This window comes from Artemia sp. Qi Xiang Cuo, chromosome 12, assembly GCF_049724085.1.
Source record: "Artemia sp. Qi Xiang Cuo chromosome 12, ASM4972408v1, whole genome shotgun sequence".
In the NCBI taxonomy this organism is placed as follows: Eukaryota; Metazoa; Arthropoda; class Branchiopoda; order Anostraca; family Artemiidae; genus Artemia; species Artemia sp. Qi Xiang Cuo.
Window position 1 is genome coordinate 35233491 of NC_142805.1, and position 144179 is coordinate 35377669.

The 144179-nt window shown below is 35.9% G+C and overlaps 4 protein-coding genes across 8 annotated transcripts in view; 2 read left to right on the forward strand and 2 right to left on the reverse strand.

The window, feature by feature from the left end:
* The first annotated feature begins 1641 nt into the window (after positions 1 to 1641).
* Positions 1642 to 101467, forward strand: LOC148946059 (polypeptide N-acetylgalactosaminyltransferase 11-like). 5 transcript variants are annotated; one of them, XR_016142542.1, is made up of 10 exons: positions 1642 to 1664; positions 6256 to 6338; positions 39737 to 40255; positions 47164 to 47536; positions 62457 to 62574; positions 77693 to 77845; positions 79222 to 79440; positions 80417 to 80659; positions 89223 to 89324; positions 94852 to 94870. XR_016142542.1 is itself a non-coding variant. In XM_089098016.1 (10 exons), exons 3-10 carry the CDS (start codon positions 39766 to 39768, stop codon positions 101395 to 101397), a joined length of 1728 nt encoding a protein of 575 aa, XP_088954142.1. In that variant the 5' UTR covers positions 1642 to 1664; positions 6256 to 6338; positions 39737 to 39765; the 3' UTR covers positions 101398 to 101467. The 5 variants fall into 5 exon arrangements, 4 of the variants coding, with proteins under 4 accessions (XP_088954142.1, XP_088954139.1, XP_088954141.1 ...); XM_089098016.1 differs by lacking the exon at positions 80417 to 80659 and adding an exon at positions 101263 to 101467 and having other exon boundaries at positions 94852 to 94989; XM_089098013.1 differs by lacking the exons at positions 1642 to 1664; positions 80417 to 80659 and adding exons at positions 10906 to 11057; positions 97785 to 98142 and having other exon boundaries at positions 94852 to 94989.
* LOC148946060 (uncharacterized) lies at positions 1827 to 5038 on the forward strand. Its single transcript, XM_089097591.1, has 3 exons — positions 1827 to 2037; positions 3954 to 4563; positions 4918 to 5038. Exons 1-3 carry the CDS (start codon positions 1881 to 1883, stop codon positions 5036 to 5038), a joined length of 888 nt encoding a protein of 295 aa, XP_088953717.1. The 5' UTR covers positions 1827 to 1880.
* Positions 101468 to 114509: 13042 nt separating the features above from the next.
* On the reverse strand, positions 114510 to 119997 carry LOC148946061 (cytochrome c oxidase subunit 4 isoform 1, mitochondrial-like). Its single transcript, XM_089098017.1, has 3 exons — positions 119758 to 119997; positions 115570 to 115762; positions 114510 to 114769 (listed from the first exon to the last, which is right to left on the reverse strand). Exons 1-3 carry the CDS (start codon positions 119995 to 119997, stop codon positions 114633 to 114635), a joined length of 570 nt encoding a protein of 189 aa, XP_088954143.1. The 3' UTR covers positions 114510 to 114632.
* A 17788-nt stretch (positions 119998 to 137785) lies between these two features.
* Sys1 (Sys1 golgi trafficking protein) overlaps positions 137786 to 144179 on the reverse strand; it is an 8989-nt gene continuing 2595 nt past the window's right edge. The window contains exon 2 of the mRNA XM_089097736.1: positions 137786 to 138085. Within this exon, the coding sequence (XP_088953862.1) occupies positions 137845 to 138085 (241 nt within the window). The 3' untranslated portion in view covers positions 137786 to 137844. The remainder of the gene's footprint in view (positions 138086 to 144179) is intronic.

Below are 144179 nucleotides of genomic sequence, written 5' to 3' on the forward strand. Positions count from 1 at the left end.
AATGGTGGGCGTGGAAGGGGTGTTAGTGGCCTTCCAATTACTTTTGACTATTAAAAAGGGCACTAGACATTTCAATTTCTAATCGAATGGGCCCTTTTTTAAGTTTCTAGGACAACACGTTCTATAAAAACCTTATATGCCCCAAAGGCATAACTTACAACCCTTGCCCTGATGGGATTGATGGGGTTGTCATCCTCAAAAACATAATTTACAGAACTTAAAGCTACGTTGAATAAAATGGCCATCTCAAATTTTGATGGGATGTTTTTGGGGAAAAAAGGGGCGTGAGAAGGGGGTTAGTTGCCCTCCAATCTTTTTCGACTATTAAAAAATTTGATTGGATGTGTTTGGAGAAATGATGGGCGTGGGGGGACCTAGTTGCCCTCCAATCACTTTCGACTATTAAAAAGGGCACTAGCCCTTTGAATTTCCAATCCAATGAGCCTGTTTTGAAGTTTCTACGACAACGCCTTCTATAAAAACCTTATATGCCGCCAGGGCATAACTTAAAACTCTTGCCCTGAGGGTTGTGGAGGCGTGTCCTCCTCAAAAACATATTTTCTATTTGGAAATCAGCTACGCTGAACAAAATGACTATCTCAAAATTTTGATTGGAAGTGTTTGGCAGAATGATGATCGTGGGGGGGGGGGCTAGTTGCCCTCCAATCACTTTCGACTATTAAAAAGGGTACTAGCCCTTCAGATTTCCAGTGGAATGAGCCTGTTTTGAAGTTTCTACGACAATGCCTTCTTTAAAAACCTTGTATGCCCCCAGGACATGACTTAAAACCCTTGCCCTGAGGGTTGTGGGGGAAAGTCCTCCTCAAGAACATATTTTCTATCTGGAAATCAAATACGCTGAACAAAATGGCTATCTCAAAATTTTGATGAGATGTGTTGGGTGAATGATGGGCGTAGGGGGGAGGGCTATTTGCCCTCCAATCACTTTCGACTATTAAAAAGGGCACTAGCCACTCCAATTTCCAATCGAATGAGCCCTTTTCGAAGTTTCTACAACAACTCCTTCGATACGTTGAACAAAACTACGTTGAAACAAATACAACTCAACTACGTTGAACAAAATGGATATCTCAAAATTTTAAGTCGATATGTTGGGGAAATGGTGGGCGTGAGAGGGGCGTTAGTCGCTATCCAATCACTCAACTATTCAAAAAGGCACTAGCCCTTTCAATTTCCAATTGAATGAGCCCTTTTGAAGTTTCTACAACAACGCTTTCAATAAAAACTTTATTTGCCCCCAGGACATAACTTACAACCCTTGCCCTGACGGCTGTAGGGGGAGGGGTTGTAATCCTTAAAGACCTAATTTCCAAAAAAAATGGAACAAAATGGCTATCTTAAAATTTTGATTGGATGTGTTTGGGGAAATGGTGGGCGTGGAAGGGGTGTTAGTTGCACTCAAATCACTTTCGACTATGAAAAAGGGTACTAGCCCTTTGAATGTCAAATCGAATGAGCTCTTTTTCAAGTTTCTACGACAAAGATTTCAATAAAACCCTTATATCCCCCCAGGGCATAACTTATAATCCTTGCCGTGAAGGTTGAGAGGGAGTGTCCTCACTCCAATTTTGGAAGGCAGCACTTTTACCAACAATCACGACTGTCAAAGGTGATTTCAAAATGGTACGACGTGGTTTAAGGACTAAAGGTGCTTTCACATTGCTACGTCATGCCTTTCACACTGCCTTATGCGTCTTATGTAACCTTTCACATCAAGAAGTTACGTTATGTTTTGGTCGTTATGTTCTCTTACGTTCGACGTAACGTAGGATTTTTACATAGCATAACGAACATAGAAAATAGAGTCGGGCTCTATTTTTACGTTACGTTACGCAAAAGTTTCAAGCTTTGTGGGATAAATGGACTCCCTTGATGAAAAAATAATTGACTTTGTCAAACAACGTCCTTTTTTGTACGATAAAAAGCAGATGGACTATAAGGACTCTGCAAAGAAGCTAAACGCTTGGTCTTCATTTGTTGAGAAAATCAACAAAGAATGTGGAAGAACTTTTCTTGGTAAGTTTCTTTGCTACTTTTCATAGGCAAAACTGGTTTAAGAAATGCTTTTGGGGGAGGTAGAAACCCCAGTTTTATGACTGGTTGCCACCTACATAATGTTCGTTTTCCTTTCATTTCCTTTGTTTCAGTATCTACATAGGCTAGTACTCTTTGTACCTTTAAAGCCTAGTAAAAGAGCCTTGGAAGGTGATTCCATCATAGCTCACAGTTATTATGGTGGTAAAGGTGCAGTGTAGCTCCCCCTGTAGTATAGGGTGCAGAGGCCCTACAAATAGAACTGCAATATACAGTAAGAAGTGTGTTGTTTGCATTCTGCTTCTACTGGATGTTTGCTGCAATCTGTGCAACTTTACAACCCAATTGATTGAATAATATACCCTTAGAAATAAGCTGTTTTTATCAGGGGAGCTACACTGCACCTTTACCAAAGTTATTATGGTGGTAAAGGTGCAGTGTAGCTCCCCCTGTAGTATAGGGTGCAGAGGCCCTACAAATAGAACTGCAATATACAGTAAGAAGTGTGTTGTTTGCATTCTGCTTCTACTGGATGTTTGCTGCAATCTGTGCAACTTTACAACCCAATTGATTGAATAATATACCCTTAGAAATAAGCTGTTTTTATCAGGGGAGCTACACTGCACCTTTACCAAAGTTATTATGGTGGTAAAGGTGCAGTGTAGCTCCCCTGTAGTATAGGGTGCAGAGGCCCTACAAATAGAACTGCAATATACAGTAAGAAGTCTGTTGTTTGCATTCTGCTTCTACTGGATGTTTGCTGCAATCTGTGCAACTTTACAACCCAATTGATTGAATAATATACCCTTAGAAATAAGCTGTTTTTATCAGGGGAGCTACACTGCACCTTTACCAAAGTTTTTTTTCAGCTGTGATGGAAATCACAGATTTGCCCTCAGTCTTTGGATTTTGTCTTTTTACCATTGGATACTAGAGCAAAAATACCTTATAAGCAAACCTGCATGCGAAAATGCCACTTTTATCTCCCTGGCTTTTCAAGATAGAGTAAATTGCTGCCATTTGATTGATTTTTTTAAACTTCTGTAAGTGACCACTGATTTCAATATTGTACTATAATATAATGCAACTCTGAATACAAATAGGTATTAACATCAGTGGCATAAATTCAAGCCCCTAAAGTAATAACATGCTTAGACAATGAGTAGCTCTGTACTTCTTTATGATGATATAAATGACAAGTTTTAAGTTTAGTAGATCAACATGGAGATCAATGTTTTGCAATAAATAAACTTAGTAGCCTATGCCAAAGCTTTTCAAATTGCAAATCCAGATTGTATCCATAGCTCCTAGAAGATTAGTGGTTATATCTAAACTTTACATAGCACTCTAACTGGCCTTTGCCATTGGATTAAACTTTACATAGCACTCTAACTGGCCAAGTTGTCTTTCATTGCAAGATGCTTCCTATTGCTGTTTATTTAATAAGTCTATTAGCCTATAACCCCAGTAAGCAATTAGTAGATTGTTTTCCCTCAACTTTTGTGGAAAAATCAATTTAACTACAACAAAATCCAAATCGATCTCAGTTTTAAATTTAACATTACTATTAAAGAAGGATTATAGGGGGAGGCGATTTATCCAGTTCATTTATTAGAAAATAGACAAAATGATACTTCCTAATACTGAACTTTTGAAAACTCAGACACCTCACGGCACGATATTTGTTATAAGTTATTTTCTTCTCTAAAATAGGTGTCTAAGAGGCAAATGTAGGAATAATACACTTTTTAGTGATCTATTTTTATAATTGCTGCCGCTTCGCGGCCAAAAATAGGAGGGCTAAGCTCCAGGTCCTGGTCCCTCCCAAGGTTTCAGCAAATGACACCTCTGCATTGTTTGAATTGTTACTTGTTTTACAGATATTTCTTTCATTGCAGTTGAGGACCTGATGAAAAGATGGACCGGCCTTCGGGAAAGATATTCTAGGATCAAGAAAAACTTGAAACCCCCAAGTGGATCTGGTCTAGCAGATGTCGACATAAAGCCGGGAGAGGTAAAAATGCTGATTGCGATGGATTTTTTGAAAGATGTGATTGTGCCTAGAAATAGAAAAACCTTCAGCAATGTTAATCAACCTAAGCCAATGATGACTGATTATACTGACGAGATCCAGCCATATGCTTCAAGTGATACTCAAGGAGAAGTTACCGAAATAGAATCTGATAAAGAGATTGAACGTACTTTCATTATTTATTCCCCAGAAGATTTATTACAGGAAAGTTGCGATCCAGGGTCTGCTAACTTGTTGAAAGAGGAGAACCTACCAAAGGAATTCCCAGTATCACCTGGTCCTGTTCATCATGTTAAGAGAAAGAGATCAGGAGTCAGTACTTCTTCTAAAGTGAAGGAAGACAGCAGTGAGCTAGAGGAAACCCTGAAGAACTACCTTGTTGAAAAAATTTCTTCAAAGAGAAAGAAAGATGACACAAGTGGTCCCACTTCAGATCCAGATTTCATGTTCCTTCAGTCGATCTTACCCCATTTCAAGCAAGTGGCGCAGGAAGACAAACTGGACTGTCAACTTGAGATTCTGAGTATCATCAGGAATTATAGAAAGAAAAATACATTGCATACAGAATGAGCTTCTTTTGTAATTGAAGTTACCTTTTTCATATATATTTTTGTAAACGAGATTGAAATAATGTTAATAACCTTTCTGAGATTATTCTTTGCTTTAATTATTTGTTGCAGTCATCCATAAACATTTTACAAAATTAATTAAAGGAAAAAAAAAAAGTAAAATATCGGGACTAATCAAAATGAGCCTTGAAATGCCCTCTGCATTTGTCCTCTCACTGAACCAGCTTCAGTCATGAAATAGTCTGCCAACTTGTCTCGTAGGTTTCGGGTAGGTCTTGAGCTGTGGTTGCTAGTGGCCAGGCGTATATCTCCCAAGCCATCAGATGATGCTGAAGAGCTACCTTCAGGAGTGACACCTCTATTGACAATAAGGAAATTGTGAAGGCAGATTGCTGTCTGCACAATTTGACAAACTTTTTCTCTCTGGGCTATTATCTCTGTTCTAAATATGCGAAATCTTTGTGATAGAAGCCCAAAACTGTTTTCTATTATCCTCCTGACCGAGTTTAATCGATAATTAAATATCCTCTGTTGATCATTCAGTTTTTTTGCCAGGATATGCTCTCATTATGTATGGTTTCAGTGAAAACGCTTCATCACCAATCAAGAAGTGGGGAAAAGCTATATCTGAGCCTGGTAGCAATTTGTTTGCAGGAAACTGTATGCTTCCGTTTTCAATGGCTTTTCCCAAATCTGATCTTGCAAATATGCCACCATCGCTTTCACTGCCATAGGCGCCTACATCAGTAAAGCTGAATTTATAACTGGCATCACAGACAGCCAGTAGTACAAGGCTATGGAAACCTTTGTAGTTGAAGTCCAGAGATCCACCTTTGTTTGGACACTGCATCCTTATGTGCTTCCCATCTATTGCACCTACACAATTTGGCATTTTGTATTTCTTCAGAAAATCGTCTGCAATTTTTTCCATTTGACTTTTTGAGGGTGGTTGCAGGTAAGTTGGTGACAGACTATCAAAAACAGCCTTTAAAGTTTCACTTAGAATTCCACTAACTGTAGAGATTCCCAGACGGAAGTCGTAATGCAATGAAGTCATGGAGGCTCCTGTTGCCAGGTACCTCAAAGTTAGTGCCAGCTTGACTTCAGGAGAAATAGCTCTTCGAAAGTTTGTATCCTGCTTCCGAATTTTATCTTTGACTTGCTCAAATATGTCAAGGTATTCACTTCTTGAAAAACGGGTAAAATTAAAAAACTTTTCTTCATCATCACACAGAATCATGTCTTGTAGAAGGTTCAACTGTCCAAATGCATCTCTGTTTTCAGATGTAAAAATAGGTCTCACCCAATAGTCTCTTTTCTTTTTCTTCTTTGGGCTTTTTCCTTTTACACACAAAAGAGCTGCAGAAAGCATCAAAATTTCATCATCAGAGCTGCTTGAGTCTTCACCGTTCCACATATTGCTAGTTCAAAAAAAACCGCTGCTGCTGATAGTGACGAAATTATGGATTTTTATGTAGAGGCTTATGGGTTTGTATGTGAAAGTGGACGTAATAGTGTGAAAAGGGCTCCATAACTTAAGAGACGTAACGTAACTTAACGACATAACGTAATTTCTTACGTTTCAATGTGAAGGAACCTTAAGGCTACGGTCCAAGTAGGCAGAGTTTGAGCTTAATCAAAAAGACAACAGTGTGTCCATAATTTATCATCAACTAGCCTAGGTAAAGATAAAAAGAAAATATTCATCATTACATGGAGTAGAAAATTCATGATATAGGCCTTTAGAATTCCTTGCCCTAGGTTAGGCCTAATTTTGATATTAGCCTAAGCTACTAAGTATTGGTTAATTTATGTAAATATTTAAACCAGGTAAAAATTTGAAGAAAGCTCTAAAAAAATATGAAAACTGTTTAAAACAATCATAAATGTAGGCAGATCAGGTAGGCTATTAGCTTATGCTAACCTATTACTATTACATTGGGATACTACCAGATGGCTAATAGAAAATAGTATAGTTTATATGTAGAGAATAAAACTTAGCCAAACATTATTTATGGAAAAAATGTTTGTAAATTGTTGGCACTTCATATTATTGACTTACAAATAAAGTGAACATACTACTTAATGCCTTTTTTATGCTCTTTATGAACATAGGCCTAATAATCATTTTTGTTGGAAATAAATTTTACCCCCACCCCTATATATAGCCTAGCAACTCAGGGTATATATTTGCACATTAAGGGAGTGGAGATAAAGTTTAAACTTACCTCTCATTTGCATTGGGAATAAACTTCACCCCCATCCCCCTAATATGCAAATATATACCCTGAATCGGTATATAGAGGTGGGAGTAAAATTCATTTTTGATAAAAATTATTGTTATTTTTGGAAGGAGCATAAAAAAGGCATCAAGTAGTATGTTTATTCATAAGTCAATAATATGAACTGCGAAAAATTTACCAAAATGTCTAGCCAACTAGGTGGCTAATATGAATAGGTGTGTTTTCAATCTCTGGTCATAGTTCTGTGTTCTCATGTCTCTAGTTTCACAAAAAAGATGTTTTTCTTTATTGTTCTCAGTTCTCTGGTATGCCAGAGAACTGAGATCAGAAACAGAAATTAAAGAAGATGAGGTGTAAAATTCAAAAATGTCATCCTAGCCTATCATGTTATGGTCCTATATCCCAAATTATCCCTTAAATGTCTGCTTTGCCAATACCCATTTTTACCAATTTGACCAATGCCTGTGACAACTAATAGGGAACTTTCATTGGTAAATTTTTGGCAGTTCATATTATTGGCTGATGAATAAAGGGAACATACTACTTGATGCCTTTTTTTAAGTTCTTTACAAATATAATAATCATTTTTTGTCAGAAATGAATTTTACTCCCACCCTTATATGTACCAATTCAGTGTATATATTTGCACATTAGGGGGGTGGCGGGTAAAGTTTAAACTTACCTTTCATTTGCATCAGAAATCAACTTTAACCCCATTCCCCTAATGTACAAATATATACCCTGAATTGGTATATATAGGGGTGGGGGTGAAATTTATTTTTAACAAAAATGATTGTTATGTTTGGAAAGAGCATAAAAAAGGCATTGAGTGGTATGTTTAATTTATTCATAATTCAATAATATGAACTGCTGAAAATTTATCCTTTCATCAACTTACTGATGGTCAAATTAAAAAAAGGTTATTAAATATTTTTGAACAGCCACTGACTTCCTGTCCTTTAGGTAAAATTCCCATAACCTAAGATACAGTTCTAGACATGTTCTAATAAGAACTAATTGCTTAATTGAGTTTGAGCATAGGCTATAAACACAAAAATAGTAAATAGCAACACTTACCTATATCTTTGCTATAATTTTCATTTCTAGCAATCAAATTTTTTCTATCTAAAAAGAGACTGAACTGACTTCAGAAGCCAGTTCTCTGGTGGATGCTCTTTGCCAGAGTACAGAGAACTGTGAAAAAAAATGCTCACAACTCTCTGTTCTCAGTTTGCCAGCCAACAAAAACATCAAATAAGATGAACAGAGAACTGAGAAACCACCAGAGATCAAACATGCACCTAATGACTGTGTATATATAATATATGGAATCTTTAAATTAGCCAAGCAGTTGGCTATTAGATCTCACCTATATATACATTTCAGCCTTAATTAGCCAACTAGTAAGCTAATATTAGAATTGTATATACACTATTAAATAAGCTAACTAGTGGGCTATTAATATCCCAGGTATACATAAACTTTATTTTAAATAGCCAACTAATCAGTATCATAAAGTTTATCTTACACTTGTAGAATTAGCAAACAAGTTGGCTATCAAGATTCCAGGTTATATATAAGCTTTAGTTTGAAATAACAACCAGTCAGCAATCAATAAAGTTTCTAAGACACAGTAGAATTAGCTAACAAGTTTGTTATTGAAGTCTTAGCTTTATCATTGTTGCCAAGCAGAAACCATGTATCTCCCCTTTTCAAAATTTTTCAGGAGATGAAAAAAACATAATAACTTTTTCCTGTTAGTAGTTACACTGTTGAAACCTATACATTAGATAGGGAACTTTTTATGGTGGATCCCACAGGAAAAACAAAAACAACTCAATTAAAACAGTTCTAACAGAAAATCCAATATGTGGTTTCTGCTTGACAAAATCCCTATTAGCCTATGGTAGAGTGTAAAGCAAAAAACATGTATCTCAGGAAACAATGTAATTCAGCTATATTGCTTTTATCTAAACTGAAGTATAAAAAGTACAGATTTAAATCACTTATCAATAGGCTATTTTTTGGAGGTCTCTCATGCCCTGAGAAGTTTTCAAACTTTTGTATTCGTGATGGAATAGTTGTTGACTCACCTTCTTCTTGCAGAGGGCCACAAGGTATCTCTTCTTCACTTCTGAAACAGGAATTTCTTCACTATAAGCTACCTTCAGCGCTTGTTTCTTGCAGCAGAGTTCAAACTGGCTTTTTTTCTTTGTTCTGTGAAACCAGTGTGAAACTTTACAAAGAATGGTTTTCTAGCAAACTTTACCAACCTCAGTTTACTCCAAGGAATTTTAAGTTCGTTTTTATCCAACATGGTAGATGTCATGGTGTCTTGAGCTGCTTTCCAGTCAAGGAAATCTTTGAACATCAGTATTTTGACAATATAGGGAGCTGAACTTGTCCTTGCAATCACAGAATGTTTGATGTCTACAGTCATTAGTGAATGGCCAGAGAGAAGGAAGGTCAGCTCTATTTTCTGAATACTTTTATGCTTCTGAAGAATTAAAAAGAGCATTGCAAGTATTTGGTGGTTTCTGTTTTGACCACCACAACAGTCACAGGACAGGCTCACTGTCTTGACAGTACCTCTGCTATCAATTTCTCAAATCCACCATGAAAGACAAGTTGCAATTTCATTTGCCCCTTGGTTTCTATTCTTTTGCTACCAGAAAAAGTAGTATATATTCTTTGTCATATTCTTGTAAACTGTAAAATTGTAGCAAGCATATTTTCAAAAAAAAAACAATCAACATTCCCTGTGTGTGTGGTGTGCTTAGTACTTTTTCTAAATCAAAGCATACACCAACATGACACTGATCTGCTTGAGCACATTGGCGAGTGGTTTCTGTGTAACACCTGGTTGCTGTCTTCTCTATTATGTGATCCATGTATGCCAACTTTTCACTTTCTGTCATATTCTGAGCACCATTTGATAAAACACGCATTTATCTTCCCTTGGTTTGTGGAAGCTGAAGTCAAACTCGTTGAGGATGTTAATGAAGATCCCCCACAGAAGGATGGGCTTTTTAATTTTTCTGCAGTGTTCAGTGTGGAGCCTGAATAGTTTTGACCTGTTTTTGAAGTTTTGAGGTAGATACTTCTTCATCATAGAAGAATGACAGTAATGGGATGCCACAGCAGGTAAGTCTCTTATCCACCTTCTTGCATGCTTATAGACATCCTTGGGTATCTTGTTGGGAGGGTTTGATTTCTTATCTTTTCTACAAGAAAATCCCAAGTCACTGTTCTTAGCTGCATTTTTTACAGTGAACTCCCCAAGATCCAGGGTTGCCCAAAAAATTTTTAGAAATGTCTGCCCCCTTACTCTCTAAATCAAAGGCTTTATTTTAGTTGCCTTTGCCACTTGATACACTAGCTTCAGGTAAATCTAAGTTTACCTCAGGCAAATCTTTAGAGTTCTTTTCTTCCAGCTGAGGTAGTTTGGCTTTGTCATGATTACTGGGAATATAATTGGTTATGAAGAACTGTGGTTAAAATCCTCAGAGCTGCTGGCAATCTCCATCCAAATGTTCAGTTCCATTTCAGTTAAACAGGGCTTCTTTCTTCTAGATGTCATGGCTACAAAAGAAAAAATAACTTACAATCCAATAAAAATGAATAAAAAGCATATGGTAAAGCTATAGAATAAAAAGTTTCCCAGAGCAAGACATGCTAGAAAAAGGAGATTTTTTTTTTTTTTAAGCCCACTTTGATAGTTTTGTTTGCGTTTTTGACAATGCATCTCTAGCACCCCTAGTACCCCAGCACCCTAAAATTACTTAAAAAACATGGATGATAATGGTTAAAACAGGAAAATATGTTTAAATGATGCTTGTGGCACATTATATAAAGTAAGAATTTGAAATTTTTATGTTAATTTTTTATTTAGCATATGATTGTATTCAAGGCATTACAAGGGTTAATGGCCAGTAAAGGGACTAAAACCATGAAAATGGGCTTAAAATTAGTAATTTAAAAATGTTTCTTTTTTTTGTTCTAGCAGGTCCCTTTTTGGAGAACCTCTATTCTTGACTTCTACCAAACACATTATTGTAACATGCAATGCAAACATCTTTGCTATTAAGGGATAGTTTCACTGAACACACCTTTGCTGTTTTAAATTATGTTCAACTGATGCTACCTGCATATTATAAAGTAAGAGTTTCATATTTTTTCGTGTTAGTTTTTATGTAGCATAGAGATATGTAAAAGGCATTAGGGGGGGGGGGCAAGGGAAGAATTGTCAATAAAGCAACTAAAACCATAAAAGTGGGTACAGAATTAGCAATTTTAAACAGTCTCTTTTTTTCCTAGCTTGCCAGTTTCTGAAGAGCCTAACTCTAGGCTTTTACCAAACACATAATTGTAACATACTATGCAACCACTTTTCTGTTAAGGAATAATTTCACTGAACATGAGCTTTGCTTTTCAAAATTTAAATGTTGAAAATTCACATTTAATGTTGGAATGCTTAAACTTAATGTTAAATTCAAGTGTTACCTTAATTAATTGCCTTAATTCGCACTTCGGAACAACATTAAGGTCCATACTAGATCTGTTGTGCTCCGGGTCAATGATGGCAAAATTTCGTCACTCTGTTAGGGCCCCTTGGCACGCCATAAGAGAGGTCTGCTGTAGAGGTGCAATTTAAGCCCAAAGCAGCATCAGCCTCCTAGCAAGACACTGATTTGGATGAAGTTGGCATCAAGCAGTAGTTGAGTGGGACGGACAGTCCCACTCATATTTCCATGGCTTGTCATTTCATTTCTTGTCCAGTCTGGACTTGAAGGACGCAGCCCTGGGTGCAGTAGCCGTTTCAGCTTGAAGGTTATTCCATTCGTTGACAACACGCTCGGAGAAGAAGTGTTGCCGCGTTCGTGTATTGACAGAACGTTTTGACAGCTTTTGTGAGTGTCCTCTTGTATAGTGCTGACTTGAATGTTTGGTAAAAAGGGGGTTATTTGGTTGTGCGTTATACTTGTAGGTCAGCATCATATCACCACAGCGGTGTCTGAAGACGAGTGTTGGCAGCTGCATGCATTCCAGTTTCTGGTTGTATGGGAGATCTCGTAGGCCAGCTATGCACCTCGTGACACGCCTCTGAAGTCCCTTGATTAGACTGGAATCATTCGTGTAGAAAGGGGAGGTGAGACATGTACCGAAATCCAAAACAGGCCTAACTATAGCCTTATAGAGCCTTAAAAAGACTTTACGGGAGCAGCTGGTTATGGTGTGTCTGATGAGACAGAGGCTTGAATTTGCTTTTGAAACTGCTTGTTACCAGTGGATGTGGAACTTCAATTGTTCATCTATCAGCACTCCTAGATCTCTTTCTTCGGGACTTGTCTTTTAGTACTAAGTCAGCCAGTGAATTGGGATTGGACATGTTGTACTGGTGACGGGGTTTGTTGCTTCCAAAGTGAAGGACACTGCACTTCGTTGTGTTGAATTCGAGTAGCCAATCTTGTGCCCATGTTTGGATTTTACGAAGGTCACACTGCAGACTTTGTTGATTTGCAGGCCCAAACAGCTTGGAGTCGTTAGCATAGAGAGTGATGTTTTTTTTTGTTCCGTTCACCATATTGTTGATGTATATGAGGAATAGGGTAGGGCCCAAAACAGTGACTTGGGGGACTCCGCTTACAACATCACATGGTTCGGACACAACCTTGTCGCCATTAGCTGTGAAGAGTCGAACCTGCTGAGTCCAACCAGTCAGAAAGTCCATGACCCAATCGATCACGTCGGCGTGGGTACCTGCTGCCGAAAGTTTCAATCTGAGATGGTTGTGTGGTACCTTGTCTAAAGTCTTGGCTAGGTCCAGTAAAATGAGTTCCACAGGGATTCCTTTCTCTAAGTGATCTGTTATGATGCTGTTTGTCTCAAGGAGATTGGTCTCAACCGATTTTCCTGGCTGAAACCCGTGCTGATTGGGGGAAAGTATATTATTGGTATGGAGATGTGTCAGAATCTCACCATTCACAATCTGCTCAAGGGTTTTTGCAACCACTGAGGTCAGACTGATGGGTGTAGTTTTTGGCTTTGGTGCGGTCACCTTTCTTGAGTATTGGGGTGACATGGGTCAGCTTCCAGTCTATGGGTACTTTTTTTTAGTCAAGCGACAGTTGGAATATATTGCATAGTGGTTGTGCAATTTCTTTAGCAAGCTCATTCAATAGTTTTGGGTGCAAGTTATCAAAACTGGCGGACTTGTTGACGTCTTGTGCTTCAAGTCGCTTTTGGACGACAGGGGGGAGAGTAGAATAGGTGGCATTGGGTTAGAGATGTAGTATGATGGGCTATGAGGAAGAGGGCTATCTGGTTCATTGGTGAAAGCAGACACAAACTGCCTGATGAGGAGTTTGGCAATGTCCTTCAAGTTGGTCACTTCCTTGCTATCATCTGTACTGAGTGATTTTACTGATCGTCTGCTATGGTCCTTGCTTGATACGTACTTCCAGAACTTCTTCGAGTTGTTCTTACTATTATCAGCTAGCTTTCTCCAGTACCGTCCCCTCCTGTTTCTTTCCTTGCGTATCTCGGGGGCCATGAAAGGCAGTGTTTTGGGCTTTGGCGCGAGTTTTACTGACGTGTGTTTTTTTCAAAGTGTAAGTAGCTCGTCCTTTAGGTTAGCTCATTGTTGGTCGACGTGCCCATGAAGTAAAAGTGACCAAACTACGCCTTCCTGCTCTTTTCTGATCGCCCTGTAATCTACATAAGTTTTCTTTATGTAATCATTTTTAATCTTACGAAATGACAGATTCACTTCTAGGATTAAATGATCACTCTTTCTTAGAGGGGGTAAGTAATTTATGTTCTGAAGCTGGTTTTTATCCCGTAAAAACACCAGGTCCAGTAGAGTTGGTCTCTGCAAGAGTCGGCCTTTAGTAGCATGTTCGACAATCTGGTAGATATTAAGGTCATGAAGGCACTGTGAATAGATTCATGCTTCTGCTTCTGTTTGTAATTACAGGTATATACGGGTATCCCTCTTTCCATATGAGGTCAGGGAAGTTACAATCACCAGCGATAAGTAAGTTCCCTGTGTAATTCATAGTTGCTTTATGCAGTATTGTTGCTATTGTCTGCTCGGTTTCTTGGCAATCTGAGGCAGATGGGCTTCTATAAATACAGCCTACTCGGGTTAGTACTCCACTGCCGTCATCACACAGGTCAAACCATACAGATTCGACAAGTGAGTTACCTGGGAGACATAATGACCGTATAATATAACATGTCTTGAATAGCGCTAACATACCACGCCTGTATTCTGAAGACTGTAGGTTAGACACGACATCATACCCTGGAATCTTAACATGGAAATCTTCGAGCCTGTTGCTACTAGACTTGGGACAAACTTCAGTCAATAGGACCAGATCATAATTGTTGGAATAAATCACGGATTTCAGCTCATTCAATTTGTTAGGAAGTTGGTGAACGTTAGTAATTAGAGCAGAAAAATCTGGACTTACTCGTTTTTGGTGTTGCTTACTCTGGTCGTTGGTCCCGGGACTCGGCTGACCCGAGTCCTCATCTGTTTTGCTTAAAGTCGTCGCTGGCGCTTTTGATTTAGCAGTGTAGTAGCTTCCAGAGCTTGTTTCACTTTCCAATGATCTGTCACTAGTCATGGATGAGAGTCTTTCCGTAGAAAAAGCACTAACATTTTTGGTAACATACATATTTACATTATTTACACTGTTCACAGCTTGAAGTTCTACATTGGCATCGGGGTCGGAGGAGAGTCTGCTTTTCGAGTTTTTTGACACAATGCGGAAGTCGCGGATTGCGAGGTTTTGTTCACCACCAGCTGATCTGTCCTTAAGCTCTGCAACAAGTGCTTTATATCTCTCTCGATCCTGTTTCGATCGATCATGGTGGAACTGTACCGCTACTTTCCTTGAGAAAGACTCTTTCAAGATCTGTTTTTTTTTATCTGAAAGGATGATTCAGTAAACAAAAGGGGTGGTGCCGTATTCCGGGTTGGATCGCTAGCCTGTACATTCTGCTTTAGGCGACGGACGTTGGTTATGGGACCGCAATTGATTCCGTACTCGGTTGACAAAAACTGCTTGAGAGCGCTAGTGTCATCAATGGAAGCGTCGATACCGTATGCAACAATGTTGTTTTTCCGTGACTCTCGGTCTTTTTCAGTTGAAAAAAAAAATTTCCAAGATTTTATTCAACCAACCCCAACTAGGCTAGTCTTATCTATTATTCAGTCTCTTATCTAAAGCTGCATATATCCTTTCCAAGATTGGGAACTTTTTTCCATGAAAGATATGTTTTAATCCAACTATTAATCAGACATTAGAAACTGAGTATGAACTGGGGGTCTTACCATATATGCATAAGCTTGCTGATAACTATATACATAACTTACCAAACAATGTGTTAATTAACGTTAAAAATTCCGCAGGAACAATAACTATCTGATCTATGATTGTGATGTCGTTGCTTCACTGCTAACAATTCTTTTCTTCTAGAGGCACTATATATCGTGAGGTGGAAGCTGCGAGATACGGGGTTGTCCCTTGACAGCTCTCTATGGTAATCCGAGATACGTTGTTTCCGCTATGTTTATATCTCCCAATTTATAAGTTGAAGATAATCAAAATACATGCCATTCAACGCATAATTTCTCGGCGAGTAGAATTGCATTAAAAAGTGAAAATCACAAATTTGATCAGATACGTGGTTTCCGCTTGACACCAACAATATACACATGTTTAGATTAGCCAACCAGTTGGCTATTATATCTCACCTATATATACACTTCAGCCTGAATTAGCCAACTAGTCAGGTAATAAAAGAGCTGTATATACTTTATAGAATTAGCTAACTAGTTGGCTGTTAATATCCCATGTAGATATAAACTTCAGTTTTAAAATTGCCAACTAGTAAGCTATCAACAACGTTTCTCATGTTTAGATTAGCCAACCAGTTGGCTATTAGATTTCACCTATACATACACTTCAATCTGAACTGCCAATTAGTCAGCTAATAAGAGAATTATATATATACTTTATAGAATTAGCTAACTAGTTGGCTTTTAATATCCCATGTATATATAAACTTTAGTTTTAAAATAGCCAACTAGTAAGCTATCAACAGTTTCTCATGTTTAGATGAGCCAACTGGGTGGCTACTAGATCTTACCTATATATACACTTCAACTTGAATTAGTCAGCTAATAAGAGAACTGTATAAACTTTATAGAATTAGCTAACTAGTTTGCTATTAATATCCTTGTGTATATTTAACTTTAGTATTAAATTGCCAACTACTCAGCTCATAATACGTTTCTAATACATTAATAAAGTTTCTATTACACAGTAGGATTAGCTAATTAGTTTGCTAATAATGTCTCAGCTATATACACATGTTTAGATTAACCAACCAGTTGGCAATTAGATCTCATGTATGTATGCACTTCAGCCTTAATTAGCCAACCAAGAGAACTGTATATACTTTATGGAATTAGCTAACTAGTTGGCGAGTAATATCCCATATATATATATATATATATATATATATATATATATATATATATATATATATATATATATATATATATATATATATATATATATATATATATATATATATATATATATATATATATAGATATAATTAAAGTTAAATAAAAAAATTAAAATAAATGAAAGTTAAATAAATATAACTGAAAAAAAATATAAATGTTTTCACTTTTATGACTTTAATAAATCAAATAATATTAACATTTTGATTAACAAATATCAGTATATGTACGGTATATTAAACTGACAATGCACATTCCATTTGCATTTTTTTTGAGTAAAGTGCAAATTATGTTCTGGCCTTGGGAAGGCATAGGGGTTTTGAGAGCTACTCATGTTAACTTCTGCTCGTTTTGAGTTTGACTCAGTTATTTATTGTAATTTCTGTTCGTTTTGGGTTTCATTTATTTATCAATGCTGTTTTGTGGTAGTTTCACGCTTGGTAGATTATTGAATTTTATTTTTGCTCATTTTTGGTTTAATGGAGTTCTTTACTTTCCTTTGAAAAACTTATTTTGTGGAAAAAGTTTTTTTTAATTAATTTCTGTTCGTTTTATATTGACATGAGGGAAAAATAAAATAATAGTTTAAATCTTTTCTTTTTTTAAGACTTCAGTTTGGCCGTGTTTAATTTAGTTTCATACCTCCTCTAGTTGACCTGAAATAGTAAGCTTGATACCATCAAAAAAATCTGTTTACTTTTTTTGATAGCTTGCATACACTTACCCTATTTTGATTTGGTTAACTTTTAAGATCACCAACAGCAGCAACTCTATAAGAAAATTAAAATAAATTTTCTTGTGAATTATTATCGCTTCTAATCAGCAGTTGTACCAAACCAATCCTGCTCAACTCATCCTCAGGGCTATGCTGTGGTGTTTCTCCTATCCATAGTATAGAGAAGACGGTTTGATATCATTCTATTTTCCCTTCTTGTTTTATTATTTTTTTTAAAGATTTTTCCAATAGGCAATGTTTAGAAGTCCTCCAAAAAAAAAAGTCCCCCCAGATCCCAAATCAAATTCCATTGAATGTGCCATAGTGAAAGAAACCCATCTTGGCTGGTCAAGCACACTACCTCGAAGTTCAAATTATAGCTCCAATTCGGAGAATAGGACAATGATAAGTGTAGGGGCTAATGTAACCATAAATGATGATAATGGGTTTCAAGAAGTCCTCTCTAGAAACGCTAACACAAAAGTAACAATCTCCTCAACAACAAGAATATCTACTCTACCAGCCCTAGATCCTTCCTCCAAAAACTAGTAAATTTACCTTAAAATTACTCCTTCCACCCCCTTTACAATAAAATTGGTCGCTGCAATAAGAATTGTAAATTTTAAATTGATAAAATCAATGTTCTCTCTTAATATTAACCATGATGGATCTCTGCTAATAGCTGTAGAAGATCAGAAATCAGCAGATACAATAATTAACCTAAAATCCCTTCTGAATACCCAAATTATTGCATCTAATTGGAACCCAAAACAATCACCAACAAAAATAGTAGTTTATAATTATAATGTTCCCCCAGAGATATCCACTCAGGAGTTAAAAGAAGGGCTCTCAGATAGGGCTGGAGACACACTCCCAGTTGAGGATGTTACCCAACTTGACAAACCTAACTCTAATGGCCTAAAAACTAGCAGATCCTTCTTATTCACACTGAAGGAAAACATTAATATCCCAGAAAAATTATTCCTATTTGGGCAAGTCAAACCACACAAAGAATACAAGCCTAAGCCTATTCAATATCAGACGTGTCTCGAACAGGGACACCCGACAAATAACTGAAATAAAACTCTCCGAGAATTTAGTAATTGTAAAACTTTCCATCCCAAAGAACTGACATCCTATATCAATACTCAGTCTACATGCATCAATTGCAAAGGCCCATATGAATCTACAAATGAATCATTATGCCTTGCATACAAGAAAAGAGCTCTAACACTCCAAATATCAACAGAGAAGGCCATCCCATACCCCTTTGTATAAATGGAAGCAAATTCTGCACAAAAATACCAGATAAAGCCTGTAATGAAGCCAACCAAAACCCCCAAGTCAAATGCCCCCAATGCAACAAGCACCCCATATAAAACACCATCTTCTAAGCCCCCTAGCTTAAATCCCTATCAGAAGAAATCACCAAGCCAACAAGCCTCCTTGTCCGGTGAGATGAGGTCAGCCTGGCCCCCCTCCCAAGAAGAGACAAACCAGAAACACTACCAGGAATTAATCCTTTAACCGACAAACATGATGCACAACCAAAAATGCAATCCCCAAATATATGCTTATTCATTCTAAACTGTAATGCAGTTCAGGCCATGAACATACATCAACTACAGAAGACAAAAATCATTGCAGAATTGGCAAAAATCTACATCCCAGATGTAATGCTCATTCAAGCAAAAAAAGATCTTGCTTTGCTTTTAACAAAGCTGAGCATGGATACACAGTCATATGAAGAATAAATCAACAACACAACATATATCAATACTCCAATGGAATGTAAGATCACTCACAGAAAATAAGCTAAATGAACTAATATCTTTTATGAATAATAATGCCATTAATATTGCTTGCCTCCAGGAAACTCATTTAACCCAAAATCAACAAATTAAGTCTCTGGGATATACTATCCTCAGAAAGGATAGATCTTCAGAGAGAAAAGGAGGTGGGGTAGCTTCATTAGTTAAAAATAATATAAAATTTTGTGGCATCAATTTTCCAGATTTTGCAAATGATGTGGATACAATTGGTATCAGTGTTTGGCTGAATAATTTAAAAACCTATATAATAAGCTTTTATAACCCTGATGGCCAAACTACCGATGCCATTGATTTCTTTAATTATATAAATAATTCTAATATGTTAAAAAATATCATTATTTGTGGAGATTTCAATGCCCACAGCCTTTTGTGGGGGAATAAACCAGCAAATAAAGCGGGTAAATTCATTGAGCATATGACTTCAAATAATAATGAATTAGTTGTTGCTACCCCTCTAAACCTGAATACATATTTCAACCCCAAAAGTGGCAGATTCTCCACAATTGACCTACAAATTTTGTCATTAAATTTTTTGAATAAAATTTACATAAATAAAATTGATAGTCTATGCACTGACCACTTTGCTATAGTTTGCTCCCTAAATGAACCTGCTGAAACTTTATCTCATACCTCCAAATATATCAACACTAAAGCAAATTGGTCTATGTTCCAAAATAAGCTAAATGATGAAATTACAAGTTTCACCCAAATTTCATGTATTTCTAACACAACAGTTGACACACATGCTGAAGCCTTGACATCTTTACTAATAAATACAGCTAATCATGCTATCCCCAGGACAACACCTAGGAAAATATTCCCTAAAAACATTCCTAAAGCATGGTGGACAAATGAGTGCCTAAATAAATGGAGAACAAAAAAGGCAGCTAGGAGAGCATTCATAAAAAAAAAAACATCACCTACTACGTATTTAAAAAAATTACAAGCAGAATCTAATCTAAAAAGGGCTATAATAGATGCTAAATATAAATACTGGAATAATTTTGCAAATAATCTCCAGAGAAACACATGAGCCAATTATACATAAAGTCATAAGCCACATATGTGAAAAAAAGACTTCCCCCAACCCACTCCTGTATGAGCTTATACATAATAATACCCATTATGACAACGATAATGAAAAAGCTAACCTATTTGCAACTCTTTTTGTTAATAAGCTAACATCAAATAATCAAAGCAAGCTGTCCCCAATTCCTTTGAACCCAAGTTACCAACCACGCCCAGGATCCGAGTACATAACTAATCCATTTTCAATCCAGGAATAGAATAATGCAATACATCATATTAGGACCAAAACTTGCGGCAGCTATGACAATATACACCCTACATGGATAAATAATCTCACCCCTTCATACAAACATGAACTTCTAAACTGTTATAATCACGCTTGAGCATCTTCTATGTCCCCCAATATATGGAAATGTTCGTTCCTCCTACCAATCCTAAAGAAAAATAAACCCAAATATAACCACGAATCCTATATACCTATAGTGATTACACCTCTGATGCGAAAAATAATAGACAAAATGATCTATCAAAGACTCCTCTGGTTTGTTGGAAAAAATAATATGATCCCTCACACTCAAACTGGATTCAGGAAACACCACTCCTCAAAAGATGCTTTCATTTTGCTAACAAATGCAATAAATGAATCTTTCTCAAAAAATAATGTCCTAGTTGCAGCTTTCCTAGATTTTGAAGGGGCATATGACAATGTGAACCGCCAAATCCTTTTAAACAAACTTGCAAACCTTGGAGTACCCTCTAAGCTAGTATCTTTTATTAAATCCTTCATAGAAGTGCGAAGTTTCATCGTTTGTGTTGGTTCAACCTCTTCACCCCAAAAGACAATAACCAAAGGCTTACCTCAGGGAGCAGTCCTCAGTTGCCTCCTATTTGCCCTCTATCTCTGGGACATGAACCTACCCCAAACGAATCTACAATATGCTGATGATCTGGTGCTATGGTCACCTGGCAACACCTTTCAGATAGCACAGTCAAATCTGCAAAAGTCACTTTTCCAGTTTGAAAAATTCTCTCAACATTCAGATTTACCCATTGCACCCACCAAGTCAAAAATAATCCAATTTCACCGGAAGCGAAACCATGTTAATGCAAAACTAACTCTAAATAAAACAACTATTTCAGAAGATAATCATACTAATTACCTAGGTCTCATGCTTGACCAAAAACTTAATTTCCACCTCCACATTTCAAAAACAATAAAAAAATGCTATAGAAAAACAAAAATACTAAAGACCTCTTTCCACACCCTAGGGTTGTAAGGAGAAAACCTTACTCCAGTTTTATAAATCACATATAAGACCCCATATTGACTATGGGCTCATCATCTATGGTGCATGTGCAAAGACCCAGATGCAAAAAATTGAAACAACACAAAATGATATAATACGTCTCATATTTGGTCTTAGGAAACCCACAAGCACCAAGTTTCTGCTTATGGACAAAAATTGTGAAACTTACAAAACTTACAAACTTACAAAGTGAAACTTACAAAAATTGAATCAAATAGCTCACACACACTACATAATTGGTTAAGAAATCCAGCCATGTATAGAGGCATTGCAGATGAGTATGCCAATATTCAGAAGAAATTCCCCATACCAGAAATGTCTATTGCACCTACTCTCCCCTGATCCCCCCTATGGAATTAGTCAAGTCCCATAATAAATAATGACTTCTCAAAGTGGAATAAAGATTTAACCCCCATTGCTTTTCTCCAGAAAAAATGTGCAGAATTTAATACAATTACCTATAAAAATCACTTCCAAACATGTGTTGATGTGTCAAAAATTGATGAGAAGGTTGCTAGTGGTGTTTACCTTCCTCACCCGAAAATTGCAATGGGCGAGAGATTTTATAATAATTTATCTATAATGTCTGCTGAGTTAAATGCCATATTCATGGCATTAGATCATCTTAAGGAAAATCAACCTTTGATTGCAAATTCAAATAATATTATCATATATTCCGACTCTCTATCAAGCCTTAATTTGCTGGCCTCAGCTCCTCAATATAAGTTGGACATTGACACTTATCATTGTCTCAGTATTATTGATAATCTTGCTTCAAGTGGCATAAAAACTTATTTTCAGTACATTCCTAGCCACTCTGGCATAAGTGGTAATAATCAGGTTGATGAAATAGCAAAAAATGATATAAATATTGACCAGCCAAGTGGGAGACCAATCCCAATTAGAGATATTTACCGATGGAGGCTATCAGATATTAATTTTAATAAGAGTAATCCTATCCTTTCCCCCTTTCCCAATAAGTATCTTTCTAAAATTTATCATAGAATTCGTTCTGGAACAAATGGACTAAATTTCCTTGCATTCTCATATAAGTTTTCTAATTCAAGTGGTTCAATTCCCCTGTCCCCTCTTTGCAGGCATTGTAATATGAATAATGAAACAATTGCTCATGGCCTATTTGAATGTAATATGCTGACGTCTGCACAACATACCTTGCTTTGTAAACTGTTAAAATGCTTCAAACACCACAAAATCTCACTATCATCCAAGAGCCTAGCCAACTATACCTGCACACAGAGCACAGAAATCGATATCTATCATCTTATATTTGAACTCCTTGAGTCAAAAGATCTACTGAAAGATATCTGAGAATATCTAATAAATAAGAGACAACCAAGCCAGTAGCCCTGTAGCCCACAGAGTGAAGCAAAAAGAAAAGGGCTAAATAGTACTAACTGAATAGCCCGCCTGCTGTGAATTAGAAGAAGAAGAGCAGAAGTTGCCCCGAAAGTTTGAATGTAATACCCTCAGTCATTCTTGGGATACTGCTGAGATGCCTTATTGAGAATTAGCATTAATACAGTGCATTTTTAATCTTAACTTACAACAATTGCCCTGGGGACTCTGGGGGGTTTGTCATCCTTAAATACAAAATTTCCAGGACTTTCAACTACGTTGAACAAAATGGCTGTCTTTAAACTTTGATTGAATGTGTTTGGGGAAATGGTGGGCGTGAGAGGGGGGTCAATTACTCTCCACTCACTTTCGACTATTAAAAAGGGCTATTTCAATTTCCAAACAAATGAGCCCTTTTTGAAATTTTTACAACAACTTTCTATATAAACCTTATATGCCCCCCGGGCATAACTTACAGCCCTTGCGCTGAGGGCTCTGAGGGGGTTATCCTAAAAAGACCTAATTTCCAGAACTTTCGACTACGTTGAACAAAAAGGATATCTCAAAATTTTCATTCAATGTGTTTGGGGAAATGGTGGGCGTGAAAGGGGGGTTAGTTGCCCTTCAATCACTTTCGACTATTAAAAGGGCACTAGCCATTTCAATTTTCAATTGAATGAGCCCTTTTTGATGTTTTTACAACATCGCTTTCTATAAAAACCTTACATGCTCCTAGGGCATAGCTTACAATCCTTGTCCTGGGGGTTGTTGGGGGGGGGATGGGTTGTCATCCTTAAAGACTTAATTTCCAAAACTTTCTACTACGTTGAATAAAATGGCTATCTAAAAATTTTGATTGGATGTGTTTTGGGAAAAGGTGGGCGTGAAAGGGGGGTTAGTTGCCCTCAAATCACTTTCGACTATTAAAAGGGACTAGCCCTTTGAATTTTCAGTCGAATGAGCCCTTTCCCAAGTTTCTACGACAAATTTTAATACAAACCTTATATGCTCCCAGGGCATGACTTATAACCCTTGCCCTGAAGACTATGGGGGAGTGTCCTTCTCAAAGGTATAATTTCCTGAACTTTAAACTGCGTGGAACAAAATGGCTATCTCAAAATTTTGATTGGATGTGTTTGGGGAAATGGTGGGCGTGGAAGGGGTGTTAGTTGCCTTCCAATCGCTTTCGACTATTAAAAAGGGTACTAGCCATTTCAATTTCTAATCGAATGAGCCCTTTTTTAAGTTTCTACGACAACGCGTTCTATAAAAACCTTATATGCCCCAAGGGCATAACTTACAACCCTTGCCCTGATTGGTTTGAGGGGGTTGTCATCCTCAAAAACATAATTTACATAACTTAAAGCTACGTTGAATAAAATGGCCCTCTCAAATTTTGATGGGATGTTTTTGGGGAAAAAAGGGGCGTGAGAGGGGGGTTAGTTGCCCTCCAATCACTTTCGACTATTAAAAATTTTGATTGGATGTGTTTGGAGAAAAGATGGGCGTGGGGGGCCTAGTTGTCCTCCAATTCCTTTCGAGTATTAAAAAGGGAACTAGCCCTTTGAATTTCCAATCGAATGAGCCTTTTTTGAAGTTTCTACGACAACGCCTTCTTTAAAAACCTTATATGCCCCCAGGACATAATTTAAAACTCTTGCTCTGAGGGGTTGTGTAGGAGTCACATCCTCAAAAACATATTTTCTATCTGGAAATCAACAACGTTGAACAAAATGACTATCTCAATATTCTGTTTGGATGTATTTGGGGGAATGATGAACGTGCGGGGGGAGGGGCTAGTTGCCCTCAAATCACTTTCGACTATTAAAAAGGGTACTAGCCCTTCCGATTTCCAGTTGAATGAGCCTTTTTTGATGTTTTTACGACAAAGCCTTCTGTAAAATCCTTATATGCCCCCAAGGCATAACTTAAAACCCTTTCCCTGAGGGTTGTGGGGGAGTGTCCTCCTCAAAAATATATTTTCTATCTGGAAATCAAATACGCTGTACAAAATGTCTATCTCAAAATTTTGATGGGATGTGTTTGGGGGAATGATGGGCGTGGGGGGGGGGGGGCTATTGTCCCACCAATCACTTTCGACTATTAAAAAGGGCACTAGCCACTCCAATTTCCAATAGAATGAGCCCTTTTCGAAATTTCTACAACAACTCCTTCGATACATTGAACAAAACTACGTTGAAACAAATACAACTCAACTACGTTGAACAAAATGGATATTTCAAAATTTTAAGTCGATATATTGGGGAAATGGTGGGCGTGAGAGGGGCGTTAGTCGCTATCCAATCACTTTCAACTATTAAAAAAGGCACTAGCCCTTTCAATTTCCAATTAAATGAGCCCTTTTGAAGTTTTTACAACAATGCTTTCAATAAAAACTTTATTTGCCCCCAGGACATAACTTACAACCCTTGCCCTGACGGCTGTGGGGGGAGGGGTTGTCATCCTTAAAGACCTAATTTCCAAAAAATGGAACAAAATGGCTATCTCAAAATTTTGATTGGATGTGTTTGGGGAAATGGTGGGCGTGGAAGGGGTGTTAGTTGCCCTCAAATCACTTTCGACTATTGAAAAGGGTACTAGCCCTTTGAATGTCAAATCGAATGAGCTCTTTTTCAAGTTTCTACGAAAGATTTCAATAAAAACCTTATATCCCCCCAGGGCATAACTTATAATCCTTGCCCTGATGGTTGAGGGGGAGTGTCCTCCTCAAAATATGTTTTTTGTCTGGAAATCAACTACGCTGAACAAAATGGCTATCTCAAAATTTTTATTGGATGTGTTTGGGGTAATTATGGGTGTGGTGGGGGGGCAGTTGCCCTCCAATCACTTTCGACTATTAAAAAGGGCACTAGCCCTTTGAATTTCCAATCGAATGAGCATTTTTTGAAGTTTCTGTGACAACGACTTCTATAAAAAACCTTATATGCCCCCAGGGCATAACTTAAAACCCTTGCCCTGAGGGTTGTGGGGGAGAGTCCTCCTCAAAAACATATTTTATATCTGGAAATCAACTACGCTGAACAAAATGGTCATCTCAAAATTTTGATTGGATGTGTTTGGGGGAATGATGGGTGTGGTGTGGGGGGCTAGTTGCCCTCCAATCACTTTTGACTATTAAAAAGGGTACAAGGCCTTTGAATTTCCAATCGAATTTTCTACGACAACGCCTTCTATAAAAACCTTATATGCCCCCAGGCCATAACTTAAAACCCTTGACCTGAGGGTTGTGGGGGAGTGTCCTTCTTAAAAACATACATCGACTATTAAAATTGGCACTAGCCACTCCAATTTCCAATCGATTGAGCCCTTTTCGAAGTTTCTACGACAACTCCTTCGATACGAAATGCCCGGGTATGGAGAACTAAAAAAAACAAACAATGTGCCCACATCGTTCTTTACTTAGGCAGCGCTAGCGCGCTGCCTATGATTGGCTTGGAAGAGTTAGAGGCAGGGATGTGGAATATCTTGCTTTCTGCTCATCATCTCTACATAATATTTAGACTACTTGGCTAATTTCAAACCACTTTATATATTAATGTCCTAATTGCAGCCAACCAGTCAGCTATTGAAACGCAGTTTAAGTATAAACAAAAATCTAAAATAGCCAATTGGTTGGCTACTGAATTGAGTCTATTTATATACAGGAAATGAAAATAGCAAATTAGTATTGTCAGCCAATGAGTGCTAACAATTTTTTTTTTAATGGAGGGGGATAGGAAATAGGGCGTTGACTGGACTCTTTGTAGGAAGAAGGGGGTAAGAAGAGGATGAGACAACAGTGGGTTAGGAAAGAGGTGGCCAGGACTAAGAAAAAATGCAAATATTTTAGCAGAGTGCAAATTATAATTGATTAGAAGTGCCAAATAATTTAGATTTTCTCTTTCCCATTATTTTACGATATGGAATATCTTGCTTTCCACTCATTATCTCTAGCAAAAAGTGTGAAAGACGCCATCTTTCTGCCATATAAAACAATGATGAGAGAACTTTGATGATATACTCGGCCCATTCTTTTGCACTAAAATCTTACATCTAAGATCTCACATCTTTCTGCAAAGATTTCCGTTCTTTTAACTCATCTTTGTTCTAAGATCTTACAGCTCGCTGATGTTACAGCTCGCTGAGCAAAAAGTGTGAAAGATGCCATTTTTCTGCCATATAGAACAATGATGAGAGAACTTTGATGATATTCTTATCGTTCTTAGACCACTGATCAGAGCAGAATGACGAAGTACGTTTACAAAAGAAAGCCGCAAGATGCAAGATTTTACTGCTAAGATTTTATTTTTAACCGTTCGTTGTCAAAACATGCAAGATCTTAGCAAAAAGATGAATGAAAGAACGGCCCTGTTCTTTGTCAAAAGATGTTAAGATCTTAGCACAAAGATGAGTAAAAGAACGGCCCTATAATATTTAGACTACTTGGCTAATATCAAACCATTTTATACATAAATATCCTAAATGTAGCAAACCAGTCAGCTATTGAAAAACACTTTAAGTATACACAAAAATGTAAAATAGCTAACTGGTTGGCTACTGAATTCAGTCAATGTATATCCAGGAAAAGAAATTGGCAAAACTAGGATTGTCTGCCAAGAAGTACTAACAATTTTTTTTTTAAACAGAGGAGGGGATAGGGACACGGGTGTTGAATGGACTTTATTTTGGGAAAAAGGGGTACGAAGTTGGTTGAGAAAAAGGGGGTTAGAAAAGAGGCAGCCAGGATGAAGAAAAATGTGATTATTTTATCAGAGTGCAAATTATGATTGATTTGAAGTGCCAGTTAATTTAGCTCTTTCCCATCATTTTACCATGATTGGGCAGAAGGGGTCGGCGTGGGGATGTGGAATATCTTGCTTTCTGCTCATCATTACCAGATGATATTTAGACAATTTGGCTTATATCAAACCACTTTATGTATAAACAGCCTTAAAATAGCCAAACATTCAGCAATTAAAAACAGTTGAAGTGCACACAAAAATATAAAATAGCAAACCCATTGGCTACTGAATTGAGTTTGTGGATATACAGGAAAGGAAATTAGCAAAGTTTAATTGTCTGCCAAAATGAGCTAACATCTTTTTCAAACAGAGGGGAGAGGGGTAAGGACAAGGGTGTTGACTGGACTCTATTTAGGGAAAAGGGGGTAAGAGGAGGGTTAGGGAAAAGGGGGTTAGAAAAGCAGTGGCCAGGATTAACAAAAATCTTTATTTTAGCAAAGTGCAAATTATAATTGATTTGAAGTGCCAGTTAAGTTAAATTTTCTCTTTCCCATCATTTCACTATGATTGAGCAGGAGGGGTCAGGGATGTGGAATATCTTGCTTTCTTCTTGTCATTTCCAGATAATATGTTGACTTTTTGGCTAATATCAAGATGGATATCCACCACCGAGCTATATAAAAAAGTATAGTTTATGTATAGAGAGAAAACTGAACAATTTTGTTTATGGGGTGTCAACAAGTTAAAAGAATTCAGCTTTGGGAAAGAGAGCTGTACAAGAGTATTAGCTAGCCAGGATTGGCTGTCATAAAGAGCAAGTACACTTGCAAATAGTCATCTTTTTGAAGGGGAGGGGGCATCTGGTGGTATCCCCATTGATAAGCCACTTCTAGTACTTAAATCAATAAATTCCACAAAAATTCATATTCAAATCCATCAAGATGAGATATGCATGCTCTAAAAAATTTATTGGGGAAAACTGAATAAAAAAGGATAACACAATTTTTACTCAAACAGAACAAGAATGAACAATATCTTCAGATTCCTGCAAACAAAGAGCATGTTTGGGAGAAATGGGTTACATATTTTGCTGGTCTTCTTTCATTTAGCTTGTAGCTTAAACAGACAGCCTGAACATAGAACATATTATTGGTAAATCTGTTGGTTGTGTTGCTTTTCGTTGTATTAATTGTGTATTTAGATGAAACCTCCTAGAAGCCGAAAGGAGTCTATCATAGATTCCAGGTGCTGTTTTTCGAAAGAAGAAGAAGGTAAAGTTTCTTTCTCTTCTTCAAATTGGCAAGACTTTTTTTCTGCCACCCAATTTAAAGCTAAGAAAGTCAGGTAATAGTTTTTGTTAGTATAACGAAAATAGAATTGCTGAAAAAAGTATTGCCAAAAAACAATGTTAGCTAACAAACTACAGAAATATAATAATTTGATGGGACTTTCAAAAACACAAAGAATTAATAGTGAGATATTGCTAATTCTGCTGTATAGGCTAATAGAAACTTTATTGATAGCTAAATATTTGGCTACTTCAGGCTGAAAGGTATATATAGGTGAGATCTTAATAGCCAACTAATTAGCTAATTCCTCAAGTATATTAGACATTTTATTGATAGCTGACTAGTTTGCTATTTGAAACTCTAGTTTATATATACATGGGATATTAATAGCCAGCTGCTTAGCTAATTCTATACTGTATATACAGTTCTCTAATTAGCTAACTAGTTGGATAATTCAGGCTGAAGTGTATATATAGATGAGACTTTAATAGTAAACTAGTTCGCTAATTCAACTGTGTAATAAAAACTTCATTGATAGCTGACTAGTTTGCTATTTTAAACTGAAGTCTATATACATGGGATATTAATAGCAAACTAGTAAGCTAGTTCTATAAGGTATGCACAGTTTTCTTATTAGCTGACTTGTTGGCTACTTCAGGCTGAAGTGAATATATAGGTGAGATCTAATAGCCAACTGGTTGGCTAATCTAAACATGTGAAACTTTAGAAACTTTATTGATAGCTGACTAATTGGCTATTTTTAAACTAAAGTTCATATATACATGGGATATTAATTGCCAACTAGTTAGCTAAATCTATAACGTATATACAGTTCTCTTATTAGCTGACTAGTTGGCTAATTCAGGCTGAAGTGTATATATATATAGGTGAGATCTAATTGAAACATTAAATGAGCAAAAATCATTATGAAAAAAGAAACAAAGCCAAAGATGAGCGCTTTTTTTAATGTTACAGCACATAGTTACTGCAAATAAGGGCAGTGTTGCTTCCCCTCAAATCTCCAAAAAGTCTAGAACATCATTTGTACTCTACTGAAAACTAGATAAATTTTGTTGATAGTGTTCAAAATCCCCAAAAGACTCATGTCATTTGTGTTTTACTGAAAACTAAATAAATAGCTTAAATTGTCGATTAATTTTTAGCCTGTTGTACTACTATAAGGAAATTGATTCTTACAATTAAATGCTAATTGTGAAAAAATAATTTTTGAAAATCTTAGCATTATTAAGTTTTTCTTATTATGATGGAAAAAAAAATAATGATGTTAAAATATGTTTTGAAGGGGATTGCACATGCTGAAAGGTACACATTTTGACCCTTCTGGGATTAAGGTTGGAAATCCTGGTGCAACTCTGATTTTAACAAGGTATAGCATTAGTATTGTGCACACTTTTTACCAAATGAGGTAAGAGACAGACATGTACATTATTGGTAAAGAGATTGGCAAAAAGGTCAGAGACAGGGTGCAGGCACTGCTAACAAAAGAAAATTGGAGATAGATCACTTGGACTGTTATCTAGAAGTATTCAAACTTAACCCCCTTTATGTCTGTTGTGTGAAACTGTGCATGGAATTTGGTGCAACCCTCCTCCATCCCACCTACAAGAACTTCCTCCTGTCTCTATTTCTTCCTTTTGGATCCTGGCTCCCCACAGAAGTGGCTGTGAAAGTTCCAAAATTGACATCAATTTCCTTCACTTCACAGCACCAATTACAAAAATTTGTGCTGGGTTTTGTTTGTGTTCTTAATAATTCATCACTTCAATTTTTTTTTCTTGTGTTGACCAATGTTAAGTATTATAGTATCTTTTATAGTTTTGACTAAAACTAATTGTTGTGACCTTTTTATTTATGATTTAAAATAAAAGTTCAAAATAGGGATAAAATCCTTTTTAATAGACAGTGTATAGAAATTCACAAAATAACAGATATTTCGGTCACATATACAGTGACCATCATCAGTAGTAAAACTTTACTACTGATGACGGTTACTGTATATGTGACCAAAATATCTGGTATTTTTGTGAATTTCTATACACTGTCTATTAATAAGGATTTTATCCCTATTTTGAACTTTTATTTTATTGTCATGGAAGGGCAGTGGGGTCTCCGAAATTATTTATGATTTAAAAAACTTTTTCCTCAGAACAAGTTTTTCAAAGAAAATTAAAGAGCTCCATTAAACTAAAAATGAGCAGAAATAAAGTCAAATAATCTTCATATAAAACTACCAAAAATTACCATCAATAAATAAATGAAACCCAAAACAAACAGAAATCACCATAAATAACCAAGTCAAACTCAAAAGAGCATAAATTAACACGAGTAAGGCAGGCAACCCTTATGCCATGTCAAGACCAGAATATAATTTGCATTTTAATGAAAAAAAATTAAATGACCATGGATTGTCAGTTTAATATACATATACTGATATTTATATATTAATTTTGACTTGGTTGATTATTTTAATTTCTGTTTGTTTAGGTTTCATTTCTTTATTGATGGTAATTTGTGGTAGTCTTATTCTTGGAAGATTATTTGACTTTATTTCTGCTCATTTTTGGTTTACTGGAGCTCTTTATTATTCTTTGAAAATCTTGTTTTGTTGACAAAGTTTTTTTTTAATTAATTTATGTTTGTTCTTTATTGACATAGTCTTTTTCGTGGGAAAAAAAAATATTTTATATCTTTTCGGTTTCTTTTTTCTGTAAGAATCCATAGTTTGGCTTGCTATTTGTATGTTGCAGAAACTTTTTCAACAATTTTTAATCCTGAGGCAAATGGTATTGTTTAATTTAATTTTATACCTTCTCAAGTTGACCTGAAAATAAAACTTAATATCATTCCCAAAAAATTCTCTCTTTGCTTTTTGACAACCTGGATAGACTTGCACTCTTTTGATTTATTTAAATTGTAAGAGCAAAAGTAGTAAAAGTAGAAGCCCCAAAAGTTTTAACTTAATATCCCCAGTCATTCTCAATATAATGCTGAGGTGTGTTATTGGTAACCATACACGCACTGTCTCTTCATTTAGTTTTAAAGCAACATTTAGTTTTAAAGCATAATGGGCAAATTGCATAATTATGGGGATGGACATAGCTACTGGATCATTCTATTATGCTGAACAAAATGGCTGTCTCGAAATTTCGACTGGATGTGTTTGAAAAATGAATGGGCTTGGGAGGAGGGCTGCTTACCTTCCAATCTCTTTTGACTCTTAAAAGGGCACTAGAATTTTTAATTTTCAATCAAATTAGCTCTCTTAAAAGTTTCAATGATATTTCTAGCTATTACAGAGCAGTGCAGCCTATGATATTGTTTATATGCCCTTTTGAAAACCTGCATGTATATAGTTTTTTTTTTTTTTTTAAAATAAAAATTCTCCTAAATGTCCCCGAACAGTTTCACCTTAATGCCCTTAGTACCATCAGTTACTGTAAATGTAGTGGTAGTATTAAGAGTATAGAATAGTACCTTCTGACTAGTTTAAAATCTCCCACAACTTACCATTAAAGAAATAACTTATTAATGTAAGACGTTTTTAAGATATTGTTTTGTCACCTTTTTGAAAATCTACATGCTCATAGTTTGTTTTGATTTAGTTCAACATACGGCTAAATATTCCTTGAAAGCTTTACCTTAATACTCTTAGATCATGTAGTAGCATTAATAGTAGTATGAACATAGCACCTCTCGTTTCTTCAACATCCCCTTCAAAACGCACAATAATTTTCAACTTAATACCATCAACCATTCCTGAAGCATTTCTTATACATCCTCTTGACAACCTGTGTGGGCATAGTGTGTTTCAATTTAGTTTCATATAGTTTAATATTTCCCAAATGTTTCTCCTTCATACCCTTAGTTTTAGTAGAAGCAGTAGTAGTAGTAGTACCAATAGAATTAATAGTAGTAGCCTTAGCTTTAGTGGCAGTAGTAGCAGTAAAAGTAGTAATAATAGTACCAGCAGTTGTAGTATGAGTAGAATCAGAATTATTAGGATGCAAATATATTCTTTTAGTTAATTTAACGCCCCCCCCCCCCCAAAGCAAGCCTTGTTAGTTTCAACTTCACACACCATGTTGTTCCTAAGATATTGTTACGTCCTTCGGACAACCTGCATACAGACAGTGTGTTGTGATTCAGTTCACTTTCCCCCTCAAAATTCCCTTTATATTTCACCTTCATACCCTTAGGCGTAGTTGTAATAGTAGTCACAGTAGTAGTATTGGTATTACTAGTTGTAGTATTAATAGTAATAGCAGTAGTACTAGTAGCAGCAGTATTACTAATATATTGCCTTTAGGTCAGTTGAACATCCCTCTCATCAATTCCTGGAAGTATCAACTTAATACAATTAGCCATTGCTATGACATTGCTGATATGTCCTTTTAATTAACCGGCATGTTCATATACTTCTTGAAATTTTCATCTCAATGCTCTTGGCCTTACAAGTGGCTGCGATAGAAATAGCAGTAGTAGTAAATGTAGAAGTAATAGTCATATTACTAGTAGCATGCACATACTGCCTTTTGGTGAAATGATCTTCCCCTTTAAGCATTCTCTGAAAGTTCCGGCTTAATACCCAGATTAGTTCTTGAGATAAACTCTTTTGACAATGAACATACACCTAACGTCTTTTGATTTAGTTCAAATTTCCCCTCAATATTGTAAAGGGAGTAGTATGGTAGTAGTGATAGCAGCAGTAGTGGGGGTAGTTGTTGTAGTAGTGGTAGTATGCAAATATTGCCTTTTTGATCATCTCCCTTATCATGTCTTGAAAGTTCCTAATTAATATACTCTGTCATTTCCTGAGTTATGCCCTTTTGACAACCCGTATACACATGATGTGTTTTGATTTAGTTCAACACTCCCCTCAACATTTTCTGAACGGCTCACCTGAGTTCAAACATGCATACTGTTGTAAAATTACCATGAAATAAACTTCCTGGTCAGTAGAATTGGTAAAATAAGGTAAAATTGCTAAAATAAGGTATTCCCTAGGAAATATAGGGTGAAATTGCTGTTTTAGAGTTGCCTTGTAGCTAGAAGACCAGTTGAACACTTTTGTTTGTCTGTCTTTTTTTCAGCTTTTAATGAAAATTTTTAAAGATTTTTATTTTCCTAGGCCTAAAAGGTAATACTCCCCCTCTATTATAAAAACCAACAGGTAGAAATTTTCTTAACGTAGATGAATTCAAGTTTTGTTAGAATACTATTTAGTTTAGGGCACATAAATTTGATTAGCACTCATTTTATTTATTTTTAGTTAATAAGCTTTGATTTGCTTAGGGTTGAAGACAGGGGCTGAATTTGCCCAAATCCTCTGACACCTCAAGCTTCTTTGAAGTTCTCGACACCCCCTAATCAAATTATCTTCCTTTTTTCGCAATCGTCCTCTCCTTTCACAGGAAAAAAAATTATTACTTCCAATTTAGTTGTTTTTTTTATGATATGCCCTCTGGAAACACACTGATTCATCAGCAGTTAAAAACAAACAAACAAACAAAAAAACTGCCAAGTGTGTCCCCTTCCATTTCGTTCTGCTTCCATCTCGGCGTAGGTATTAAAATAAACGATTGTTTATTTTGCCCTTTTTTTGGTTTTGACAACAGACAGCTGTCTTGCTGCCATTGACGTTTGTTTTACCAAGTTTGTTTTTTTCTCTGCCCAAAGTGTCCATCGCAATACTATCTTATACACCTCTAAAAAACCCTTGGTAAGAAACACCAAGTCTGTTTTGGGCTAAAAGGTTGTCTGATTTAACAAAGCATATTAGAACAATAGAGTGTATTAAAGTAGAGGTAGTTATAATTTTTTACAAGATAATCTACAACCTACAGTCTTTAACCATGTAATTAATTCTTATGAATATAGACAAGGGACATACAATCTATATTCCAATGTGTAGGGGAGGGGGAATGTTTTTTTTATTGTTTTCATTGAAAACACGAAAAGGCTTATGACCAATTATGATCGACTGACGTTGTAGCGGTAGAATGTTTACCACCTAGTGTGTCTGCACTAGAGTAGCAACAGCAAAAAAAAATGCTCAGTAAAAAACGCCAATTTTATTTTGGCCTCAAGCCTAGACACACGTAGCTTTTTTTGGGTACTCCTTTCACCAACTTAGTAGGAAAACGATAGCACTACAAAAAAGAATGTCCTTTGCGCGAGATTTTTAAAACTAAAAATCATGGACACGGACACCATTTGTCAACCGCAGCTTATCAATAGTTGCATGAATGATCTCAACTTACCATTTCGTTCTTTTGTTGTTATTGTTTAGTTCTCTTTTAAGACTTATAAAATATGTGCCGTAAAATATGTCAGTGAAATATATAAAAATCGGTAAAATACCGATAAAATACGTAAAGTAGTAAAATAGGTAAAATGCTAATTTGATGAGGGTCCGTAAAATTACGGAAAATATGTAAAATGCCCAATTTTAGCATTACCAATTTTAGCATTTACAACACTAAACATACATACCTTTCTCACCAACATATACTGTATGTAAACAATGAGTGAATTGCCTCACTTACAGCTCTTGCCCTGTGGACAGTGGGGAGGTTGATATCCCCAAAGACATTATTACTGGACCTCTCGACAATGCTAACAAAATAGCTCTCTCAAAATTTTGATTGGATTTGTTTTGGGGAATGATATGCTTGGGGGAGGGGGTGGCTGATTGCCTTCCATTCACTTTTGATTCTTACAACCATTGTCCCTGGGCTCTGGGTGTTATGTCCACCCTGAAGGCATTTTATATGCTCTTTTGACTATTGTGAACAAAATGGTTATCTCACAATTTCAATCGGATGCATTTGGGGAAAAGAGGGTGTCAGTGAGGGGGATGCTAGTGTCCCTCCATCACTTTTGACTCTTTAAAGGGAGCTAGAAGTTTACATTTGTAGTCAAACGAGCCTCTTCTAAAGCTTAAACGACTACCCCTTCCATAAAAACCTTATATGCCCCTGGGGCATAACTTACAATACCTCCTCCCTGACTCTAGGGGGTTGTATCAATCCTGAAGGCCTTGTTATGTGGTCTTTGGACTATTTGTTGAACAAATGGCTATCTCAAAATAATTATTGGATGCAGTTGGGGAAAATAAGCTGTGAGGAGAGGGTGGGACTAGTTACCCTCCGATCACTTTGACTCTTAAAAAGGGCACTAGAACTCCTGATTTCCAATCATACGAGCCCCGTCCGTAATTTTTACGACCACTCTTTCCACAGAAACTTTATATTCCCCCAGGGCATAACTTACAATACCTCCTCCCTGACTCTAGGGGGTTGTATCAATCCTGAAGGCCTTGTTATGTGGTCTTTGGACTATTTGTTGAACAAATGGCTATCTCAAAATAATTATTGGATGCATTTGGGGAAAATAGGATGTCAGGAGGGGGCTAGTTACCCTCCGATCACTTTGACTCTTAAAAAGGGCACTAGAACTTCTGATTTCCAATCATACGAGCCCCGTCCGTAATTTTTACGACCACCCTTTCCATAAAAACTTTATATTCCCCCAGGGCATAACTTACAACCCTTACCCTGAGAGCTGGAGGGGGAGGTTCTCATCCTCAAAGACATAATTACTGTAAATTTCAACTATGCTGAGCAAAATCGCTATCTCAGAATTTTTATTGGATGTGTTTGGGGAAATGATGGCCATGAGAGGAGGGGGGATGGTTGCTCTCCAATCACTTTTGAATATTAAAAAGGGCACTATAACTCTCAATTTCGAATCAAATGAGCCCCTTTCCAAGTTTCTAAGACAACTCGAAGTGCCCTGGTCTCTAAAAAATCCAAAAAATAAATTAATAAAAAATACATTGTGCCCACATTGCTCTTTACTGCCTGTTATTTATTTTTTATTTAAAGATACCATGTTCGGGCCATGCCTATGAAAGTTTGGATCTTGTTTTTCAATAAATGATTTGACTTGAACTGTTTAAGGGAGGATGAAGTATTAATGACAGTGATCATGTATTGATGTATTCAAGGTTATTTCAAAAGGAAGCAGAAGGAGAGGTAATGGATACCCTCTGCTGTGACTTATGTATCTGATGAACCCTTTGATTATGGAATCAACAAATCGCTTTGTTGTGATAATACCCTCAGGAGACAGCTGGATGCATGCACCCAAACCACAGTTTATAGAATTAGCAGTATGATCATTCCCTATCTCCCCCATTATAAAAACCCGGACCGGGGTGCGAGTACTCCAGAGAACGTTTTTGCAGGTATAAACATAAGCGGCATCAGATCTTTTTACGGGTAGACAAGTCAGATTTCTCTTGGACGCGAAACTTGGCTTCAACGTTGGAACACTAATTTTGAAGAAACTAATTTTAAATTAATTTATTCCAATACATACATGAAAATCGGTAGTTAGTAGTGTAATGTTATTATTAGATATTTTTAGGAATTAAAAATAGATTTCGAAGTCTCAAGTTGGTTTCAAAGGCATTTTGAGATCAAATGAGAGGAGCTGTTTGTACGCAGCGATATAAATATATATATATATATATATATATATATATATATATATATATATATATATATATATATATATATATATATATATATATATATATAAAATTAGTTCAGATGTTTATAGGAATTACAAGTAGGTTTCGAAGTCTCGAGTTGGTTTCAAAGGCATTTTGAGAAAGTTTCTGCCAAAATACGTGTTCCAGGGTAATTGGACCGCTAACGGCAGATCAAATGAGAGGAGCTGTTTGTACGCGCCGATATATATATATATATATATATATATATATATATATATATATATATATATATATATATATATATATATATATATATATATATATATATATATATATATATATATATATATATACTACGAAAACTTTACGAAAAAGAAAGTTTTTTTTAAAGAAAAGTAAAGGCCATATTAAACTTAAGATCAGTAGAAATAGAAGCCTACAATAATTCAAACTCAAAACGACCAGAAATTATTATTAAATAATAAAAAATGAAAGGATAATAATTGGTATGGCGGTAACACTGCATATAAATTTATATGAATGTATATATAGTGGGCTGCAATAATGCAAAAGGTAAATATAACATTGGTTTAAGAATGGAAAGAAAGACAAAGAATAAATTTACGACGATAATCAAGTAAAAAATAAGTTTTATTTGAACAATGCCATAAAGCGATGACTTTTCAAATATCACAGGAACTACAATCTGAGAAAATAAATATCACGACGTGAAAAAAAATGATAAACTATCCAGTTGCGGATCCAGCGGGGGGGGGGATGAGGGTTACCCCCGTAAAGTAGTCTAAAGTAGTGTAATTTACCTAATTAACGCAAGTTTCCATTAATTAAACTGGCTCCTAACGTAAGTTTGTCGGATCAACCTACTTTGCGCCCCCCTCCCCTAAAAAAATCCTGGATCCGCCCCTGAAACCATCACACCTATTCCACCAGTAATTAGAAGAAAAAAAATCCTTATTTTCACAAATTTCATCAACCCCCCGCCTCCTTTTTTACAAAATCCTACATAGGCCAATCATTTGAGTCCACTGTATGTAAATAATAGATTAAGTCATAATTTGTATATAAATTAAGTCATACCTGTGAGATGGGACACTTGCAAACCACTTGGCTGGCTCACTAAGTTTTTTTCTGCTTTCGCAATTACGAATAATGCACTTCGTAACCATTTCTCATTGATTGACGAAAACACACTAACCCGCTAATGCGGAAATAATTGGGAGGAGCTTTTTGTTCGCACCGAGAATGAAGACCAGAAATGATCTGCGATAAACTTACTGGATAATTCTATAAACTGTGACCCAAACAAATAAAGTTTTGTCGTCAAGTACTGTTTCCTACTTGTTTCCTCCTTCAGTTAATCAAAACAAGTGGAGAACCCGTATCCTGTTCTTTTCGCCTTTACAAACGCTGCCATAAAGAGTGAGAGAGCTTCTTTGAAGGAGCTGAGTACATACCAGAGACCTTCTCAACGCGAATACGTCCATACAACCCCATTGGGTAGACGTTATGGCAGCAGTCCATTTGAGGGACGGCTGGCGTCTCTTCGTCGATGCCCTGGGTGCCTCCGGAGGCACAAGTGGGTCCAAGGTAATATTCAGTGCCCATTATTCCCAATAGCATGATATTTAGGATTATTGTGCCCCTTCTCCCCAGACAAAATGCTGGGTCCATTAAACCACAATAGAAATAATATACAATACAGGTACCTGGCCCATGCAGTTAGCTCTTGTTGCTGATTTTTTTTTAGCCTATATATCTGATACCCCCTTAAAAACATTTTAAATTTGGATGTTGATAAAAATTGTTCGTGAATCATCCAACAGTACAGTACACACAAGATATTTTTAAAGGAAAACGTTTCTATTTGTCCAAAAGAACCCACAATTTTGAGAAACACTAATTTCTCCCTGTTTGAGTTTTGTTAATTTAAGGAATATAGACAAAAGAACTTAACCAAGTGATTCACCACAAAGTATTGCTAAAAAAAAAAAGGTATATAACCCAATGTGATATTTTTGTTTGCTGTATTTTGAGCCATTGAGCTGGATTATTAAAAAAAAAAAAAAAAAATTTAAAAAGTTGCTCGTAAAAAATTGAAATTTAACAAAATATAGATACGGAAAAACAAACCACTAATTAAACGTTCAAAAGCAACACGTCAATTTAAAACACGGTTAGTATTGTGTTCAGGGTGTAATTCTTTCTGAATAGTGTTTTAACTATAGTATTGTTTTCCTTGTATACTGGGTAGAATTGGTCCTAAACACTGCATCTAAACTTAAGAAGTTCACCTTTCTTGGGTTTTGCCATCCAGTCCATTAGGGAAAATATTCTGATCTTCTCCTTTTCGGTTGTAGGTACCTGTGTCCACCTATGGTATTGTATCGTCCATATCTTTTCGTGACGTTTGCAGTAACTAGATATATTTGATTCATCTTGAGTGTTATCTGTATTATTTTTTTCCAGATCTCTGTTCTAACAACAAAGAAATCGAAATGGGTAGAATTAAGCTTATTAGTCCCTTTATCTGGGGGACTGTAATATCATCTGTGTCATGGATGGCTTTGGTTGTTTATTTGTGGAAGACACGCATTTTTAACCCTCTGAAAATCCAAGAGTACAAGTGGAAATCTGCCTTTCCAGTTATTGCTGCTGGTCCCACAAATTTTACCCAAATTCTTGATGATGAAATTGGATTGATAAACTCTGAGGCAGATAGGACGTACAGAGAAGAAGGTTATAAAAAACACGCCTTTAATACTCTTATCAGTAAACGAATTGGTGATTTTCGTCCTGTCCCAGATACAAGGCATAAATTGTGTAAACAGGAAAAATTCCCAAACGTCTTGCATGAGGCAAGTATAATTGTATGCTTCCATAATGAAGATTTATCAACTCTGAGGAGAACTGTTACAACTATTTTGAGACGAACACCCGACCGGCTACTAAAGGAAGTTATTATTGTTGATGATAACAGTGATGATCGTAAGTATATAATTGCTTCATTAGTTTTAAGCGTCCATCTCATTCAGTTTGAGTTGCAGAAATTTTAAATCTTTTTATATGTACATAACATTGATTTTTTTTTTTTTTTTCCTATTAGGAGCAAAAGTCGAGTTTTTGTCAAATAATAGCTACTGCCAAAGAAAAAGTTTCTCCAAAGAAAAGAAAAACTGCCAAAGAAAAAGAACCAAGAGTTTCTTGCAAAAATTTTATGGATAGGAAGCTTCCTCTTTTTACTTGCTTAGTATCATAGGCAGCGCGCTAGCGCTGCCTAAGTAAAGAACGATGTGGGCACAATGTGTTTTTTTTTCTTCTTCAATCAGGCACTTCGTATCGAAGGAGTTGTCGTAGAAAAGGGCTCATTCGATTGGAAATTGGAGTGGCTAGTGCTCTTTTTAATAGTCGAAAACTAGCCCCACCCCCACGCTAATTATTCCCCCAAACACATCCAATCAAAATTTTGAGATAGCCATTTTGTTCAGCGTAGTTGATCTCCAGATAGAAAATATGATTTTTAGGAAGACACTCCCCCACAACCGTTGAGGAAAGGCTTGTAAGTTATGCCCTGAGGGTATAAAAGAACAATGTTGGCACAGTGTACTATGAATTATTTTTTTCCTTTAAAGAAGGACACTTCATATGGAAGGGGTCGTCGCAGAAACTTCAAAAGGGGCTCATTCGATTGGAAATTGAGAGTTCTAGTGCCCTTTTTAATAGTCGAAAGTGTTTGGAGGGCAACTACCCCCCCCCCCCACGCCCATCTTTCCCCCAAACACATCCAATCAAAATTTTGAGATAGCAATTTTGTTCAGCGTAGTTAATTTCCACATAGAAAATATGTTTTTGAGGGGGACACTCCCCCAAAACACACCGGGTAAGGGTTTTAAGTTATCCCTGGGGGCAGATAAGGTTATTCTAGAAGACGTTGTCGTAGAAACTTCAAAAAAGGCTCATTCGATTGAAAATTCGAAGGGATAGTACTCTTTTTAATAGTCGAAAGTGATTGGAGGGCAACTAGCCCCCCCCCCCTCACCACGCCCATCATTTCTCCAAAAAATCCAATCAAAATTTTGAGATAGCCATCTTGTTCAGAGTAGTTGATTTCCACATAGAAAATATTTTTTTGAGGAGGACACTCCCCCACAACCCTCAGGGAAAGGGTTTTAAGTTATGCCCTGGGGGCATATAAAGGTTTTTATAGAAGGTGTTGTCGTAAAAACTTCAAAAAAAGCTCATTAGATTGGAAATTCAAAGGGCTTGTGCTCTTTTTAATAGTCAAAAGTGATTGGAGGACAACAAGCCCCCCCACGCCCATCATTCCCCCAAACACATCCACTACAAATTGGGAGATAGTGATTTTGTTCTTCGTCGTTGATTTACGGATAGAAAATATATTTTTGAGGAGGACACTCCCCCACAGCCCTCAGGGCAAGGGTTTTAAGTTATGCCCTGGGGGAATATAAGGTTTTTATAGAAGGCGTTGTCGTAGAAACTTCAAAAAAGGCTCATTCGATTGAAAGTTCAAAGGGATAGTACTCTTTTTAATAGTCAAAAGTGAATGGAGGGCAACTAGCCCCCCCCCCTCACCACGCCCATCATTTCCCCAAAAATCCAATCAAAATTTTGAGATAGCCATCTTGTTCAAAGTAGTTGATTTCCACATAGAAAATATTTTTTTGAGGAGGTCACTCCCCCACAACCCTCAGGGAAAGGGTTTTAAGTTATGCCCTGGGGGCATATAAGGTTTTTAAAGAAGGCGTTGTCATAGAAACTTCAAAAAAAGCTCATTCGATTGGAAATTCAAAGGGATTGTGCCCTTTATAATAGTTGAAAGTGATTGGAGGACAACTAGCCCCCCCCTCCACGCCCATTATTCCCCCAAAAACATCCAATCAAAATTTTGAGATAACCATTTTGTTCAGCGTAGTTGATTTCCTGATAGAAAATATGTTTTTGAGGAGGACACGTCCCAACAAACCTCAGGGCAAGGGGTTTCAGTTATGTCCTTGGGGAATATAAGGTTTTTATAGAAAGTGTTGTCGTAGAAACTTCAAAAAAGGCTCATTCGATTGAAAGTTCAAAGGGCTAGTGCCCTTTTTAATAGTCGAAAGTGATTGGAGGGCAACTAGCCCACCCCACGCCCATCATTCCCCCAAACACATCCGATCAAAATTTTGAGATAGCGAATTTGATCAGCATAGTTGATTTCCAGATAGAAAATATGTTTTTGAGGAGGACACTCCCCCACAACCCCCAGGGCAAGGGTTTTAAGTTATGCCTGGGGGCATATAAGGTTTTGTATTGAAGGCGTTGTCGTAGAAACTTCAAAACAGGCTCATTCGATAGGAAATTCGAAGGGCTAGTACCCTTTTTAATAGTCGAAAGTGATTAGAGGGCAACTATTCCCCCCCACACCCATCATTTCCCCAAACAAATTCAATAAAAATTTTGAGATAGCCATTTTGTTCAGCGTAGTTGATTTCCAGATTGAGGAGGACACTCCCCCACAACCCCCAGGGCAAGGGTTTTAAGTTATGCCTGGGGCATATGGGGTTTTTATAGAAGGCGTTGTCGTAGAAACTTCAAAACAGGCTCATTCAATTGGAAATTCGAAGGGCTAGTACCCTTTTTAATAGTCGAAAGTGATTGGAGGACAACTATCCCCCCCCCCCCCACAACCATCATTTCCCCAAACAAATCCAATCAAAATTTTGAGATAGCCATGTTATTCAGCGTAGTTGATTTTTAGGTAGAAAATATATTTTTGAGGAGGACACTCATCCACAACCCTCGGGGCAAGGGTTTTAAGTTGTGCCCTGGGGGCATACAAGGTTTTTATAGAAGGCGTTGTCGTAGAAACTTCAAAAAAGACTCATTCGATTGGAAATTCAAAGGGCTAGTGCCCTTTTTAATAGTCGAAAGTGATTGGAGGGCAACTAGCCCCACCCCCACGCCCATCATTCCCCCAAACATATCCATTCAAAATTTTTAGATGGCAATTTTGTTCAGCGTAATTGATTTCCAGATATAAAATAAGTTTTTGAGGAGGACACTCCTCCACAGCCCTCAGGCCAAGGGTTTTAAGTTATGGCCTGGGGGCATATAAGGTTTTTAAAGAAGGGGTTGTCGTAGAAACTTCAAAAAAGGTCATTCGATTGGAAATTCAAAATTTTGAGATAGCCATGTTGTTTAACGTAGTTGAAAGTTCTGGAAATTCGGTTTTAGAGGATGACAACCACCCTAACAGACCTTAGGGTAAGGGTTATAATTTATGCCCTGGGTGCATATAAGGTGCTTATAGAAAGAGTTGTCGTTACCAAAAAGGCTCATTCGATTGGAAATTGAAAGACCTAGCGCTATTTTTAATAGTCTAAAGTGAATGAAAGGCTTGACATTTTTATAGTAAAAATCGAAGTGGGAGTATTTTATTATTTTTTGTTGTTGTTGTTGTTTAGACCAGGGCACTTCGTATCTAAGGAGTTGTCGTGGGAACTTCGAAAAGGGCTCATTCGATTGAAAATAGAAAGGGCTGATGCCCTTTTTAATAGTCGAAACTGATTTGAGGGCAACTTCGACCGGAGACGACCGCGTTACGAAAACGAGCTGAAATTAACATAAGTTGGGCGCAAAACCCCTATGCCTTCCCAAGGCCAGAACAAAATTTGCACTTTACTAAAAAAATAAAAATGAATTTGCATTGTCAGTTTAATATGAATATACTGATATTTAGTAATCAAAATGTTAATATTATTGGATTTATTAAAGTTATAAAAGTAAAAACATTTATATTTTTTCAGTAAAGTGCAAATTTTGTTTTGGCCTTGGGAAGGCATAGGGGTTTTGCACCCAACTTATGTTAATTACTGCTCGTTTTGAGCTTGACTCGGTTAATTATTGTAATTTCTGTTCGTTTTGGGTTTCATTTATTTATCGATGTTGATTTGTGGTAGTTTCATGCTTGGTAGATTATTTGATTTTATTTTTGCTCATTTTTTGTTTAATGGAGTTCTTTACTTTTTTTGAAAAATTTATTTTGTGGAAAACATTTTTAAATTAATTTCTCATGAAAGAAACAATACTACTACTGCTAATAAAAACTCACTGCAGCACCTAAGTACCTAAGGCAAACACAGATTGGCAAGCTCTCCCTCCATCCCAGTCTTTTCTAAGCTTCACTCTTTTATTACCCCTCCCCCATGAAGTTCCAGTTTCCTTTAAACCTTTTATTATAATTTCGTCCCATCCCACTCGGCTACGACCTGCTTTTTGTTTATCCCCAGATGGATGGCTGAGAAGTACAATGTTTTCAATCTTTCGTCCTTCAACAATAAATTATGTTGTAGCCATTTCAACCTTTCTTTCGTCATAGCCCTGGAAAGTGGGATCTCACCACATTTTTTATACAGCTTTTTGTCTGACACACGGTCAGTTACATGAGTACCCAAAAGTGTCCATAAACAATTCCCCTGGAAAATATTTAACACATCTTCTTCTGCCTTTTCAAGTGCCCACGTTTCAAGAGCCGTACATACTTGAACTGATGAGGTTCGAAAGAGGTAATTCTTTTTTTTTCTTTTTTTTCAAGAAATAATAATAGTATGATCGACTTGTACAATTACGTTGCAGAAACAAACCAATGGAATAGATCACACTTTTTAAATTTAAGGTACATGAAGTATATATCAAGATTCAACCTGAAACTTAAGTTAACCAATATTTTTATCATTTCTTTATTTTTTAAATATTAACTTTATAACGTATGTACTAAGTTTTAATATTTGAGGAATACTTTAAGGCTAAGAAAACTTACCAATTTCTAATCCTAATTAAAGTTTTGAATGTTGTTTAACCACAGAGTAAATCCGAGGCAGGACAAGACACTGAGTTTTTTAAATGATTTTCCACCATTGCGCAAAATTACAATTATTTTGACAGTTTTTAACTCTTCCACGGCAAACGTGCAGTGAATTAGCAATACTGTAAGGAAATGAGGTGAATTCAGTTATAATCTTGACAGAATTACCATGGTTAGGTAATTTTCAATAATCAATATAAACTCAGAATAAAGCAAGTTCAGCGAAAAAACATTGATTGTGTAATCATAGGCAGTGCTAAGCAAAGAGCAATAAAGCTTCAATGTATTATTTTTTTTTTCAGGTCATTTTGTATGGAAAGGGCTATACAGCTTCGGAGTGGGCTCGTTCGATTGGTAATTGAAACTTCTAGTCTAGTGCCCTTTTTAAGATTCAAAAATAATTGGAGGGTAGCTAGCCCCCTTCCCACGCGTCTTTTAGCTGTCCTCCCTCCAAATAAATCTTAACAAAATGTTGAGATAGCTGTTCTGTTTTAAATAGTTAAAAAGTTCGAATAACTATGCCTTCAGGGATGACATTCCCCTCTCCCCCAGCCCTTGGGGCAAGGGCTCTAAGTTACGCAAGTTGCTCGTTGTTTACATACATGTTTTGAGATTGGAAAGGGGGGGGGTATGTTTGATCCTGGTTACCCAAAAAGGCTAAAGGTACCGTAATAATTTACAACTGTCAGGGAATGTTGAGGGGGATATTGAGTAACATGAAAAGACACTATGAGAATACAGGTTATCAAAAGGGCGTAATAGTAGTATTTCAGGAACGACTTAGGGCATTAAGTTGAAACTTTCACAGTATGTTGAGGGGGATGTCAAACTAACCAAAAGACAGTATGTGAATACTACTACTACTGCTATTACGACTACTACTACCATTTCTAAAATAACTAATTGTGGCTGTGACTACTTGCGATTGCGAATGAAACTACTTGCGACGCTGACTGTGACTACTTGAAACTATGAAAACATACGACTTCAACTGCTTGTGACTGCGACTACTTGTGACTGCGAATTCTTGTGACTGCGTCTGTGACTGCTACTAACACTTCTGCGATTATGACTGTGGATGCAACGGCTACTGCTGTTACTACTACTATAACTACCGGACTAAATCAAAAGAATTGAAGTGCATCCTGGTTTTCAAACTGGCATAGATGCAATATCTCAGGAACAGAAAAGAGTGTTGGGTTGAAACCTTCAGGGAAAGTTGAAAGAGATGTAAGACTAAATCAAAAGACACTGCGTATCTGCATCCAAGGTTGTCAAAAGGGCATATCTTCGATGTCTAAGGAATGGCGAAATTTATTAAGTTGAAACTTGCAGGATATATTGAGGGGGATTTTGAACTAAAAAGAAAAATGTACACACCGTGTAAATTGTGACATAAAAAACTCTATCTTTTGAAAAGGAACAGAAGTTAATTTTAAAAAAAAATCCATAAAAAGAGCTTTTCGAAAAAAGTAAAGAAAAACATTAAACCTAAGACGAGCAGAAATAAATAGTAATTTAAGCGTATAACGACTGTAAGTCATTATCAGTAGATAAATGAAACCCAAAACGAACAGAAATTATTATATATAATCCAGTCAAACTTAAAATGAACAAGAACTACCATAAACAGGAGTAGAGCTAACGCCTCCTATGCCTTCTAAAGACCAGAACGTTATTTGTACTTTACTGAAACTAAAATGCATCTTAACGTTTTCTCTTTTATAAAGTTAATAAATCCAAAATTGCTGAGACTTTGAGGAATGAGTACCAATATATGTTAAACTGTCAATCAACATTTTATTGGTCATTTTCAGTAAGCATGGTTATTATGGTTATTTTCTTTTTTTCTGACGTTATGACAAACAAAAACACACAGCTTGAAATAATAATTGGTTTTTGTAAAGTTATCATCCCATGAAAATTTTGCACCCGAAAAAAAATAATATATATACCGGAGTACGGTTTACTTGTGCTGTTATTACTAATGTTACTAGTGTCATGTTTTTTTGAATTTATTTTCTGCTTGTTTCAGAGGAAACGTATGAAAATATTAGAGACTTCGTTGCTCATAACTATCCCAAGAAGTTTAAAGTTTATCGAACACCACAACATGAAGGCTTGATACGGGCTCGACTTTATGGTTCAAAGATTGCCTCAGCGAAGGTAATTGTCTTTCTTGATAGCCATGTTGAAGTAAACGAAGGGTGGATTGAGCCATTGTTGAGTAGGATTTCAGAAAATAGAAGCACAGTAGTGACACCTGTCATCGATATGATCAGTCCTGATACGTTTGTTTATACAGCTTCACCTTTAGTTAGAGGGGGTTTCAACTGGGGTCTTCATTTCAAGTGGGACTCGTTAAAGAAAAAGCTTAAGGCAGAAGAAGACTTTGTAAAACCCATAGAGTAAGTTTCTTTACCTTTTTAACTGAATTGTTTTAAATGTAGCTGCAAATTCAGTTGCAAAAGCAATTTTTTCGTTTATTCATATGGTCTATTCTAGAGAAAATTGCAAATTAATTGGTTAATTGATGTTGCAGTAATAAAGATTTGTGTCGAAAAGACTTTTATTTTGAACCAAACGTAACAACATCAGTTAAATAGAAGAACCCATAAATATTATACTCGCTTTAGTTCACTATAAGTAACGAGGAGATTCCAATCCTTTGCAATCATCATAAACAAATTTGGGAAAAGAAGGATGTTTGATTGTTCTAAAGATCAGTATAATTAATCTTTGGTATTTGAATGATTAAATTCAGTTGTATAGTGAATTGTGATTTAGGAAAATAGATTATATTATTAAATGAACTTGAAAGTAAACAGTTTTAAAATACTGAATGGAAAGATATATTAAGTAAAACAGGTCAATCTTACCTAAACGGGTAAATATAATAAGATGTCTATACTCTCCAAGGTTTGAATCAATCCTGCAGAAACCGGCTTGCCTGAAAGATGCAATTAGTCAAACAAGTTGCCGAGACCTCAATTACATATAAGGTAAACGGAAAGGATCAATCACAACTTGTTTAGCATAAATATCGAAATAACATAACAATTGGAAAATCTTTTTCTAATAATTTATTTAAATCCAACTCTATAACATTCTTTGGCAGATTTGATTGTTCTTTCTTGAAATCAGTCATTTTAACTCTGTTTCTACGGTCAAATTGAATTGCTGTCAGTAACAAAATCCTCGGGAAAGTTATAGCTCCTTGCTCAGTTCACTTTCAGAGTTCAAAGTGTGAAGAGCTAAACCAGTTTAAAAAGGATTATTTTGTTTGAACTATTCGGATAGTTATTTCATTGTTACGAAATTAAATCTACCTGAATGCATTCATGCAAGTAGTTTCGATTGCATCCTAACCTAGCTATTGCGTGATTTCAAGTGTTCATGAAAAATTTTTTGCGGATAATAACAGCAGGATAATCGTTTACCTGGAGAGATTTGGCAAATTAGGCAAATTAATTTCATAAGATATCCAAGTGAGGTATTCCAGTTTGGCAATAATAAAGATTATTATTCATCATTCAATGCTCTCGTCAGAATAAGATGTAGTTAAGACCTCTGTGTGGCGTGAATTTATGTGACAATATTATATCAAGGATTATTGATATATTTGTGATTAGATGGGACGTAAAAGGAAAAATGCTAAGCAAGAAGGCATGGACAGTTCATGTGACACCTCAGGACTCAGTTCTAGCTCGAAACCGGAAATATCGATACTAGCTGCGGATTTTAAGCAAATTCTTGATGTTGTGAAAGAAAATGGAAATAAGTTGGACAATATCAACAATCAATTAGGAACTCTTACCGCAAGGGTGGATAACTTGGAAAAAGAACAATCGCTACAAACGAATAAGATAAACAATACTGAATCGAAAATTGGAAAGATTGAGAATGAAACCTCTAGCCTCAAAATGCAAATAAAAACTTGCACGGATGAAATAATCGAATTAAGAAGGAAAAATGAAGATTATATGTTTCGGATTGTGAGAATGGAAGCTGCAAAGCTAGAAAATAATGTCATTATATGGAACGCAGCTTGTAAGGATAATAACCACACTCAAGTTCTATTCACAGAGGTAGTTCGTCACGGGCTGGAAATGCCCGAAGTAAATTTCACAGTTACGCATTATGATAGCAACCGTAAATTTGTGAAGGTGACACTGAATAAAAAAGACGATAAGTTTGCCATATTGAAGAACGCTAGCAAGCTTAAGGATAAGACATTCCCTGGAAACAACAGCAACCTGTTCATCAGCGATGATGTCCCAACTGAAATCCGTAAAGTGCGAAAGCTGCTTCTAGTGAAACGTGACAAATTACGAAAAGATCATGGATGTGATGCCTGGATATCAAAGGGGTTTCAGCCAAATCTGCTAGTGAAAAGACCAGACGGTTCGATTACCAAATACACGTTCAATGATGCCATACCGGAGATTGACGATTTTCATAAAAAATTTTCTATCGCCCGAAGGGAAGTGCCTGTTATATTCCCTGTCGATGTTCAAATGTCGTAATGTCGTGGGTTGCAGTAATAGTTCATGTGCCCAAGTAATATGAATGAAAAAATTTAAATTGAAAGTGTTTTTTTTATGTTTAGTTTATATAAGGTGTATTATTATTATATTTTTTTTTCTTTCCTTTTATTTTTTTGTTTAGATCCACATAGAGGTTAAATTAAAAGTTGCGCAGATTAGTCGTACTGAGAGAAAACGACTTGGAATGGAGATTATTTTTATTTGTTTTTTAAATTGTTATTTTTTATTATGGTTTGCTGGTCTTTTGGGGCATGGTGTGGTTGCTCTTAACGTGGGATTAATATTTGATAATGGATAGAGATAATCGTGAAATTCCATCATCAAGGTTAAAAGAATTTGAGCGGAATTCTCTTTCATTTCAGTCAATTTTTCAAACTATTGTAGCTGGTGATGATGAAGATACTTCTAGTAATTTTGATATCCCAAAAAATCAATATATATTTATGAATGAGCTGGTAAGAAAAAATGTAAATACAAGTAGGATGTCGTTTTGGAATTGCCGGGGTTGGAGGACTGCGCAGGATGTGATTGAAACTTTTTTGTCGGATTCAGATACAGATATATTAGGCCTATGTGAAACTTTTTAGATGATTTTTCAATTGAAAATATACATGTAAAAGATTACCAAATTTTTTCACATCGGTCGGAAAAGACAAAAACAAGGGGGTCTAGGTGTTTTGATTAAAAATTGCATACCAGCACGTATAAGGATTGATTGTTTGCCAATGAATATTGAAATGATTTTTGAATCTTGTGTAGTTGAATGCTCTTTTCCAAATAATCGGAAGTTTTTAATTGCAGTTATTTACCGTACTCCGTCATCCAGCCAGATAGAATTTAAAAATAATTTTGAAAGTATGTTGGATAAATTAGCTAGTCTTAATACTCCTTATTTAGTTATGGGTGATTTTAATATTGATTTAATGAAACTCCTATCTGCAGATCAGAATAGAATAGATAGAAATACTTTGCAGTTTTTGGAGGGCCCACTATCTTATGGACTAAACCCCATATGTTTTGTGCCCTCTAGAATAGCTGATACATCATTTTCACTTATTGATAATATTTTTTCACCTTATAGTGCTGTTAATACATTTATTATTCCTGATGATTCATCTGACCACTGTATAATTATGTCTGATTTTCTTATAAATTTTCCGCATAATAAAAAAAATCAAACCAAGCGTAGAGATTTTTCACATAAAAATGTGTTAAGGTTAAAAGAAGGGCTTGGTGATGTTGATTGGAGTCCTGTAATTGATGAGAAGGATCCGAACCAATCATTATATAAATTTTATTATATTATTAATTAAAAGATTGATCTTTTTTGCCCATTTAAGAGCCCGAGAGGAAAGAAACTTACCCCAAAAAAACCTTGGATAAATGAATCACTTTTGAGATCTATTAATGAGAAAAATCGTTTATATAAAATTAGAATAAAATATCCCACGGAAATAGATATAACGCGTTTTAAAAATTATAAGAATATGCTGGTAAGGATCCTTAGAGTAAGTGAAAGACTTTATTATGAAAAATCTTTTCGAAATTCAGATTCCCCTAGAAAAACTTGGAGTTTGATTAATGATAAAATTAGAAGAAATAAAAAGTTGTTACACCCTGAAGTGTTATTTGATATTAATGGTAAAGAATTTAGAGGACCACAAGCTGTTGCTAAGAAGTTTAGTGAATATTTTGCTTGTATTGGATCATCTGTTGTTTCAGGAGAAGTTGACCTTCCTTCCCCAAGGTCGCATAAAAAATATCTACCGCCCACTGAAGATACGAGCATATTTATGGCCCCGGTTACTTTTGCAGAATTTCAAAAGGTCATTAAGAATTTAAAAAATGGTAATTCATTGGGATATGATGAACTTTCAACTAATTTGCTAAAAAATATTGCAGGTGTAATTTTTGAACCATTGCTTCATATTTTAAATTTATGTATTTTCTCAGGTACATATCCTAAAAGATGGAAAATTGCACGTGTAATACCATTGCATAAAAAAGGAGATAAATCTGATACAAATAATTATCGTCCTATTGCAATTTTATCACCATTGTCTAAAGTATTGGAAAAGATTCTAAAAGGAAGGATTACTAATTATCTAGATAAAATAAATTTTTTTTTACCAAATATCAGTTTGGATTTAGGGCAGGCCAATCGACGGAACAAGCATTTGCAGCTCTTGTATTAGAAATAAATGACTGCTTAGATAGTAATTATCATGTATCTACTGTTTTTTATGATGTTAAAAAAGCATTTGACACTTTAAACCATGAAATTATTTTTGATAAAATTGAAAATTCCGGTATAAGAGGTAAAGGACTAGATATAATAAGATCATACCTTTATGGACGTAAAATCGTGGTAGATGTTGATGGACATTTGTCTAGTTTAAATGATCTTGAAGATATTGGTGTCCCACAAGGATCGGTATTAGGTCCGCTTTTATTTTTGATGTATATTAATGATCTTACACGATGTTTTCAGGGAAATAATGGTCTTTCAATTTTATTTTCAGATGACACAGCTGTTTCTGTTAAAGCGAAGGATTCATCTACATTAATTAAAAATTTGTTTAACACTGTTAGTTCAGTTAATCGATGGTTTGTTTCTAATTATTTAGTACCGAATTTTAAGAAGACTGAATTTATGGTTTTTGGTCATTTAAAACGTGCTACTAAAAAAATTTCATGTCAGGAGCTTCAAGTTGGTGAGCATAAAATACGTAGAGTTCAATCGTATCGTTATTTAGGAGTTTTTATTGATCCCCTTTTGTCATTTCAAACTCATATTGATCATTTAAGGGTGAAACTTTCGCAAAATATTGGGTCTATGTATCGTTTGCAACATGTTTTTCCATTTTCCATTTTAAAAATAATTTATCATTCTTTGATTGCTCCTTATTTAAATTATTGCACAAGTATTTATTTAAATACTTTTTGGACGCATATAAAACCCCTACAGATCCTTCAAAATAAAGCAGTGAGAATACTTGGAAATTTTTTACATCGTCCATCAAAACTTAGAGATGCATCGGAAAATGAAACATTATTTCTTTTCTTGAATTTATTATATCTGAAACATATAAGAGAACTTAATATATCAATATGGCATTTTAAAATACAAGATCCTAGTAGTTATTTTTATGAAAAATCTCTGTTGATTCTGCCCCCTCCTTCGGCTCTTAGGAGTTCTGGAACATATCGAATTCCCTTTGTTAATTGTGAAAGATCTAGATTTTCAATTAGATACCAAATACAATTTATTTCAAATAAATATAGGCTGAAAGATAGAATTCAAATTGAGGCATCATTTCGGCAAATATCAGTTCTAAGGAAGAAAATATTAAAATTATGTATTGACCTGTGATGGTGGAATAGAAATTTTTTTATTATTATTATTATTATTTTTTTTTTTATATATTTGTTACCCATGTTGGGATAGCCTTCCGTGCCTCACTTGTCCAGCGTTTGTTTTCTTTATGTTTGTTATGTTTTTTGTTTTTTTCTTTAACCAGGTTTTTTTTTTTTTTTTCTTTCTCTTTTTTTGTTATGATTAGAAAATGTTTTTTTTTGTTTTGTTTTTTTTTGTTTTTTACCCAATTTTACGAGCTTTGCTCTCTGTTGGGGGTATATGTTTTTTGTTATGTTGAATTAATCAAATAAACAGTTAAACAGTTTGCTTTTTTCCTGTAAGCATTTTGGTATTAAACTAGTGTCTAACAAAAAGCTGAAAATAAAGGTTTCAGTATTGAAATATACCATGTCTGTTTTTTTTCTTCATATTTTCAAGCACTAAAATGAATTAAAGTGGCTGATTTTCGGTATTTAATCAGTGTATTCACTATTTTGAATCAGTGGCTTCTCATTTGTATGATAGGCTAGATTATCAGATATTATTTGATATCATTTACACATATGAAATCATTTCTTAGGACGTTAGCCAAATCCATCTGGCCTCGTTGTGTTTATTGAAATCTGCTATTATCAGAGAAGTATCTTAGTTGATAAGAAACTGTATTTATGGGTAACAATTATAACCAAAAGAAATAGACTTCATTTTAGTCACTTCATTTCATGAGTCGATGAATAGGCTCCATTTTGCCAAAAGGATCAGTAGGTTTGGAATCTAATATTAAGAAGATTAAATCACTTGAGTGAGGAATAAATCTAGTGCAGCTGTGAGGTTAGCTACTGACAATATTGATCAAGTTGACAGCTTCCTTTGCCTAGGTAGTATTATTACTTAGGAAGATGAATGCAGTGAAAATGTTGAGAGTAGAATAGCACAGGTATAGATTGGTTTATGGTGTTGAATTGGTAAAGTTTGAACAAAATTGGATGATTAGTCTTAAAACTAAGATTTGGATAGGATAGTGTAAGCTATGGTAACAAGAGCCCTCACTTATAGTTTATAGACGTGCGCACTTTCAAAAGTTGACGAGAACATTCAAGGACTTTTCGAAAAGAATTACTTTATTTATTTATTTTTATTGTATTCAATAAAGGAAGAAGCCATAGGCTTGTCGCAATAAATGTTGCAGGTAATTTTGTGAGTTACTATAAATCAATCATGTTATGACTGTGTGACTACATGATTATGATTATTATGATTATGTTATGACTGTGTGACATGTGTGACTATAAATCAAACACAATTATGTGTGAACAACGAGGATGGGTCGGACTTTTACTTGCATTAATGCAACCAGAATTTTGATGGCTAGGTACTGTTTTACAGATAAAGGTTAATTGAATTATAATTGTAATTACACTTGTATAATTACACAAGGAAATTATAATTGCACCTGAGGCCAGATTAATAGCTTATGAGAACCAAAATTTTATTAGGCCAGATGAAGAGTTTATTATAAAGTATTTAAGAAGTAGAATCTTCATTGAAGGCAGGAAAGAGTGAAGCCCTGGATATATCGGGGTGGTCTGAGGAGCGTGTGCAGCTGTGTGGCTTTGTTCTGCTAGAAGGTTTTAATTGGAACATTAGTACTATTGTCCTTATTGTTTAGAGATGTGGGATAGATCTGTTAATGAGCATCGAGAAGGATTGTAACTTGGAGTTTACCCTGTGGAAGTTACTTAAGGTACTTTGTTTGATTGGTTTTTGCGCCGAACTGGTAGAATAATTAAACAAAATTGAAATTCTTTCATCAACGCGATTCAGTCTTTAAATAAGGCATTGGGACTGCAAAATATATTCATAGAAGTATAAAATCCAATTATCTTCTGGTGTATTGACATAAAACAAAATTCTAAAGAAGGTTTTTTTTATACCATTTCAATACAATGCCTAATGCAAGACTATGTGTACGAGAAAGGGAGTTTCTAATTTGATTGGTTTTATTCATAATAATGTTTTATTGGCATTTTTTTGTGTGTGTGTGAATTTTAGCTTTAAGAGAGACTACTGAAGGCCGATACATCAAGTATGATTAGGTTGGAGCCCCCTCTCCCCACGTAGCGTGTCAGTCAATAAAAAAATGAGTTCGTGAAACTTCGGCCCATGGGACCAAGATTTATCGGAATCCAGATATCGGTTGCTATGAAAGATAATAGAAGAGATCATGTATTCGGTAAACTCTGCTATCTTTTCCTTTTAAATATTTTGAGTAGTAAAACTTCTGACCAAACTCGAAAATCTCATTTTACCGTTATGTTGAAAAAATTTCATATTTTAGGATGATTTTGCCATTGACTATTCAAGGGAAACCTATTGATAAATATTGAATTAAAATATGTTGGCAAGAGCGACCTTGGCAAAAAAAGGATATCGGGTCTGCCCAACTTCATCAAAGAACAAAAAGTTAATCTCTTATTGTTTTCAGAAATACAATTTTTCAGCAATGGTTTTCCTGCATAACCTTGATGTAATAGGTAGTTCCAGTCGTATTGGTAGTTCCAGTCGTTTTCTATTCCAGTCAACTGAATGCTAGCAAAGTCGCCAAATTAATATTAATTTCTTTTGTTATGATAAATAATGTCTATTTTTTTTAATCTAAACAAGAAAATATTACTTTTCATTACAGAAAACACAGAGAGAAGAATTGAAAGATTGGGAATGCGATGCTTTAATGGTATTGTTATACTTCTTGTTCGTATTATTCTAGTTTGAAAGTAATGGCTCTAAATTCGTGTCCCAAGTATTTAAATATAAGTGTCTTCACCACACTACAGAGGATGTTTATTTTTTGACTTTTTTTACGAAGCCCTTTATTTAGTTGAATCCTTGACTGTATCTGCTACAAGTTTTAATTGCTGATTGTTGAAAGAACCAAAAATATAAAATTGTTTATATTTGTATGTTGGAGAAGGTGTAATCTCCCAGAAAACGATCTTATAATTTCTTTAGATATAGGTACATGAAAGTGCAAAGCTAAGTTACCTTTGTCCTGTTGGCATATTGTAGAATTTCTTATGAAAAAGTCCGTCATCTCAAAGTGGGCAACACACAGGCATAGGCCATAGTCGTGGGGGTGTCTCGAAATTTGTTTGTGGTTTGGTTGGAACTCGAAATTGTGTTTGGGAAGAGGGGGGGGGGGGCTCTTGCTGTGTTCTTGTTTGTTTTTTTTTGTTTCTTTGTTGTTGTTTTTTAGAAGAAAAGTCATAAGATTTTCATTAAAAAACGAAAACATAATCACAACGATGCACATATGTGTTATCGGAGATTTATATATCAAATTTAGTGTTTTGGACCTTTTCTTTGGTCAAACTACAATATAGATTATTAAAGTTGCAATTTACCAAATGTTTTGGAGTATTAAATATACTTTTGTAAATCAAGGGTCCACCGGGGGGGGACCCTTCTGGATCCTCATAATGTGGATATGGTAAATATGTTCTTGTCATAAATGACCCGTGGACATAGGACAGGTTCAAACTATGTTGATTTGTTCGGTGATTTTATGACTTGAATTATTTAATTTATCAACCCGTGGAAAACCATTAACACCCGCAAATATGTATCAATCAATGGGAAAATCTTGCTGCAAAAAATGGTGTTTATCAGTTATTAGATCCTCGTAAACCAAGCAATGGATTTGTTCTGCTTTGGCTTCAGTGTCAGTTGTGGAATGTGCATATTTGCCACACAGTTTCCATGAAACTCTGTTTCATTCACTGAATCAAACAAACATGTGCTTATATTAAATATCCAGAATTTAGAAAAAAATTATATCCAGAATATTAAATAATCCATAATTTAGAAAAAAGATATGTGAAGATGTATCTATAAAAAAGCAAACTGTTCCAAATCAAGAATTCGTTTATTTCCTTTTAGAGTGTATGCAGTTTTCCTTAGGCTTGCATATTGCCGAGATTGAGGTATCTTTAATTTTAACGGATCACATTCTTTTCTGGTTTACGTTATTTTGTTTTTCTAACCCACCTCTACTCCTCTCAGTGATGACAACTTTAACAAAAAAATTTTTACTTTAAACCATTTGACGTCACCTACACTCCTTTTTAAAAGATTAAAAAGCAGCCGAACCGGATACACTTCAAACCACCATAAACTACAAAAAAAAAGTCCATAAAAAAGAAATTGCCTTTTCCGTAATAAAAGACGTCGTACCACCAGAGGAAGCCCTTATCACGGTGGCCCTTCTTAGCATTCCAAATCTTTTCCAAATGATGGCCCGCCATGCCTCCCACACAAGAAAAGAAAAATCTTAATGGCTTAGGTAATGTGCTTTTCAGTTGACACAACGTATTTAACCATCTTCTGCTTTCTGATGTGAATCGGTTGGTGATTAATAGTTCATGTGACTTCTTAGCTAGATGGATCTTTTTCTTTATTACACACAAATATCAGATTGAAACTTTCAATTTCGTCGTTTTTTGGACAAGTTATGGTTCAATCTACTTTTGCAGAAAAGAGCTAGTTTGAAGAGCATAAATACATCGCACAGAATAAGTTGAGCTTATGTTCGGTCATGAGAGTGGTTGTATACTCAAAGTGTCTTTGAGGATGACACTCCCTCCTGAGCCATCAGGGCAAGAGTTGTAAGTTATGCCCTGGGAGCATATAAGGTTTTTTATAGAAAGGGTTGTCGTAGAAACTTCAAAAAAGGCTTATTCGATTGGAAATTGAAAGGAATAGTGCCCATTGCAAAGGTAGACAGTGACTGGAGGACAAGTAACCCCCCTCTCAGGCCCCTTTTTTCCCCGAACACATTCAACCAAAATTTTAAGATAGCCATTTTGTTCAACGTAGTTGAAAGTTTTAGAAATTAGGTCTTTGAGGATGACAACCTCCTACACCCCTCAGAGCAAGGGTTGTAAGTTATGCCCTGGGCACATATAAGGTTTCTATATACAAGCGTTATCGTAGAAACTTCAAAAAGGACTCATTCGAATGGAAATTGAAAGGCATAGTGTCCTTTTTAATAGTCGAAAGTGATGGGAGGACAACTAACACCCGTCCCACGCCCACCATTTTTTCAAACACATCCAATCAAAATTTTGAGATAGCCATTTTGTTCAAAGAAGTTGAAAGGTCCGGAAATTAGGTCTTTGAAGATGACCCCCCCCCCCCCCCACAAAGCCCTCGGGGCAAGGGTTGTAAGTTTGCACTGGAGGCATATAAGGTTTATATAGAAGGGGCGATCGTATAAACTTTGAAGGCGGCTCATTGGATTGGTAATCAGAAGTTCTACTACCCTTTTTAAGATTCAGAGTGATCAGAGGGTGGATATCCCCCCACACACCTCGTATTTTCCCGAAATGCAACTTATAGAAATTTTGAGATGGCCATTTGATGTCTTAGAAATTTCGAAAAGAGCTCATTCGGTTGGAAATTGAAAGGGCTAGGGCCCTTTAATATTCAAAAGTGATTGGAGGGCAACTACATAGAAACTTTGAAAAAGGCTCATTCGATCGGAAATTACAGGGGCCAGTGCCCCTTTTGAAAGTCATCAAAAGTGGTTGGAGGAGAATTAACCCCCTCACACGCCCACTATTTCCCAAAACACATCCAATCAAAATTTTGAGATACCCATTTTGTTCAAGGTGTTTGAAAGGTCTGGAAATTATGTCTTTTAGGATAACAAGTCTCCCCAGCCCTCAGGGCAAGGGTTGTAAGTTATGCCCTGTTCAGCATAGTCAGCCATTTTGTTCAGCATAGTTAAAAGGTCCGGAAATTATGTTTCTTTGAGGATGACACCCCCCGCCACCCTGGGGGCAATGGTTGTAAGTTATGCCCTGGGGCCATATAAGGTTTTTATAAAAAGGGTGGTCGTATAAACTTCGGAGGGACTCATTGGATTGGTAATCAGAAGTTCTAGTGCCCTTTTTAAGAATCAAAGTGATCGGAGGGTGGATACCCTCCTACACCTCTTATTTTCCCAATATGCAGCTAATAGAAATTTTAAGATGGCCATTTGTTGTCGTAGAAACTTCAAAAAAGGCTCATTCAATTGAAAATTGAAAGGGCCTTTTTTAATAGTCAAAACTGATGGGTGGGTAACAAGCCCCCCCCCCCCCCCTTCATGCCCATCAATTTCCAAAACATATCTAATCAAAATTTTGAGATATTCATTTTGTTCAGCGTAGTTGGAAGGTCTGGGAATTATGTTTTTGAGGATGATAACCCCCCCCCCCAGAGCCCTCAGCGCAAGGGTTATAAGTTTTGTCCCGAGGGCATATAAAGGATTTTATGGAAAGGGTGGTCGTATAAACACTGGAGGGGGCTCATTTGATTGAAAATCAGATGATCTAGTTCTCTCTTTATGAGCCAAAGTGATTTTGGGCAGCTGCCCCCCCCACGTTTTATTTTCCACGGATACATCCAATCAAAATTTGGAGATTAAGGTTTTTATGGAATGGGTAGTTGCATAAACTTTGGATTGGATGGAGCTCCTTTGATTGGAAGTCGGAAGTTTAGTGCCCTTTTTAAGAGTCAAAAGTGATTAGAGGGATGTCAGCCCCCTCCTTAATCCCATCATTCCCCAGAACATATCCGATCGAACTTATAACAGAGCTTTTTTGTTCAGCATTGTTGAAAGATCCAGTATTGAAGATGTCAACCTTCCCACAGTCCTGAGGACAAGGGTTGTAGCTTAGGAAATTCGTTAAATGTTTACACATTATATGTTATTGAGAAAGGTATGCATGTTTGAACTTTACTTTCCAAGAAGACGAAGGGTCTCAGGTGAGCCTTTTAGGGAATTTTGAGGGAAGTGTTGAACTAAACCAAAACACGCTATGTGTATACGGATTGTCAAAAGGGTACAACACAGGAATTTCTAAATATATCAATTTGGAAAATTCAGGAACTGATCACGGAAATGATCAAAACGGCAGTATTTGCATGCTATCAAAACTACTGCAACTACCGCCTCTACTACTACCACACTTCTCCATTTACAGTATTAGGGGGAAATTTGAACTAAATCAAAAGACGCTATGTGCATGCACATTGTCAAAACAGCGTATCTGAAGAATTGATTTGGGTAAAGTTGAAACTTTCAGAGAATACTTAAAGAGGAAGATCATCTCACCAAAAGGCAATATGTGCACACTACTGCTAATACTACTGTTGCTGCTACATCTACTACTACTTCAATTGCAACTACTTGTAGGGCTAAGAGCATTGAGAGGAAAGTTTCAAGAAGTATATAAACATACAGGTTATCAAAAAGACATATCAGCAATGACATAGCAATGGCTAATTGTGTTAAGTTGAAACTTCCAGGACTTGATGAGAAAGATGTTCAACTGACCAAAAGGAAATAGGTTAATACTACTGCTGCTAGTAGTACTACTGCTATTCAATTCTATTACTAGTAATATCATTACTACTACTGTGACTACTATTACAACTATGCCTAAGGGCATGAAGGTGTAATTGTCAAGAAATTTTGAGGGGGGGGGGGAAGATGATCTGGATCAGAAAACAGAAAACGCCCTCTGTATGCAGGTTGTCAAAAGGATGTACCAATATCTTATGAACAGTTTGGTGTGTGAAGTTGACACTAACAGGGCTTGTTGTGAGGGATGTTGAACTAACCAAAAGAAAATATTTGAATCCTAATGATACTGCTTCTACTCATACTACTACTACTGTTACTATTTTTACTACTTCTATTACTACTGCTGCCACTAAAGCTTAGGCTACTACAATTAATTCTACAGCTACTACTTCTACTACTACTACTGCTATTAAAACTAAGTGTATTAATGCGAAAAATTTGGGATAAATAGAAACTGCATGGAACTAAACCGAATCACACTCTGCCCACTCAGGTTGTAAAGCGGAAGCATCAGAAATGCTTCAGGAATGGTTAATGGTATATATTGAGCTGAAACTTTCAGCGTGTGTCGAAGGGGATGTTGAAGAAACCAAAGGTGTTGGGCGCATACTGCTAATAATGCTGCTATAACCTTTGCTTCTGTGTAAGCTAAGGGTATTAAGGGAAAGCTTTTTGAACTAAATAAAAAAAAAAAAACTATGAGCCTGTGGACTTTCAAAAAGGTGACAAAGCAATATCTGAAGAACAGCTTATATTATTAATTTAGAACTTTAAGGGTAAGTTTTGGGGGATTTTGAACTAGCCAGAAGGCACTATATGTATACTTTTAATACTACCACTACAGTCAATGTAACTAATTACGCTAAAGGTATGAAGATGAGACTTTTAGGGAACGTTTAGGAGTTTAAATTAAAGGAAAAAACTATATGGATACAGGTTGTCAAAGGGGCATATAAGCAATATCATAGGCAGCACCACTCTATAATAGCTGGAAATATTATTGAAACTTTGAAAAGAGTTTAATTCAATTCAAAATTTAAAGTTCTGGTGTTGGAAAAAGCGCAAAACTACCACAAATCGTTATCAATAAATAAATGAAACTCAAAACAAATAGAAATTACTGAAAAAAAACAAATGACCGTGGATTGTCCATTTAATTGACATATACTGATATTTATTCCTTAAAGTTTTGATAATTTCTTATTTATGAAAGTAAGAAAAGCGAAAGCATTTCAAAAGTGTTTTGTTAAAGTCTTTTAAAATAATCATTGTCAGAGATGAAAGCCGATACATCAGTTGAAACTCTCGTTCTTGTACTCCAAGATCTACGTAAATCTTTCGACTCTCTGTTTTCCGCCGCTTTGCTACTTCATGTAGCGAAACTTGGGTGATGTTCTCTTGTGCTAACACCCCCTGAGTGTTCTCATCTAGGAGTTCAGCTTGCGCTGGATGTTTCGTGTAACGCTGATAGCCCTCGTTTAGTCTGGTAACAAAACCAGACATTTTGTTGATATTTCAATCATGTAGCTCTTCCGCATTGCGTACTGCACCGTTCGGGAAAATGTTAATCAACACAGACAAATCAAAACTTCGGTCCGTTTTCTTCTGTTTTGCAAAATATCTTCTGTATTTATCCTACGAACTCGTAATTTTATCTTGTAAAAAAAAAGAATAGAACACTATTGATCCAGTTACTTCTGTATAAAGACAAGTAGGCCAATATATCTTGACTTAAAGTAAAAATATTGTGTTGTCTGGCAGTTTATTTTATAGCTTTTCTATTGGATTTTATTCTCTCGGTATTCGCTAGGATTGGTTCTTATTAACATAAACGGAAAGGAGGGGGATAGCAAGATGTTGACCCTGTAATCTGTTAATATTTGTTATATTGTTTATCCCTAAGCATTAGATATAACTCGGTGTGATGTAATTGTTTTTAAGATAAAGTTTTGCCTTCATCAAAACTCAATGGTTTGTTTGCTGTTTAAGTTACTAAATGGAAGAATATTGTTCAGGTCCCCAACAATGGCTGGTGGACTTTTCGCCATGGACAAGAATTACTTCGAAGATTTAGGTGCATATGACCGAGGAATGGATGTTTGGGGAGGAGAAAATCTGGAAATTTCATTCAGGGTAAGCTTTAGTTTTTACTAATTTTTGTTCCGTTTCGTTTTTGCCTTGTGGATACAGTTTCATAAATTATCCTATTTCATTGGCCTTTTAATGCCTACCTTAGACCTGCCTCTTCGCACCCAGATCAGGACATCAAGGAGAAGTTGCCTATAACTAAGGTTTGCTACTGCAGTGTTTTTTCTTCCGGTGTGATGGAACAGAGGTATTCAGGCTGCATAGATCCTTCTGGTAGGTCGGGTGGAGTGTTTTTCTCGGTCTACCCCGGCTACGACTTCCAGGTGGTTGCCAGTGTAAAGCTACTTTCGGGAGTCTATGGCTCTATACGGTCGACCAAATATCTCCACCGTTAAACTCTGATGATGTCCGTCACTAGAAGTTGTCACGTCATTTCAAAGATGGACTAATTTGTCGTCTTTTGTAACGAGTGTATGTTCAATATTCTGTATAAATACGATTTTTCAAAAGCCAGGGCTCTCTTCTCTTCCTCCTGGTCCAGACGTTATATAGTGTTCTATCCCCCTTTATATGGATCATTTTGATAGAATTTGTCTTATGGAGTACAGGAAAGGCAATGGAAGAACACGGAATCCAATAGGGAGGAAAAACTTTCCTGGACTTAGATTACGCTGATGATTTAAGCATCCTCGATGAAAGTTTGTGCAAAAGGACTAAACTTATAGGAGTTTTCTGAGTTCAAGGTGCTAGAATAGGTTTGAAAATTAATGTTAAGAAGACTAAGTCGCTAAGGCTAGTAGTTAGTAGTAGTAGTAGCAGTAATATTTGAACTGGACAATATGTTCAAAACCTTGGTTGCCACATCTACAAGACAGAGGAGGTTCGCTAGTTACCATGCATATGATTTTCTATGCATTCACCCGCAGACCTATACGGTGGGCCTATACCATGACCTCATCTAGCAGCTCTTGAAGCTGTATTTTGCTTGACTCAAGCACTACTATGTCGTCTGCATAATCTATATTGTTTCTATATTGTCTATATATATTTTATTGATAACGGATGAGAATCTACCATAGATTTCACGATCTAAGGGGTCGAAGACCTTCTTGAACTCAGTAAAGTTCATATAGATCTCCGCCACTCCCTGGTTTCTTCGATTGGAAGTCTAAGCGCGAATATAAGGGTTTGTGCATGAGCAGTTTCGCCAGAAGCCATACTGTTCATCCCGGAGATGTTTATCGACGTGTCTTCGTATTCTCCCCAGGATAATAAAAGAGCTTCTTCCCAGGTATTGACAATAGACTTTGCCCCGTCAGTTGCCTGATGCCTTAGTGTGTTCTTCTTTGATAATCCTGATGAGTGTGCTGTGTTTCGAGTCCGATCGTACTTTGGCTTTATCCAAATCTGAGTGAAGGGATATTGAGGCCTTAATCGTCTTTGTAAATATGCGGTCCAATTCTGATGTTTTTATTGTTTTTAGTTTCTTTGTGACTTCTCGAATCTCCTTGGCAGAAGGTTGATCCGTGCTAATATTTAAGGGGAAGATGGGGATATCTGAAATGCTAGGGGGGATCTTCTGGGGGAGGTCTGTTTAGTAAATTTTCAAAATGATTCGCCCGTACTGCACCGACTACAGTCTATTCTATCGCTAGCCCCCCTCCCCGATGGGTCTCTGACAATCCCATCTCTGTTCGTCGGTCTTCTCTACGATATCGTTGGTGATTCTATATTATCCACTCCTAATTTTTGTGTCGTGGGCCATACAGACTTTGGTGATCTCAAAGATCGATGAGGAAGTCAAATTACAATCTTTGGCTTTGTCGTTCCCGTTTGGATTATGGAAGTTCAGAATGGTGATCGAAGGTTCTTTTTTTAAGCCTGACGTTACATGCAACGGCGTCAACATCGCCATACAAGGACATTATGGTCGGCATGCACTTTGGTTTTGACTGAGCTCTTCGAATTTTTCGTGCACCCTAGTCTGTGACGTTTCACACATTAAAATGGCTTATATTTCTATTTTGAAATGGGCCATCAGCTGTGAAAAGAACTATGATATGTTACAAATTTACTTTTGCCTCGTCTTCCCAGTCAGTAAGTGCTTTTAACTGGTACTACCTATTCTTTAGTCTTCATGAACCCATATTTAAATTCAGTTTCTGGAATTAAGGCTGATACATTTTGTACTATAATCCTCATTTGCTTTTCTTTGGATTTCCATCTTTCTGCATACTCGTGCATTCTGGCCATTATTGTTGGGTGGACTACTATATTTGCATTTAACGGTTCCTGGAAGAGAACTTTATAAATGTTCTCTTAAAAATATAAATGTTTTTACTTTTATAACTTTAATAAATCAAATAATATTAACATTTTGATTACTAAATATAAGTATGTATATATTAAACTGACAATGCACATTCATTTGTATTTTTTCAGTAAAGTGCAAATTATTTTCTGGCCTTTGGAAGGCATAGGGGTTTTGAGCCCTACTCATGTTGATTTCTGCTTGTTTTGCGTTTGACTCGGTTATTTATTGTAATTTTCTGTTCGTTTTGGGTTTCATTTATTTATCTATGCTGGTTTGTGGTAGTTTCACGCTTGGTAGATTATTTGATTTTATTTTTGCTCATTTTTTGTTTTAATGGAGTTGTTTAATTTTCTTTGAAAAAATTATTTTGTGGAAAAAGCTTTTTAATTAATTTCTGTTCGCTTTATATTGACATAGTCTTTTCAAGGAAAAATAAAACAATACTTTTAATCTTTTTTCTTAAGATTGTTTAGTTTGGCCTGCTTTTTGTTTACCGGAGAAAAAATTTCAACAATTTTAACAACATACATCCTTTTAAAAATTTGGACACAAATAGGAGTATTTAATTTAGTTTCATAACTCCTCAAGTTGACCTGAAATGTAAAACTTGATACCATTCGCAAACAAATCTGTTTACATTCTTTGATAGCTTGGATACACTTACACTATTTTGATTTGGTTAAATTTTAAGAGCAGAAGCAGTCCCGAAAGTTTGAACATAATACCCTCAGTCGTTCTTGGGATATTGCTTGGATACCTTATTGGGAATTAGTATTAACACAGTGCATTTGGATTTAATCTTATGGCAACATTTAGTTTTAAACATAAAGTCAAATGGGAGGGTGGGTGTGTGAGGGGGATTAGTTTCCCTCCAATCACTTTCGACTATTAAAAAGGGCAACAACCCTTTCTATTTTCAATCGAATGAGCCCTTTTCGAAGTTCCTACGACAACTCCTTCGATACAAAGTGCCCTGGTCTAAACGACAACAACAACAACAAAAATAATACATTATACCCACATCGATCTTTACTATAAAAATGTCAAGCCTTCCAATCACTTTCGACTATTAAAAAGGGCACTAGGCCTTTCGATTTCCAATCGAATGAGCCCTTTTTGAGTTTCTATGACAACACTTCCTATAAACACCTTATATGCCCCCAGGGCATAAATTACAACTCTTACCCTAAGGGCTGTGAAGGTGGTTGTTATTCTCTAACACCTAATTTCCAGAACTTTCAACTACGTTAAACAAAATGGCATTCTCAAAATTTTGATTGGATCTGTCTGGGAAAATGGTGGGCGTGAGAGGGGCATTAGTCTTTCTCCAATCACTTTCAACTATTAAAAAAGACACTATCCCTTTCGATTTCCAATCAATTGAAGCCCTTTTGAAGTTTCTACGACAACGCTTTCAATAAAAACCTTATATGCCACACGGGATAACTTACAACCCTCGCCCTGAGCGCAGGGGGGGGGGGTTGTCATCCTCAAAGACCTAATTTCCAGAACAGTCTACTACGTTGAACAAAATAGCTATCTGAAAATTTCGATTGGATGTGTTTGGGGGAATGGTGGGCGTGAGAGGGGGGTTACTTACCGTCCAATCACTTTCAACTATTAAAAAGGGCACTAGCCCTCTCAATTTCCAATTGAATGAGCCCCTTTTGAAGTTTTACGACAATTCTATCATTAAAAACCATATATGCCCCCAGGGCATAACTTACAACCTTTGCCCTGGGGACTCTGGGGGGTTTGTCATCCTTAAATACATAATTTCCAGAACTTTCAACTACGTTGAGCAAAAAACTTTGATCTCTAAATCGCTAAACTTTGATTGAAGGTTTTTGGGGAAATGGTGGGCGTGAGAGGGGGGTTAATTACTCTCTACTCACTTTCGACTATTAAAAAGGGCAATTTCAATTTCCAATAAAATGAGCCCCTTTTGAAATTTTTTCAACAACTTTCTATATAAACCTTATGTGCCGCCAGGGCGTAAATTACAACCCTTGCATTGAGGGCTCTGAGGGGGTTATCACCCTAAAAGACCTAATTTCCAGAACTTTCGACTACGTTGAACAAAATGGATATCTCAAAATTTTGATTGGATGTGTTTGGAGAAATGGTGGGCATGAGAGAGGGGTTAGTTGGCCTTCAATCACATTCGACTATTAAAAGGGTACTAGCCCTTACAATCTTCAATTGAATGAGCCCTTTTTTATGTTTTCACAGCATCGCTTTTTAAAAAAACCTCACCTACTTCCAGGGCATAATTTACAGCCCTTGCCCTGAGGGCTGTGGGGGGGGGGTGGGTTGTCATCCTTAAAGACTTAATTTCCAAAACTTTCAACTGCGTTGAATAAAATGGCTATCTAAAAATATTGATTGGATTTGTTTTCGGAAAAGGTGGGCACGAGAGGGGGTTAGTTTCCCTCACATCACTTTCGACTATTAAAAAGGGCACTTCCCCTTTGAATTTCCAATCGAATGCGCCCTCTTTCAAGTTTTTACTACAAAGATTTCAATACAAACCTGGTATGCCCCCAGGGTAATACTTATAACCTGCGATCTGAAGACTAAGAAGGAAGTGTCCTTATTAAAGGCATAATTTTCTGAACTTTAACTTTATGGAAAAAAATTGCCATTTCAAAACTTTTATTGGATGCGTTTGGGGAAATGATGGGTGTGGAAGGGGTGTTTGTTGCCTTTCAATCACTTTCGAATATTAAAAAGGGCACTAGCCATTTCAATTTCCAATCGATTGAGCCCTTTTTGAAGTTTCTACGACCACGCGTTCTATAAAAACTTTATATGCCCCCAGGGCATAACTTACAACCCTTGTCCGAAGGGCTGTGAGATGGTTGTCATCTTTAAAGACCTAATTTATAGAACTTACAACTACGTTGAATAAAATTACTTTCGACTATTAAAAAGGGCATTAGACCTTTGAATTTCCAATCCAATGAGCCTTTTTTGAAGTTTCTACGACAACGCCTTCAATAAAAACCTTATATGCCCCCAGGGCATAACATAAAACCCTTGCCCCGAGGGTTGTGGGGGAGTATCCTCCTTGAAAACATATTTTCTTTCTGGAAAGCAACTACGCTGAACAAAATGGCTATCTCAAAATTTTGATTGGACGTGTTTGGGGGAATGATGGGCGTTGGGAGGGCTAGTTGCCCTCCAATCACTTTCGACTATTAAAAAAGGCACTAGCCCTTTGAATTTCCATTTAAATGAGCCTTTTTTGAAGTTTCTACGACAACGCCTTCTATAAAAACCTTATATGCCCCCAGGGCATAACTTAAAACCGTTGCCCCGAGGGTTGTGGGGGAGTTTCATGCTCAAAAACATATTTTCTATCTGGAAATCAACTACGCTGAACAAAATGACTATCTCAAAATTTTGATTGGATGTGTTTGGGGAAATGATGGGCGTGGGAATGATGGGCGTGGGGAGGGGCTAGTTGCCCTCCAATCACTTTTGACTATTAAAAAGGTCACTTGCCACTCCAATTTCCAATCGAATGAGCCCTTTTTGAAGTTTCTACGACAACTCTTTCGATACGAAGTGCCCGGGTATGGAGAAAGAAAAAAAAATAATACATTGTTCCCACATCATTCTTTACTTAGGCAGTGCTATCGCGCTGCCTATGACTGGAATCATTTGTCACCTTAGCATATGGTCATAGGTTTTTATTGGACTGTAACTGCTTGGTAATGTTGAGGATTGATTGATGTTGACGGTTTTTTCAGGTATGGCAACAGTCTATTATGTCATTTTAAGGTTTGCGATTCCTTCTCTTTACTGAATTGGACCCTTCATCTGTATCGCATTTGGATGATGTTACATCCTTTGCGATTTCACAGTTATCGTTAACATATACCACAGTTATCCCTTATTTGATTTTTATTCGTCCTGTTACTAATTGCCTTGTGTATCTTCGACAGTTTTAATCCATGACTGGGTAGAGTTTGTTCTTGAGCAAACTCATCAAGAGAGCTTGGTCTTTATGGGATTGGTTTGTCAATAAGGGTGAAAACTCCGCCTAGTTGGATAAAGTGGGATTAGAAGATACTGCTTAGAAGAAGACATTGGAATTCAATTGGACGTGATGTAGCTATTGCCCATAGTTAGGAGCTAAGTGGCGTGTCTGGTTAAATGACCAAGGTTATAGAGTAACCTTGTCTTGTAATTAGGTCAAGGTTATAGAGTAAATATCTGGACAAATGTTTTTTAATATTTTAAAGATAAGTAGTTTAGTTAGGTGGTTAAGCTTTAATGGATTTCCAGAATCTGATAGTTTAGCCGATTCATGAAAGTTTCAATCATATAGGGTCTATTGCTTTCTTTGAAATATTAAAAAAAAAATTCCTGAAAGTGATTGTTTATTCAATGCGTTGAGATGTGTCTCTTTCAAAATAATTTCTCTTCAACACAACGAGATCACTGTTCGCAGAAAAATTGAAAAAAAAGTTTACCCTTTTTTCAGTAAGAATGCAAAATCAGAGTATTTGATTAGAGTATTCTTTGTCAAAATCAGAGTTTGTTCTCGCCTTTGTCTTAAGGAAAGCCAAGTTCAGCTTACAGACCTTGAAGTTCATTAAAAGTTATTTGACAGTAAAACTCTTATCTGATGTATTAAACAGGAAACAGAATTTGGGAATGCGCCTATTCCTAGAAGTGCAACGCGTGGGAGAATTTTTTAGAATAAATGTGTTTCCCCACCTCTGATTGCGCTCTTTATCTGATATAAATAATGGATTTTGTTCCCGAAAGATATATCCTATCTATAATGCCGATGCTTCTCGATCAAAAGGTAACACACCATCTTTTGCAATCGACAGCATGGGGAGTCCGCTTAAGTGGCGAACAAAACAAAGACACAAGTCTAAAGAATGACACATTGGTGAAGATTTATTCTCCATCCCATCTCTTTTATCTTAATATTTCGTGAGATTGTCAAACAATTCGATATTTCTACTTAATTTTGTCCAATCATCAAATGGATCATCCAGTTTTTTTGCTTTTCGTCCCAGAGCCGCTTGATAAAAATTTTTTAGATTCGACATTATCTCTTTCAATGGACATTCCTAAGCCGAGTCCTCGGGGCTTTGGATTCATTTTTGAGTAGGTCTTCATCAACAATTTAATTGTTCTTCACCTACTGTAATTGGTGAACTTTCAAGAATATGAAGATGAAAGGTAATTACAACCAAAGTAAAAATGTAAATTGGTAATTACTACTAAGTAAAATGGTAATTACAACCATAAAGAATGAAGATCAGAGCTCGATGTGCCAGCTCATAGATAATGCCAGCTTATTGAAAGTTTGTTCGCCTGTGAGTCCAATCAAATTCAGTCCCAGATTTTGCTTACACTTTACTTTACTGAAAAAAAATTCAAATTCAGATTTTGCATACACTTTACTGAAAAAAATTCAAATGAATTTACTGAAAAAAAATGTGCATTGTTAGTTTAATATACATATGCTGATATTTATTCCTTATCTCAATAAAAATTAAATCTCAATTGATTTTTGTTTTCTTAAAGCTATAAAAGTGAAAATATTTAAAAGAATTTTTTCAGTAAAGTACAAATTATATTCTGGCTTTTAGAAAACATGGGGTTTAGAACCCTACTCATAATAGTTCCTGCTTGGCTTGATTTAGACTCATTGATTTATTTTAATTTCTGTTTGTTTTGGGTTTCATTTATTTATTGATACTGGTTTGTGGTAGTTGTATGCTTGGTGATTATTTGATTCTGTTTTTGTTCATTTTTGGTTTAGTGGAGTTCTTTACTTTTTTTTGAAGAACTTATTTTGTGGAAAAAGTTTTTTTGATTAATTTCTGTTCGTTTTATATTGACATAGTCTTTTTCAGGGAGAAAGACTGAGCCTCTTCAAAAGTTAAACAACCATCCCTTCCATAAAAACCTTAAATACTCCTGGGCATAACTTTCAACCCTTGCCCCTAATCTCTGGGGTTTTTTTCAACCCCAAAAGCCTTGTTATAAGATATTTAGACTATTTTGAATAGAATGGCTATCTCAAAATTTCTAGCAGATGCATTTCGGGACAATACGACGTGTGTGGGGGGGGGGAGGGGGTAGCTGCCTTCTGAGCGCTTTAGCTCTTAAAAACAGCACTAGAGCGTCTGATTACCAGTCCAATGAGCCTCCTCCAAAGTTTATACGACCACGCTTTCTATAAAAACATTATATGTCCCCAGGGCATAACTTCCAGACCTTTCTGATACGTTTAACAAAATGGCTATCTCAAAATTTTGATTGTCAGTGTTTGCGGAAATAATGGGCATGGGGGGGACATTTTCCCTCTGACCACTTTCGACTAATAAAGAAAGGCATTAGTCCTCTCAATTTCGAATCGATTGAACCTTTTTGAAGCTTCTACGACAAAACTTCTACGATATAAACCTTATATGCCCCAAGGGCATAACTTAGGACCCTTATCCTGAGGGCTATGGGGGAAGGGTTGTCATCCTCAAAGATATAATTTCCAGACCTTTCAACTAATTTGAACCAAATGACCATATCAAAATGTTGATCGAAAATGTTTGTGGAAATGATGGGCATCGGGCGAGGGTGATTCTCCCTCTGATTACTTTCGACTATTACAAAGGACAATAGCCCTCTCAATTTCCAATCCAATGACTCCTTTTTGACGTTTTTACGACAATTCTTTCTATAAAAACACTATATGCCCCCAGGGCATAACTTATCATCTTAGCCCTGAGGGCTCTGGGGGGGGGGGGGGTCATTCTCAAAAACATAATTTTAGAACCCTTCAATGACGTTCAACAAAATGGCTATATCAAAAATTTTGATCGGAAGTGTTTGGGGAAATGGTGGGTGTGGAGGGGAGGCATTTGCTCTCCGATTGCTTTGGACTGATAATAAGGGAACGATCCATCTCAATTCCCAATTGAATGAGCCCTTTTTGAAGTTTCTACGACAACGCTTCTATAAAAACCATATATGCCCCCAGGGCATAACTGACAACCTTAGCCCTGAGGTCTTTGGGGGGGGGGATGGTTGTCATACTCAAGTACATAATTTCTGGACCCCTCAACTACGTTCAACAAAATGACTATATCCAAATGTTGATTGGAAGTGTTTGGGGAAATGACGGGCATGGAGGGGGGGATTTAGCTTTCGATTGCTTTTTATAATTAATAGGGGCACTAGTCCTCTCAATTCCCAATTGAATGAATCCATTTTGAAGTTTCTACGACAACGCTTTCTATCAAAACCTTGTATGTCCCCAGGGCATAACTTACAACCTGCCCTGGGGGCTTTGGTGGGTTTTTCATCCTCAAAGACATAATTTCTGGACCTTTGAACTTTGTCGAAAAAAATAGCTATATCAAGATTTTTATTAAATGTATTTGGGAAAATGACGAGCGAGAGAGGCGATTAGTTGTCCTCCAATTCCTTCTGACTATTCAACATGGCCCAAATCCTTCTACTCTCCAAGAGACAGAACCCTTTTTAAGGTTTCTACCGCCACACTGTCTATAAAAACCTTCTTTACCCCCGGAGCATAACTTACAGCCATTGCCCTGAGGGTTGGGGGGGGGGTTGTCATCCTCAAGGACGTAATTTCCAGAACTTTAAACTACGGTGAACAAAATGGTTATCTCAAAATGGTTATCTCCAAATTTTGATTGGATGTGTTTGGGGAAATGGTGAGCGTCAGAGGGGGTTTATTGCCCTTCAATCACTTTTGATTATTAAAAAGAGCACTAGCTCTCTCAATTTCCAATTGAATGAGCTCTTTTTGAAGTTTCTACGACAACACTTTCTATAGAAATCTTATATTACCCAAGGGTATAACTTATACCTCTTGTCCTGAGGGCTTTGGGGGGGGGGTTATCATCCTCAAAGACCTAATTTTCAAAACTTTCAACTGCATTACACAAAATGGATATCTAAAAATTTTGATTGCATATGTCTGGGAAAATTCTGGGCGTGAGAGGGGCGTTAGTTGCCCTCCAATCACTTTCGACTATTAAATAGGGCACTAGCGCTTTCAATTTCCAAACGAATGAACCCTTTTTAGAAGTTTCTACGACAACGCTTTCTATAAAACCCTTTCTACAGGGCAGAACTTACAACCCTTCTGTAAGTTGTGCTGTGTGTCATCCTCAAAGACATAATTTCCGGTATTTTCAACTACGTTGAACAAAATGGCTATATCAAAATTTTATCACTTTTGACTATTAAATCGAAATTTTTGACTATTAAATTTTCAATTGAATGATCCCTTTTTCAAGTTTCTACGACAACGCTGTCTATCAAAATCTTATATGCCCTATGGGCATAACTTACAACCCTTGCCTTTAGGGGTGTGGGGGGTATGCCATCCTCAAAGACATAATTTCCAGAACTTTCAACTACTTTGAACAAAATGGCTGTCTCAAAATTATCATTGGATGTGTTCGGGGAAATAGGGGGCGTGTGACGGGGGTTAGCTGCCCTCCAGTCACTTTCGACTATTAAAAAGGGCACTAGCCCTTTGAATTTCCAATTGAATGAGCCCTTTTTAAAGTTTCTACGACAACCCTTTCAATAAAAACCTTATATGCCCCTAGGGCAAAAATTACAACCATTGCCCTGAGGGCTGTGTGGGGAGTGGCCTCCTCAAAAACATAATTTCCATCTGGAAATCAACTACGTTGAACAAAATGGTTGTCTCAAAATTTTGTTTGGATATGTTTGGGGAAATGGTGGGCGTGGAAGGGACGAAGTGCCCTGGTCTAAAATAAAAAAAATAAACAATAAATTGTGCCAACATCGTTCTTTACATAGGCAGCGCAATTGCGCTGGCTATGATTAGCCATGGCTTGATGTCCGCAACTACTTGATTTTAATTCAAAATCAACGTAGTTGCGGACATCGAGCCATGGCTAACTATAGAAAAAAGTCAAGACAGATCGTCCGAGTGAGTGAGATGGCAAAGCTGGCATAAGCCCTTTTAGGATATTAATTAAAAAACTTTTTCCACAAAATAAGTTTTTCAAATAAAAGTAAAGAACTCCATTAAACCAAAAATGAGCAAAAATAAAATCAAATAATCTAATAAGCGTGAAACTAGCACAAAACGGCATCGATAAATAAATGAAACCCAAAACGAACAGAAATCATAGGCAGCGCAATAGCGCTGCCTAAGTAAAGAACGATGTCGGCACAATGTATTATTTTTTTTTTTTTTTTTTTTTCTAGACCAGGGCACTTCGTATCGAAGGAGTTGTCGTAGAAACTTCGAAAAGGGCTCATTCGATTGGAAAATTGGAGTGGTTTGTGCACTTTTTAATAGTCGACAGTGATTGGAAGGCAACTAGCACACCTTCCACGCCCACCATTTCCCCAAACACATCCAATCAATATTTTGAGATTGTCATTTTGTTCAGCGCAGTTTATTTCCAGAGAGAAATTATGTATTTGAGGAGGACACTCCCCCACAGCCCTCAGGGCAAGGGTTGTAAATTATGCCTTGGGGCCATATGAGGTTTTTATTGAAAGCTATGTCGTAGAAACTTCAAAAAGGGTTCATTCGATATGAAATTCAAAGGGCTAGTGCCCTTTTTAATAGTCGAAAGTGATTGGTGGGCAACTAACGCCCACCTTGTCCTCAAACACATCCAATCAAAATTTTGAAATAGCCATTTTGTTCAACGTAGTTGAAATTTCTGGAAATTAGTTCTTTGAGGATGTCAACCCCCCCCCCCCCCACAGCCCTCAGGGCAAAGGTTGTAAGTTATGCCCTAGGGGCATAAAATGTTTTTATAGAACGGGTTGTCGTAAAAACTTCAAAAAGGGCTCATTCGATTGGAGATGGAAATGGCCATCATCCTTTTTAATAGTCGAAAGTATTTGGAAGGCAACTAACACCCCTAAAAATGTCAAGCCTTCCAATCACTTTCGACTATTAAAAAGGGCACTAGCCCTTTCAAGTTCCAATCGAATGAGCCCTTTTCGAGTTTCTACGTCAACGCTTTCTATAAAAACCTTATATGCCCCCAGGGCATAACTTACCACCCGTGCCCTGAGGGCTGGGGGGAGGGGGGTTGTCATCCTCAAAGACCTAATTTCCAGAACTTTCAACTACATTGAACAAAATTGCTATCTCAAAATATTGATTGGATGTGTTTTGGGGAAATGCTGGGAGTGAGAGGGGGGTTAGTTGCCCTCCAATCACTTCCGACTATTAAAAAGGGCACTAGCCCTTTCAATTTCCATTCGAATGAGTCATTTTTGAAGTTTCTACGACAACGCCTTCTATAAAAACCTTATATACCCCCAGGGCATAACTTACAACTCTTGCCCTGAGGGCTGTGAGGGGGTTGTCCTCCCAAAAACCTAATATCCAGAATTTTCAACTACGTTGACTAAAATGGCTATCTCAAAATTTTGATCAGATGTGGTTGGGGAAATGGTGAACATGAGAGGGGGGTTAGTTGCCCTCCAACCACTTTCGACTATTAAAAAGAGCATTAGCTTTTTCAATTTCCAACTTAATGAGTCGATCTTGAAGTTTCTACGACAACACTATCTATAAAAACCATATATTCCCCCAAGGCATAACTTACAACCCTTGCCCTGAGGGTTGTGGGGGGAGTGTCATCCTCAAAGGTATAATTTTTGGATCTTTCAACTATTTTGAACGAAATGGCTGCCTCAAAATTTTGATTGGATGTGTTTGGGGAAATGGTGGGCGTGAGATGGGGGTTACTTGCCCTCCAATCACTTTCGACTTTTAAAAAGGGCACTAGTCCTTTCAATTTTCAATCGAATAAGCCCTTTTTGAAGTTTCTACGACAATGCTTTCTATAAAAAAACCTTTTATGCCCCCAGGGCGTAACTTCCCACCCTTGCCCTGGGGGCTGTGGAGGGAGTGCCATCCTCAAACACATAATTTCTAAAACTTTTAACTATGTTGAACAAAATGGCTATCTGAAAATTCTGATTGGATGTGTTTTGGGAAAATGTCGGCGTGATAGGGGGGTTAGTTGCCCTCCAATCACTTTCGACTATTAAGAAGGGCACTAGCCCTTTGAATTTCCAATCGAATGAGCCCTTTTTCAAGTTTCTACGACAAAGCTTTCAATAAAAACTTATATTCCCCCAGGGCATAACTTACAACCCTTACCCTGAGGGCTGGGGGGGGAGTGTCATCTTCAAAGATGTAATTTCTGAACCTTTCAACTACTTTGAACAAAATGCCTATCTCAAAATTTTGATTGGATGTGTTTGGATAAATGGTGGGCGTGGAAGGGGGGTTAGTTGCCTTCCAATGACTTTCGACTATTAAAAAGGGCACTAACCATTTCAATTTCCAATCAATTGAGCCCTTTTTGAAGTTTCTACGAGAACGCTTTCTATAAAAAACCTTATATGCCCCCAGGGTATAACTTGCAACCATTGTCCTGACGGCTGTGGAGGGAGGGGGAGGGGTTGCCATCCTCAAAGACTTAATTTCCAGAACTTTCAACTTCATTGAACAAAATGGCTATTTCAAAATTGTGATTGGATGTATTTGAAGCTTTCTACGACAAAGCTTTCTATAAAAACCTTAAGTGCCCCCAGGGCATAACTTACAACCCTTGCCCTGAGGGCTGTGGGGGGAGTGTCCTCATCGAAAACATAATTTCTATCTGGAAATCAACTACGCTGAACAAAATGGCAAAATCTCAAAATTTTGATTGGATGTGTTTGAGGAAATGTTTAGGGGAATGGTGGGCGTGAGAGGGGGGTTAGTTGCCTTCCAATTACTTTCAACTATTAAAAAGGGCACTAGCCCTTTGAATTTCCAATCGAATGAGCCGGTTTTCAAGTTTTTACGACAATGCTTTCTATAAACACCTTATATGCCCCCATGGCGTAACTTACAACCCTTGCCCTGAAGACTGAGGGGGAGTATCCAGCTCAAAGATATAATTTCCAGACATTTCAACTGCGTTGAACAAAATGGCTATCTCAAAATTTTCACTGGATGTGTTTGGGGAAATGGTGGGCGTGGAAGGGGTGTTAGTTGCCCTCCAATCAATTTTGACTATTAAAAAGGGCACTAGCAATCTCAATTTCCAATCGATTGAGCCCTTTTTAAAGTTTCTACGACGACTGTTTCTATAAAAACCTTTTATGCCCCTGGGCATAACTTACAACCCTTCCCCTGAGGGCTGTGGGGGGTTGTCATCCTCAAAGACCTAGTTTCCAGAACTTTCAACTACGTGAACAAAATGGCTATCTCGGATGTGTTTGGGGAAAAGGTGGGCATAAGAGGGGGGTTATTTTCCCTCCAATCTTTCTACTATTAAAAATGGCACTAGCCCTTTGAATTTCCAATCGAATGAGCCTTTTTTTCTACGACAACGAAGTTTCTACGACAACGTTTTCTATAAAACATCTTATATGCCCCCAGGACATAACGTACAACCCTGTCCCTGAGGGCTGTGGGGGATTGTCCTTTTCAAGAATATAATTTTGTCTTGAAATCAACTACGCTGAACAATATGGCTATCTCAAAATTTTGATTGGATGTGTTTGGGGAAATGATGGGCGTGGAAGGGGTGTTAGTTGCCCTCCAATCACTTTCGGCTATTAAAAAGGGCACTAGCCATTCCAATTTCCAATCGAATGAGCTCTTTTCGAAGTTTCTACGACAACTCCTCAGATACGAAGTGCCCTGGTCTGGAAAAAAAATACATTGTGCCAACATCGCCCTTTACTTAGGCAGCGCGATTGCACTGCCTATGATATTTTTTTCAGATTTTCACATGTTTTTTTTTAGATTCTCTGAATTTTTTTAAAAATTCTTTTTTTTAGATTTGGATGTGCGGTGGTCGTCTTGAAATAGTACCTTGCTCAAGGGTCGGTCATATTTTTCGTAAGCGGCGTCCGTACGGTTCCAGCAGAGGTGAAGACACAATTACTAAAAACTCCCTGCGAATGGCAAACGTATGGATGGACGAATACATAGTAAGATTTTTATTGACTCAATTTCTCATTTAATCAGCAAACTCCCTGCGAATGGCAAACGTATGGATGGACGAATACATAGTAAGATTTTTATTGACTCAATTTCTCATTTAATCAGCATCAATGGTCAGTATAGGTAGTACCAACCTAACATTGAGCAGAATTTTGGCGTACTCTTATGAAATAATATATTTTGCTTGTAACATTTCATTGATATGTTGAATATTTTTGGAGAAGCTTCTAGAAATCTCTTCTATAACATCATTCTGCAGAATTTTGCTTAGTCCTCTGAATTTCTTATTAACCTTCCCCATGGTGCATGCCAAGTATATATTGGCCCTCTTTTAAAAGGGAACCTCATTTGTTTGTTTGAAACAATACGTGTCCTTTTCATAAATACTATGAACATTATTTTCTAAAAGATTGGGCCCTTTTTGTGCATTGACGGAAGCATAAATTTTAACAATTTACTTATCTACTTTTTGAATAAAAATATATATGGGAATTGATTATATTTTTCACTTTGAGGAACAATTCTTTGAAATAAAACAATATTTTCTATGGTGACATGAGTGACCGGTATATATGTACATATATATATATATATATATATATATATATATATATATATATATATATATATATATATATATATATATATATGGGTAAGACACCCATTAGATAGACAATTCACCCAATCGGGAAACGTTTTGATATTCACACTGCTCTTATTAATTTATTATATCACCTAGAAAGTTAATCTTAGTATCAAAAGATTTCTTAATAATTTTTGAAAAAGTAGACTAGTCATTCAAGTACTTTTACTTTTACAGCATTTTCTATTTCTGAATTTCCTAACAAGTGACAATTCTGCCTAAACTCGGACATACAAACGCTTTGTAAATAGTGATTAAAATAGTATAAAAGATTATGTCCAAGAATAGGCAGGTGGCCGACTACTGGGTGTCTTACCCTATATATATATATATATATATATATATATATATATATATATATATATATATATATATATATATATATATATATATATATATATATATATATATATATATATATATATATATATATATATATATATATATATATATATATATATATATATATATATATATATGTATATATATGTATATATATATATATATATATATATATATATATATATATATATATATATATATATATATATGTATGTGTGTGTGTGTGTGTGTGTGTGTGTGTGTGTGTGTGTGTGTGTGTGTGTGTGTGTGTGTGTGTGTGTGTGTATATATGTATATATCTGCTATGTATATAGCAGATATACATATATCCCACAAATCTCTTGGAAATTAATTATATTTTTTATTTTTCACTTTTAGGAACAATTCTTTGAAATTAAACCTGAAGCTCGAAATATTTCCTATGGTGACATAAGTGACCGATTAAGATTGAGAAAAAAGCTGAAGTGCAAAGATTTCAAATGGTATTTGGAAAATATATACCCAGAACTAGGACTACCAGGAGTTTCAAGCGAACCAAAGAGACTACTGAACAATTTGAAACCAAAGCTTTGGAGGAGCAACTTAGATGTGTATCATGTTAGTCAAATTAGTCCTTGTTTACTATCAATTATTTTTTTTTATTTTTTTTTTACTAACGTGCTTTTTATAAAGGGCTTGTTTTTTTAGTTTCATTAGCAACATAGATGGGAATTATTCCAGGCTCTCCTACTATCCTGAGGCTCGTGGGCTACCATGCTCCAAGACTGAAGTAATTATAAGATTTTAGAGATGAGACACGTCAGTGAAGTAAGATTTGGGGCTTTCAAATGTTTGGATAGCAAATTAGGATTATTCTCATCTTTTTTTTAAAATAAATATAGAATTAATACTTAATAGTATTAAAATAGAAGCGATAGAGATTAAGTGCGATTCGGATTTAAGGGCAAATTCAATGAAGTTGGCTAGTCTGTAAGCATAATCATTGATCGTGTAAGTCTGATTTATCAGCAGCAAGTCTATAAGTATAAACATTGATCGTGTGGGTACCGTTTCATTAGGTCTTGGACAGGGTAAAGGCATAAATCATTTCCAGTATTGTAATAGTGTCAAGAAATTAGTCTATGAAGTATTACATTATTGAGTTGGGACAAAAATATAGCTACCAACAGAGAAAATAGGGCACTTTTCCTTGTAAATGAGTATTCACAAAATATTAAAATTTATAAGTTTTTCCCATCTGCACAGCTATGCTAACTTTGTTGTATTTTCAAATTTTACCGGTGAATATCTGTAAATATCAAAATCGATTAGAAATCTTAAATTTCTATAAATCTTGCTACCGAAATGGATAAGTAAACAAGTTTTAAGGCTTTTGAATTTAAAATTTGATGTATCTCATTGACATGTCGGTGTTTTTCTCAAGCCAGCTGAAAAGGATATACAAGAAACAGATTTTTAGAAAATGATCCTGGAAGGGTATTCATGAAATCCTTAATATTTACTTCCATTTTTTTTTTTTTTTTTTTTTGATGGAACATTCTTTTTAAGAGAATTTTATGATTTTCTTCTTTAGGCCAAAATTGGATCAGAATCCTGGTTATTAGATGGAAAAGTGGAGGGGTTTTCCATTATTTTGTCATCTTTTCCAAGTACCTAAAGAGGTTATCAAATATAAACCGAACTGGATGGGCAGCAATGCTGGTATCCTAGCTATGGCTTTAAATTCATGTAATCAGGACACCCGTTAGAATGATCTGTTGGATTTCAACGAAACTTGACGAAAAATTAGAATTATGTTCCATTTTTCTCGGTTTTGGTATGTAGACTTCTTCTGATCTCTGTTAGGGAGGGGGTTTTTAAGTCCTAGCAAAAAATGTGACCCTCAGAAGGAGCTTTTCAGTTTCCACCAATTTCCCCGGTATCTTCAATATCGTCATTTATTGCAGCTAATGCTGGTCAGCTAATGTGCAACAGCTTTGACTCTGTGGCAATTGACCATGTTTTAATTTAGTGCCGTGATGTGGATTAACTTTCGTTGGTTTCCCTTTTTCTCACTGTTGTCACTCCCTATGCACCTTTTTTCATCATATCTTCCGACCAGAAACACATTTTAGTTATCAAACATTAAAAATTGGTCTTTCTATAATTGAAAATGAATACCCTCTCATTATTTGGTATTAGGTCTAAAATTCTGTCAGAAACAGATCGAAATTGGTCCAGTGTTTTCAATTGCCTTGTCAAAAGTGATACACTGATCGCTGATATTGCTTAAAGTCCATTATTGAAAGCAACTCTTTTCTTTTTTGTTAAAGAAGGGTTTCATTAGTGAAGTTTTAAAAGTAAAATTTTGCTTTGAACGTCTGAATTAGGAAAAGATATGAAACCATTGAAGTCCCCTAGCACCTACTCTCTCTACTCTCTACTCTCTCAATTAACCTATATGAAGCTCTAGGTTAATCAAAAATAGAAAGAATAAGCTTACTTCATTTCAGATCGTATTTCGCTACAGAACAGAACTAAAAATCAACTTGGCCACCAAAAGGCAAAAACGCAACGGGGCACAGTTCACGGAGACCAACCAATCCTAACCCTCGGAGGGGGTGACGTTATGGCCGCGTGTCTTTTGCAATGTATGAACTCCGCCTCCTTTTTACTCCAGTCGAGTTTCACCCGTGTCTCGCCGTTTAAGAATACTTTTTGATTCGGGATGATTCACCGTAACTACACAGTTTTTATTTGAAGCAACAAATTCACATTCCAATTAGAGTACGAATTGCCCCTTGGTATACTTTAAAATTGTTCGTGGCACACAGGTTTGCAGTATCGACTGGTTTTTCAGGGAAATCGGGTTAAAATCCAAGCAAAACATAAATAAGCTTTTTCTGGGTCCCATCCCCTGGGATAATAATCGTATGAAGAACAATCGTCAATGCCCACTGAAGATGAAACTTTAATATAGGGCTCAGGAAATAAAGGTTTGGAGGAAATGAGCGTCGATTCCAATCCAAGGAACGAATAGAGAACGGGCTACCGGTTTTAGAATCGGAAGGGATATTTAGTGATTCGTAATGGCAGAAAGTATTTCCCAAGGACTCTAGCTTTGAAAGGCTACGCCTCGGGAAAGGGATCACAACTGGCCCGACATTTGCTATTTGGGGGAACTGGCTCTCCTTCATGACTTCCCGAAGATGTTCCTCCTCAAGGGATTCCTCCCCCTTAAATGAGCCAAAATACCCTTCACAGTTAATACGACCAACCCCAGATTATTTCCCAATACTTTCCAATCTGACCTCAAGTTCATTACCTTTCGACTTTTCCCAAACCCGTTGTATTCCATTCAATTCTGTTTTCTGATCATCTCTGGGTTTTCCCAATGGGTCTAAGACCTTCTCTTCCCTCCTAAGCTCGTTTATCTCCCCAAAATTTTGCAGTTCTCCCAAAGTTTTAGCCTCCACAATCACAGACTGAATCAACGAATTTTGTCTTGTTTTTACATTTCTGTTTTCTTTTCTAATATTCTTCAAGTTTTCAGTCACGTCACATGAATCGTCTTCAAATTCCAATTAGACTATAATGTCCTTTTCTTAGATTGAATTTCTTTGTTGTAATCTTGTTTTATATTTCTTTTCTCTTAGTTTTTCTTGCTTTGGTTTGAGTATCAAAATAACCGTCAATGATTGAGAAGTGAATTATTCAATTGTAGTTTCGTTTTGCCTCTTTTTTTTCTTTTAGGTCTCTTTTTTACAGAAGAAATAAATAATTCGTCGCAGAATTGGAATTGAAGTCCCACATTGGGTTTATCATATTGCACTAGAATTTCTTGAACTTTACGAGGAAAAGAGCGTACTATAAGCGTACGAAATTTCCTTTCATTTTTCTCTGGCACACCGAGTGCCTCATCTTGGTGCCTACTTGTTGGCGCCTGATATATGGTATGTGTGTTTTGAAGTTTGCTATTTTCTAAAATATTTCCCGAAAAATTATTTTTACGTGTCTCATTTTCTATGCAATTTGACCTAGCCAATTCTGCGTCCCTGACTCCGCAATGGCAAGCTTTCTCCTTCTATCATAGTAGTTGTCTATGTATTCTCCCTTAAACGAGTTGGTCCTGTTATTTTCACCTCCTCAACTTTTACGGAATGGCGTGCCCTCCCTCGCTGCTATAGAAGTAGCTTTTAGGGATAATAGATCCTCTGTGTCTCTGAAGTCCTCTCCTACTACATTGTCTAGTGATTGAGAAGGAACTAGTCCTGCTTTTACTATTTTTCTTAGGATCGTTCCATTATTCTTTGCAATTTCTATTCTAACCCAAAATGATAAACATCGGAGCTTATCTCCATAGTAACATACTGTTGTAACCGTCTCCCTATGGTTGATCTTTGTCTTATGAAATGGTCAGGTCTCACAAAAGTTTGTTCACTACCTGAGTCAATTATCATTTTGGCTAATTTTCCGTTCAATTTTCCTTGTATTTCGTATGATTTCGCTAACACCTTCAATGTTTCCGTTCTTGTTGGACGTAGCCCAAGTTGTTGTTTTATAGATTACTTTGTCATCTCTATTGGGGCAATTTTTAGTAAAATGCTCTGAAGAATCACATTTTACTGGATTATTAGCATTCCAAACTGGAATATCAATTATTTTTTTTTGTCAAGGCTGCTTTGCTTCCCATTTTGTCTTATGGGTAGCTCCACCTACCCTCCTAGTCAACGAAGTCGCATGTTTTCCGCCTTGCAATTTAATTTTTCATGCGCCTCTTTCTCTAGCAATCGATTTTTAGACAAATTATTCTAGCCATCCGAAGTTACCAGTATTAAAATATCATATATTGGCATTTCCTTACCCGCTTTGCAAGCTTAAGCAAGGGCTCCCATACGAAGCTGATCATGCATTTCATAGGTGTCACTATTTTTTCAATTTTATCTATCTCAGACTGTACTTTTTCCGCGTATATCGGGTGCTCTCTTATGTCTACCTCCTTACAGGCCTCTCTTTTCCTTTCGTCTGCCTCCCTTCTTTTTTTAATTTCCTGTATAAACTTCTCGAAGGTACATTTCTGTTTACTACGGCCTGAGTTTGAGCTACCAGCCCTAGAACTAGTTGATCTCTGCGAGTCCGGATGTCGGACATTTTTATGCTCAAATGGCATTATTTCTTCAAAAATATTATCAAAACCTCAACCGAAAACGAAAATAAGCACGACATTTGTGGGTAATATCGCTTAATTAAATAATCAATCGTGTAAAGCTCAACAATTGCAATACAGCAAAAATGACGATACGCAATACTATTACGAATTATCAATCATGTGCAATATGTAGACCCCGGCACCGTGTCGATGAGGGAAGACTGGCGGCGGCGGGCCCAAAAACAGCGCGCCACGCCGCCGGTGAGACGTCGGCGGCGTGCCGCCGGCGCGATCAATGTTGACCGCAAACATTAATGTTTTCATCAGTCTTTCTCAAATCACAACTTAAATTTACAACAGATTCGAGCCTACTCATGAGTTCAAAACTTCACAAGTCGCTGGCTGGAAACTGGTCTTCTTCGTTATTCATCAAGAGAAGTAGAAATCTGGCAGAAACGAAATGGCTGTGGCGTTTCAGAACCCTTGCATAATACGAGTAGTTGAAGTATCTATTAGCTATGTATTCTTAACATAAATAATTATCAAAATTAGTGGGTTTTTTCATCGAGCATTACTGCATAGAAAACTTCAAATACCCTATTACAAAATTTGTCAGTCATCTGGTTAAAAACTTCTAATGTAAGTTTGAGCATATAAGCTTAACTTTGTCCTAATGTTTTTTGCCATTATACTTTGGTCCATCTAAAAGAGATGAAATGGGTAAATTTGATATTGATTGTTTTTTTTTTTTTTTTTTGCTATTTTGGATTCAATAGAAGACTTATTTTATTAAAAAAAGGTTTTTTAATACCAATATAAAAAAATACTTTTTTAAGTTTTTTTGGCTTTTTTAAAGAATATATGTCATGTAGGCTAAGGCTGAACTGCTGCTTTTTTATTGCTTTTGGCTGCTCTTTTGGATATTATTCATTTTTTCTTTTGGGGATTCATTCCAAATTTTAAACTGATAAATACCTAATATGAGTCAAGTTATAAACTGCATCTAAAAGGAGTAAATTTATCAAATTAAAAAATACATGGTGAACACTTCACATGAGAACACTTCAATTACAATGAAACAGAAAACACTAAATTGTTTGTTCGGCACGAAGAAAAATGAAGTGTCAGCTATTTTCTTAGATAAGAAATGAAAAGCTCATTCATTTTAAATGTAATTAAATGAAATAATATGCAGACAGAAATAGCTCCAGGAAGATGTTGGGATTTTCATCCTAGTTCGTCACTTTTAATCCAAGCAAAATGTTAGGACACTTAGTATCCGTTATTGAGTTTAAGCAATGATTTCCAAATGCTCACAAAAATTACCAAATTTAAGAAAATCGCAACAATAAGTCACCTGTGGTCAAAATACTCAAAGACTCCTCTTTGATCCCTACCCAGGCTCAAAGCTTCTGCTATGGTCATTTCCATGGAAATCGTCCAAGAGTTTCTTTTTAAAATAGCTTCCAAGCGTAGTTAGGGGTATTTAGCCTTTTTTGCTTCTCTTCAAAGCTTTGAAAAAAGTGTTATAATATTCCAAATGTTACATTTGTTATATTTGTGCATATTTTTGGTAATCATTTGTGGGGTGATCGAATTTTTTAAATCACTGTAGATACGTAAGAACGTTGCAACATAAAGTACCCTGAGGTCATGAGACTGTCAAAGACTCCTCCTTGAACCTCCCAAATTGAAATCTTTTATTATGACCTGGCCTTTTAATGTAACTTGGGCACTGGACCAAGGGCGCCATTGTCACTCGAGCGCAACGTTAGGTGGGGACGTCGAATTCGCTTTCGTCTCACCAATTCGTTTTAGTGTGAATCTGCCTGGTACTCATGAATGAATGTCTTCAATGTAAACCCGTTTCAGTAGTAAGAAAAAAACGGGTTGGACGCATGTGTCCCTTTCCCTTTGGACGATAAAGCTATGCAAATGCTTTATCAAGTATAGCTCACAAAAAGCTTGCCAATATTTGTCAACTTTTAAACTTTTTGACATCCCTGCTTTCAATAATAATAAATCAAGGCACTATCACTTAAATGTAATAACTCCCTATGCCCCCCCCCCTCCCTCTGGATACCATCTTGATAGGATACCGTCTCTGCTTTAAATAAAAAAAAATAATTAACTTATTGGCACCCCTGCTTTCAAAAAAATAAAAATCGAGGTATTATGATTTAAATATGATAGCTCACTACCCCCCCCCCCCCCTCTGGATACAACCTTCATAGAATGCAGTCTCTGCTTTAAATTAAAAAAAATTAATTTTTTGGGATTCCTGCTTTCAATAAAAAAATTTCATATTTTTGGGGTAACTTCCGGATAAATCTTTAATTCCCCAACCTTGTACATAGCTTAGTCTATAGCTAAATTTTGTCTCAATAGATGGTTTTTTTTTTGGGGGGGGGTAAAAATGTTTCAGAAAGAAGATTGTATTTTATATCAGACGTTCAACAATTGAGTATTAAAAATTAAGAAAATCTTATCTAAAAACAGCAAAAAAAGAAATCTGCAAACTTACAATTCAGCTGTAGAAATAATCTATCGACTGTCAATTTCAAAATCCAACTGAAGGCTGAAGCTGTATAGTAGTGAATGCGTTCTATAATTCTATTCAACTTGAAAATAAAATTCTTGACTACGAATGATGTAAGAAATAGCGATTGGGAAACTGCATTCGAAATTATTTAAACTCATTTCATAAAGACGATACTTTTTTTTGTCAAAATATGAAGAACTGTGTATATTGCAATATTTGCAACTGCGTATTTCATCTGTCTGGTTTTTATGCAAAGTAACAAAAGAGACGAAAATTAATGAACAAGAGAGTGGTGACGAATTATGGCATACAAAGTAATATTTGGCAGGGAAAGTCACTGGTGATAAATCGCTAGGGGTGGCACCGTGATTGCGTGATTTTTGGGAATTCAGGGAACCAAATTTTTTTTTTCGGGGTGAAACATTGATTTTTGGAGAAATACCCAAAAATTCGGAGATACTGCAACCCCTGATTGATTTTTTATCTGAAAAATTGAAATAATAAACCACACGAGAAACAGAAGCTCCGACTTTGCGGTAGGCCCCATAAAGAATTGCCGCAAAATTAATTTTAAGTCGACCGAACGTTGCCACCTCTGCTGTTGACGACGCGGTGCGCCAGTGGCGTCACGACACTTCGGCAACGTTTGACCGGGCCTCTCGTCGGCGGTGTTCGGTCGATCCGCCAGCGTGGCGCCGGTGTCTAGCAATATGATATTCGAACAATCTCTGAAATACCGGAATATCCAAACCTAATTAGCGAATAGCAATTTAGTTCGCTACAAACAAATCTACAAACTTCGGTGAGGGAAATAAATCTCTGAAAAGCGCAAATTATACTAATTTGTAAAATGTGATCTCCATCTAGGAAGATTTCGCAAAAAAGGGCAGGCTTATCTCACATGCCTCTTGCCAAACGGATAAATTTTCACTTATTTCCCACATCAGTAATCTTATAACCTTCAACCCTGAAGATTTTCTCTAAGTCCACTAATTCCACTCGAACTATAATCCAACTTTTCCTTACTTTTATCCGGTCTTACACCCCATAATATTTTTTTTCTAATACGGAGAGATTTCACTACTGCAATCTCAATTCACCCTTAAATTCAATTCCTCAATTAATTCAACTTTATTTCTTTTTATTTTCCAAATCTCAAAATTGTCTCATTATTCTGCCGATTTATCTATTTTTCTCTAATTTTTATGTTGTTTCATTAGGCTGTCCCTAAACCCCCTTTCATGAAAGGTACCTTCGCTGATTCAATGTGTCCTCCCTAGGTAGAGCCAAGCTCGTCAAATTTTCAATTAGGTCCAATGTTCAATTAGGCCAGTAAGGTTATTAATTCCGCGTTTCTCCGCACAATTATATAGGCTAAATTAACTCGTATCTTCGGAAAGGCTTGTTCGATTAACTACCGGTGTCCCAATAGTGACCCTAGTCTGTAACTGGCCACCTGTGGAAGCTCCAAGTGTCACCAGTGTACGTGACGCAACGCCACTAGTGCCACTACTGGTGGTACTACGGTATGGTATCGCGGCCGTGATGGTGCCACGGGTTCTATAAGTCTGCCCTTGCTGGTTCTCGTGCCGTGGGCTTGCCACAGCTATAATAAGTAGGGATACGACAAGTGTACTTTCCATGGTATGTATGGGACCATGGTATTAAGCCCAAAATTCTTCTTTTAAAACTTTTGCTTTTCCTCGGGAAAGATATCTCAAATAACATAGAACCCTCTCCCTGTACCAAAACTACTCTCTCAGATAACCTATATCAAACTCTAGGCTGGTCAAAAAGAAGTCAAAAGTAGAAAGAATAAGCTCCTTCTTTTCATATTGAATTTCACAACAGAAATAAACTAAAAATTAACTTGGCTTCAAAACGGCACAAACCCAACGAGGCATGGCTCATGGAAACCAACCTATCCTAACCCTCAGAGGGTGTGAAGTGTGGCTGCATGTCTTCTTCAGTGTATAAACTCATCCTTCTTTTTACCCCAGTCAAAGTTCACCCGTGTCTAGCCTTTAAAAATACTTTTTGGTTCGGGATGATTCGTCGTAACTACGCAGTTTCTATTTGAAGCTAGTGAACACGTCTGCTAGAAGTTACCAAAAATTTCATGGAAAAAAGCCAAAAGACTACATGGTACTTAAGAATAGAAAAAAGGTGAAACGGAGAGTCCAAAATTAGGAATAAATTTACCAAGAGAAACAACAAAAAGGATATTTATCTGATAATCAGGGCCAAGGGCCCTAACAATTGTTTATTGTAAAGAATATGGGGAATATGTGAACTTGACTATGGTCAATGGAGTTACTGCCGAAGCATGGTCTGTAGTGCATTCAAATAGTTCTCCATAAATGGTCTTCATCTCTCTGCTAGCCAAAATTACAATATTGGTTTCACAGTAATCCACAAAATTATGTAGTAGTTTTTGAGTCTTCCGAGAATAAGAAGTGGAAAAAGTGGTCTTACTGTCCACCAAATTGATTCAACGTACCCCTCCTTCTATGTAAATTTTAAAAGTATTTGTCTTGAACATCTCTTTTTGGTTTTTGAAAGACACCCTCCTTGTCCCAGCATCGGACTTCGTGGACCTATATTTATTATTGTCGGGCTCAATCTACAGTTGATGTTGTGTAACCGTACTGAATGAAACGGTTATATTGGAGGTTTATAAAACTGAACCAATTTGTAATCTATTTTTAGATAGCTCTTTCTGGGACTAATCTATGTTTGGAAAGTAAGCATGAAGTTACAAGAAGAGGTAGTCCACTGATAGTTGCCAGGTGTAACAAATCCAAAAAACAGGTAAGATAAGGTCAAATTTCTTTTACAAATGGTTATCACAGTAATTAGCGAAATTCCTATTTTAAGAAATCAAAGGTTTAAGAACCTGAATATACGTATACGATGCATATGCCAAAATCTTATGACCAAGAAATGTTTTGTGCTATGCCCATTGCTTCGGTTGCTAAAGCGTCCCCTCTTCGGTCTGCAGGCATGTTAGCCCGGCCTTGTCCTTCATTTTTAGAAGATTTTTTGCAGAAAAAAGATGGTCGTCTTTATAGATCAGGGAATTGTCGTGAGACTTCATTTTGAATATGGAAAAGCCGCTACTGAAATTTATTTTTTATTATAAAGAGTACTAGCTTACCCTTCGCGCGTTGCTGCGATTTCGAAAGTAAGGAAATTCCATTTTATTAAGGAATTGAGTCCATACATCGAAAAACACAATAACGCACTGAATCGATAAACACGAACATCGATTTTGTTCAACCGTCATGCTTTCTACAATAGAGTTAAGGTCAGACTAAATAAAGTTGTCCTTTGCCCTATATTTACATAAGTTAAATAATTAATTTATTTTGATGACATATGCAAAGAGTTGGAAAAAGATATACAAACCGTATTCAAAAATATGGAAAATTCCACCCGCCCCACCAATTCCCCCGCAGAAAATTGTCCCCACTTGTAAAATATCGATGGCATTTTTTAATTTAGAAAATATTGTTGAATACCAAATTCAGAGAGTTTACTGAAAAACACAGTTCGTAATTCCAGAAGTGTGTTAAGTGCCGGAATGTAATAACTAACCCGTTTATTGAATATCCAGAAAATGTAGTAATTTGACGGAAAGAACTGGCAGTTATTTGTATAGAGGGGTATCTAATTTCATAAGCGCGAAAAGTATTAAGAGGTCCAGGGGGTCCAGGAATTTATACCTAAAACCTTTTCAAGAGTATACTCAACAACTTCTTAAATTTTCTCGGCGATCGGATGAACGCTTCAGTAATGTTTGAAGCACAGACAGACACAAATTCATTCGATTTTATGCATATGTAAATATGGCAATGAGTTTATTGCACGTAAGTAGGTTTTGAAGTGGTTTGTTTCAAAGATGACCAACAATTGATTAAAGACAGCGTACACTAAGAGCACCATTTTGTTTCAAAACAGATACTGAAAAATCGTAATCTAATCGGAGCTGAGTGTTTGTTATCTATTGGCGTGATTCCTTGTAAGAATTGACAAAGAATGCGTATGGGAAATTTCATAGCGATTGTAACATACAAAAAATGCAGGTAAAAGTGTTCCCAATACGATTGGCAGCAAAAGGGGAAAAAGCGTGCAGACATGAAAGAATTATAGAAATATGAATGGGATTTAATGCCTTTTGATAATATCTTATAGATTAAGTCCAGGTTTTTCTGGGTTGTGAAAACTGGTGCGATTTGAACAGTTCATCCTCTTACTAAATCAGACCAAAATTGTTAGATCTCATGCGTTTAATAAATAAAATGCTAATCCTTAATATCCTTTGCCAGTAATCAAATCGGCGAAAACCTAGGGAAGAGTCAGATGAACTCAGAAGGCGACAATATACCTCGGGTGTCTAATCTAATTCTAAGTTTTTAGAGCAGTGTAAAAAGCAACATCAAATTGCTGAAAATAGGTACTAGTAAGCAATATTTACCCTCCTTCAGGAACAAATCCTGGAAGTTTCGACTTAATCCCCCCACCTGTTGGACACAAAGAGTTAGACTTATCGAAGCTACGTATAAGTTTCATTAATATTTTAATCGAACTGTCTGATTTCATGTAGGCTACAATAACAAATTCCTGCTTCTGGAACACACGAAGGCGGGGGACCAACAGGTTTTATTTTCTCATAATATTTTGGTACTTCTTAAAGAGTAAGAGATATTGGTTTGTTACTGATCTGGACATATATTTTTAACTGCTTACGATGATTTTTCTGCCTGTAATTTTCCGATTCATTCACCAGGATAAGGTAAACGTAAAGAATACGGCATTGGACTTAACAGTCCCTACCGGTGGAGCTGATCTCCGTTTCTTGGCCCCTCAGCCAGGAATTGCAATGGGTAGACTCTGGCTGAGCTTACAGAGTCACACCACTGACCCCCGTCCCAAACCAAATAATTGAGAACACTAGGATTTGAAACCCCGTCCTCTCGGACAAAGGATGCTAAATCCAGCGCACCAATCCACTTAGCTAGGACGGCTCAAGGACTATCACCAGGATAGTATTAACACATTTCTGGTCCACCTTCTCACCTTATGTTAAGCAATCTTTGAGTTAAATGTGAGTTTAAAAGATCATCTGTACGTGGTCATTCTGTAGTGACTATGGGGATAACATGGTCATTCCTGCAGTAAAACCCAGTAAGCTGACATTCTAAAACCAAATGTTTATAAATATAGGACAAGTCTGAAAATGTTGAAAAAACAACAATATTCTCCGGCTTTAGGGTGAAAAATTACGGATTAGTGAGGTTAACTCGGAAAAAGTGACAATAGTGGTCGCCTGAACATGACCTTTGCGACTGAAACCTTCGACCTCGGCTCAAGGACCAATATTAAGTGCTGAGGTAGTAACAGAAAAAAGTGACAAAATAAACATTGACGTTGAGCTTGACACAGGAACCTTTTTGGAAAAAAGAAACTTGGTTTCCGAGGGAATATAATTTATTGGAAAATGTATTTTAAACCAAAAAAGGACTATCCTTTCCCAGTTCATGTAACTGGCTCAAAAACAAGGAAGTTTCAAGTTATCTGGTTGGATAAGTACGCTTGGCTAGCGTTTTCTGCAGTAAAAAAAAGTGTTTCTACAAATATTGTGCTTTGCTTGCTTGTGATCAAGCCGGAACGGGGCCTCACGAAAAATTATGCATCTTCGTGTGAATTGGAAAAACGCCCAGGAAGACTTTTCTAAACATCAGTCATACTCTTGTCACAAAAACGCTGTTGTTTGACGGGGCAGTTTTATGGTAACAGTGAGCAGGCAAAGGTCCTCTGTAGTGAAAGTCTTGACAACTCCGAACGGAGAGGAAATAGAAATAAACAGGAAATAGTTCTATCTCATCACGGAAACAATTCTGTTGTGTGATGGCAAGGATTAGAACTGCGTAGGGATGAAGATTTGCGAAAATTGACATTTTTAGAGCCTGTAAAAAAAGGTGAAAATTTTAGGAGCTTCTTACGATGTCGGATGAAAGATGATTTAATAATGAAAAAGTGTTTGAGAAAAGTGCGCGCAATGCCCGGTATTGCAGCCCCCAAAATTCACAACGAACTGGTTGATATTTGTGGATAGCTCGTTATTGCAAAGATTCTCGAGTGAAATCAGCTCGTTTATTTACTATTCTGGCGGACGACACGAAACTAAGCATGGGACGATGTATGATGGGGCTGCAAACGTTAGCGGGTATTTGTCAGGAACCCAGGCTTTTATGTCGAAAAAATTTACAGTCGGCATATATGTTCACAGTATCGCCCATTCCTTGAGCTTATTTTGATGGACTCGAGCTAAATCCCTGATATCAAGCACTATGAATGTTATTCGTGAAACAGTAACTTTCTTTTACTTCAGCGCCAAGCCAAGCTGTATCGTTAAAACTTACACTGAAGTCAATTTTAAAGGATTGTAGAAAACTCGATGGGCCGAGAGGCACAATGCGACACTGATATCAATGCAGTTAGTTCTTCCGACCTTTAAGGCCCAAGAAGACAAAGAGACAAATAGGGACTCCGTGGTGTGTCGTCAAAAGCCAGAAGTCTGCTCAATAACATCCTGAGGTTGGACTATATAGTGACGCTTATTGTGATAGTTTTTTTATGGGGTATACACTGAATCTGTCTAAGCTGTTGCAGTAAGAAAATATCGATATTGCTATCTGTATTCAGTGTGTCGAAAGTGTGACAGAAATGTTTCAAGGTATTTGAAAGAAGGTGAAGGAAAAATTCGGTCCAGCTGTCACCTGCATATACCAAAAAATCAAAATTACCGTTGCCAGGCCACGAAAGAGAAATGTCGTCAACATCCCACATGACATCCCAGCAGAAAAGCACATAGAATTTAACTGCCGAGTTTCCCTTTTCATCTCATTCTAGACTAACTCATACAATCCCTCAAATCTTAATTCACAAAGCACAAAGTTATTATGAAGATCAGCGGAAACCTGCCTTCTTTTGTTGTAAAAGAGTCTATTGGAGATGTAAAATATCTGATCAAGATATATGCCTCAGATATAACAATAACGGAGTCCAATGTGAAAGCTGAGCTCGAGCTATGGTCGGGCTAAGTGACTGAAAGTAGCTCTTAGTCTTTTCTCAAAGACGGCAGTGCAGGGTCTGGCTGAGTGTGAGCGATGCATATCTCCCAACGTTCATATGTTACTCCACATTTTCTGTGTCATTCCTACTTCTACAGCATATGTTGAGAGGTCATTTTCTTCAATGAAAAGGCTGAAAACCTATCTCCGCAGCCGAGTGGGTGAAGGCTGATTAAATAGTACTTTTAATGATCATTGAAATGTTTCTGTATCAGTGGATGAGTTTCTGGAAAAGTTTTCTCTTAGTTCCGCTCTTAAGTTGTAATTTGCAATATGGGGTGAGTTTCTGTTTTTAATGTGTGCTTTTAGTTTTGAAAACGCTGCATCATATAATGCGCCTTTTATTTGGTGTTTTGAAGGATCCTCCCGCTCGCAACAAACTTCTATTTTCCTGCCTGACCTGCTTGGCTTTAGCAACGTCTTGCATAACTTCAAACGCTTGTTTTTCGAGCTGAAGGTCAATGATTGGCTGGGGGGGGGGGGGGGGTACGGACGCTTGCCAATTATGTAGGTAGGCCTACAGCTAATAAAGACAAAATAAAACATATTATGGTAAGCTCATACACACTTGCAAAATGAACTCCAAGTTCGTAAAAACAGTTACTTCGCCTGGAAAATATTAACGGTGACTTTTTTTCATGAATAAAAAGTATATTTAACCCGTTTTTCGTCAAATCATTTCTGCCTAGTAAAATGCACGTGCCTCTATTATGGATGCTATTGTGTATTTCAAATATGTGTCTCTTCAGGTTCTTTAAAATGAAGAGGAGGATAAAAAAGCAGAATTCTGTCAGCAGTAGGACCATCTGCCAAAATTTTCGAGTGGACCATGGGCGCATTTTTGAAAACTGTATTTTGACTTAGAATTGTCCTTGAAAACAAAACAAAATGCTGACTAATTATCGCTTGGTGGAAAGTTTCAGCTTCAATACTATAATATTTCATATTTATTATATCAATTATCCAAATGTCTTTAAAACTTTCGACTTTTTTATTAACATTACCAAACGCTACAATTTTAGTGGCGCTGATTGTTTAAATCCTTATCTAACCTTGTTAGAAGTGTAGGAGGAAGATCCTACACTTCTATTTGTCCTAAGAGACCCTTTGCCAGAGTCTCTGAAATTACCCTTAGACGTTACCCCTATTATATTTAGACTTTCCACTTTTTATTTTTCTCTGTTAATTTGTTTGTTTTTCAGAGGTGGACAGAATCTTCAAAAAACGAGCTACTTCTAGCTGGTTTCTACTGTTTGACCGCGGGTGATAGATACAAGGCTCCGAAAATTGATAAGTGTCATCTGATGGGAGGTGACCAAAGTTGGTCTACCAAAGAAAAGGTAAATTGTTTCTTTCCTTTAGTTTAACTCTTAGCTCTTAAAATAGCTAAAACTAAATTTTGATTTAAGCAGTTAGATAGACTTTAAAGCTTTAATCAAGATTTTCCCACCCGTTCAGTTTCCCACTCCTTGCCTACCTGCCACTCAACTCCACACCAGTAAAAATAAAAATGTTAGCTATTTTTGTTGCAGGATCAACACTTTGATTTTTTTTTTTTTTTTTTCTAGTGCTTCGATTTCAATTTAATGCTAGAAAGAAGTCAAGTGTCAAACCCCCGCGGTTTTTACGGATAGTATGGTCCTTAGGCCGGATTGATGAATGCAGCATTTGGGGAAGCTGTATAATCCTTGCCTGGGACCAAAAAGGATAATTTTCACTAGTAATTGAGTCTGCGCCTTCAGGGTGCTAGCTGAAGTGGAGTTTTGTAGTCTGTGTCGCAGAGGACTATCTGATCTTATTCACCTAAGCTTTCGTTCCATTGAGGGATGTTTCTGCTTTCGAATAGAAAGCCCTGTTCCAGCAGGCAAGCACTAGTTCCACATCTAAGTTGGACTAAAATCGAAAAGGGCTTAAGATGTGCAACGGCTACCTGGCCCAATCGCCAAAGAAATTAGATATTTCTCTTTGCTCTTCTTTAAGCATTGATATATTAGAAAGTTGGCCCGCTTTAAGAAAGACTTCTTTTGAACCAAGACAGATAGATTTTATTAACCAGATTATAAAAATTTGGCCTAAGTTTCAAGACAAGGGTGGGACATGTGAGTAACAGTTGCTTCCTACGTCTTGATCAACTTTGCGATGAAGGGTTGGCATCTTTTGCTAGTTGATGTACCTATTTTTTGCTTCTAATGCATTTGAAGATACAAAAAATTAAGTTTCATTTCTGCTACGAAAGTGATTCACAAGTGAAAATACATTGTTAGAGCATGGCCATTTTCTTGGTTAAGGGATTGGTTCAAAATTTTGAAGCGTTAAATACTTCGATGTTGTGGTACACATTAGAAAAAAAAGCTGGTTCAAATTTTAAGACAAGGAAAGGACTTGTAACAGATGGCTGTTATGCATTAGTCTTCTGCTATGATTGTTTGGAATCTTTTGCTGGTTAAACTATTATGTGCATATTATTTGCTTCCGATGCATTTGAGGGCCCGAAAAAGTTTGTTTCATGTCAATTGCCTAATTTGGTCGATGAGAGGCTTGGAATTCCTTAGTTGGTATTCGGATTTCCTACTAGGTAACCTTCCTAGTTAGTGTACCTATTACTGGTTCCTGATATACATTTTAGGCTAAAAAAAAAATAATTTGTCTACATTTCCTTCGTTTCCGATACATTTGAGGGCAAGGAAATTTGTCTCCATGCGGTCACACAACGATCGTAAGTAAAAGCAGATCACAGTGACGTAGTTTCGCAATTATTTTAGTAAAAATTTGCTCCAGTAATATGACTTTGGGAAGTTAGGAATAGATACATAGTACTACTTGTACTCTATAAGACGATGTTGTGAGTTTTAATTCGTAACGATGCCAACGGTTAAAAAGGTGCAACCGGCACAACATTTAATATATGTAAATTTTTTTAAATTCCTTCTCATACCATGGTCATCTTCGGTAATTAGGAGTTAGCACCTCTTGTTTGTGGGTATACCTGTTATCGGCCCCTGATGCATTCAAAGATACAAAAAGTCGGTTCCACGTCCGCTACGGAGAGGGACGTGCAAGTAAGGATAGGTTGTTAGAGGACGGTGATCCTCAAAGATGAGACGTTAGAAACTCATACAAATTAGTTTACCTTTTTTCTGGTGACCCGACCAAATTTGGCCTTAGTGAGGGAGGTTCAGGGGTACTACCCTACACCCTTTAGTGAAAACTGATTAGTTTCCAAGCCGATGCCTTAGCTACACTATTCGTAGGTAATCGATAGCGAAGAAACAAAATCAGAGTTTTTCATCGGTCGTTTGTTAGATCACGGTCATCTTCATGAGTGAGACGTTAAAAATTGTGCACAACTAGTGCATCTTTTATTGATTTTCGTTACAGTTGAGGATAAAATTAAGTCACCTGAAATCAATTATTTACATAATGACTATAAATAATAATAATAACACACAGTGATGTAGCTCCTGAATTTTTAATAGTTTATAGTATATGACTCAGAAAAGCGACAAATAGCTTAATAGTACTAACTAGGTTCAGTAAGATTATATTGTTTTAATCCATCCCTGGTTTCAAAATTCTACTATATACTATTACTAGCAATTTCGATGCGTGGTTTATGTTATGTTTGTAATTTTTACGGAAAGTAATCAACAGCGAAAAGACAAAACCATAGCAAGAAGATAGATACTACTGTCAATTTGCGTACATCTGTTTGTTTCTGGAACATTTAAGAGTATATTACACATATACACTTACGTTTCAACTGGCTGCAAAGTCAATGTAATATTTTTGAATCCCTATCTCGGATTCCTGGCCAAAATGTTGCTCCTGCAACATTTTTTTACGAAGCCAGCAAATTGTTGTTGCAACACTTCACGTCGCCAAGGAAACGTAAATCTAGTTTTGACTGAAGTTGAATTCACAGCTTTCGATGTTTGTGATGATAATCTTCTAACTAAGATTACAATATGACTCTCCTTAAGCGAAAGAAAGCAAATACATATTTAGAAAACGGTGGTTTTGTACCGAAGTTGGTATTTAAGCTACGTTTGAAGTCACTAGTTACAAGTGTGTGACTAGAAATATAATATGGAACTATCAAAGCGAAATGAAAGGTGAAGCTGTTACTTATACCTAGGACCTATGTCATTGCTGTCGATGCTTGAACCAGGCCGGGGTCCTCTCTAGAAACGCCACACTTTTCCAAAGATTTCAAGTTTACAAAATTGGAGATGTCTGGGCGGTACATTGTGCTTTTGTGGCTAATCCGAAACCTACCATTGGTTATGATAAGCTGATTTTTTAGCTGACCTCCTTTCGGCCTCTGCATTCCCCCTGTAAGATCGAGACATGCACACCTTTATCCCTATACGCTCTCATATTTCCGATGTCACATGTAGACTAAGGTAATTTAACTTTCTTTTTATGTATTTGTGTGAAATTGGAGCAAGCGCTGCCAAAACGTATCTGATTTTATTTAACTGTATATATTTCTGCCGTTTAAAGTCTATTTTATAGGAAAGGGTTCCACTTTCCCCTTTGTCTCACTTCTTCTATGGAAGCAGTAAAAACGATGCCAGGGACGACCTATCCTGTGCTCTATGTAACAATGATAAGGTCCTGGTCCTGATACCCATAGCAACTTGATTAATAAATTGCGTTTTAGGTGATTTTTCACCCTTAATTTGAAAGAAACCTTAATAAAATTTATGATTTTAGGCAGATGAAAATTTGTTTTAGATTAGTTTATTTGATAGTACTAACCTAAAAGAATGTCAATTAAATATAAATGGTAAGGGATTTGGCTCTAATAAATCATCATAATGTCTTATCTATATTCCGGCATACTAGTAAGTAACGTGTTTGTCAAATTATTGACTTGTAACTTTTTCCTTAAAAATTCATGAAATTCATTTAGATCGTTGAGTATAGATAAAACCTTTTGTTCGTTAATGCTGGAAGGTTTTCTCCCTCACACTGGTTCTGAATTGGCGGGAAAAGAGATACGTTTAAGGGAGATTCCCAAGAGACATTTTTCTCCTCCTAGAGACGACTTAGTTGGTTATGAGGACATAGCCGTACTAGACGTAATTTTTTTTTAAAGTAATTTTACTTAGAGAATAAAGGGCGAGCCTAAGTACCACTCCGGCCCCCTCTTCCGATTTCTAAAATCGATGGCAGTGGACTAACGACACTGCCAGTCTCTAATACTGATCGCAGCGATTGGAACATGTATTTCTGAAGTTACGGGTTAATTCATCCTATAATTATAGCCTATATAAATTGCGCAAATACCCACAAAATCAAACACCATCTTAAATGACTTAAAATTTCGAGAGCTTAGCCAAACCTAGGAAAATTGCATTATACACGCAATTCGTCTACCTGCTTTGAAATTGAAAATAGGGAAAAAAAAAAAAAAATATTTGGTAAAATCTTCAGATTGGAGATCATTTTGGCGAATTATTTTGAAATTGCCGTGAGTTTAAAGAGAAAAGTGCAGAAGCCTGTCCTTTGGTTGTAATTTACCAGGGGTGAGATTACGTAATCCGTTTTGCAGGGAGGTGTGAACCCTTTCCCTTAAAGGTAACCTGCCAGTTAGGAGGTTACACATTCAGCAGTTTCGGCGGAAATCTGCTGGTTGGGCTAACGCATTGGGATCTTTTGCGGAATATTAAATTGACAAAACATAGAGGTTTCGCCTTTGACATTTTGTAGTCGTGCTTATTAAGGAAAAAGATTTTCGTTGCGTCGTAATAAAGGTATGTGTGCTTTTCTGCCGTAAAGTGTGCACATTAACATTTTGTTAAGTTTATTTCACGTTCAGAGGCATGTGGAGACGAACTATATGGGGCTCGATACTTCAGTACCGATATTCCCATAAATTTACAATATTGGGAAAAGCTGAGATTTATGTCGGACGTACCTAAAAAAATAACATATTCTAGCTTTGTTAGAAGAAGAGAAAACCTTTTTTGGCCAAACACGGATGATTACAGATTAACTGAAGTTTCAAAAGGAAGTTTGCTTCTCTTAATACCAACAAAGGATAAATCTGCCCTAGATTTGCATTTGTTCAAAACGCCTTCAAAAAACGGAGAGAAAAAGTCACTGGTTGACGAAAGCAGATTCGATTCAGTGCCCAAAATGACAGATTCGTAGACAGGAGGCAAATTCCTGTTGGGTTCACGGACACCTAGATCTCCAATAGAACCAGAAAGGAAGGACAAAGATAAACCCCAAAGTCAAAGGGAGTTGTTCCCGGAAACAGAATACCAATGCAAGGAGAGATCTTAGGAATTAGAAAGGGTGCAATCGGGGAATAGCCATAGGGACTGAAAGTCTAGTGTCACGTCCTTTTTTTATCACTCTAATTGAACTAAATCCCTAGCCTATTGTTCACCAAAGAAAAGCCAACTAAAAACCAATTAATCTTTATTTTACTTGTGGGTTTCTTTTTTTACAATAACGGACATATTTAACTGCATTATAGAATATTTAAATAAAGTATTTTCAACTTCTGCATCAATGTAAATTGGTATTTTTCCTCTTTTTTTCAAAATGTCCAAAATGTAAATCGTAAAGTTATTTACTCACAATGTTTAGAGAGTAGAATCATTGAAATTACTCAGACAGTTATTACAGTTTTGCTTTTGAACTTATATACTGCAATACTAGTCTCGGATTTGTAATAAAATAGATCAGAAATTTTTCGACACAGGCTGGGATGTGAATTAGAAGCTATTTGTGGAGGCTTTATATTTGTAATTATACGAGGTTGCTGGGCCCCTTGATGTCCAGAGAAGAAATAAGACTAACGGAGCCCTAGTTGTTTTATTACTACCAATGGAGTTTGTCAGACGCCAGGGCAGAAAAAACCGTAGGGTACACATTTATTGTTAGAATCGGAAAAACTTTTTTGCCCCTGCCCCCCCCCCTACTCCCAATGAAACTGTCTCTGAAAGTTTTGACTCACTCCCCCATCTGTTAAACAAAACAGGATAGACTTTAATTTGTAGAAATATTGATTTACACATCCTCCATTTTATATCTGGCTTTACCTTTTTATTAAATTAATTCACACAGATAAACGAGTTTACTCTAGCATTACCTACACTGTTAGTTACATGTAGTTGATCAATCAAATAATAGTTGGAAACCAATAGGTTCTGTCAACTCTCATAAAATTTGCGGTTAATTCTGAATAAATTAACACCTTTAGTTGAAACCCAAAATTTAATGAATTAAAATTAAGCTTGTGTTAAATTTTCTAGCTCCACTGGGCAATGCCGCGATGTCAGCAACGGTAGCAGTTTTTAATTCCAATTAAACCCCTTTTAAAGCACCAAATATATCTCTCTTTTCATTTTTCCATACTCTTTAAGAATACCGTGATTTTTATTTGTCCTGGAATATAACCAGGAAGGGAGATCAGACGCTCAGCCACCACGTCTGTTGAAGAAGAGGATTTGTGGGTGCAACAGAAGTTATAACAATTCAAACTCGGAAAAATATTCTGATAAAGGGGTTGAGCAGCAAGTGTGGTTTCAAAACTATCTCTATCGCTGAATGTGAACTACTGAATGTTTTAAGAGATATAATAAAACTGTTTTTAGGTTGGTGGCATTCCGTTGTACAGTAGTGCTGCTGGTTTATGTCTAGGAGTTGAAGAACCAACAGATGGTGCTGATGTTGCAATGACCCTGTGTAATAGTAAGGCTAAAGTTTCATGGGATCTGATTAGACTGTGATAATTTTATTTTAAATTTTATAACTATTTTTACCTTTATTCTGTTAACGTTAATAAATTTTGGTTTTACATTAGAACCTTGATCCTGACACGTAATACTTGTTTAGACTGTTGCGGTGATCACCCTTTTTATTTTGTTTTTAGGGTATTTTTTTCGAAGATCTTCGTGTCACGAGGGCCAGTGCCCTGGCGTTCGAATGTTTCTTTTCGACGCACCAAAAAATTTAATTTTAGGCCCCCTGCTTTCCTGAGGATTTACTTCAGAAAGATCGGTGGAAAATTGACTATATTAGAAATAAAACGAAGAACTAAATATAACAACAAAAAGTAAAACAAATTAGCAAGAACAAAGACATAAAGAGTTATATAATTATTGTAATCCTACTGAGTCTAGCAAATACATAAACTAAATTCACAAGAGGATATGAAAAATCAATTAAAACATGCAAATTTGCCTCAAACTGTCCAAAAGGGGGGAAAGATCTAATCCCGAGAGAAAATAACAGCCATACATAACATAAAAAGTAGGTTTGAAAATTAATGTTATGAAGACTAAAACGCTAAGACTACGATTAAGTAAAGGTGAAAAGGTGATGTTGGGCAAGGAGAATATCGATCAAGTGGAGAACTTCACTTAGTCCTACCTAAGTAGCATTGCTAGTTAAGACAGTTGGTGCAACTGCAGTGATGACAGTGGTCAAGTATGGTTCTGAAGCGTGGGTGCTCCGAAAGACGGAGGAGGATTTATTAGATGTTTTCCAGAGAAATCGTCCGCGGATTGTTTTGGGTACCTGACTGACTGATCATATCTCAAACAGTAAGCTGTACGAAAAATGAGGTTCAATCCCGCCTTCTAGCGCTATAATGAGAAAGAGGTGGAAGTGGCTAGGATACGCTGTGCAGATGAAGGGCGACAGATTGCAAAATGTGCGGATGATCGTAAAACAGGTCGTCGCCGAATTAAGTGGGAGGATTTTGTAACGAAAGATTTAAGGGAGAAAGGACCTTCTTGGGAGGGTATAAAGAGGGGGGCTTTGACTAGATTGGGATAAAGGATGAGCCTGCGTTGCTGCGTTAGCCCCCGGTGGCTTGATGCTGCAATGAGTTGTTAGTAATAGTAGTATTTATTAAAACTACGAGGGTCTACAACGTTCCTAACACTATTTTGAACCTTGGATAAATTTTTTGTGACCCTGGACTTGAAAAGAGATTTCCAAGCACCTCGTTCATTCGTCAATACCCGTATTACATAATTTTCGAAACTCGAAGAGATAAATATCAAACGTCCTAGAACTAACTGAACAGCAATAGAATAAATAAGTAAAATTTTAGTAAATATTTAAAAATTAATAAGTATAATAATAATAATAATAATAATAATTTTATTATAAGCCAAAAAACAGGCCATACAGAACAGTATTCTTAATCACACTCCACAAGAAAAATAACATAAATATCAAGTTTCACTCATTGATGTCTACGCTTCATTTACATATTTACATAACTGCCTGATTGACCTTTTTACAGTCGTTTTCAGGGTCCCCCGGAACACCCACTTAACACCCTCAAAATACATTTACCATAATAGAGAAAGTTTCTGGCACTCGGTGAGAATATGGGCGACATCCTCAATACCTAGGTTACATCTGGGTCAAGAGTAATCCGCATTTGTATCTGGGGCCAGCCTTTTTTTTTCAAATACTCTTTTTCTATTTTTTAGTGGCAGGCAATTCGCTCGGATCCGAAACCAAGCCCTCAATGTCTCCCCCCGTAATCCTAGTTTAAATAGTATTCAAATCAAAATATCTATTTTACATGGGAATAAAACTTCAATTTTTCAGATTTTTTAACTGCCTGGGTCCAAATTTGGACTTCCTGTTCTTTTTTTATTTATACAATCATCTCAAAACACGACTCACCCTGATCTGAGGGACCTAGCCCCTCATTCCAAATATATGATAATCCTAATCCATCTAAAACATTTTTTATTTGATACGGCCACGATCTTTTACGTTTCGACCGTAGCATCTCCACATAAGCTGCCTTAGCTAACCTATCTTCTGACAGACTTAAAACCTTTAGCCAGTACCGGATCATCTGTGCTAATCTACTCATTCTCAGCGAAAATATACCTAGGTCACCTTTTATTGTCTGATTGTGGGTCGTTACGTGAAGACCAATTAATCTCTTAAAGTGTTGCAGCTGAATTGATTCCAATTGTGGTGCCGGGTCATGCCCCCAAAGTTCAGCTCCGTAATGGATAGTAGGCAAAACTTTAGAATGAAAAAAATTTTTATGCATTTTTAGATCTTTTATACTTGAAAGCCTTGAATTACGTAAAATGGCAGCTGAAACTGCTTTCCCTCTCTTAATCATCTGTTTTACATGCTCTTTCCATCCTCCTTTTGCTGAAAGTGTTACTCCCAAATATTTAAAATTTTCGCTCTCTTTTACTTTTTCACCTTTATAATAAAATTCTACTTTTTGATCATCATTATTCACACGAATTCCTCTAAAAACCACAATCTCAGTCTTTTTAATATTCAAAACTAGTTTCTTTCTATCTAAATATTCTTCTAATATACTCAATAAGATTTGGAGCTCCTCTGGTGACTTGCCTATCAACACCGCGTTATCAGCAAAAAGCAACAGAGATAACGTCAGGTTCCCTAGTGACACCGTAGGGGCCCATACCTTTTTAAATGGTCAACAATATCATTTATATACAACGTGAACAACCTAGGCGAAATACTACTACCCTGTTTTACTCCTTTTCTAATTTCAAACGGCGACGATAATTCCTTCCCTAAAACTTTAACTATACCAAATGTCTTTCTATACATATCAGCTAGTATCCTAACAAAAAGTCTTGGTAAGCCCATCTTTAACAGTTCTAAGCACAGGAAAATCCTATCAATACTGTCGAAGGCCTTTTCTAGATCTAAAAATGCAACGTACAACCTATTCTTCTTTTTTGCATATTTCTCTACAAGCGCCTGTAGGACTAAGACCCTATCAATAGCATTATATCCATCCCGAAATCCTGCCTGCTCCTCCTTCAAAATCCTATATTTTTCTAACCAATGAGCTAATCTAGCAGCTAGTATTCTTTCTAATATTTTGCTAAGACTCGGTACTAAAGATATCGGTCAATAATTACTGTGATCTGCTGGGTCTCCCTTTTTGAATAGCGGCAAAATAAAAGATGTTTTCCACAGCGATGGCCATTCTCCGGAAGCCAGAACTGAGTTGAAGATAGCCAAGAAGATGGGCATAAATAAAAGTTGGAATTGTTTCAAGATCATTGTTGGGATTCCACCGCTACCAGGTGCTGATCCACCTTCCATGGCGCTTATGCATTCTTCGATTTCTTCTTCCGATGCGGGTTTTATCAGATCATAATCGTGTTCTTTCAGTGGGAAACTGGTCTCATTCTCTGTATTCGATGATTCGTCGCTAAACCAGCAGTCAAACGAATAGTCTTCATGAACCGCGTCCTTGTAGTATGTAGGCCATGTTTTCGGGTCAGGTACTTTTGGCTGAGCTATGGAGGCTCCTTTTTTAATCTTTCTCCAAAAAGACCGCATATCACTCTTTTCATAAAACTGGATCAGCTCCTCCTTACCTTTTTGAATAGCCAGTCTCTTCTTCTGTTTTAAAAGGCGTTTATACTCCCGGCGAACATTTTTAAACCTTGTTACTAGTCGAAGCCTATTTTCCTCTATTTCCTCTTCCCTCAAAATCTCCATTTCTTTTCTTTAATCAATTCTAATTTTTTTATTCTACATTCCTCATCAAAAAATTCTATATCCTTACAACCTCCTTTATTTCCTAGAACCGGGCCTGCTATTTCATGTAAAATCTCCGTGAACTCTTCTATCAATCTATCATGGTTATAATCAATAGTATATAGTATATATGAGTAAAATCAATAGTAAAATTTTACTTTAATTAGTGGAATCGGTGAGGATTGAAACACATTGTTTTGCGCTTATGATTTCATTCTCATAAGCAGAGAATTTATTGTTAAAATATTAATATGACTCTTTAACACTAGAATCGAGCTGAGAAAACCTTGTTTGTAAGGAGAGTAGTTTAGAGGTTAATTCATCCAATTTGCTTTCATTAGCATCCATTTTCCTTCCGTTTTAAGCAACTATATCTAGTGTTTTTATTTATTTTTTTGTTTTTGTTTTTTTAGTTTTCTGACATAGTATAGACCTCAAAAACAGACTTGTTACTCATAGGTGACTCAAGTCATCTTTTTGGCGTTTTCTACCCATAGCAAGAATAAGTAGTCTTTCTTACCTGTAGGATTACATTATGATTATCCACGCAGGTGAAAATCGTGCGTTAAATTTGCCATTTTTATGGCCCGACTAAGACCAAGAGTATCAGCTGGCAAAATTTATCCTTCCAAAAAGCGTTTCAACGTCACTGAACAGTATTCATTTAGTAAGCAGAAAATACCAAGTCGGAGGTATTAGGCTACTCTCGTGACATCAGGTCAACAACGAATAGTAACAAATTCCCATTAGATATTCTGGAACACAGGTCGGTGATTAACCAACCTTTTCCAAGCACCAATACTTCCCAGTCCTTTAATCAACCTCCGCCCTCCTTGCTTGGACCAGGGCTATCTTTCCTCTTTATATCGCTCCCCTCCTTACAGATTATCACCATGCCCCTGTTGTTCCCTGTCAAGGTAAATTTATATAAAAAAAAAATTACCCAATCCTCTTTCCTCCAAGACATCCTCCCTTGCACCCTTTGTTCTTGTTCAGCACCGCAAATTGAAACCTTTTTTCAAGATATACCTAACGAATGCTGCCCTTCTGAAATCAACGCTGAAAGTCTATATTTCGACAGCCTAACCGAATTCGAGGTGATATTGACGATAAACCAAATATATGTTATAGCTGCTAACGGATCACCCACTCGGAAAAAAGGTGTTGGTGTTCTCTTTTTTCTCCTCTACCCTAAGATAATTTCAGCCGCTAGTCTATCTGAACATGATGAAAGATCGAAAAGTACTGCTTCGTCCTTTTAATATCGTAAAAATAACAAACTCGTAAAAACAGTAATTCAAGACAAGTTAAAGCCTTTCAGATTTGGTAAGCTGAGTGAAGCTAATAAACTGAGGAAAGATGAAAAAATAAATTGCAGAAATAAGGTCAAAGATTTGCTTACTAGCAAACCGAAAAATTTATATTCCTAAGAAGAATTTTGTTAGCGGGACCCATGATTAGCTTAAATTTAATATACCTGACCCACAAGTTCCCACTAATATGCTTAACAGGTTCCTCGCTTTCATCGTCACAAAGCTTCTAGTAGTTTCTTATGAGTTACTGACTGATCCAATCCCCCTTCTTTTTCTTTTATTTTCAAGTTGGAGACTGAAAAAAGACTGGAATACTAAGAAAATCAAGGGTATGCTCTTTGGATATCCCATTCCCCTTATTAGCGCTTCTAGCGACTTCCTTTCCGAAACCCTATCTGTCCTTTTCAACGAGATTACCCAGTCTTTGCAGTTTCCAAAGATATAAGAATAGGATTTAATAGCCCCTTTAATAAGACCGAAAGCCTGGTTTTGAAGAGGCTCGTCTTATCTCCCTCATGCCTTCGTATATCTTTAGAACTATAAAAAGGATTCCTTGATGATTGGCAAAAGGAAAAAGTTCTACCTCCTTTAGACCCGAGGCAATTTGGGAAATTAAAATCCACCTCAACTTCTCATCACCTTGTTCAGCTTACTGAGTCCATTGGGAAAATTATGGAAAACTAGAAATTTACTACATCTGATTTCTATTGATCTCCAAAACGCGGTTGACCTTTTCCTTGTGAAACTGGCTGCCTCTTTCCTTTGACATTGATCACAAATAGTCTAATGTTAGAATTATAATTTCAATCCCATCCCTGTCCACAATGGAGCAGCCAAAATACCGTCCATAGGCTCTTTTTTCAGTTATGATCAGCAGTCTCCTTAAGGAATTACCCGATACATGGAGATTTGTCGATGACCAAACAATTGTAGAATCTTGGTATAAGAGCTTAATAAGGAATCCTATGAGCATCCTCAACGACATTGCACGTGATGCCTCGGTCACATATGATTCGACCCTTGTAAATCCATGGTACTGCTAGTAAATTCCCTTAAACCCTCCCTATTTTTCTTAATCCTATTCTTCCTGAAGTTTCTGCGTTCTCCTTGAAATTATTTGGTATCAGAGTTTCTTCTAATTAAAGTGGGATATCCATTTTAAAACATTATCATCAAAGCTAATGCGTTGCCTCCTCGAGTCCTTTAATAAGTAACGCCAATTTACATTATTTAAATATGTATACCCCTTTGCTCGCCCTCTACCCAAATAGGCTTGTAGTTTCACATTCTGGCAGTGCTTCCATTTCTACTATATTTCAAAGTAGACTACTTTATTTTGAATGTTTCTCCTCTAATATTTTTAGACCTACTTTAATACTTTATTTCTACTTTAAATTAGGATTTACCACTTTTTTCCTTGCCGAGCTTATGGATTTCTGTTACGGAAATAGGAATTTTGGATGCAATGGCGGGATTTCGGCAAAAATGATTGACAAACTAGTTTTTGTCGGACTCGCGGATAGATCCACGAAATTTGGAACAAATAACCAACGGGGGGTTTGATTAAGGACTGAAGGTTTGATTTTTGGAATTCGGTGGCATCCATCAAGACACCAAGTGGAGTGCTAAAGTTCAATAGCGTTCTTCATGTCATTCGGTTTATTTTTGGACTTCCCTGCTCAAATGTCGTTGTGGAAAGACTTTTCAGCATTCTGAAAACAGTGAAAAATTAAAAGAGGAATGGGCTCAAAAACGTAACTTTGGCTGCGACGATTTCTGTCATGTGTGGGATGAAGCGTAAAGGCCCTATGTTCACCGAGAGTTTAAAGAAAAAATGAAGTCTGTGAAATCCGATGCGACTGCGTCCGAATGCGTCGCTTTTTTGGGTATTGGGAAAGACAATGAGGGTTGCGACGACAACGCTGACTCGGGGTATTAATCTTAGTATTTGGTGTTTTCTCTTAAATCTTATTATTCGGTAATTCTCATTAAATTTTCCTGAATACAAATTAAAGTGCGTCGACATTTGGCATTTTCTGGAAAACTGGGAGGCAGGTAGCAGTCTACACTAGTTAAAACCGAATATTCCGAAACATCAAAATGCAGCCGCTGTCCTTAAATCAAGCTTTATGTGATTCGTTTTTGCTACTATACTCTGCTTCAAATTAACAACTCAATATAAAAAATTCAAAAAAAAAATAATGCGTGAAAAAGCGACCGGTTGGATATCATTCATGTTAATCCTTCAAACCAATTCAAATAAAAACGAGGGTGTTGCAAAAATAGTAATGGATAAGGAAAAAATAATGGCAAAAAAAGACAAACAAATAAATAAAATATATTCATATGGTCCAGAATTTGAGATCTGGACCCCGGAATCTATAAATCAAAACTGAACTTAACTAGTCGATAAATACAAAGCATTTTTTTAAACGTCAAAAAAAGATATTTTGGTATACGTAAAAGGTCTTGAGTTGCAAAATAAGTCGTCTTGAACAAATGCTATTAAAAGTCAGCCTAATAGGTCTTTACTTGTAACTTGGAAATTAGTCAGAAAATGGGGAAACTTTGAGGGATTTTGGTATTGAAAATTGGGATTTTTAGGGATTTTCCACCAGCTTTTAAGGGATTGAAAAAATTTAAGTAGAAACACTTGTAATATAGCGTAAGAATCAATTTTGTTAACGTTCCTGTTCAAATAGTAAGCACTATAACATACTTACTGCCGGATTGTGTCCTACTTTAATTCTACTCTTTTTTTTCGCACTTATTCTTTATTACTTTATTCCCGCATTAGTGGAATGGAAGTACTGCATTCTGGTATTCCCCAGGAAGAGACAAATAAAAATGAATCCATCCAAAAAAAGACTACAAATAATTTTTAAAGACGATTAAGTCTCATACTCCGTGCTTTAAAAAAGCGAGGTTAGAAACGCTTGGACGCTGCTCCTGAGCCTGCATCTATCTTATCCCTTAGTCGCTCCTTTACTTCAAGGTATGAAAAAAATTCTATCCACTACATTTAAGAGATTTTTTAAATATACCATCCCAATAGTTTCCCTCTTTCTTGATATTCCATTTCACCCCCCCCCCCTCCTCTTTGTGTTTTTAATAAGTAGTTTAATTTCTTAATAATTTCTACTGTTTTATTTATTTGCTTTTAATCTTTCTGATGTGATGATTTAGCTATCTATTTTTATTTTTACCAATCTTACTACATTTTTGTTTACGTTCGACTCTGAAATACGAATTCGACTCATTTGTGTTTGTGACAAGTGATTATTTTCAAACAAACATTATCTCTTATAACAAACGATGCTTCAAAAGTTCAACAGGTAAATACTATATAAGTCTGAAACAACGCTTCGGCCTGTGAGAATTGAAATTATCTTGGCAATCGATTCAGAATTTTACCTGTAAATTTTAGAGTAATTACTCCAGTCTGACTGACATCGGGGTTTATAGGCACAAGATGCAGATTTATCAATGTTTCATAGAAATAGACGTGAACTCGTGCAAAGAAATGCTCATTTTAACAAAGATTCTCAATAAAAATGGGTGGTTCATTCCAAATAATGCCTTTATTTGTTTAGCTAGCTTTGAGTATTAGCCTGATATTAATCTTAATTATAATACGAAATACAAAGAGGCAGTGTAAGTTCGGTGATTTTCCTATTTTTAAGCAATCAAGTAATTTTCCTTGGGACAGAAACTTAGGGACAGTTCGTCCTTGCAACATCAATACATTCCTCTCATAACAAAGATTATGACATGGATGCAAAATATATGGTGATCAGCCTAAATTTAGGATTGATGACATTTTTAGAACCGCTGGTGTGTCCCCTTGTTGATTGTTTGAGATCACTCAAACATAGCGTGTGTCGTCAAATTCCATGTTTCAGCAGGGGCGGATCCGAGATTTTTTTTTTTTTAGGGGGGGGGCGCAAAATAGGTTGATCTAATAAACTTGCGTTAGGAGCAAGTTTAATTAACGCAAACTTGAGTTAATTAAGTAAATTATACTACTTTAGACTATGCTAGGGGGCGCGCCCCCCCTCCCCCCCCAGAATCCGCCATTATGTTTCAGCCAAGTAACTGCAAATGTCAAAGCCTCATTACCGACAGAATTTGTTCGGGCGGTCAAGGTGTTAAGCAGACTTTTTAAGATATGCCAAACTAAAATTACGTTTACACAAAAGATTACTTAAGGGAAATCTGGGGGCAAATCGTTTGTTCTTATATTTCTTTAAGACCTTTAGTCTGCTATAAGACCTAATTTAGAATCAGATATATCGAACATTTGCAATATAATATTAATTAGGTTTACAGTCTTCAAGTTTTCTCTTCTTAGTACACCATTAAAAAAAATTATGGTTGCAAATAAGTTCCTCAGGCTTTTTTTACTCCAAGAGTTGGTCAGGACTAACCTGATTACACTGGAATATACTATAAGAAAGTTGCTGCAAGAAAAACGACTAGCAAGGAGAAAGTCAAATTTATAAATAATTCATAGCAACGAAATCGTTGACCGAATATTTGAAAAAGGGGAAGTATTTAACGATTTTAGGAAAACCTTAATTAAGCCACTTTATAAGAAAGGTGATAAAAGTGAGTGTGGTAATTATCGAGGTATTAGTCTGGTCTCTGTAGGTAGAAAACTACTTAGTAATATGATACTTTTTAGACTGAGAGATGTCGTAGACAAAGTTTTAAGAGAAGAACAGTGCGATTTTAGAAAAGGTAGAGGATGCGTCAACCAAATTTTCACTCTAAGGTTAATAAGTGACAGGTGCGTGAGTTTTCAAACTCCTTTGGTTCTGAGTTTTATATATTATGACCAAGCGTTCGATCCTGTTAATAGAAGAACTCTAGTAAAGGTTTTATCCTTGTATGGTATACCAGACAAATACATTAAAGTGATTAGTGCTTGTACGAGAATAACACTGCTGCGGTTAAGGTAGGAAATGAGGTTAGCAGCTGGTTTTGTATTAAATCAGGAGTTAAGCAGGGTTGTGTTCTATCCCCCTTTATATGGATTATTTTGATGGACTTTGTTTTAAGGAGCACAGGAAAGGCAATGGGAGACCATGGAATCAAATGGGGAGGAAAAAGTCTCCTGGATTTGGATTATGCTGATGATTTAAGCATCCTAGATGAAAGTGTGAGCAAAATGAATGAAGTTTTAGAGGTTTTGCGAGTTCAGTGTGCTAAAAATGGTGTGAAGATTAATGTTAGGAAGACAAAGTCACTAAGGCTAGGAATAAGTGAAGGTGAAAAGGTGATGTTGGGTAATGCAAAGATTGATCGAGTGGGCAACGTCACTTACTTCGGTAGTTTTATTAGTAAAGATGGTGGGAGTAGTGAAGATGTTAAAAATAGAACAGCCAAGGCTCAGGGTGTTTTTTCATAGTTAAAAAAAGTCTGGAAGAATAGGAAGATAAGTCTACAAACCAAGATTAGAATATTAGAAGCTACAGTGATGACAGTGGTCAAATATGGCTCTGAAGCATGGACGCTCCGAAAAGCGGATGAAGATTTGCTTGATGTTTTCCAGAGAAATTGCGTAAGGATTGTTCAAGGTACCCGGCTGACTGACCGTATTTCAAACAATAGGCTATACGAAAAATGTGGTTCAATACCGCTCTCTAGGGCTATAATGAAAGAAAGGTTGAGGTGGTTAGGGCACGTTGTGTGGATGAAGGATGACAGATTGCCGAAGGTTGTTCTTTTCAGCCAACCATCTAGGGCTAAAAGGAAAGCAGGTCGTCCCCGTCTGGGGTGGGAGGACGTCATAAAGAAAGATTTAAAGGAAATGGGAACTTCGTGGGCGGGTGTAAAAAGGGAGGCTTTGAATAGACTGGGGTGGAGGAGGAGCGTGCGTAGCTGTGTTGGCCTCAGGCGGCTTGGTGCTGCGGTGAGTTGTTAGTAGTAGTAGTAATAGTTTGTATCAATAATGAGTCCTTCTGCCACAAATTGGTTCAGTGTGTGATTATTATAACATAAATTAATGCAGTGGAAGTATTAATTGATTTAAACAACGTAGTAGGGAAGATTGAAGCGAACCCAGAATGACGATTTTTTATTATAATAGGCTTTTAAAATATAAGAAAGAAAAATCTATTTTCAGACCTATAACCCGAAATATATATGATATTATTAGCTCATGAAATATTATTTTAAGCCAGTGACTATTTTTATACACATATTCTGTGCTGAGTTTTACTGTGACAGTTTTTGAATGTGAGCCTTTCAGAGTTTTAGTGTCAAAAAACTTTATTTCCATGTCCAGAAAATACAGATTTTCTACTTTTTTTCACAATGACATGGCACTTTTCGGCGTAAATTTTAGCGTCGTCGTTTATTGTGGGAATATTAGCTTTTTATCCTAGATTTGGTTACATACAGCGACAAAGAAACCCCTAAAAATACGGATTAACACTTAAAATGACAAAAAAATTATAATGACTTCAAATATGAATATTTTTTAATAGGTCAATTAGACTAATCAGCTGCTGTAATTCAAAAGGCATTATGTGTCTTTTTGTATAACTTGGATATGCATCCCATTCTCTCAAAGGAAACGTTTTCTGGCGACAGATCAAACCCTTTGACATTAATGATTTGTAAAAAATATTTCACATTCACTTTTTTAGTCCAAAATTTCATAAACAAGTCAAGCAGCTCCTTCAAATACCTTCATGCCTTTTTCATTGTAATTTTATATATAAAACAAATTAATCTATTTATAACTTAAATTTTGATAATAACCATTTTTTAACATGATTCTGTTACATTAAAATCAAAACAAATGGCAAAATCTCGTTTTCGGATTTTATATAGTGTTTGTTTTATGGACTTGATCAAATTGGCCTCTGAACGCTTATATTTGTAATAACCCGTGCTTCAATTATTTTGGTATTTATTGCAAGGTAAAGAGCTATTGATTCAAGACATTTATGATCGAATCACATATATTTCATCATTATTTAGCTAATATAAAAGAAGTGTCAGAAAGAAACCAGAAACCACTAAAGAAAACGGTTCTTTAATTACTTTCTGTTTGTACTTCTTATATAGAAATCACCTCTTTGGTGAGGCAGCCATTAACTGTCTTTAAGTAAAGGTATGTACATACACTGTTCATTATTCCGATAATTATTTGGCTCAACGTTTCCGTTTTGACTGAGTTTACAGCAGAGCTTGATACTAAGCTCATTCCAGAAAAATACAATTGTACAAACCCATTGTAGTGCCAAATCACCTAATGAAAACAATTCCTCTCCATCTTCCGGCTACTAAAATTTTAGGTATCGGCTTATTTCACGAAAAAAAGTCATCAAAACACTACTTAGAGAGGGGTCCAAAAAATGTAGGTATGCTTTTGTTCTTTCAGGTTACTGATCACAATATTAAGAAAGACTGATCTAGTCTTCTGATCCAGCATATTTTTTTTTGGCATGGGAATTTCAAAAAGACTGGAACGGTCAAACGGGACAGCTGCTTGGGGCATCCCTCTTCTAGGCGTTTTCTTATTTTAAATATTAAATTATAACTCTTATTCTGAATGAATCTATATAATCATATTGCCAAAGGCCTTCTAAATAAATTGATACAATCTTATCAAGAATTTGAAAAGATACGTATGTTGTGTCAGCAATAGGAAGCTGGGGTGTACATATCTAGAACTACAAGGGAAGATTTTAGAAATGACCAGCCGGTCATGAATTACAAACTCGACCTAAAAATTGAATGAAATGTGAGGCAGCCACAAAAGAAATATTGCTTCACCTAGGCTTAATAGGTACCAGACAAATTTTGATAATTTTCTTTATTACTATAGTGAATGTATGAGTTTCTTTTTCATTGGCGATTGCAGAATTCAATTCCATTAAAAGCCCATTTTAAGAAGTTGGTTTCAATTAAAAGGCACTTTTGTGCCAAAAATTAGCCCAGGATATAGCTATTTTTACCAGTTCCTAGTTTACCAAAGCGGCTTTAAATACAAAGATAAGTCTAGGTTATTTGTTTATTAAAAGAAATATTGCTCAAGTAGACGAGGACACCTTGGAGCTATAAGACGAAAAATCGGAATTCATAATACTAGCTATGTTTTTCACCTAACTAATATTTCAAGCTTATTCCTTCCATTTTTGAGTTTCATAGTCGTACTGACTTGCCAAACCTTCGATTCTGTTCTGTCTTTGTTCAATCATACGCTTGAGCTGAGCTTCCTGCCACTCAGGGGTCATGGTGGGAGGTAGGGGTGGGTAAACTGCAAGAGAATTATAATAAGTTCCTATGTAACAAATAGATACACGCTTATCTACAAAAATCCCTTCCTCTCTATCTAAAAAAAACAAAATAATACAAATCATGTACTACAATCAGGACCATTGATGCAAACAGGTTTGACCCTTAGGGGAAGGGGTGTCAAACGATTTTCACTGGGGAGGATTACTTGAAAACATGAAGCACATTTCCAAGTAAAAGTTTTCAATTTTCCCAGGAGGTAGTGGTTACAGAAAGGAATACTTTTCTACCCCTTTTACCAAACTATGAAGCAACAGGATTCAAATACCATAGGAAAGAACTAAAACCAATCACTTTTCGTATATTATGATCAAATAAACTCTTCAAATGGAGCTAAAGCCCCGTCCCCAGAAAGTGAAAACTTTACACTCTTGCATCCTGGATCACAGACGCTAACCTCGATTACGTAAATATTAAAAAAAAAAAAAAGACGATTATTCAACACATATACGGTAGTCGTAAATCTAGCTTATATCACTTCCTGTGAATTATGAGATACATAGATGGACAAACATATTAATTCGCGCACAGAGGGAAAAAATATGAATAATCAGAGAAATATATCCTGTCAAACATAACCTAAAGATAATCGCTGGAAATAATTCTGAAATGTTGAGCCCACAGTCCCAAAAGTGGGCACAATGCAACATTCCTCATTGTGACCAAGGCATAGTTCCTCATGACTTTGGTTTTGAGTTTAATCTTGAATCTATCAGTCAATGTAAAATCTTACTATCTACTCAAAATCACCAGCAAACTTACCGTATTTCTTCATAAGAATGTAAAGCCACACGGCAACAGACATTCCGAAAAGGGTTACACCCAAGATTGATTTCCATTCACCAGTAGGGGCTTGGACCTCAGCAAGAGTTTGTCTGAAAGATGCACGGTATAGGGCTTTCTTTTCTTCCGTAGTAAGTTTTTTCCAGTCACCCTTCTCCTTCTCCCTCAAGAGCTATAAAAATTAGTATACTTATTGCTTTTACAAAGCTAACATATTTTGATATTTAATACAATATATTTATGAATATTACCTATTGTTTTGGGGCATGTGATCACTTGCAACAAAGCATTGTGACCATGCACCAACACACAGGGTGAGCAGGTAGAGGTCACTCAAAGAATATACAAGAACTCGGACAAAATTGATAAAACAAGCTAAATTACATTAAAATTTACGCATTCTATGGCGTTGGTTTAATAACACTTTTAATTGATTTAATTAGTATGATTTAATTCTTGAATGTAAAATAAAGTATACTACAGAACATAGACTTCATTTATTGTCAATGTAACTGTTGAGCTTGTTCGGAATTTGTTGCTGAAAGCAGCAGGTAAATCTTCAAATTTTTGCTTTTAACTCATTTCATTCATAAAAATCCTTGTCCACATCAGCAACTAATATACTTTTTTGTGATTTTTTTTAGCTCTCAGAAATGTCCAGACAGTAGTGAACACCCAAAATTAATTACATCACAAGCATTTTCTGAAAGAAGTGCATCAAACTTAATATTTTTTTTTACGAGTATGCTATTAACAGGACATCTGCTATTAACAGGACATGTTTTATTTGCTAAGCAAAAATGAGTGTATAAAGGCAAGAATGCAGTTTTCTTCTTTAGCAAAATCAATGAAACGTCTTTCAAATGTCCCTTACAATACCTCGATTTGTTCAATATAACTTATCATATTTCTATCATTCACAGCACATTCATCCTGGAGTTTTAGGCACTGACTCAAATCCTCATTTTCTGACAAAGTGAAGACCAGTTTCAATCTCGCCTTAAATAAACTGATGCTATTTACAAAGCTGGGAAGTAATTCTTCTTTTACAGTTTCAAGTTTAGATCACTGAGATGGTTAAATACCAAAAATATAAAATCAAAAAACAAATAATACAGTTATTTGATAAAGTAGTTCATTTTCTAGTTTTTTTTTATTAGAAATTGCGTTTTAATTTTCAAAATCCGCTCGTGTCTACTAGAAAGCCAGCGCATTTCGATAGTTAAAAAAAAAGTTTGTTTAAGAGTTAGAGTTAAATATCAGTTTTAATTTTTGGTACATAAGTTCGTTATTGGTTATGTGTTTTATTAAGTCTAATATCTGTTTCTTTTAACTTTAATATCTGTCTTTTAACATCTGTTTTTTTAAACTATAATTGGGGTACAAAAGGAACGACTTCCCCGTTTATATATCTAGTAATTTCTGTTCATTTTGAGTTTGAGTCGAATATCAGTTTTATTTTTAGTACATCCTAAGTTCATTATTGGTTTCATTTTTATTTAGTTCGGTTTATTAAGTTTTATCAACTTTTAGTTCATTATTCGTTATAATTTCTGGTAGTTTTTCATTGCTCTGCTCAAGTCATAGCTTCACTCTTTACTTTTGTTAAGAAAAACTTCTTTTTTTTGCTATTTAGTCTCTATTCGTTTTTAATTCATTTCTGTAAAAATGAAAAAAAGAAAGAAAGCAGAAGACCTAAAAAAAAATGTCTTGAAGATAATGATTGAGTAATTTATGATTTCATTCGAAGGTCCTAATTGAGTAAACAATTAATACTGACCTTCCACTAAGGCCCCCCCCCCAAAAAAAAAACTCCTTGTAAGCAAAGAATAAATGAATAAAAAAAAAATTAATTTTCAACTATATATTTTGGGACCCTTTTACCCCAAGACGTATTTAAATATTTGTTTTGTCACTGTATTGTCACAGTCAGCAAATAAACTACAGATTGAATTCTAAATTCCTCTTCAGTCCAAGTAGCGCTATATTGTCTTTGAATGATCACGACTACATTGCTTGGTGTCAGGGTTGTGGCAGGTATTGTGTATTGTGTGTTTTTTTCAAGTATTGTGAAGTATTTACTTTAGCAAAAACAATCCTTATTTTGAGCTTAATGTTCGTATTCCTCATAATATCGCAAAAGACAACAAAAAACCTCATAAATAGATGATAAGAGCTTATAGGTTATGAGGCAAGGGTAAGGGCAAGATTATAAGGGCTATGGCAGGGAGGTGACATCCCAAAAGACACAGTCACTGGACTTTTCAACATTGCTGAATAAAATGGCAGTCTCAAAATTTTGATTGGATGTGTTTGGGGAATTGATGGGCGTGTTGGAGGGGGGCTGGTTGCCCTCCAAGCACTTTTGACTCTTAAAAAGAACACTTGCATTTTAAATTTCCAATCAATTTTGATTTTCAAAGATATTACTGATAGGTCCTTTAGACAATCTGTGTCCAAATAGTATGTCTTGATTTAGTTCAACTTTCCCCTCAACATTTCCTAAAATTTTCGCTTCAATACCCTCAGCTTCGGTAGTACTTGCTACAGAAGCAGGAACTGTAGTGGTAGTAGTTTTAGTTGTTGTAGAAGTAGCAGATTGTGCAATATTACCTTTTTGGTGAATTGATCATCTCCCTCATTTCCTGAAAGTTCTGAAGCATTACACTCGTTCATTCCTGAGTTACACCCTTTTCACAACCCATATCTACAAAGCGTGTTTTTTGAGTGTTTTTTGGGGGAGGGGGTTTGCCCTACAATCAAAATTGACTCTTAAAAAGAGCCCTAGAACTTTCAATTTCTAATCAAATTAGCTCCTTCCAAAGTTTCTATGACCACCCATTACATAAAAACCTAATATGTCCTTGGGGCATAACTTGCAACCCTTGCCCCTGGTCTCTGGGGGTTGTTTCTCAAAATTTTGATTTGATGCATTTGGGGAACAAAGAGCGTAATGGGGGGGGGGGGGACGGGCTGGTTACCTTCCAATAGCTTTTGAGTTTTAAAGAGGGCACTTCAATTTTGAATCAAATGAGCACCCTCCAAAGTTTACACGGTCATCCTTTCCATAAAAACCTTATGTGTTAAAAATGGGCAACTAGCATAACTTACAGCCATTGATTCTTAAACAGGACATTAGGATTTTCAATTTCCAATCAAATGAGCTTCCTCCAAAGTTTCTACAACAACTATACAAAGTGCTTTGGCAAAAAAAAAAAAAAAATAATACATTGGGCCCATTTTGTTCTTTACTTATGCAGCGCTGTTGTGTTGCCTGTGATGAAATTAGGAATATAAGAATCTGCAGTACTCTCGGAATTCTCATATATTTAATGCTCTTGTTCTAATTTGATCCACATATTTTACAACCAGTAACAAAACATGTTACATGTCTGCCAGGTGGTACTATTTTAGTGGAGGAAAGTTTAGAAAATTTCGAAGCCAAGCTATTAGTACCATCAACTTTAGCCACATTATATACATACATATATATATATATATATATATATATATATATATATATATATATATATATATATATATATATATATATATATATATATATATATATATATATATATATATATATATATATATATATATATATATATATATATATATATATATATATATATATATATATATATATATATATATATATATATATATATATATATATATATATATATATATGCATATATATATGAAGTTAAGCTTCTCCTGAGATATTGCGTTTTGAGTTATAGAGTCGGTTTTGATCTAGTTCAGTTATGCTGAAAAAATTGATTTCTCAACACTTTTTTTGGATATTTGTTATGGGATATGATGGGCGTGGGGGGGGGGTTTCTCCCCCCCCTTCATCTAAATCTAGAGACAAGAAATAAGAAGAATAAGCAAGGTCTTCCAGATCTTAAATCCAGCATTGTATTATGCAATACAGTTGATCCAATTTGCTGGTTTATGGTAATATAAAATAGGCCAAACAATCTTTTAAGACTATTTTAAAACAGTTGTTTCTCCCATTTCTATGTGTTGTTCTTAGTTTTACAACTTTAATACCAGGTACTCTTTGTATGCTGTGAACTGCAACTTTTTTCTCACATACTCAAGTTAGAAAACTTTCAAAAATTATTTTTAGAAATGATAAATTCTATCAATCCATCATACCTCAATTTCAGCATTAGGCTCCTTATACCTAATTGCTGGGAAAGGAAAGTCAAGTCTATCTACGTAATTTGGCTGGCCATTGTAACCATAACCTACAACCTCCCGTTTGCCAATTTTGTCCTTGACATGATCCCTAATTTCATGATGGCCATGGTGTGCAACAGTTCCTGCTGATGCAGATTGAACAGTAATTGCCTTGGCTTGACGACTCAATACCCTTGCAATCTGATGGCCAGTCATCTGGAAGATGATAATTTTATTTATAAGATAAAAGATTGATGGGAATCCAAATTCAGAGCTAATAGAATTTAATATTTCTGTGCTAAAAACATAACTAAACATGATTCACAAGTACAAACCATTTAGAGAGAAAAAAAAAACTTAGATCCAAAAAGTAAGATATTGCTCTTTTAAAGGCCTTATATGTGAAAACTTTCTTAGAAATCTATGCTGCTGTGTGCACTTACCTTTTCTTTTTTACATCAAAGATAAACTAAAAATAGAAATCCTAAAAATTAAGATAAAACAAACACTGAATTATGAAAACCATTTTTGAACACTAGACACTTTGCTTGCTCTTTTTAGTGGCAAGTTTATATATAGTTAAACTTTCCTTGTAATTTCTTTATAAATTAACTAAACGTCATAGAATACATTTGATTCTAAGACATTAATTCTGAGTAATTGAAATAAAAGAATTACTGGAAATTAGATTCTACTTAACATGAAAGTTGAATAAAAAAGATGAATTGCAGAGGAAAAGTGATAGAACAGTAAAACTTATAGAAACTATGAATTATCTTGGGACATTAGCAAACCTCTTTCAAGCATACAAACAACCTTTTCCTTCAGTATCTTTTACAAGTTTGGAGGAGCTAAATCCCCCTAACTGCTTATCTATAATTAGCACAATAAGCTCCAATCCAGCAACAATAGTCTGCATAGACTGAAATACATTTGGGCTCAGTTATCATTGACCAATTTTTTTATTATAAAAATATGCAAGATACAAAAGCTCTTCAACTAATAAGGCAACTAATGTGATAGATGCAGTGAAGTTGACACCCCTACTTGTATTTATTCTCTTTTTATCCTTGGTTATATTTAAAACCAACTTATTTTTGGTGTATAGATAGTATCACCAATTCATTGCACAGAATATACTTAAATCTATTGACATCACATATTTATTTCAAAATGGATTGCATTAATTTTGGCAAGAACTTCTAATTCTTAACAATTAGACTCCTAAAAAGGTTACCAGAACTTGCAACTTCTGGTTGAATGAGCCCTCTCTGAGGTTTCTAGGACCAGCCCTCCTATACAAAGTAGTCAGAAGAAAAAATAAACAGAGACCACATTATTTACTAAATCACTGACAAATGTGGGAACTTTGATATTCAATCCCTACTTTTGGTTTTTGATTGCCTGCCAAAATAATGAAATATCCCACTATTGGTTACCAGAAAGGGAAGCAATTTGATTTGGAATTGAAAATCAAATATTTTGCAGGCATCAAGACATGCCTAATTGTAGAATAAGCCAAGACAGATAGTCTGAGTGACTGAGAGGCAAATCTGGGATAAGCCCTGTTTAGGATTGTATAAAAATGATGTATTTTCATTTGTTGATAGAAAAGAATATCTATCATCCATACATATGTCATTCCTAGGGCAGAACTAAGGTAAGATAGTCATAGAGATAAGGAATAAAAGATTGGATTGATTTTGGCTTGACGTGTGATGGACAATGTTCGCTGGACTTGAATGCAAAATCTGGGACTGAATTTGCTTGGACTCACAAGTGGTGAACAAGTGAAACCTAAGCCTAATAGGGTTGGCAACTAGTAGTGGCCAACAAGTTCCCTGAACTTCCAGGCAAATGGTGAAACCTATAGTTTCCCAAGTATTTGTTTAAATGGTAGGGGAAAATAAAAATATACAAGATACAAAAGCTCTTCAACTAATAAGGAAACTAATGTGATGGATGCAGTGAAGTTGACACCCCTACTTGTATCTATTCTCTTTTTATCCTTGAATATATTCAAACCCAACTTATTTTTGGTCTAATAGATAGTACCACCAATTCATTGCACTGAAAATACTTAAATCTATTGACATCATATATTTATTACATAATGGATTGCATTAATTTTGGCAAGAACTTCTAATCCTTAACAATTAGACTTCTAAAAAGGGTACCAAAATTAGCAACTTCTGATTGAATGAGCCCTCTGAGGTTTCTAGGACCAGCCCTCCTATACAAAGTAGTCAGAGGAAAAAATAAACAGAGACCACATTATTTACTAAATCATCCACAAATATGGAAACTTTGATATTTAGCCCCTACTTTTGGTTTTTGATTGCCTGCCAAAGTAATGAAATATCCCATTATTGGTTACCAGAAAGGGAAGTTGCTTAAAAACTTATTTCAAGTATTTTAAGAGATTATTTGGTTTTTAAAGCATATCCATAATGCAATTCTTAGGGGTAATATTGGCCTTTAGAATACAAGTCTGGAAAATATGGCCAAGTTTTCAGTAAAAGCTTTGCAGGGATTGGATAGGCTGGAGCATGAAGCGTAATGGAATTTGGGAGTACTGGTTGGATAAGCAAAGTGGTCAATATGTTAAATTACATAATTGTTGAAATACAGGGAATCAATGCAAGTTCCTAGATTTGAGAAATATACAGAATAACAAAGGAAAAATTCTGGAACAGCAGATACAATATTAGCTGGCAAGAAAGGAAGGGTTATCTTCTTGGAAATCTTCTGATGAGGCAAATCAGAAATGGGGGAGGGAAGAGGTGTGAAATTTGCCCTGAATAATGCTTAAATTAAGGTGTTAATTGATTGCATGATGGGTTTACTCTAATAGTGATAGGGATAGCAATTTGCTGCCTATAGCTAATGTCTTGGTCCTATCTAGTTTTGTAAATGGTAAAATTGGTCAGGGTAAAATTGGGTATTTTATGTATTTTACTGTAATTTTATGGAACCCTGTGAAATTTGTATTTTACCTATTTTACATGTTTTATTAACTTCTTTGTAAAGTGTTTATGATTGATTGATAAACTGGTATTCAACTACCCCTTCTCTTACAGCATATCATCTTACTTACATTTGGTTATTCTCTTTTAATGAATAGTTTTTGTTATCTTTCTACTCAAAAAAAAAAAATACAGAAAGAAATATCATTTGGCCTGTGGTTCTGTAGCAATGTTACCCAGTCTAAAGCCTAAAACATGCAAAGCTTTTTTTGGCACCAATTTGGTAAATCAGTGTAGATTTGCAAAGAAAACAGCACTGATTTGAACTTGAAGAATTTTTTGGTTTTCAGTGCTGATTTGTAAAAACACTGCCAAAATTCATTGTGATCATAAGAAATTTAATCATCAATTGTTCCCTCCTTTTCAGCATAAAAATAAAAATATTTGAATATTAATAATAATGGTTAAATATCTAGCAATGAAAGAATTTAAAGTTTAATTAAATTTTTTTATTGAAATAAATATTTGAAAATAATATATATTTTAATAATAAAAGAACTAAATAATAATTTGAGATTGATTATGCATCTATTGATAAGCTGCAGTTGAAAAATGATGTCTGTTTCCATGATTTTAAGTTTTGAAAATCTCATACAAAGGGCATTTTTTAACTGCTTTTGTTTGCCCACTGAGCTGCTGAAAGGAGTGCCTGAAAAAAGCAATATATGTTCTAGGCCATGGGTGTAGGCAGCATTAGGCAGCATATTGTCTAGAGGGGAGGGGCAGTCGATAGTGTGATGGAGTTTTATCAACTGCTTTTTCCAAACCATCTGCTTTTTCAGCCATATCGAATGTAAATTTGAAGGTCTAGGGGGGGGGGCAGCTGCCCCCCCTCCCTATGCCCATGTTCTAGGCTTAATGTATGCAACAAAATTGGTGATTTTTACTGAGCATTTTTTTGCTGTTACTACTCTAGTGTAGACACACTAGGTGGCAGACATTCTACTGTTGCAACATTGGTTGATCATAATAGATCACAAGCCTTTTTATGTTTTAATGAAAACAATTACAAAGAAAAGAAACACAATTTGCCCCTCCCCCTACACATTGGAAAATACATTGTATGTCCCTTGTGTATATTTTTAAGAATTAATTACACAGTTGCAGACTGTAGATTATCTTTAACTACACACAGAATTTTACTTTAGGTATTATTCCAACACTTAAAAAATTAAAACAACCACAACATTAATAAACTCTATTGTTCTGATATGCTTTGTTAAGTCAGACAGCCATTTAGCCCCAAGACACACTTGGTATTTTTTATTGAGCATTTGTTTTACTGAGCCTTTCTTAGAGGTGTAAAGAATAGTATTGCAATGGGCACATTGGGCAGAAAAAAAACAGGCTTCATAAAACTCCTGTCAATGGCAGCAATGCAGCTGTCTATTGTCAAAACAATAAATGACAGGCTAAATAAACAATCATTTATTTTAATGTCTATGCCAAGATAGAAGCAGAAGAAAATCGAAGGGGACACACTCATAATTTTTTTTTTTCTTTTTTTTTTACTGCTGATGAATGATTTGAGTGGGCAGAGGGTATATCATAAAAAGAACTAAATTGGAAGTCATTAATGATTTCTTTTTCCTGGGAAGGGAGAGGACAATTGTTAAAGAAAAAGCTAGATAATTTGATTTAGGAGTGTCCAGAAATTCAAAGAGATTTGAAGTGTAAGGTGGCTGGGCCCAAATTAGCCCTCAACCCTAAGCAAATCCAAAATCCAAGCCTATTTCTTATAAATAAATAAAATGAGTATTAATTAAATTTATGTGCCCTAATTGGTAAGGGGACTGAGTCCATTGATTTTGAATTGAAAATCAAGTATTTTTCATTAGGGCATCAAGACATGGCTAATTGTGGAAAGAAAAAGCCAAGACAGATAGTCCAAGTAATTGAGAGGCAAATGTTTAAATGGCTGCACGGGTAAATGGCGGGAGTAAGTATGACTCTCTTATTGGACAAATACTTTGTTGTTTGTTGTTGCCAGCCTGCCTAGAGTCTAAATTGGTAAGGGGAAGCCCTTTAATGAACTCAAAACAGACCATAGTAACATGCATTTAAAAATATATTGCAAAAAAAACTGTCTAGGGAGAAAAAATAGCAGTATAAGTGCAGGGTTAGTCCAGTACATAAGGAAACATGTTAAGAAAAAAAATCTTACTTAAAATATGCAGAATAATCCTAGTTAACATATTTTGCAGGGGGGAGAACCTTTATCTTCACTTCTTTCACTGTTGTACATTTTTTTTAAACAAAATTCTGAAAAATAAACATGAATTCAATTATATTTTCTGTTTTCAAATAATCTATATTTGCAGTTTAAACACCATCAGTGCCATCTATCAAAAACATACTAATAACCAAACAATGATAAATAGGTTAGGTTAAGTTAGGTTAGATTAGTTAGATGGCACTTGGGTTTATTTATAAATAACTTTCATGACACAGAGTATAGATAAAAATATTCAAAAAGGTGATAGAAAAACTGGAAATACAAGGAAAATAGTGAAGATATAGGTTCTCTCCCTGTGAAACATGTTAACTAGGATTATTCTGCATAATCTGAAGTAAGAATTGTTTTCTTAACATTTTCTTCATGTAATGGACTAACCCTGCATTTACACCAACATAACCTTTTGTAGCTGATTCATAAACAGTAATTATTATTTCCAATAGGGTAAAAAACCAGTATCCAATTGAGCAAAATTATGTAAAACTAGAACACCTTGTTACCAAAGAGGAATTGAGAAAAATTGTATGCATCAATGAATAGCTAAAAACCAAAGCTATACATCAATATGGTTAATACTAAAATTATTTAAGATCAAGCGACTTCCCTACCAAGACCTCTTTTTGAAAATACCAATTATCCTATTTTGATGTATATATCCTTTCAGTGTTTACTTTAATTCACATACTAACAGAAAACTGATTTTCTTCTGATTCTAAAAATGTAACTTTTATTGTTTGATATTTATTCTACAAATCAGAAATATTAAATATAATTGTTTCTTTTCAATTGCTAGTCAAAACCCAGACCACATTTTTAATTTATGCTGACAAATTACTGCTGAAACTTTCACCAAGAAGGCAGGGCTCTTGTTGCTATCATCACACTGCATCCTGCTGTAGTAAAATAAGGATGGTCTAAACACCCATCTCTGTTTTTCCAGAATACCAAAGAAAAGTAGTCTTTTACCCTAGTCTTAATAGTAAAATGTTGCCTTGAAAAAAAAATAAGGCTACTACTGAAACTAATGAAAATAATAATTACCATTACTGAATCAGCTAGAAATGGCAATTATTTCTCACTTGACAGTTTTTTAGAAAAAATATTTCAAACTTTTGGTTATTATGGCTGTTTTGAACACTTTTAAGGGCTCAGAATGTAGTTTCCCCCAGAAGCAATTACTGTATTTGGAAAGAGCATTGCTGAAAAAAGGTATGAAGTAATGTATTCACTTTAATCCTAATTAATTATGTGGAAATGTAAATACTTACTATTTGCATACCAAATTGACTTTAGCCCCTTCTAATGGTAAAAAATATACCCTGAAAAATATAGCCTGTATGCAATGAATTCTCTATGCATCACTCTTTTTTTTTCAAATTGATTTTAATAGTTTATTGAACAACTTGTTCATTTTATCAAAATTCACTGCATATAAACAATTCAGGGAAGCCTATAGACTAAGCTATCTTTGATCATTAGGGGTGAGAATAAAGTAAATTTGTGACAAAATAAATGCTATATTTTGATTCAGGATAGATCCTGATTTCAAAGATAATTTTGGTAAAATTCTACTTTAGCTACTTTTGGGTACCTTGGAAAGGGGTTAGGTTAGAAAAATGAAACTTTTAGAGATGGGTCTACAGGCTAAAGTATGTCTCAGGAAGGTATTTTGAAGTACCTATCTCCAAGGCTGTACCCAGGGGGGATGGGGTTAGGGGGGTTCAAACTCCCAGAATGTTTTTCTAGAATGTAATACATAACAAAAATGGATATAAACAAATATTTTATGAGTTTTTTGTGTAACCCCCCCCCCCTGAAAAAAATCACGTAGATAATTTCAGAGACCACACTGCCTTTCCATGATGATAAATAAAAGTTCAAATAGGGATAAAATCCTTTTAATAGACAGTGTTTTTTATAACAGTGATAGAAATTCACAAAAATACCAGATATTTTGGTCACATATACAGTGACCGTCATCAGTGGTAAAACTAAAAGTTTTACCATTTTAGTTTTACCACTGATGACGGTCACTGTATATGTGACCGAAATATCTGGTATTTTTGTGAATTTCTATCACTGTTATAAAAAACACTGTCTATTAAAAGGATTTTATCCCTATTTGAACTTTTATTTACTGAAAAAAATCTTTGAATACCCCCCCCCTGAAAAAATCCAGGGTATGGCCTTGCCTACCTCCACTCCTTCTCCCACTGGAGAGTCCTGAAATTTGCCAACATGACAGGTTTCAAAATTGGTGTCAGGTGTCAAAATTGAAATTTTGACAAAACAACATTTTATCTTAATTTTCAGTTATCAGTTTTTTTTTCTGGCTTTAGTTCTGAAAATGCAATTCCTGTTATTTGAGTAGAGTTTTAAGCCATATCAATTTTTTTTTAATTTAGGAAACAAATTTGCATATCTTAAAAAACCTTATGAATTGGGATTGAGCAAAGTTGTGAAGCTGAAAACAATTTTGTTGTACTTCATTTAAGCAGATCTATTTTGCAAGATTTCACTTTGATAACACATGGATTTTTAAAGATCATCAAAAGTCAGGATCCTCTAGAGAGAGGAGTGGAGGTAGGTATTTCAAAAAAGTTTCCCAGGACATACTTTAGCCTGTAGACCCATCCCTGAAAGTTCATATTACATTGAAAGTTCATATAACATTCAATTCATATTATTGACTTACAAATAAAGTAAACATACAACTTGATGCCTTTTCTCATGCTCTTTCCAAATATAATAATCATTTATTTCTGATTTAAATGTGAGGTAAGTTTAACCTTTACCCCCACCCCCCTAATGTGTAAATATATAGGCCTACCCTGAATTGGTATACAGGCTATGGGGGTGGGGATAAAATTCATTTCTGACAAAAATGATTATTATATTTATATAGAACATAAAAAAAGGGGTAAAATTCTACTTAAGCTACTTTTGGCTATCTTGGAAAGGGGTTAGGTCAGGGAAATGAAACTTTCAGGGATGGGTCTACAGGCTAAAGTATGTCCCAGAAAGGTATTTTGAAGTACTTAACTCTACTCCTTCTCCCTCTTGAGGGTCCTGAAATACTCCTACATGACAGGTCTATACCTATTGAAATTTTGACAAGCAACATTTTACCTTAATTTGCAGTTATCAATTTCTTTTTCTTTGGCTTTAGTTCTGAAAACACAATTCCTGTTATTTGAGCAGAATTTTAAGCTATATCAATGTTTTTTTTCAAAATTTAGGAAATGCATTTGCATATATTTAAAAGCTTATAAATTAAGATTGAGCAATGTTGTGAAGCTGAAAAACAATTTTGTTGTAGGCTACTTCATTTAAGCAGAAGATCAATTTTGCAACATTTCACTTTTATACCACACAGATTTTTAAAGGTCAGGACCCTCCAGAGGGAGAAGTAGTGGAGGTAGGTACTTCAAAATACCTTCCCAGGACATACTTTAGTCTTTAAATCCATCCCTGAAAGTGCCATTTTCCTAACCTAACCCCTTTCCAAGATGGCCAAAAGTAGCTGAAGTCGAATTTTACCAAAAAAAAGGCATTGAGTGGTATGTTATACATTATTCATAAGTCAAAAATATGAATTGTGAAAAATTTACCAAAAAATTTCCATTCCTGAAAATTTCATTCACCAAGCCTAACTCAACCAGGCTACTTTCTAAAATGACAAAAAGCCCTAATAGGCCCATTAAAGTTCTTCATTTGGACATTTACCAAAACAGCAAACCTTTGAAAAGCGAATCTCAAATTTATTTTAGTTACATTAACAAAAAATTTTCTACCTTTTTCACTTCTGCTATTCTTCAAGTAGAGTTTATGTAGATATTATAGGTGTCGTTATTAAAGGTTTTTTGGCCGTCTAGTCTTGTTTTCATTTGGCGCTCGGGCTTTCGCCGCCTGGGACCAGCCGATAATTTTTCCCCTCTATATATTACTTATTATTAAAGGAAATTAGTTGAATTAGAAAAATAAGCTTGAATTTTTTCATTGATTAAAAATGTTCTTTTCCAGTTTTTTCATAGCAAAATCTTTAATATAATTGTCAAAATCAATATTTATGTATTTTGAGCACCATTGATTTCACAAAGAACCAGTTGCCGGAAACCTAAGCAAGATAAAAACTAAGGTGATTGCATAGTGAATAATAAACTTCTTGTATCTTTGATTTCACTAGTTTTTGTCAGTTTTTCAGTGCAGATAAAGTTTCTTTGTAATGTTGTCTAAGATAATTAATACCATCACCTTTAGCACTCCTGTGTGTGTCCTGGACCCTCTTCAAACTTTTTTCTGAGGATTCAACAAGAAACTTCTATCTGTGCCATGGGTGACGTGCAAGGGGGGCTATCGCCCCCTTGAATTCGAGATTATAACGTAATTTTGAGGAAACCAAAGAAAAGAGATTAGAGAAAAACCATTGAAAAAAATGTATATCTGCCCATGGTTTGCTTCCTACCTGTAGGATTTGCTCTTTAGAAGGGGCAATGTGGCTTCTAATTTGTGACTGAATGACCCCTTCCCAGTTTTTCCAAACTTTTTTTCTATATGATTTATTTGTTGTGAAAAAAATAATTCTTTATAATTATAAATAGCAAGTAAGAAATAGAGATCCTTATCAAAAACGAAAGCATAAGCACCTAAATATTGATAACATTAAAGCAGAGAATCAAGTTTTTATGGTGATTCCAAATATGTGTTTGCTTCGAATTTAAAGTTAAACATCCCATGTTATTAGTACTTAAGAAAGTTCGCATAATTTTTGAAAAAGAAGGAAAATAACAGAAATAAGGGGAATTCTGCCGTCAAACATAGCATGCATAGATATCCATGAGCCAATATCTCAAGCGACTACAATAAAAATATTTAATTTAGTATTTTCCGTCGGAAAGGATACATGTTTTTTTAGTGTTTTATTTAATATTTTCTTATCTATTTTGTTTTACCAGGGGTGATTGTGCTGGTCTAGTTCTTCACTTTGAAAAAAACTTAAATTTTTATAGTTATGAAGTTTAAAGCCGCCAAATATGGCGGTTTTGGTCAACAAAATTAGTTTTAAAACATCAATATTGCTCAATAGCGTTCAACACGTACAGCCTTTTTCAATAACACCCAATATTACAATTTCTTATAAAATTTTCTTAATATTAATTTGATTAATTTACTTTGAACAAACTACTTTGAAAACGCAGTACTTTTTATGATTACAGTCTGAAGGTGTTAAATAATTTGGTATTTGATAACCAAGCTCAAAAGTATCAATATTGTTTGATAATGTTCATCCAAAACTTTTGTTTTGCTCATTATAACTTAATACTTGCAGGAGTTCCTACCTTAATCCCTTAATCATGGGCAGCGCAATCGCGCTCCCTAAGTTAAGAACATGTTGTAAATAATTCGAAAAGGACTCATTTGATTGGAAATTGGAATGGCTAGTGCCCTTTTTAATAGTCGAAAGTGATTGGAAGGCGACTAACACCTCTTCCACGCCCACCATTTCCCCGAACACATCCAATCAAAATTTTGAGATAGCCATTTTGTTCAACGTAGTTGATTCCCAGATAGAAATTATGTTTTTGAGGAGGACACTGCCCCCACAGCCCTCACGACAAGGGTTGTAAGTTATGCCTTGGGGGCATATAAGTTTTTTTTTATAGAAAGCTTTGTCGTAGAAACTTCAAAAAGAGCTCATTCGATTGGAAATTCAAAGCGCTAGTGCCCTTTTTAATAGTGGAAAGTGATTGGAACCCCCCTCTCAGGCTCACCTTTTCCCCAAACACATCCAATCAAAATTTTGACATAGCCATTTCTTTCAACATAGTTGAAAGTTCTGGAAATTAGGTCATTGAGGATGACAACCCCCCCCCCCACAGCCCTCAGGGCAAGGGTTATAAGTTATACCTTGGGGACATATAAGATTTTTATAGAAAACGTGGTCGAAGAAACTTCAAAAAGGGCTCATTGGATTGGGAGTTGAAATGGCTAGTGCCCTTTTTAATAGTCGAAGTGTATGGAAGGCAACTAACACCCCTTCCACGCCCACAATTTCCCCAAACACATCCAATCAGAATTTTGAGATAACCATTTTGTTCAGCGTAGTGGAAAATTCTGGAAATTATGTATTTGAGGATGACAAACCCCCCAGAGCCCCCAGGGCAGAGGTTGTAAGTTATGCCCTGGGGGCATATAAGCTTTTTATAGATAGCGTTTTCATAGAAACATCAGAAGGGGCTCATTCAATTTGAAATTGAGAGGGCTAGTGCTCTTTTTAATAGTCGAAAGTGACTGGAGGGTAACTAACCCCCCTCTCACGCCCACCAGTTCCCCAAGCCCAGCCAATCAAAATTTTCAGATAGCCATTTTGTTCAACGTAGTTGAACGTTTTGGAAATTAGGTCTTGGAGGATGACACTCCCCCAGAGCCCTCGGGGCTAAGGTTATAAGTTATGCCCTGGGGGCATATAAGGCTCTTATTGAAAACTTTGTCGTAGAAACTTGAAAAGAGACTCATTCGATTGAAAATTAAAAGACCTAGTGCCCTTTTTAATAGTCAAAAGGGATTGGAGGGCAACTAACCCCCCTCTCACGCCCACCTTTTCCCCAAACACATCCAATCACAATTTTGAGATAGCCATTTTGTTCAACGTGGTTGAAAGTTCTAGAAAATTGGTCTTTGAGGATGACACCCCCCCCCCCACAGCCCTCAGGGCAAGGGTTGTAAGTTATTCCCAGGGGGCATATAAGGTTGTATTTTTTTATAGAAAGCTATGTTGTAGAAACTTCAAAAAGGGCTCATTTGATTGAAAATTTAAACGGCTAGCGCCCTTTTTAATAATCGAAAGTGATTGAAGGGCAACTAACCCCCTCTCACGCCGACCATTTCCCCAAACACATCCAATCAAATTTTTGAGACAGCTATTTTGTTCAACGTAGTTGAAAGTTCTGGAAATTATGTATTTCAGAATGACAAACCCCCCAGAGCCCCCAGGGCAAAGGTTGTAAGTTATGCCCTGGGGGTATATTAAGTTTGTATAGATAGCGTTGTCATAGAAACTTCAAAAGGGACCCATTCAATTGGAAATTGAGAGGGCTCGTGCACCTTTTAATACTCGAAAGTGATTGGAGGGTAACTAACCCTCCTCTCACGCCCACCAATTCCTCAAACACATCCAGTCAAAATTTTGAGATAGTCATTTTGTTGAACGTAGTCGAAAGTTCTGGAAATTAGGTCTTTGAGGGTGACAACCCCCCCCCCAGTCCTCAGGGCTAAGGTTGTAAGTTATGCCCTGAGGGCATATAAGGTTTTTATAGAAAGCGTTTTCGTCAAAATTTTAAAAAGGGCTCGTTCGATTGGAAATTGAAAGGGCTATTGCCCTTTTTAATAGTCGAAAGTATTCAAAGGGAGCTTTCTAAAAGCCAGAATATAATTTGTGCTTTACTGAAAAAATTCTTTTAAATGTTTTCACTTTCTTAACTCTAATAAATCAAAAATCAATTAAGATTTTAAGGAATAATATCAGTATATGCATATTAAACTGACAATGCAGATTTTTTTCAGTAAATTCATTTCATTTTTTTTTATTAAAGTACAAATTATGTTCGGGCTTTTAGAAAGCTTGGGGTTTAGAACCCTACTCATATTAATTTCTGCTCGTTTTGAGTTTGACTCTTATTTATTTTAATTTCTGTTTGTTTTGGGTTCCATTTATTTATTGATACTGATTTGTGGTAGTTGTATTCTTTGTAGAATATTTGATTATATTTTTGTTCATTTTGGTTTAATGGAGTTCTTTACTTTTTTTAAAAAACTTATTTTGTTGAAAAAGTTTTTTAAAATTAATTTTCCTAATTTTAAGTGTGTTTTTTATGATTAATTTACTTTTTTCATTTTTATATACTTTTAGTTTACCTGACATAATTTTTTCATTACCTTGCAAAATGTGTAACTCTTTAGCTGCAAATCTTTACTACCCATGAAGACCTGAAAGAGAGGGTTGAAATATCGACCGTTTTGTCTGCGTTAGTAATAGTATCTTGTTTGTAAAACTATACCGTTTCATGACATGTGATTAAACAAATAAAAAAGATTTTTCAACTAAAATTAAGGTGCAATTTTTAAGTTTAAAACAAACAGAAATTATTTTGTATATAAGGGGGCCCCCTCCTCGACTCCTCACTCATTAAGTTAAGGTCTTTTAGTGCTTTTAGAAACCTTTTTCTAATTCTATGGCCCTTGTGTTTTAAAGCTGCTCCTTATTTTCAGCTGAAAAAACTAGTTTAAAAAAAATTAATTTCTGCTTATTTTCCAAATCATGCCCAGGCCTAACCAAGATATAATGGGGGTACCGGCCTACCTAACCCCTTGTTTATTTCTGTTAAAATGTATATATCAATAATTGTAAATTGATTAGTACTGATCTACTTTTTCAGTCTCCCTGCTTAAGAATCAAGATGTTGGATTGCAATTTAGATTTTGGCTAAAATTTGAATATACTTTAAAAATGTTTGATGAATAGTATTTTTTCCCTTATTAATAAGTCCTTATCAATATTTCTACTGAAGAATTTTGGGTGGAAGAATAGGAGTATTATTGTCCATATGGATAAAATTCTATGACTTTTTATCTTCTACGTGGCTGAAGCCATCAAAACCTCTACGATAGGATTCTCTGGTAGATAAAATACATTATATACATATATTTAAATGCATTGAGATTTTTGACATAAATAAAATATTATCATTTAAAAGTACTGAAATCAAATTTCCTAGTACCATTTTGCCCCTCCCCTTAAGAAATTTCCTAGCAGGGCTCATGAAGGCCCGTCTCACTTTTTCCACCTCCGTGCCGGTAGGAATGGAAAGGCAACATTATATGCTACTTAGAGAAACTTCTTGATCAATTCCGACTCCCCTGCCTACCTCTTTCAAAATTTATCTGAAGACTATTGAAGAGTTAGCAGTTTGGGCATTAAAACGTGCTCTTTTAGGCATCTTCACCAAGCCCTGCCTACACAATGACCGCCACCCCTTCCACTTTCCATGATAGATGATGCACAATTACACATCACCAAACATATTCTCATTAAAAAAAACTAATTTAATAAACTTAGTTAAATCCAGCACTCCCACCATGCGATAGTACTTCCTCTGCAACTGGGAAGCAAAAATATGTTGTTTTTTTTAATCAAATTTTGAAATCAATTAGCTGTTCAGAATTTTAGATTGATTGCAAACTGGCCCATTTTGGGACAAAGTCATAGTTTGGTGCCATAATATGGCAGAAAATAACACTTTCCATGGCACAGTCTTTATGGTCACTTGATAAGGAACTTTTAGTTTACGTTTGAATTAGGTCTCTTCAAATTTTCTAGGAACTTGGGTTTGATACAATAACCCCAGAAAAAAAAAACAATAAAAAATGCATCCACGATCTTTCTTCTAAAAAAAATAAAATAAAATGCAAAATTCCACATTTTGTATATTGGACCTTGAAGCCTCTACGGTAAAGTACTCTGATGGGATGAATATAATAGAGTGATTTTCACTAAGATCGCTTGCTTTTTGGGGGATATTTCCCCTTTTGGTGGGTAACAATAAACTGAATAAATTTCATACATTAAGAATCAGCCTAAAAAGCCAATTTTGTTGAAATGTCAATTGTCATCAAAATTCTGTTTAAGTTTTGGGGAGTATTGGCCCGAGGTGCTCCCTACTTACAGTTCGTTATCACGTATAACTATTTCTTACAGTTCGTATAAGTATTTGATAAGATTCTATTGTGGTAAACAATTATATTTGAACCTGTTTATTTTATTCAGTTGAATTGGAGTATGTAAAGAAAGAGGGTCAATTTGACAGCTGGATTGTAAGAAGATATAAGGGATTTCTGTTTGAGGGGGATAATTGTCCTGTCATAAAAAATTGCCCTGTTATGTCTTTAGTAAAAACGTAGTATCTATGCAGGCAGGGTGAGTTTTAAGTATGGGCCCTTAGACATGCAAAGATCTTAGCAAAACCCCACTTTCGGGGATTGTTAGATATTGGGAATCTGTTGATCTAGGGCAGATAAATCAAGCTTTCAGGAATAATATCAAAGCCAAATATATCCCCTTGGAAGCTTCTTTTAATTTCTTACCACTACTCCTTCTGTAGCCTATTCTAAGGTTTTGGAAATTGCATAAAGACAAGTAGACACCTATTACAATTTTGGGAAGTGATAAATATTTCCGTAATTTTGGTTTGAGTCTGATTTTCTTTTACTCTACGTTTAGAACATAATAGATTAAGATTAAATAAATTATAATGCACAAAAATTAAAACCAAGATTAGAATATTGGAAACTACAGTGATGACAGAGGTCAGTTCTGAAAAGTCTGCTAATTACGTTGAAACTCTGGGTATTTTGGTGAAAACTATAGGATTCAAGGCTAAGAACTCAACCAGGAGTTAAGAATGCAAAGGTGACACGATGCAATTTACAAACCCTTGATTTCGAATTTTCTCCTCTTTGTAATTTTGGATCGATTACACCTTTGCAAAAAAAAGGTTAGGTAAAGAATACGGCATTAGACTTTACAGTCCCTACCGGCGGTGCTGATCTCTGTTTCTTGGCCCTTCAGCTAGGAAGTGCAATGGGGGGTTGGGGCCAACCATCCTGTGCTTTCACACACCCTTCCTGTTTACCTTTCCCGGATTTCTTCAGGTACCCATTTAAAGCTGTACTTTGCAAAAACGAGTCCTCAAATCATATTTAACACTGTCCATGGTGCTATGATAATGGTGGCAAATCAGAAAATTCAAGTCCAATCCACACTTATCAAAAAATTCTTCATTAATAGACTGTCCCAATTTTCAGACTACAGAGTGATTTATCAAATATCAAATAAATGTTTAAGGAGTCCTTATACAAGAGTTTATTTTTACACCAAAATGCCACAGCTTTAAGGAACATACTTTTACATCAGTTACCTCAGGCAATGCTTTGAAGGCCCCAATTAGGTAAATTTTCTATTCTCCCGTCAAGTACCACCAGTTGTGGTCCATTCACAAAAATTTAAATGGGAGGGGGCAAAATATAATTTTCAAAATCTAGGAGGGGGCAATTTGTTGTTGCTAGCTTTTTTTTGTCGAAACTAGCGTTAATTCTCACTCTTATAAATCACCCATACTCTGTAATTTCCCCTTATGATTAAGGTTTAAAATTGTCTCACAGCACCCTTGGAATCATTTCTATGCTTGCGTTTAGAGATTTCAAAGATCTCTGTTCAAGAGGTACGGTATCCACCATCACATACAATAGTAAAAATGAACAATAATTCCTTATATATAATAGAAAAAACAATACTTTTTTAGAAATTGTAAGTTGGGTCTTTGCAATTATTTTGAAATCCAAAAATGCAGTTTAAAAAATGAATGAATAATTGTAAATCGGATATCAGGCCACTTGAAACAGACTAATTCAAATATATTGTTGTAGTTATGGAGAAGTAGCCTTAACTCGTCATTCAGCTTTAATTTGGTGTTGCATAACAAAGAAATAAATCATCAATGGCCTTTTTTATTGAAAAATGTAATAGTGTAGGCCTGAATTTTTAAAGGTAGTGCCATGTTCCAAAGTACACTGGTACTTTTTGATAGTTAAAAGTAACGCTAGTATTTGTTGGAGAGTGACAACCCTGGTCAGGAATCAACCAACAATTTAAACTTTATGTAGCCTATGCTTGTTTGCATTATTTTTGGGAAGGTCTCACCACCTACCGTGACAGCTTGAAAATTCACTGCACTTTAAATGAGCTTCTTAAAGTATGAATAGAAAGGAGTCCTTATGGCAAAATATATGACTATAAATAATAAAAATTAAGAAATATCGTTCTCAGTATATTAGAATACCAATATCAGCCTTCTATAATATTGTATATTTCCAGGAAATGCAGGAGAAAAAAAATAACCTGGTACCTTGGCAACAACTTACTGAATATCTTAAAGAAAAGCTTTAAGATACAACTTTACTAACAAATACTCCTGAAAAATATGTGAGCAGTGACAATAAATTTTTCTTGTCAAAAAAAGAGCTCTTAATATTCACTAGAAAAATACTAGATTTTGCCAAACAGAGGTCATAAAAAAAAGAACAGGATGTATTCTCACAATAACCTTTGCATTTCAAAGAAAATTCGGATATGGAGATTGCATGAAAAGTAAGCATATATTGAAACTCCTTTAGACACGTCGATGCTTTAATTTCATCAAAATCAAAGGGAAAATGTCTAAAACGCTTATAAAATGTCCTATTTTTAGTTTATAAAACAGGGACACGTCGAGTTTTTTGCAAGAAACCAATCAGCTTATATTTCAAATATGCTATTATACCAAAGTATCTCAGTTTTAGGGCACCAAAACATATCTTTGATTATTCATGACACAACAGTAATCATCAGCTAACACTTTGTTTTTATTATCTTACATCATAGTATCTGACTATATATGTTCTAAAAATTTTAAAAAGAAACATTAAATTCTACCTTGAAAGTCTACTTTTGATTAATTTCTTGTATAAATAAAACTTAATATTTTGCATAATTAGCTGGAACAAGACCAATGTCTGTCTTTTCTGTTTTGAAACAGAAGAGTTTGTTATAGAATTTTACTGGCATATATCCCTTAAATAGCCTTAAAGAGACCATTCATCCCTTATGCAAAAGATTAGTTCAAAGAAGCTCCATTGAGAACTTTAAAAATAATTATCCTAAAGTTTTATTTTATATATAATATAAATAGTCGATTCTAAAGTTCTTAGTCACAGATCCACTTTTGGTCCACCTCCAATAGGTATTGCTTTCAGTTCTGACCTCAAACATAAAAATTCCGCACACACACAAGTAATAGCGACACACAAAATGTTTGTGATCCACCATGTGGCAGTTTTAGGAAAGAAGCCACTGTAGTACCAACACAATAGTAAATGCAAAATGTGAATTGTTGCTGAAAAATCCAAGCATAACTTTGTTCTTCCAACTAAGAACCAAATTGAGGCTGCACTGAAAACAAAAAGATACCAATAAATTACAGAATACAGTAAATGAGATCTTCACATATGGCCAGAGAGCAAAATGCAGCCCATTAGCACTCTCAATGTGGCCCACAAAGCCTTTAGAAAAAGCAGACAATATTTAGAAAAACACAGAACTAAAAAAAAATTCAGTTTATGTTTCCTATATGTCTTACATTATTATTTACAATAAATTACGTTATTCTAACTTTCTGCTAATAGCAAAGGACTACACTGAGGGCTCTTGTGATATCCTTGTCAAATTCTTCACTGATTAGGCTCCAAAAGAAATAAATTTCATGAAAGGCAGCCCTCCTTGCAAACAGAGATATCAGTTTATCTGGTGAGTGAAAATCAATTTTTCTCCATAGATAATTAAGAACATTATAGTTTAGTCACTAAGAATGATGGTTGAAGGTAGACCCCGGTGCCGCGCTGGCAGATCGACCGAGCGCAGCCAACGACGAGAGGCCCAGTCGACCGCCGCCGGCAAAGGTGGCGAACGTTTGGTCGACTATAAATTAATTTTGCAGCAATTCTTTATTGCGTCAACCGCAAAGTCGGAGCTTTTCCTTCTCGTGTGGTTTAGTATTTCGATTTTCCTAAATAGAAATCAAGCAGGGCTTGCACTATCCCCGAATTTTCGGGTATTTCCCCAAAAATCTATGCGTCACCCCAAAAACGAATTTGGTTCCCCGAATCCCCGAAAATCCCGCAATAACGGGGGCACCCCTAGCGATTTATCACCAGTGGCTTTCCCTGCCAAATATTAACTGACAGATTGTTTCTACAGCTGAATTGTAAGTTTGCAGAATTTTTTTTTTCTTTTGCTGTTTTTGGATAAGATTTTCTTAACGTTTAATACTCAATTGTTGAACGCCTGATAGAAAATACAATCTTCTTTCTGAAACTTTTTACCCCCCCCCCAAAGAAAAAAAACCTTCTATTGAGACAAAATTTAGCTATATACTAAGCTATGTAAAAGGTTGGGGAACTAAAGATTGAAATGGAAGTTACCCCAAAAATATGATTCATAAATAAAATGTAAATTAATGCCTATACGGGGGGGAGGGTAGGGGGCTATCCTTTTTAAATGATAATACCTCATTTTTTTTCTACTGAAAGCAGGGATGCCAAAAAGATAATGATTTTTTTCATTTAAAGTGAAGACAGAAGAAAATGATATCAAATTCCCTGGGAAACCATTGAAATATTTTGATAGACCCAGAACCCCCCATTGAGACTTGTTCATTGTCTTGGGTATTTTGCAATTTCTCATAGGCTACTGGCCTAATTTGACTTTTGTGTGTTCTCCCTTTTAATCAGGTTCTTTGGATCTTATTGAATGCCACGGCGAATCTATGACTCAGTTTTCCAATAATTTGAGGTATATCTGAATAGTTTTGACATTTTTTTTGTTGTCTTTGTACCCCTTTACTTATACCCTCAAATTTTTTTTCAAGGAACACTAAGCTGTTTAACGTTATTTTCCGTTTTTGTTTGAATCATATAGTGACCTAGTTAATTATTAAGTAAATTATTTTTCTAATGAAAGCTGAGACGGTATCCTATCAAGGTGGTATCCAGAGGGGGGGAGGGGAGTATTGAGCCATCATATTTAAATGATAATACCTCGATTTTTTTTTTAAGCAGGGATGCCAATAAGTTATATCTGAATAATTTTGACATTTTTGTTGTTGTCATTGTACCCCTTTAATCATACGCTCAAATTTTTTTTTCAAGGAACACTAAGCTGTTTAATGTTATTTTCCGTGTTTGTTTGAACCATATAGTGACCTGGTTAATTATTAAGTAAATTTTTTTCTAATGTAAAGCTGAGATGGTATTCTATCAAGGTGGTATCCAGAGAGGGGGGGGGGGGTAGGGAGGCATTACATTTAAATGATAATTTCTCTAACTTTTTTTTTATTGAGAGCAGGGATTCCAAAAAGTTAATTTTTTTAATTTAAAGCAGAGACGGCATCCTATCAAGGTGGTACCCAGAGGGCGGGGGGGGGGGGTAGTGACCTATCATATTTAAATGATAATACCTAAATTTTTTTTTTAAAGCAGGGATGCCAATAAGTTAATTATTTTTTTTTATTTAAAGCAGAGAAGGTATTCTATAAATATGGTATCCAGAGGGGGGGGGGGTATAGGGAGTGTTTATATTTAAGTGTTTGTACCTTGATTTTTTTTTTATTGAAAGCAGGGATGCCAAAAAGTTGAAAAAAATTAACAAGATTTTCGTGAGTTATACTTGATACAGCACTTGTTTAGTTTTATCGTCCAAAGGGAAAGGGACATATGCGTCCAATCCGTTTTTTTTCTTATTGATGAAACGGGTTTACTTTGAACACATTCATTCATAAGTACCAGGCAGATTCACACTAAACGAATTGGTGTGACGAAAGCGATATCGATATCCCCATCTAAACGTTGCATTCGAGTGACAATGGCGCCCTTGCTCCAGGGCCCAAGTAACATTAAAAGGCCAGGTCATAATAAAAGCTTACAATTTGGGAGGTTCAAGGAGGAGTCTTTGACAGTCTTATGACATCAGGGTACTAGATGTTGCAACGTTCTTACGTATCTACAGTGGTTAAAAATTTCGATCGCCACACAAATGATGGCCAAAAATATGCAAAAATATAACAAATGTAACATTTGGAATATTATAACACTTTTTTCAAAGCTTTGAAGAAAAGCAAAATAGGCTAAATACCCCTAACTACGCTTGAAAGCTATTTTAAAAAGAAACTCTTTGGAGATTTCCATCAATATCACCATAGCAGAAGCTTTGAGCCGGGGTGGGGATCAAAGAGGAGTCTTTGAGTATTTTGACCACAGGTGACTTATTGTTGCGACTTTTTTAAATTTGGTAATTTTTGTGAGCTGAAAATCAAAGCTTAAACTCAATAACTGATACTAAGTGTCCTAACATTTTGCTTAGATATTAAAAGTGACAAAGCAGGAAGAAAATCTCTACATCTTCCTGGATCTACTTCAGTCTGCTTATTATTTCATTTAATTACATTTAAAACCGATGAGCTGTTCTTTTTTTTAACCAAAGAAAATAACTGGCACTTCATTTTTCTTCATACTGAATAAACCATTACGTGTTTTTTGTTTCATTGTAATTGAAGTGTTCTCATGTAAAGTGTTCATGATGTATTTATCAATTTGATAAATTTACTCATTTTAGATGCAGTTTATAATTTGACTGATATTAGGTATTTATGAGTTTATAATTTGGAATGAATCCCCAAAAGAAAAATGAATAATATCCAAGAGCAGCCAAAAGTAATCAAAAAGCAGCAGTTCAGCCTTCGCCTATATGACATATATTCTATAAAGAAGCCAAAAAAAACTTTAAAATGCATTTTTTTTAAATTGTTATTAAAAACCAGTTTTTAACACAAGACGGCTTTTTAGGAATAAAAAAGAGCAAAAAAACAATCAATATCAAAATCGCCCATTTCAACTGTTTTAAAGGTGACAAAACAGATATAGGCAAAGGGCATTATGAAAAAATTAAGCTTCTAAGTTCAAAGTTATATTCAAAGTTTTTACCCAGATGACTGACGAATTTTGTGATACAGTATTTGAAGTTTTGTATGCAGTAATGCTCAATGAAAAAAAACTACTAATTTTGATAATTATTTATGTGAAGAATACATAGCTAATAGATACTTCAACTACTTGTATTATGCAAGGGTTCTGAAATGCCACAGCCATTTCGTTTCTACCAGATTTCTACTTCTCTTGATGAATAACAAAGAAGACCAGTTTCCAGCCGGCAACTTGTGAATTTTTGAACTCATGAATAGGCTCAAATCTGATTTAAGCTGTGATTTGAGAAAGACTGATGAATGTTTGCAGTCAATACTGATCATACCGGCGGCGCGTCGCCGACATCATACCGGTGGCGCGTCACCGACATCATACCGGCGGCGCTGCGCTGTTTTGGCCTCGCCGCCGCCGGTCTTTCCTCATCGGCGCGGCGCCGGGGTCTAGTTGAAGAACTTGAAGACAAAACAGCAGAAAGAATCTAATGGTTAATTGCATGCATTAATATATTACAAATTGTCATCCTCCTATTTCCTAAATTTTGGTGTTACTTTAATGCAGGACTACTTAGTTAAAATGAAATTTAAAATAATCAACAGAATTCAAAGCTCTTTGGGTCTTCAATTTGACAGATGGAACTGTTGCACTTGTAACAAAGCATTAGAGCTTCTGCTTTTTTATTATCATGTTAGGCTTATAACTAAGTAGATAATTTTAGAGACTTTTTGTATGACAAATAATAAAAGTTCAAATACAGATAAAATCCTTTTAATGGACATTGATAAATTTTACAAACAGTGATAAATTTCACAAAAATACTAGATATTTTGGTCACATATGCAGTGACCATCATCTGTAAAAGGCTAAAACTACATAGTAGATGGTACTGCATCAGTAGATGTGAAACTCATCAATAAATGATCACTGCATATGTGACCAAAATATCTAGTATTTTTGTGAAATTTATCACTGTCTATTGAAAGGATTTTATCCCTACTTGAACTTTTATTTATTTCTATGACAGTAATATGATTTTGAAAAATATAATTTTGACATTCTTTTTTCGTAGTCAATTTCCAGAACTACTGGGTTTCTAATTCTTTAGTAAATTGAGATAAATTCTGGTATACCAGGAGCTAGAATATTTCAGAACAATAATATGTATATTGTTTTGCATTGGGAGTTGTATGTTATTTGCTCAGCAAGAGATGGAGTCCTTCCCACAAATAATTTTTTTACACTGGGTTTGGCAGGCAAAGAACCCAGAGAGCAATGGCATTACAAAAGGAAGTAATGAATAGGAAGAGGTTTGAGTAATCTTGCTAAATCTACCTGTATGTCAACTCATCATAAAATGTCAGAAGTGTCAGGGAACTCTACTTCTTCTTTGAGAAAACTTAAGGAATTATTATAGGAAATTAGTATGACAGTCTTTCTTGTCATAATAATGAGTTGTTAGCATTATTAGTTAGCAATTCCTTGTCTGTGATTGTTGAATTCATTAAGATGAAAGGATTAATAAAGTGGAAAACCTTTGTACAAGTACTTAGTTCACCAGATGTCAGAGGAGACTAGCATAAGCTTACAATAAGTACACGCATACTAACAAAAGTCAGGAGTTCTGGAAGTAGATTGGTTATGCTTAAGCGGGTAGAATAGGAGTAAATATTTTGAGTTTAATCCTTTCTGTCCACATGGATATTGTACTGAATGCTGACTCTTTTCATGCCCTTTACACTCTTCCAACCCCTTAACAAGGTCATGCTTGCAATCCATGATTTTGTTTTATATTTGAATAGTAGCTAGGGATGAGGGCACCCCTGTATTAATCCCTTAGAATAAAAGAAAAAAAAACCATTAGTATTATCAAAAAGCTAACTACAACACACTAGCATGATCTTAATAAAGAGCCATGTGCCTGTTATTGATTATTTTTTTTTTCCTGTCCACTTTCAATGAAAGGCATAGTTATAAGAACTTGGGAGGGGGAACTTGTTGACATTGGACAAAGTTATGTTGATATAAATTCTCTCACTTTCCCAATAGTATCTATTCATTGTCTCAGCTCAGTTTAGCAATCTGAGCCAATTTTGAATTGAAGTTATCAAGTATTTTGCAATAGGTTGCATCAAGACATGGCTAATTGTAGACAGAGAAAATTCAAGACAGATAGTCCAAGTAATTGAGAGGCAAATGTTTAAATGGCTGGGGCACAGGTAAATGGCAGGAGTATGCATGACTCTCTTATTGGACACATACTTGTCAGGTTAGTTTTTGGAAAGGCATGCCTGCCTAGAGTCTTAGGCATGCTGATCAAGAATTCAAAAATTGACATAAGACCGTTAGATTGCCTCTAATGAGAGGCAAACAAGACACACCCGCCTATGGTCTTAAAAAGGTTGACCAAGAATTTAAAATTGACATAGGACCATAAATTTGCTTGAAATAATAGGCAAACAATCGTTTGAAGCCATCTTTATCTTTCAAATAGTACCTATTTGTTGCCTAAGCTT

Excerpts from the sequence above, each read along its gene's own strand:
- LOC148946059 (XM_089098013.1), top strand. The coding sequence starts at position 39,766 with ATGGGTAGAATTAAGCTTATTAGTCCCTTTATCTGGGGGACTGTAATA. Across the intron at positions 40,256-47,163 it reads TGATGATAACAGTGATGATC|AGGAAACGTATGAAAATATT; the intron begins GTAAGTATATAA and ends TGCTTGTTTCAG. Across the intron at positions 62,575-77,692 it reads ATCTGGAAATTTCATTCAGG|ATTTGGATGTGCGGTGGTCG; the intron begins GTAAGCTTTAGT and ends TCTTTTTTTTAG.
- LOC148946061 (XM_089098017.1), bottom strand. The coding sequence starts at position 119,997 with ATGACTGGCCATCAGATTGCAAGGGTATTGAGTCGTCAAGCCAAGGCA. Across the intron at positions 115,763-119,757 it reads AGCCTAATGCTGAAATTGAG|CTCTTGAGGGAGAAGGAGAA; the intron begins GTATGATGGATT and ends TAATTTTTATAG. Across the intron at positions 114,770-115,569 it reads CATTCTTATGAAGAAATACG|TTTACCCACCCCTACCTCCC; the intron begins GTAAGTTTGCTG and ends ATTCTCTTGCAG.
- LOC148946060 (XM_089097591.1), top strand. The coding sequence starts at position 1,881 with ATGGACTCCCTTGATGAAAAAATAATTGACTTTGTCAAACAACGTCCT. Across the intron at positions 2,038-3,953 it reads ATGTGGAAGAACTTTTCTTG|TTGAGGACCTGATGAAAAGA; the intron begins GTAAGTTTCTTT and ends CTTTCATTGCAG. Across the intron at positions 4,564-4,917 it reads TCGATCTTACCCCATTTCAA|GTTTCGGGTAGGTCTTGAGC; the intron begins GCAAGTGGCGCA and ends CTTGTCTCGTAG.